The sequence below is a fragment of the Neolamprologus brichardi genome, chromosome 5, assembly GCF_056152115.1.
Source record: "Neolamprologus brichardi isolate AB-2024 chromosome 5, ASM5615211v1, whole genome shotgun sequence".
In the NCBI taxonomy this organism is placed as follows: Eukaryota; Metazoa; Chordata; class Actinopteri; order Cichliformes; family Cichlidae; genus Neolamprologus; species Neolamprologus brichardi.
The window spans coordinates 14,708,677-14,849,595 of NC_142108.1; the positions used below are offsets into that span (position 1 = coordinate 14,708,677).

The following is a 140,919-nucleotide window of genomic DNA, read 5'->3' on the forward strand; positions in this document are numbered from 1 at the left end:
TTTGAAAGTTAATGTTAAAAACTTTATTAACTTTTAATTTATTAACTCTGCTGATCTGCTTCAGGATGTAGTTTGATCAAAACTGATTGGCAGCCATACAAAAACAACACACATCTCTCAGGACATTAATCACATTTTGACTGGTCACTCAATCCTATTTCCTTCAAACCAAAGCAGAAATAGCCCATTTGAAATATTCAGAACCTTGTCTGTTCATGTAAACATGCAGTTCATACTTAAGAAAAAAGTGATTGGGAAAACAAGTTTTCATGGCTGTTGTTAATACATGAAAGCAAATAAGATTGTGACTGAAGATAAAATAAATATATTTTTGTTGTAGCTGACTTCCAGACTCAAGTCTCTCTTTTTCTGACCTTTGGTCTAATCCCCAGGTAACTTTAATCCCTTAGCGCAGAAAATATATCTGTGTGCAGAGTGCTTCACCTCTGTGCCTCCGAGGCCACTTTGAAGTTGCTGTAGGTGGCTTGGCGCCTCTGCTGGTGCCAGTCCTCCAGCTCAATGCGGAGTTGGTGTTGGCCACTGGAGGTAAGGGCATGCAACGCTGCATTACCCAGCCAGTGTTCTCCTTGCAGATTTCCAAAGCCCTCCCGGTATTCCTGCCATGTTCTGTTGAAGTCCACTGAGCCATCTTGCCGATTCTGGATGACTGTCCACCCGCCACCCGCAGTCTCCATGTCACATTTAGCCTAAACCAATACAGAGATTGTAATATTATAAGTCCCAGATTTTACTGATCCACAGATAGCATGCACATCTCCAAAAGAAGCTGACCAGGGTGGTGTGGGCTTGGGGTGCGGGCGATATGTCTGTCTCATTTATGAGTGCGGTGAATCTGAAATACCTCTAGTGCCGGCCCATTCAGGTCAGGCTGGATGGTGTAGATTCCATTCTCTTTGATCCCCAGCGTGTAAATCTCTGCACAGTCCCGAGGATGTAGCCTCTCCAAGGGGGCAACTAGGGCACACACAGTGCATTTTCTGCTTAGAAATGAACAACAATTCACGTGGCTACCTGTAATGCCCTCACCTGTGGGTGGATGTTGAGTGATGCTCTTGAGGAAAAGCAGCAAGTCTTTCTCCCCCTCTCTCCCCACCGCTGCACTCTCTGCCAACCAAGAGATAGATTAGGTTATCAGTGAGGCCAGTCACGCTGTCGTCAGGGGCTGAAAATAGACGCTCCCCTGTATACCTCACAGAGAGGATGCATGATAGCGCTCTCAAGGCTTTTTCGCTTTGTGAGCTGTACCGCATGTGTCCGTGCATCTGTGTGTGCATGTATACAGAGTTTTTGGCATGCTTCTTAGTGCGGTTAAATTCCTATGTACTCACCTATGACCGACGCCTAGCAGGTCTCATTGAGGTTCTGTTTACTATGTGTGGGGGAGCGACTGCACTGGCATTTATGTGTGTGCATGTTTGTGTGTTGCAGAGATTGGGGATATAAAGGTGTACTACTTACCCAGTCGTTTAGCCATGGCCCCAAGGGCCTGGCTGTGACAGTGGAGGTCACACTCTGTCAGCACAGCTGCCATTAAAGCCAGGATGGCCCCAAGTGAATTGCTCTCCTGGCCCTCGTGACTCCAAGGTCCCCCAGTATCCTGGACAGAGCGCATGCAGCGCTGCAGCTGAACCAGGCGCTCTCTGACAACCCCAGTCTGCTAGACAGTGACACAGATATATCTAAATAATTTTGTGAAAGTCAGAAATGATTCAGCACTCCTTAGTGTTATTCAGTCATGCATAAAAAGTCTAAAAATAAAGCTGTGCATGTGCATAAATATCATCCACACATCCTCACACATAACCGACAGCTCAGTTTTGTGTCACAGTGTGTCTCTTACACTTACATCACCCATGTTAATCATGTCCCTAACACACCTGTTCCTGCATGAGCTCAGCACAGCCATATGATGAGGATATTTTTAAAGCAAACCTAATTTTGTCCCTTCTTTGATTGCTGACGGTTATTGTTCCCTGGCTGGTAGGTGGTGCCAAGTCTAGCATTCCATGAGAAAGAACCTGCTGGCATGAGTTTGGTAGTATGCTGCTCACTCTCACTACAACACGATGAGTAAAAAGGTAAACTTTAAGGTCTCCCAGGCTGCTGGAGTTAATTGACTGTTTAAGAGTTGTTTCTGGCCCCTCTGAGATTTTATGATTTTTAAGCTGGGAACTGTGAAAAACACACACACACACACACACACACACACACACACACACACACACACACACACACACACACACACACACACACACACACAATGAAAAGTACTGTATAAAATGTCAGTTACCTTGTACTGAAACTGGGGTAATTCATGTTTGTGCTCCACTTTCCGAGGGACGTCCGAGATTGCTGCAAGTGAAACCCCTGTCCTGCAGGCAGTTGTCCCAGTTTGACCCTCACAAGCCCCGGTACCTGCTCCAACTCCAGTCCCAAGCTGGATGGGTGAGGCCACTAGATTCTCTTTGCAGGGAGGATTTATACAGGCTGGAGAGGCAACTGAGGATAGCAGCACTCCCACATAGAGGAGAGGAAGCATGCTAAACTTAAAGGAACTGAAAGGAAACATGGGAAAATGTTTTAAACCTCTTAAACCGTGGTCCAGCGTTTTTCCTCCAAGTAGTTGCTTTGTGTTGACGATTCCCTGCAAACTTTCTCTTCACTTTCTTTCAGCTCATCAAGCAGTGCCTCTTCAGGCAAATAGACTTTGCTGACTTTGTCCTTTTTTTAAGAGGGAAAATTAGATCTTCATAGTCATGTCCTTGTCCATTTTGTGTTTTCTTCTCTGGGTTTCTTTCATCTTCTTTCTTTCTTCTCAGATCATCTCACTTGTTGTCCCCTTTCTCGTGCTCCTGCTAGTGAGGTTGCTTTGGCTCAGATTCCTAGATAAATGCGGCACTCTTTGCTGTCTGACACGGACTAATGCACCCACCCCCTAATACACATACACACACACACAATCTGTTCATCTCCTTAACTCATCTCATTGCCTCTCCTCCCCTCCCACACAGCCACACACAGAGATGCATGTTTACACGTCCACGCACTAAGAATGTGAATGAAAGTGCCGTTATATCTCTAATACACAAGCACTTTGATGGCTGTCTCTCATGATTTAATAGACTCTACGCCTTGCCGATATGTCTGTCCTAATGATATAAACGATGTGTCCCACCTTGAGCAGCTCTTACGTTTTGCCATCATCAAGGTGCAAATCCGACAATGTTTGCAAGGATGAAAATCCAGCAGATGCTCCAAGTATGTGGCGCCTTCCCACCCATGAACCGTTTTCTAGCTCACACGCTTTTGTGTTGCAGTGTTTGTATTTACAAAGAGGCCATAAAGACTCCAGATTCAATAGGTGTAAGAAGGGAGGAATTTCTCTATAAACACCAGAGTCATCCCAGTCATCAAGATTCTACAGAGGCACGCTTCCAGTAATGAGGAGAACAAATGCCCATACGACATTTAGTATGGAGAGATGATATATTAATGTGAAACCATTTTTAAAGACATTTTCTGTATGACTTTACTAGTATCTCATATCAATCTGGAGGAATTTAGGCCCACCTTTCTTTTTACTGTGTTGCTCCATGAACTTTAGCATTTGACATGCCATTCGAGGCCTGTAGAGCCTGAGGTGTGCTTCATGTTTTGTTTTGTTGTTTTTTTCTTTAGCTTTTCTTTCATTTTTTAAATATGTGTCAACATTAGCGTGAATTTTCTGGGATGTCCACTTTTGGGAAGATTGTGGTATTTTGTTAAGACTCATCTGAATACTCCAAACAAGGCAAACTACAAACACCTCTGCTTTCATAGAGGGGCTGATAATCAATTAATCAAGTGTACGTGATTAGCAGATCCTGCTGCTACTTAATTCCCGTGGAAGTAGTAAGAGTGTACTTTGTTTTTCAAAAAACTTAATAGAGTCCCGTGAAGACTTTCTTTTTCATGACTACACTTCTGTAAGATATAATTCATGTAAGTAAAATTGACAATATAGTATATAACACTAACAGCCAATGAGAAGTAAAAGGAAAAATATTAATGTTAAATTTATTGTTTTACACAGAGTGACAGCATACATTTGAAAAAGGTCTGAGTTCATTAGTTCGCTTGGTTTTCTGTTCAAAATGAATTTCCACTGCCCTCTAGTGGTGGACTACTCACTCCATCCATCCAACCATTATCTTAGATGACTCACTGGTGGAGTGTAATAATGCACTATAATTAAAATGACAACTCTAACATATCCTCCTGAGAACCAAGGATTAGAGAATCTTCCTATTGAACTTATTTTGGGATTTACTTCCTCTTTGGTGCTAAAAGAGGCCACCCAAATACATGAGATATCATTGGAAAGACCAGGATGTCCTCTGTTTAGTACACCAGGACTTAGTAGGGTTGCTCAAATAAGTCAAAAGATATAACCCAAAAACAAATTTCCATCACATAAATGTATAGGCTGGTTCTTAGGATAATATCATCTTAATTATACAATGAAAAAAAATGGTAGTTGGAGGTTTTGAGAGTTAGATTAGTTAAGATCAGTTCAAGGTGCCTCTCCAGAATGGTGTTTCCCACTGAAAAAAAAAATTGCTTTTAAAATACCAAGCTCATGTTCACTGAATGTTTTGTAAAGGTTATGTAGAATTACTTGGAATATGCAGCTCATCATCTCACTCATTATGTTAGAAGATTTAAAATATTGGTTGTGTTTTTGAATAAAGTGGAACAGCAGCTCTGAAGCCGATTTATTATCAATTTAGGGAACTGTAATTACTTGAGTCTGCATTAAGGGGCATCAGAATGACTACAAAGCTCCAACATGGCTTTCTATTATATATCCAGGCTACAGACTTGTCAGGTTTAGCCCAGTTATCTGTTATGTCATCCAGTGGGACCTATCTAGTGCAAAGTCAGGTCTTGTGAAAAAAACGCAACCAGGACAATAAGCACACACCTGATAAAAATCATGCGAGTCAGGGTGATGATGTGGTCAGATCTGTCTCAGTGTGGGAGTTAATTTTTAACTGAAAGCTTGGCAACTTGCCTGTTTAATCCCAGTGTTTACTGTAATCTATCAATACATAACATCAGCAGGTTATCATTTGTGCTCAAAGCCTGGGTAATTCTGCAATTCGAAAACAATCTACACTTAAAAAATTTTAAATGTTTTACAGTATTTTATAATATTTTAGTTGTTGTGTATTATGTTTGGTGCAACCCTAATACCAATACTCTGAAACTTGAAAACTTTATTGAACAAAATATTAATTTCTTGACCACTAAGTTAAAGCTAGTCACACTCATACTGAATACTAATTCAGTTTATGCTTACACTTAGTAGGAGTTTAGGCAAGTTTCTAAATCAACCTTGCCCAAATTTTCACTTTTCATAGTCACATACTTTATTGTTTCACTGATTTCAGTTTTTTGTTTTCAAACATTTGCCCAAATACACCATAGACACATACACAAATACACAAACAATAATTCAAACTGTTAAAAGGCAGTAGTTTAAAACGTTGTAAGCTAAGAAATCCATAAAATAAAATGGGTAAAATTAGGACAATTGAGTTTAATATTATTTTAATGTTTTTAATACGTGTCTGTCATGTTTGTTTTATATGAATGCCAACAGGGTTGAGAATCAGTACTAATATTAATATTTTCTCTGAAAAGACGCGAGCTGTGGCATTTAATGGGCTGTGAAAGTCGAGGATAGAGAAGTTATACGGGCCTTAATTAATATTTCAGAAGGGGTTGTTATTGGCTGTTTACGTCTGACGTAGGGCACAAGCGTTGTTTGGGAGGCGGAAGTGAAAGAAGACAAGGGAGAACTAGGTAGTTAGCTGGTTGGGTGGCTTGTAGGCAGGCAAGCCTTAAGGCAAGTGCCAAATTTAAACACTATTTGTAGATAAATTACCTCGTGAATTTACGACACGGTTTTTGTTGGTGTCGACGTCAGAAACTTTTCTGAGAATCTCAAACGGGACATTGCCAAATCAACGCTAGCTAACGTAACGCCTAGTTAGCAACTGACGCTAGCTACGCTGCACAACAACGGCTAGTTTTCTCGCAGCCGGCTTCGATACGGTCAGCAAGTCTCCTCTACCGTGTGTTACGAGCTGAAAGTAAGTTTTTGAGACGACAAGAAACTCTTTATATGTATAATGTCTTTCCACTTGTCAGTGTTTTGGATGTCCTGACGCTGTAGCTGCTAATGGTGGTGAGGTGTTTTTCGGCAAAAACAAGGCCGGCCTGTGGCTCATCTGGGTCGAATCCAACAAGGAAGGAGACCGGCTAGTCGGGGTTGGTCTGTCGGCCAAAGCATCGTAAAAGAACAACAACAACAAAAAAAAAAAAACCCTAATCAAAAACAAAAAAAACCTCCTCATTGTCAAATGTTGTGAAGGGGGATATTGGTGTCTTTAAACTGTGTTAATGCTCATGCACACAGAGAAGGATTTTTACCTCAGAACTACACATCACCGAGTGGCTGATTAGCTACTCGTCACTGTGTTCTTTGGCTACATCTTGATCCTGGTCAGTGTGACCTTTAAGCGATCTCCTCACCCTTATTGTCTACAGGATGTGTTAAACAGATGTTATATATGTCTGAGTGTTGCTAGTGAATCTTGACCTGTCATGTCTGTATTGTGCGTTAAGTGGGTTTCGTTTCGCTTGTGGCTCACAGGTCACGCGGTTACACGTCGTTCAAGTTGTCTTAATTATACAACGCCTATTGCTTGTACCAACAGGCTCGAGACAGAAAAGAAACATCTTGCTATACATTTATTCAGGTTTTGAGTATTTTATTTTTCAATGACAGATGCTGTCTGACATTTACGTCTACCATTTTCTTATTGTTTCATTAAAAAAATACTGTGCACAGTATGATGACACATATATGGTCTTGCACAGTTTTTTAATTAAATGGTTGGAGTTGAAAAACTGCTCCTCCGCTGCAAACAGTCTTGTGAGTTTGGATTACCGGTAGTCCTAATTTGTGTGTCTTTTGAAGTTGTTCAGCATATCCATCTCTTCACTCATACTTGTTATAGCTAAAATACACACGTTTAAAAAGATGATCCTTCACTACTGAAGCATCTGTTTCCCATGTAGAAGCTGGTTAACAAGCAGAAATGATGATGGCTTCCCTCTGTGACCTAGAGTAATTGACTGAACATTGTCTGAACTCTGCTTTCCAAAATTATTTTTAGTTTAGGGTTTGTTTTGTGTTGTTTGGTTTGCATTTATAACCCATATCAGAGGTGAAGACTAGATGCTCTGAGCAGAAATGTATGAGCATAGAGAAACTGTGGTGGAGTCCAAAACTTCATGGTTTTTAAAATAATAAATAATAATGAGCCTAATTTATGCACAGTCATTTCTTAACTGAGAAATACTGTATATTCATTCAGGCAGAACAAATTATTTAATTTGTTTTGATCATATTAGTGAAAGGCCACCATCTCATTTTGGACTGAACCGCCTGTCAGAAATCGTAGGAAATCATGGACTGCTGTTCATGAAAGTTTAAATGTCTGATCTCTGCTTCTGCTGTAATCATGTGACTAATTTAAGCACACCTCCATGACAGTGTGTTGCTGTTGTTCATGCTACTGTCAACTATTTTGTGCTTCACAGGTATTGAATTTCCACTCAGGAAGAATGCTGGTGCTTTCCAGCTTATGGTTGTGTTTTACTTTAGTAAACTGATGCATGCAGATTGAAATGAAGAGTTCATGTTTACTGTTTAATGTTACCTAAACGGTTATTGCTTCACCACCAAAACAAGATACAATTCGTGTATTTTTTTTCACCCAAAAGGAGAAACATAATTGGACTTGACAATTAGACACTGCCACAGTGTATATTATATACAGTACATATCTTTATATGGTGCTTTTCCAGCTCAGAGGAATTTCTGACTCTCTAAATAATAATCAGGCAGCGGGTTTCATTTAAATTTAAAGGTTTTTTTTTTTTTTTTTAAACATGTACACAATCTAACTGTAGCAGTAAGGTATTTCAGGCACATTAGCAATCATAAAGGCTACAGGGTTTTTTGTTTTTGTTTTGTTTTTTTCTTAAAGAAAATTCCCAGTGGGAGGCCATGTTTGTACACTGGTGAAACCTTGCTGATGTTTGTATACTACCAATTGCATACTAAACTGCTATAATATACAATTAGGATCATCTTTAGCTTTGAGGAAATTGCCAGACATCTGCTATTTCTGCCCTCCTTATTGACAGTGCAGTACTTTTCCCAGGTTTTGTTTTGTCAGTTGCATTGTGATCAGTGTTTACATAGCACCGATAGGACAAAGGTATGGGAGAAGATAAAGCAGTGTCTTAAGAAATCACTTTTTATTTTGTCTATCTAGTCTATTTGTGTATGGGAAAGGTTTATACATAGCCCTTCAAGACATTAATATACATTTTCACTGGAACCCACTGCAGAATTGGACAGAACGTAAAAGATTTGCTATAAGGTCAGATTTGCGTCAACACTGGAAGCGAAGCACTCATCGCCGATCCCATCAAAGCTGACATCTTGTTGCTTGTGGACATTGTAGGCTGTGGTTATCTAAGTAATGTTCTAACGTATTTACTACCAGATTATATGTCAAGCAACAGTTTTGTGCACTCTAATTTTCACTCACTTCAATTACTCGGCTGGTGGTGGTGAAGTTTCTTGGTTTCCACCAACTTTACCTCGCCAGCTGTTATTTCACCCTTAGTTGCTCTTAATCGCTGAATGCCATTCACTTTCTCTGCTCTCTTGTTGAAGTAAATCACTTTCTGTGTGGATGCAGCTTCAGTCTTGCATTGTATAATGATACTGGCTGACAAAATCTCTCTTTTTTTGTCCTAGTGAAACACCAAGGTATCTCATTTTCCTCTTTTTATTTATTTCAAACAGTGCATTCTCAAATAAACAATTGATCACTTAAAGGGGGTGATACAATATAATACAACACATATTAACTTAATCATGCACTGGGTATGCTCTTGGTGAAATCTCTGATGAGTATTGGGGAAAATTGTGCACATCCCTGAGCAGTGAAGAGTGTTTGAGTGTTCAGAAAAGGCACAGATTGCACAACAGTTAACTACCACTCTTGCTCAAACTAAAGGGACATACCCACTCTGGCTGACGTAATCCATTGGTCAGTCAGTCAGATCCAGTTGTTTTGTCCAATTCTCCAGAATTTAGTCAACATTTTAGCCCCAAATTGACTAATTTGTCTTTCACTTTTGTATAGATTCTGGGAAAAAATAGATTTCATTTTATTTATACATCTATTTGCATGTTGTCTCCCAAGTCATGTTGTATTTGTGACTGTGGTCATTTTATATAATTATATCTTGCAATGGTTGATGATGTATTAAGCGGTACATTGTGCAGCATTGGTTTGTCAACTTAGTGACAGTGAAATCAGCAGAAAATGTCTCTTATGTCACTTGGTTTGGACTTTGAGGAGGAGTCAATATTCTTAGAAGTAACCTCTCTGTGTGTGTGTTTAAGTGAGAGGGAGGGAGAGAGAGAGAGAGAGATATGTTCCTCGTGATTTGCCCAACCGCTTAGGAAGCACATGACTGAAATGAGTGGCATTCATACATGATTAGTGCAGGGCCATGAAACTCAAGACATAAAGTTGTCCAATAGGCCAGTCTGTAAAGAAACTGAGTTATTTTTTGTATTGATTATGTTGTTCCTGGTATATAGACAGCTGGTGGTTAGGTTGTGACTTGCTATGACGAGGTCAGGAAAGCATTAGTAACTAAACCCTCTTGCTTTTTGTCTTACTGCAGCTGTGGAAAAATGACATCCAGGAAGAAAGTGCTCCTGAAAGTCATCATCCTGGGAGATTCAGGGTGAGTCACACAAACTATTCAATTTTTTTCCTATTTTTGTCTTTTAAATTTAATTTTACATTGCGTTACTTCCTCGTTGGCACAAGTTGTTGTGGTGGTGCAATAAGCTGTCGCCAGGCAGAATACAAACTATGCTTCTTGTATATGCAGCCCTTATCTGCTGCTAATCACTACTATTGCTATCAAGCTCAGTTTTCATGCTCATTATGCCATCTTTCAAAAGTAGTTTTTATATTACAGTTATTCAAACATGGTTTCAAGGGAACTTTTAATTTTTCACAATAATTTATAAAAAAAAAAAAAAGCTTAGTAAACAGTTTCATAAGAAACCTTAAAGCTGGGTGAACCTGAGAACACTGAAATCTTTTTAGTATCCCTGTGATAATATGATTCACCAATAAATTACAGTATTTTATATGTAAGGAAAACATAATGGCCAAACAGGTTGAATCAACTACCATTCATTCATTTCTTATTGTTAAGCCAGGCTGAAATGTAACTCCAGGCCATTGAATGTTTTAACTTGCAAAAATTAAAATAGGAATGATCCCTGTTTTGTTGAATCATATGACCACTTGGAAAGAACACCAAAGTTGACTCTGGTTCTTTGCTGATTGACCAGTAAGATGAATTTGTAGGTTATGATGTAAACAGTTCTCTAGTACGCTTCAGTAGGAAATCTACGTCTTAATTTAGAACATAGCCTAATGTGCACCTCCTGAGAAATTCTACATTTCAGGTTGACACAGCCCGCAACGACTGAATGGCGTGGCAGGCTGTAGTATAGGGTTAAGAGGGGTTTCTGGTTATTTCACGAGTTAGGATGTAGAATTCCCACAGATATCTAAATCAGATCACTGGTCTGTTTTGTATCTGAGTTTTCTAGATGCAAATTAGTTGACTCTTTTTCACTCTAGTGTGGTGGTAAAGCATCTGAAATGGTTTGTTAACTGTGTGAAGATACCTTAGTTTTATCCTTGTATTTATTTATGTATAACAACAACATAGCAGTTTGGCAGGTAGCCACACCTGAGAGTAAGGCAAAGCCTTTACTCTTTGGACTTGCTAACCATTCTCTCTTACCTGTATCAATCGGTGCTCTGTCACCCTCACAGGTCAGTAATTGTTTGCACTGATTAAGGATCACGTTAAATTTGCTGAGTGTGTCTTCTTGTTCCACAAGAATGACACACTGATAACATCATCATAGCATGCAGCATTTCAGTTTCCTTTATCACATGCTTTACGACCCTGTAAGTGGCTATACTGCTGTACAGACCATTTGCTAATGTGGTTAGCGATATGGTTGAAGCAGTCATCATTCGTCTTATATGTAGTGGATCCTTGTATTTAAAATCAGCTTGTCTCGATTAAGATGGATACCCAATGTGCTCAAGCTGGTGGAAATTCTAAAAGCTTTAACCACATTCATATATCACCAAACACAGTAATTTAATTGCTGCATATTTCATATTTCTGTTGTGCTGCTGTTTCTCTTCTCAGTGTTGGGAAGACCTCCTTAATGAACCAGTATGTGAACAAGAAGTTTAGTAACCAGTACAAAGCCACAATAGGAGCAGACTTCCTGACGAAGGAGGTGATGGTGGACGACCGACTCGTTACAATGCAGGTGTGGTATGATAACTAGTCGGAGGACTAAATTATGTGAGGACAAATGAAGCTTTAAGTTTTCATGGATTCAAGCACAGTTTTATTGAGAGTTGTTGTTTTGTATTATCTTTAATCCTGGTGTGCCTAACTATTGTTCCTCTTTCATTGCCTAGATCTGGGACACAGCTGGCCAGGAGAGGTTCCAGTCTTTGGGTGTTGCGTTCTACCGTGGAGCAGACTGCTGTGTGCTGGTGTTTGATGTGACTGCGCCCAATACATTCAAAACACTTGACAGCTGGAGGGATGAGTTTCTGATCCAGGCCAGTCCTCGAGATCCTGAGAACTTCCCGTTTGTGGTGCTAGGCAACAAGATTGACTTGGAGAACAGACAGGTTGGTATGAGATTCCTGGTTCTAGTTTCGTTGTTATAAGAATGACTTTAACTATGTGTGCGTGTCAGTTGTAAGTGCACACAGCACACTGTGGCTGTTACTGTTGTGCTGCTTTGTTTGGTGGATCTGTAGAAGGAGAAAAGACTAAATCATTAAAGACTTGCTGTGACCATAAAGATTAGCGCAGGTGTTGATGGGGTTAAATTGCTGTGTAAGGAATGTAAGAGGATTTGGTGAAACTACAAAAGTCACTTCACCTGAGCAGAGGAGCTTCTTGTGGCTAGTGAAGTGCATGCCTTGACTGGGCCTTTGTATAAGCTTGGAAAGCTCGCCTCAAGTTTATGTGTTACATAACAATGTCAGAGTGGCTTTTTTCCAGCTGAAGTTCAACGATAGTAACTCTAAACATTGAAGTAACTCTTATCCACACTTTGAAGTGGCATAATCAGAGCATAGACTTCAACATTACAATGTGAATTGACAAATTGACACCTCAGTAAAGCTATTCACGCCAGACATCCAAAAACCAAAATAAAAGCAGTTTTGTGAGAACAAATGATACATGTTCCACCTGAAAGTTGTGCACTCACCTATGAGAAATGCTTGTTGAGCAGATATTGCCCAAATGTAGCTGAAAAATCAACGTTTACTTTTCCTCCAGCACTGGGAATATCTTTTTTTATAAGCATAATATGACTTTGTATGCTTGTGACCTAAATATCAATACCTGTATCCTAATCAAATAATGCAGAAAATTGAGTTATTGTATTGTATTTTACAACTTATTTTAGCTTGTTGTTGTCGATGGACTCAATCTCTCTTTATATCCACAGGTGACCACCAAAAGGGCTCAGGCCTGGTGTCAAAGTAAGAACAACATCCCCTACTTTGAGACCAGTGCGAAGGAAGCCATAAATGTAGAACAGGCATTCCAGACAATCGCACGTAATGCACTCAAACAGGTGAGTTACAGGTTAATGGGGTGTGTGTGTGGTGTGCTGGTGGTGGGTTTGAAATGGCTTGTTGCATTGTGTGATTGTTGAATTTTAAAAAATCTTTCGGCTTTACTTAACTTCTTTTTTCTTGATGCCTTGCAGGAGACAGAGGTGGAGTTGTATAATGACTTCCCAGGGCCCATAAAGCTGGGAGGGAATGAAGGACCTAAACCCGCAACAGAAAGCTGCAGCTGCTAAGAGAAAACTTGGACCATCTTCTCTGTTGGCTTTTTGGAAACGCCCTGTCACTGGTTACATCACCTCCACCTCGCTCCCAGGGAAGGGAATTCCCTACTGGTCTTCCTCCTCCATGCCATTGTTCATTCCACCGACACGACCCTTCGCACAATGTGCTGCACATGGATGTGTCCCCCTCACAATTAATACACAAATTAATACACTAGTGTTCTCTTGTAAAATATGTTGACGAGTCCAGCGCCCAAAGATCACACAAGAGAAAAATGACACCCCCCAGCCCCACTCTGACCTCACAGTCCCTGACTTGATCTCCTGTGAGTGATCTCCTGTCCCAGCAACCCATTTGTGCAGATGATGCCCGACATTCACGCTGAGGGGACAAGATGGAGCCATTTTCAGAGTGCAATCGGGAACTCTAGATGTCCTAGCTGATTATCTTTAATGTGAGGCGATGTTGGCTAATGTCAGCATCCCAAGTTTCGCATTCTCTGATTTCTCTTTTGCTTTCTTTTGCCTATCTGTCAATGAATAATCTTGTTGAACTATATATACAGATGTATTAATTGGCTGATGATGTTTTTGAAGCCAATCTGAAACACTTTCTTCTTTCTTTTTGCACTTTGTATGTTTTTTTTGCCTTTAAACATTATACAGGGATGACTGATTTTTGGGCAACGTCTGCTGCCAGATGCCTTTCAAATTAGAATTCCTTACTCTTTCCTTTTTTGATAGGTCCTGAGAATTTGTTGAACACTCTGGTGATTATCTTTGCCTTTGCCCTTCAAGATTGTGCTTAAAGGGTTTATAACTGCCTAAACAGCACAGTAGAAATGTTATTAAGTAGACTCAAAGTAAAAGCTGAGTCTACTTAATAAGTCAGTGTAGAACATGGATTAATTGTCCCTGATATATTAATATTTGCCTTTTGTGTAACATTACTTGTACTGCTACTGTTACTGCTGTATATGTTCTGTCCTTTCATCAGACGTCTTTCATCGCTATAGAATTACAATATGCATCACCAACACAGCTTACACCTGTCTTCTGTCATGTCTTTGTTATTGCTGTTCTATCTATCTGCTTGTAGCTCAGGTTGGCTAAGTACTTAATATTTTTAACGGATTGTGTATTACAGTGTATAGATGGTGAAGGTATAATGGACTCAAATCAAATGGATATTCTATCTTTCCATTTAATGAAAATATCCAGTTATTTGTCCTGGTAGTACTCCTCCTTATAAGAACAAAATTACTGCAATGCAAATAATGTTGTCAAAGAAAATTCGGACATCAAATAATAAAACTCTTGACTATATTAACAGTCTGGCGTTCTGTGTCTCAGTGTATGTATGGTTGATGAAATTCTCAGTTTCCTTTTCCATTCACACACCCCCTCAGGTGTGTAATTGTGTGAAGCCTTAATCACAGATGCAGATAACTTATATACATTTGTTTTGTTTTTTTTACTTTTTCCATCTACTTTGGCCTTCAGTTCACAAAGTTTGAATTCACTGTAAACCAGTTAGTGTTATTGGTATGGTTTGTTTTGTTTTGTTTAAGTAAATGAGAAAAAACTACTTGTATAGGTGTTGAATGCACTGTGCTTCATGTTTTAAGTCATTAACTATTGTTATCAGTTACTTTTTTAGGTACACCTGTTCAACTGCTTGTTAGCTCAAATATCTAATCAGCCAATCACATGGTAGGGCAGGGGTTACTTTGAATGGTACCAAAATCGCTGATCTAACAATTTTAGAAACTGAACTACTATAACAGACTAGTGTATTTTTTTTTTTCACCAAAAGTGAAGCACCACCATTGGTCAGATTATTCTCTTAAAAGCATCAGCTTGTCCCAAGGTCCAGTTCAGCAGATCAAATTTACAGAGGAAAATTTAGCTGAGCAATCAATTAAAACAGCGCATGACTGTCAAAGCAGCCCGGCCTCTAATTTTATCCATCTGAGTTAGAAAAATCCACCTATTTAGTTGGGCATTGTTTGCCTTACTTTTAGAGGCAGCAAGTAGCCTGTAAGGGCACTACAGCTTCTAATTTTCAGTGGCAATTCCAATTTCCAAGTTGGAACTAACTCACTTCCTTGTTCACCCATTTCAAATTTCCTGAACTCAAAAGTTTCAAACACAGGATGGAACAATGAACTTTAATGAAAACAGGGTAAATCCCCCCCCCCCCCCCCCCCCCCCCAAAGATAACTGCAAACATGGCAACTCAGGGTTCAACATGCAGACTAGAGAAGCTGGGGATCTAACTACAGACAATCTGATCCGCTGATGACTCCTAAACCACCCCTCAGGAAAAATGATGGAGGACATAAAAAGTTATCTAGGCTTTTTCCTTGCGCAGCAGGGATAAGCTTCTGTCCATAAAAAGCATCGTAAAATGCCCCTTCCTCTTTGTGAAATTTTGCCTGGGGGAATATTGACGTCTTTAAATAGACAGACTATGTTAAATAAGTATGCTAGACATCTTTGTGCTAGCATTGCAGGCAAACATGTCCTGTCACGTTTGTTTTCTGTGTTGAATAGTTTTTCTTTCATTTGTGACTTGCAGGTCACGAAGCTACCCGTGATTGTCTGATCATACAACAACTATTTCTTGTACCACCAAGCTTGAGGACAAAATGAAATCTGTTGCCATACATGCAACAGATTTCATTTTTCAATTCTGTCTGACACTACCATCAACCTTTTTCCAACAGACATTGTGCAGAGTATAAAGACTGAGATATGTTATATGGACAAAATTACTGGTCCTCAGTTTCTTTAGTTTAAACTCCACCACCAACGCTGGAACTCGCTCTATTGTCCCTGCTCAGGCTGACATGGCATGCAAGATGGACCTTCAGCTTAGCATACATTTTAAAACCAAGAGAAGGTTTAACAGAGAAACAATCAAATTGAATCAGAAGATTTGGTCCTCAAATCTTTAAATTCAGGTGTTTTCAGTCCCATTGCCACAGCTCAAGCACTGAGACAGGCAGTCTACCTTTAAAAACATTTGTGAAAGAATGGGTTGTTCTAAAGAGCTCGCTGAATTCGAGTGTTGTAACAGCAATAATTCAGTTTGTGAAATATTTTCCCTCTTAGATATTTCACCATTAACTGCAAAATGTAACACACTGCAAAGTGGGCCACATTAGGCCAGACACAACAGCCTTATAGTTTACTGGTAGAAAAATGCATGCTTGAGCTCTAAAAGGACATTCTGAGTCAGGAATACACCTGTATGCTATGAATCAGCTTTAAGGAAATACTGCTTACTGTCAGAGAGCTGCTGCACTAGTTTTTTCTGTTTTGTCAGTAAAACTGTGATTACCGTTTACTACAGATATGACAAAGGTTTGGGTAAAAGTTAAAGCAGCCTCTTATGAAATCTGTCATGAAATGACTGTGCTGCTGGCAGGATAAGGATCCAGATGCATGACTTGTGAGACAAGAACTCAAAAAAGCTTTAATGCTGGAGTCTTTACATAAAAAAAAAAACACAAAAATAAAACGCAAAACAAAACAGGGCTAGAGCCAGGAATACAAAACTAGGACTCTAGGGGGGAGACACAAGGAACAAGGGAGCACACAGCAGAGAGGGAGGGCACAACAATAAACAGAGAGAGAGTCAGACAATAAATACACACCAGATAATTAGGGAAATGAGAAACACTGGCTGAAACTGCTCAAGGAAAACAAGAAAAAGGAAGCAAAACAAAACACGTGACACAAGAGACTATCAAAATAAAACAGGAAATAACACTGAGACAGAGACTCAAAATTACAAACAATCTAATTTCTCTCTTTGTGTTTTTTTACTTCAAGCTTTGGGCTCTAAAATATATCAGCTGATCACGACACTTAAAGGTAGCAGTACAATATATATTCACTTACTTATATTCACTTACGTGTTCAAAAAAGATTACACAATGGTTAGATCCAGTTGACACACTGGGTGTGGCTGACCCATGGCTTAGATCAGTCATATCCAGTGTGGCAAACAAATTCTTTAATCAATGCATGTTGAACAGAACTCATGTTATGTTTGTGATTGTGGTTGTTTTGCATAATTATACCATACGAAGCTTGACAGTGGATTGAAATCTGTGTGCTGTCAGCTTAGTGACACCGAAATCAGCTGAAACATTTGATGTCACCTGCTTTGAGGAGGAGTTGGATTGATTTGCCAAACAGGTTATAAGGTACATGACTGGAATGAGTGGCATTCATACATGATTGGTGCAGGGCCAGGAAAACTCAACACAGGAAGTCAGGAAAGCATTAGTAACTAAACTCTCTTGCGTTTTGTCTTAATGCAGCTGTGGAAAAATGACATCCAAGAAGAGGGCGCTCCTGAAAGTCGTCATCCTGGGAGATTCATTGTGAGGTTTAGAGGTTAATGTATTTTAAATGTAATTTTAAAGTGTGTTACTTTGTCGTTGGCACGAGTTGTTGTTGTTGTGCAATAAGCTGTCGCCAGTCAGAATATTAACTATGTATCTTGCATCGCAAGACTTAGTTAATCCTATTGTTTTATGCACAATTATACCTTAGTTGCTGAAATACTGTTTAAGGGAATGTTTAAAACTACTTAATAAAGGTGGTTTAAGTGTGCATAACAACACAAAGCTGTTTATCAGATATCCACAACTGAGAGCGAAACAAACATTTTTCTTGATTGTCAGAGTTGCTTCCTCGTACCAATCACTGCTCTCTCACTCACGTGGATTATTACGTATTTGCACCGATTTACTTATTTACTGAATCTATTCTCTTATTATGGATGGATAATATTACCCTACTCTTATTTTATTTTCCTTTACCACATGAATACAGACAATATAACCAGCTATACTGCTATACAGACCACATGTTAAAATGGTTGGTGATATGTTTGAAGCAGTCATATTTCAACCTGTCTATACTACATGCTGCTTTTATTTAAACTCAACTTGGAATAGAAATTTAAAAAAGCTTTAACCACATTCATATATCTGTTGTGCTGCTGTTTCTTTTCTCAGTGTTGGGAAGACCTCCTTAATGAACCAGTATGTGAACAAGAAGTTTAGTAACCAGTACAAAACCACAATAGGAGCAGACTTCCTAACGAAGGAGGTGATGGTTGGAGACCAGGTCGTTGTATTGCAGGTGTGGCATAAAAAGTAGATGGACTCTTTGATCATATGAGGACAAATGAAGATTTAATGTTTAAAGCTTCAAGCACAGCTTTATTGAGAAAAGACATTTCCAGGTCCTTAGTAGGACGTTGTTGTTCTGCATTATCTCTAGTCTTGGTGTCCTGGTACTAACTGCGTTTCTCTTTCATTGCCTAGATCTGGGACACAGCTGGCCAGGAGAGGTACCAGTCTTTGAATGCTGCCTTCTATCGTGGAGCAGACTCCTGTGTGCTGGTTTTTGACTTGACAGTGCAAAAAACCTTCAAATCGCTTGACAACTGGAAGGAAGAGTTTCTGTTCCAGGCCAGCCCTCGAAATCCCGAGAACTTCCCATTTGTGGTGCTAGGCAACAAGATTGACTTGGAAAACAGAGAGGTTGGTATGAGATTCCTGAGACAAAAAGGTCTGGGTTCAGTATGTTTGTTAGAAGGCTGTCTCTGCCATAGCATAGATAACTTTACTTCACAGTACTGGTATTGAATTTCCTATCAGAAAGAATGCAGGTGCTTTCCAGCTCATGATGGTAAATGAAGTGCTTGTGTTTTAAAAGATTAGCTGATTGATGTATGTTGACTAAAATGAAGACTGATGGGAATGTTTGTGTTTCTATTAAATTACTGCCTCAAGTGTTATTGACCGACTGTCTAAATCACCCTTGATATTATTTAAAAACACTGATGAATGTACCTGAATGAGCAGACATTAGGGCACAGAAATCAACTGACCAGGTAAAACTGTATAACATAACATTTGCCTGTTTTTATATAAGAAAGCAATTAGGATGATCTTTGAGAAAATACTGCTAAATATTATAGTAAGACGGCTGGAGCAGTAAACTTTCTGTTTTGTTAGTAACAATGTGATGACTGTTTACCTGCCACAGATATGACTAAGGTAAGGGAAAAGATAAAGCAGCCTCTTATGAAATCAAGGTTTATTTTGTCTCTCAAGTCTATTTATAAATGGATAAGATTTAAAGATAAACTTTCAAGACTCTCACATATTTTTTGTGAAAAACACAATTTTCTTCTGATACGTTTCATAAATGAAAGCAGAGTAAAACCTTTTCTAGTGTCTGTCAATCAAAGCTAGGAAAGAAAGTCCAAAGCACTGAGTGTGGTAGGGTTGGAAGAGCCAGATCTTCTGATTCAATTTAATTGTTTCTCTGTTAAACCTTCTCTTAGTTTTGAAATGTATGCTAAGCTGAAGGTCCATCTTGCATGCCATGTCAGCCTGAGCAGGGACAATAGAGCAAGTTCCAGTGTTGGTGGTGGAGTTTAAACTAAAGAAACTGAGGCTGAGACAGATATTAGGTTGCAGCGATTGGAGCTGATAAGCTCTCGTTCTGCTACTGTAGGTGCACAGGTGTCTCCTGTGGAAATATTCCCCCAGTTTGAGTGTTTTCTGAGAACAGAACTCAGACCTTTTTCACCGAATTCAAGTGCATAGAGGTTTCGCTGCACTGGCCTCAGCATGTGTGAGCCATAATGCTGCAGTGTGAATTTACAGATAAGTCCCCGGAAGCTTGTTCTGCCTTTTCTGCTGAGTACAGTCTGGTTTATAAAAAGCTCAGACACCCTCCTTGTGCCTGACGCCTACTGATGGTGTTTTAGAAGTCTCAGATATACATCTGGTCAAAGCTACGGTCATTTTACCAGAGAGAAGAGAAACTTGAACAGCTGGTGCTCTGCATCTAACGCTACTGACGTGTGATGTTTATTTGGCTGCCACGTTGGATGTGTGACAATAATTGTGACTACATAAGGTCAAGGATCAAGATTTCAACATCCTAGTCACACAGCCCTAAAGACTGGTTAGTGACCCTCTGGCAACTTCTGGTCCTGAGGGCTACATGTACATCCCTCAGGACATGGCGCTACATGTGTATCCTCTGACCAAAAACCTCCTTGAAATTGTTTCGGTTGCTAACAGATTGCGAATACTAGGCAGCTCTCCAAAGTACAACAAAAAACTGGAAATGGGCATGGCAACATGTTGGTTAAACTTTAGTGAATACAAAGGACCTATAGAAATTCTGCATCTTTAAACTAAGATAAAAGCCGAAAGAGAAACAATACAGCTGGTTTGTGGAGATTACTGCACAAAGTTTTTGTGGGATGGGAACCTCCCATCTCATGGTGCCTCTTGCTGTTTGCAGTCTTGCGTCACAAATCCAGTCAGTGGCAGTGACAGCCTGTATATTGGTTTTTCAGCTGCTGGAGAAAAAAAAGCTCCAGCACCCTCTCTGGAGAGGAGGGTGTGTTTGATCACTTTACATTTCTCATTCTTTTGCATAGTAATCAACTTCTGAGTTTTATTTTGTTTATTTATTTCGTTTTTATTTTGATAGCAGTTTGTCCGCCTTTTAGTTTAATTGATAATTAAAAGAAAACATATTTCTGCTCTTAAAAGAGCCTCCTTCACTATTTTTCTGCCTGAACACTTCTTCTTGCTTTTTCTGCGTCCGCTGGACGTCTTAGGGGACATAACAGATGTGTGAGAAAGGAGAAATTACAGGGGAGTAAAGGCTATGGCTATTGGCTAAAGGCTATTGTATGGGATAAATAAAGATGTTTGTTTCATGCCATTTGTACATAGCTTAATAAACTAGTGTTTTAAACATTGCTAATGTCCATAAAATGTCACAAAGTAATCTCAAAGTTTAGAAATTCTATAGTCTATTAGACAAATTGTCTATAAAGGCAGATAGTTTAGCACTTAGGCTAACTGGCCTAGTTGTGGGCCCACAACTAAAGATAAGAAGATAAGAATAGTGTGTCTATCTGTACTTTTGACTTAAACATTGGATCATACTTTATGATCAGTTAATACAGAAAACTGAGCATTTACAAAGTGTCCACACTGTTCTGACAAGTCTGCAGCAACCGTGTGATTGTGTCAAATCAGAATGAGCCAGAATCTCGGAGGAATATTTCCAGCACTTTGTTGTTATAAAGAAATAAGGCAGTTCTGAAAGCAAACAGGGGTCCAGCCTGACACCATCCAGTGAGTATAATTTAGATGATTATTAATGATATTGTATATCCACAGGTGACCACCAAAAGGGCTCAAGCCTGGTGCCAAAGTAAGAACAACATCCCCTACTTTGAGACCAGTGCGAAAGACGCCACAAATCTAGAGCAGGCATTCCAGACAATTGCAAGTAACACACTCAAACAGGTGAGTTACAGTTTTATGGAATGAGGGGAAAAAATGTTGGTTTTGGAATATATTGTGGCATTGTGTGCCCGCTGACTTTTCAAAACTCTGTTGGCTTTTTTTTTTCAGGCCTCACAGGGGACAGATGTGGAGTTGTATAATGACTTCCCAGAGCCCATAGTATTTGGAGAGAATGATGAATCTAAGTCTTCAGCAAAAAGATGCAGCTGCTAAGGGAAAACTTGAACCATCTTCTCTCTTAAGTTTTTGGAAACACACTGTCACCTTGGTTACATCACCTCCACCTCACTCCCAGGGAATGGAAACAGCCTACTGTTCTCCCTCCTCCATGCCATTGTTTATTCCATCAACACTACCCTTCACACAATGTGCTGCAGATGGAAGGGCCCCCTCTATCTTTATAAACAAATGAATACACATTTCTAGCATCTCTCGCAGGAATCTTGGGGTAACCTTTGACTGATTTTCACTTTGAATGCTCAATAAATCTCTGGTTCATCTTTGCTTTTATCACTTTAAATCGATTAAGAAACTGAGTCAAACTCCACTGTGTCATGCTCTGAACTGGACTGAATATTTTTCATGTCTTTACTTCATTGGGTTTAAGTTGCTCATTTGGTGTGATGGTTATTATCTTAACAAGACCTCCTTGGAACTTTGAAGCTTGCACCACTGACAAACTCTTCTAAATACTCACATATCACACTGTTGCTACTTCAGCTGAACTGACTCCCGATGAACTACCATGTACATTTTAAGATTTTTATTTTATTTTATTCGTTTTGGTTTATTTTTATAATAGACAAGCATCAGTGTACATCAGTGAACTTTTGCATCCATATATCTCCAGCATGTCCCAGAGGTCATGTGATCAGGACTTGCTGGCTCTGCAGCAAACAAAGATAGAGATAGAGTACAAAAGACATGTCTCCCTCTGAGCCTGAGATCTGTGGACTTGGTGGATTAGTTTTTAAAACTTAGATTTATAAACTTGTTTTGAAGTAATTTTTTTTGTTCTCATGTTTTAGTATTTTGTTGTTAAAAATTTTGATATTTATCTTGAAAGATCCTAAGTACATAAAAAAATTTTTTGCTATATTTTAAACATGGTCTTTAACGCTATTTAGCATTGTTTTAACATGGGAGACTGTCAGGTTTGACTTGCTTTACAAGACACCATCTAGTGGCTATTAGAGAAACTGCAATTTTGGCACCTCTGCTTTAGCTAGAGGTGTCTAGCGTTCATCCTTCCACAAAAACCACTACTACTGCTCCTCCTACTTAAACTTTTTGATAACTCAAAATATAATTTTGCCACACTTTTTCGTATATCACTTGTATCTTGTTAAAACGTGATGATCATGATCTTATCATTAATGATCATGCTGTGAGTGGTTCTATTTGTTGACTCCCACATTAAGGGTGGTGGGACTGGATATCGGGGCCTTTCTATCACCGTGTTAACAAAAGTAATATAGTCAGTCCAATGACACACTGATACATATATTTTCATGCTTTTTATTTCAGTGTAGTCATAATACTCCTGAACTCAAACTCTTTTATTTGCCGGATTTTAATGTAATGTACTTGCATTTGGAGCTTTTCTACTGACTACTCAGAGCACTTTAGACTAAAAGTCACATTTTAACCAAACATTTCTGCAGTGTGTTATTCTATACAATTCAAGCACTTCTCACATCCACAGCCACTTTAGAATCACCAATTAACCTAAAAAGCATGTCTTTGGACTGTGGGAAGAAGCCGGTACAGGCACAGCTAGCACGTGCAAACTCCACACAAGTAGTACAATTCACCACCTGTGAATTGTGACGGATAGTGAGATGGATGAGCCACTTACGTTCTCGCTTTTTAGTGGCAGATGTGGCCACTTGGGATAAATTCACTTCTGGCAAAAGACCCAATTCACACACCTACGGTCATTTTAGAGTTGAACATTAGCCTAATCCCACACATGTCTTTGGACTGTATGCAGTTACCTGGAAAGAATACTGAAACTCAACAGAGAAAGGCCCTAGGCCCTTCTTGTTATGAGGCAACAGTGCTAATCACTGCATCACCATGCCTATAAAGATGAATTTTCTGTCTCTATTTAGCTCAGTGACAGATTGGTAACCTGTCTATGGTGTACCCTGCTTTTTGCCCTATGACAGCTGGGATAGGCTCCAGTCCCTCCTACCACCCTGAATTGGATAATCAGATGAAATTGGATGGATGGGTGCAAAACACTAAAAAGTTAGAAAAATAGCAATAGGTTCTCCTAACTTTATAGAAAAAATGGAAATCACCCAGAATAACTGCTAACATGTTGGAATGGCCTTATACAACAGAACAATGCATCCTGTTGCAGACAGGCCTCGCTCACATAAAAGCATTTCTTTTTATCCATGTTCAAAATAAGCATAGGGCTTACTAAAGTGTGTGTCACTGAGCAGTACCATGCAGTACTGTGTATTACCAGAGCCCTCAAACTCTGAAAAAATAGAATTGGAAAGGAATCAAATGAGCATCTGGTATTCTTGTTCTGCTTTCCAAGCAAAGCAAGAATACCAGAAAAAGAAGTAATACCCGCAGGCTCTTCAGGCATTACTGACAACTGCAAAAGCTGCATTCCAGTTAGGTAAGCAATTATAGCTGCTTTACTGGAATGACTTACCATTTAAGGAAACTAAAATACTAGCTGGGATTAAATTCTAATTCAAGGTTTGACAGCGTTTCTAGTAGATAATGGCAGATGGTGTGAGCATAAATTGAGGCAATTTAGGATTTGAACAAACAGCTTGTAGTACAAGGGGTCATATATAGACAGAGAACCGGAAGGGGCATGTATGGAGGCGTGGTCCGACTCCTGAAGATATATCATCTCCATTTCCATTTCACATTACGGTGCATTATAATGTTGGTGGACGTTAATTAGCTATAACAGACACTCACTTTGCTTTCCTTTTTAACGTAATAGTTTCGATATACATGAAAACCTGAAAGATGTGGTTTGTTGTGTTAACTAATTATCGTGGAAAGTTCAGATTTGCAAATTGATGATGATTACTCTCAAGTCATGACAAACAGCTCATGATACACGTCTACATAAGTAATGCCACACTTCCTTTATAAATTATGGTATCAGCAACACTGGCCCTGTATTTGTTTGGTTACGGATCGACAGTATCATCACAGCGGCGGCAGCAGCGGATAATTTCCGGAATATTCACGGAAGAGACTCCGTTAGTGCAGCTACTTCCGCCTTTAGCCGCCTCTCCTGACACTGAGAAATGGTAAGAGAAATTAGACATATGTACTTATGAAACGACATAGCTGAATAGTCGTACATATTCGGCGTTGTGGGTTTTGGGTTTGTAGCCGTTCGTTAACGGAAAATGCACCCATAAACGGATTTTGTTACTCCCCATTTGTGACACTTAGAGTAGCTAGGTGACCGGGATTGCTAACAGGCTAATTTTAGCCAGCTAGTTTTCTTGCTAAAAGAAAAGGCAGATTGCTGTTTGGTTATAGTTCATGCTGATGGTGAGAACAGATAGGTCCTTACTCTGTAGTAATATTAATTGTTAAATAGCGTACAGTGCTGTCTGCGGTGTTGAAAAGGGAGGGTTGCATCTGGCGAGCTGGTTGTCACAGCTGACCTGATGATATGTTTGATAAGGAGAGATTTAGGGTGGAGGTGCTGCACCCTCTGGAGCTTATGTAAAAAAATATTCTATTGCTAAGCCATGTTGCATATTTGAATAAAAGCTTTTAATATTTTTATTTGTCTTACTGACTTTAGTACGGCATGTGGCAACACTCACCGAACACTTTATTAGGCACACTTTGCTAGTACGTTTTGCTTCAGGTGTGTCTTGATTGAACAAGGTGCATTCATCACAGATTTTGGGCCATGTTGGCACGATGGCATCACACAGTTGCTGCAAGTTTGTTGATTGCATGTTCTTGATCCAAGCCTTCTGTTACACCGCATCAGAAAGGTGCTCTACTGGATTCATATCTGATCTCTCATCATGTTCACAAAACCAGTTTGAGATGTTTTGAGCTAGGAAACATGTGTCTTATCCTGCTCGAAGCAGTCATCAGAATATGGGTACACTGTATACAGCAATACCTGGGTACTCTGTGGGATTTAAACGGTGCTCAGTTGGTGACAAGAGAATATTCTCATGCCATCATGCCACCAATGACACCAGGCTGGATGGAACCATGCTCTCATGTAGTTTACCTCAAATGTTGATGTTACCATCTGACTGTTGAAACTGTCAGCAGCAATTGAGACTGGTCAGACCGGTAGAGCTTTTCCAGTCTACCGTTGTTCAATTTTGGAGAAGGTTTTTTGTGTTGTTGTTGTTTTTTTGAGTTGTTGCCTTCCTATTAGCCTGAAGCACTGTGGCCAGTCACCTGACCTGTGGCATAAGCAAAGCATTTTCACCCAGAGAACTGCAGCTCACTGTATATTTCTCTTTTTTGGACCATTTTCTGTAAACCCTAGAGATGGATGTGTGGGGAAATCTCAGTCAGTCAGCAGTTTCTGAAATACTCACTTAAAACCTCCTTTCTTCCCCACTCAGATGCTCAGTTTGAACTTGAGCAAATTGCTCGACCAGGTCTACATGACTAAATGCACTGAGTTGCTGCCATGGGACTTGCTAATTAAATATTTCCATTAACAAGGAGCTAAACAGGTATACCTAATAAAGTGACCAATGAGTGTATGTTGCATTGTGATATTGATGACTTTGATTTATGCATGTGATCAGTGGATAAAGTGAACAAAGCATTACCAGTTTTTGGCAGTTAAAAAATATACAATATAAAATAAAAACATGTTTGATGAGGATCCCTTAAGTGTCATCAAACAGTATGTATCTCATTATGGGCTAACTCGCCAACGGAAAATCCTACTTTGGTTTTCAACTGGGTTTAGATCTGGTGAGTGCAAATGCCATAACATATGACTCAAATCATTTTTAATACTGAGTAAACAATTCAGCCCTTTCATGCTCTTTGGATGGAGCCACAGTCATCCCCGAAAACCCCAACCATGTTAGGAATGTTTTCTTGGTGTACACATACATATGGTTAAAGATTACTCGCTTGACCACATCCATTCTAATCTCTCACAATTTATTTCTAGTAAGGGGTGAAATGCTCATTAACCCTACTATAACATCTGTCTGTCAGTTAACTACAGGAAGTTGCTAAATTGCAGTTGCTGACAACTTCCTTTTGGGGATGTTTTTACAGTAGATTCAAATAAATCTCCTGTCGTCCATGTGCCAAAAATGAATCAGTGTCAGTCAGAGCTACCTGCGTTACAACAGCTGCATGTATTATGTTGGTTTCCCCCTTATTGATTGAGATTTTATATATCTTTTACACCAGCATCAGGATTTCTTGGTGGTTTCTATCTCCTGTTATGGATACCTTTATCTTCGTGTTAATGACAGGACTGTATTTTGACATAAGCAAGTATTGCAAGCAGGAGAAATTGTATGAAACACTCATGACCTCTTATTGTCCAGTCACACTTGGCTGTACCTGGGAATAGACAGATATGGTTAAGAAAATATTCTCTTGTTTTTGTTCTTTGATTTTCACTCTCAGACAGCAACGTTGCGCCCGTATCTCAACGCTGTGCGTGCCACACTGCAGGCCGCCCTCTGCCTGGAGAATTTCTCCTCACAAGTGGTGGAGAGGCACAACAAGCCAGAGGTGGAAGTGAGGTGAGCCTAGCAACAGCGTAAAACTTGAAGGAGTTTAACGTCACAATGCATATGGACCTATAGTGTTTATAGTTTGTGTGTGTGTTTCTCTGGTTCCTTTTAGGAGCAGTAAAGAGTTGCTCCTCCAGCCTGTAATCATCAGCCGTAATGACAAGGAGAAGGTTTTGATCGAAGGCTCCATCAACTCTGTCAGAGTCAGCATCGCTGTCAAGCAGGTGAGTGCAGACCCTGACTTAGACCAGATGTTAGTAATTAACACACTCATGTAAACGTCACAGCTGTTTATAATGCCCATTATTATTTTTAATTAATTAACTAATTTGTTCTAGGCCGATGAGATTGAGAAGATTCTGTGCCATAAGTTCATGCGCTTCATGATGATGAGAGCAGAAAACTTCTTCATCCTGAGGAGGAAACCAGTAGAGGTAAGTGGCCTTGGAAAATGCATCAGTCACACTTAAATGGTTCCTATTAGAGGTGTTGGGCATTTTGTTGCCATTGACAATAATGACAATATTTAAAAAATGTTTTAAATTCTGCAGCTTTCTACACTCATATTTTATTATAATTCTTTTGCCAAAAGAAACCAAAGACAACATCAAATTTAACCCGCATCGTTATTATTGTTATTATTACTATTATTACTAGTAATGACATTATCATCAGTACATACATACAGTACATCAGTATTGTTTAGTCAGAGGATTTTAGTCAGTTGGTAGGTGGTTGCTGGGCAACATGGCCACAAATGGGTCATTTTGCACATGATAAATGTGCAAAAATACAGAAAATCGTATGATAGGTCATTGCACAGACTGTCCTGTAATTATGAAAGATAATGTTTTCTTAATTTACTGTGAACTTTCCTGTCATTTAATTGTTTAAGTATTTTTATGTAGTAAGGGGTGGGCAGTGTTCATCAAGAGGAAAATTAAAAATAAAAACTTTTATGAACCTTCAAGTGTCATAAATATTATTAAACACAAAAACTTTATATAGTTATGTAGGTAGTGACATGTTCTTGAACGTTGTTTTAGGTTAAAATAGCAGCTGCCCTTTTACCTCCAGTGTTTTCCACAAATAAAATATAAAGTTTAGTTGCAAATAACAGGCTCATTGATTCAAGTATTGAGAGTTATATTAGTTTTTGAACTCAACAGCATTCAGTTCAAGTGAATGTGGTGATGAGATCATCGTTAACGTTACTGTTCTCTTTAATTTCACAGGGCTATGACATCAGCTTTCTCATCACCAATTTCCACACAGAACAGATGTACAAGCATAAGCTAGTGGACTTTGTCATTCATTTCATGGAGGAAATTGACAAGGAGATTAGTGAAATGAAGCTGTCTGTCAACGCCAGGGCTCGCATCGTCGCTGAGGAGTTCCTCAAAAATGTGAGTTTCAGTAATTCTTTCACGTGCAAAACTTTAAATAAAGATGACCAAGAGTTAAAATATGATTTTCATTGCTTTTTGTTCTTCTGTTGCAGTTCTGAGAACGAGGAAACTCGGAAAAATGCATTCCTTTTGCAATCTTGGCCGTCACTGTGGAGCGTTCACATCAGAGGAGACAAACTATGATCAGCCAATAAAAGCTGAGCTACATAAGATGTACAGTAATGATGTACAGGCCAATGAGCTTTTAGCCTTTAAATTTAAATTCCCTCTGTGCTCAGAAATGTTGGCGGTTGTACATAATGAACATTTACGCGCGAAACATTCATTTCTGCCTTGAACATAACGAGTCAGGGCAGGTCCTTAAAAAGAGTTATCAATATTCATGAGCACAGGCTAATATGGATCTTTTTTTCCAGATAATTAAATTTTTTTAAATATATAGACAATATATATACTATATGCATATTAATTTCCTTTATTGTTTTGTTACAACAGACTTCAACCCATGAATGCAATCAATTAGATAATGATTCTTGCTGTAGTTCACAAGTACACAGACGAGTGTGTCGTCGATGAAACAAGAATACATTTGCTGGCAATGAAGACGAATAAAAAACCCCAGTCTGCTTTGTATTTTCTGTGATTTCTGTTCAGTCTTTAAACACAACTCCAGTTTTCTTTACAAGAAACATTCAAATTTATTGAGGTCTAACAGCTGAAAACACAAAAGGCATTTTGGGTTATTTTTCCCCCAGTATAGTAATATATAAGCCATTACCCCACAAAAAGTATAATACACATGTTTTTACACACAAATTTAACAAACATGCATCTACAGTTTTCACAGTTTTGTTATACTCTTTTTCATTTGTGAAGGTTGGAGTGATTTAAAATGCTTTAAGTAACAGCCTTTGAACGTTTAGTCTTATATACAAATAGCTTTGTATATAAGATTACAACAATGGAAGTGCTTCATTTTGGATTTTTAGCATATCAGCTTACGTTTTTGAGAAAACACGCTGCATGCATTTAATATCTCAACCCCCCATAATGTTTTTTCAGGAGGGGTGGGTTGAAGGTTAAATCTCTGGAATGATTTCATTTATAACACCAAGAGCAGTCACGGCACGTTGTTCCATTTAGTTAAAAAAAAAAGAGAAAGAAACGTTAACAGCCAAGAAAAGGAAAATACTTAAAAAGCAATTTGATTAGTGTCCTCGATCTTTTTCTGGTGTTGTTTTTTTTCCTTCTCTTTCTTCATATAAAAACACCTTCAGAAACAAACAACGGGCCCATATGGCAGTATACACAATGCCCACTATACAGTAAATATTAAAATAATCATGGAAGACGATGATTAAAGTTAATATTTTTGCACCTTTAACAAGGTCCACATATTAAAAAAAGAAATCACATCTGCCTTTTGTTGCCCTCCCCCAAAGAGAGTCAAGCTCTTTGCGATTAAAATAAATGTATAAAATGGAGGACATTTAGTGAAAGTGCTTTACAGTGAGAGTGTAAAAAGATGTCTCTGAGACAGGCAAAAAGCTGCCTCATTCAGCAGCTGAGCAGCACCGTGAAGGCTGTTCAGAAATCCTAAAAAAACAGTCAGATGAGGTCTCGGCTGGAACAGGAAGTGGAGGAGTTTAGAAGTGAGCAGGGACTGTCTGCAGAGCGTCTTCAGTGCTGCGCTGCACATTCACATTCTGGAAGAGGGACGAGAGGAAAAAACTGAATTACATTTAGTTTTACATTAATTCACTTGTTCATTAATTACCTGATTTGCATATTCAGTATAAGAATGAGCCATTGTCTCATGAGGTGGTACTAACAGACCTTGTGAGTGCAGCTACAGTGATTCTTAATGATGACATTTAAAAAAAATCTGTTTAAACTGTTGATTTCAAATAATTAAACCACATTCCAGAGGCCTTTAGCGGTACGAAAGTCGAACAGATTTTTAATGTGTGTTAAAAGGGCATTACAGAAGCTAGCATTTAATTGTACAAGTATTGATACACAGCTTAATTACTTATAACTTATTCCGTTTCACACTCGAGCACGACTGATGTCAGATTTGTTAATACTGATATTTGGTTATTTAAAAACCTAATATTCATATACACTGACAGATACTTTTGTAATGTGTAGTTATTTATTCAGCCCGGCTACTCAGATCTGCTGGTTGTTATTTGTGGCCTTCCAAATGTGTGTTGCTAACAGGGAAGCTGCATAGTGCCCTCTGGTGGAGAAACCATGCATAAATTATACCACAGCAACACTCAATTTATATTTTTCATCTCTTATAAACACCAGTGTTAACACATCGCCCAACGGCTAATATCAGCCGTTGATCAAACATCTACCCACACCCCACTGACATGTATGACTTGAAGTCAGTTTTTTGCGTTAAGTGTAATCACTTTGTGTAATTTAGCTTTGACAAAATAAACACTTTGACCAAAAGAGTAGTGTGAGAAACAAATGTATTTATTTTTATCTAGATTTTTATGTGTACAATGTGTAAGACTCAACACAGTTGAGAAGAAATGATGTTACATTCAATTAAATCAGTCTTTTTGTATCCAGCAGCAAGTTAACATTAATGCTGATTTTTTGTAAAACAACTTATTGGAGGTTCGACATGTTCACTTTGGTAGCACAGACACAAAGCCTAGATCACAATAGTGCAACTGTGAATCATTTTAGAAGCAGCAACAATGTTGAGATTTAAAGCAACAGTCTCCATCACATAGTTAAGAAAACAAGCTACATTATGCATAAAATACACGTCTATAAATAATGAATGTAAATACAAATCAGCCACAATCAGAAATAAATTAATTTTTTTGAAATGCCATTAAAACAACTTAAAAACACTGATGGAGTGCCCTGTTATTTTTCCTCATTGTGTTCACACATATGCTACATATTTAAACTTAAGACAATAACACAGGATGGGTCGACTTCAGTCAGTGAGACCACTGCAGTAAACAGAATCAATGCTGAGGTGTACGAGTTCACTTGTGTTCAGTAAAATTACACATCAACCAGAACTGAAAACATCATGTGCTGAGAAAATAGATTTAAAACAAAGTTAAAAATGTACTTCACAGCATAAAACGTGCAATTTATGTTCTTTTTTTTTTGTTTGTTTGACTAGCATACATATACCCTTTACTCACTCTGACACTATCAACCACCTGCCTAACTGCAAACACAACGTCTCGCACAACCACAATCTAACACAAAGCTATTGGTACATGTTCATAAGCGCACACATTTATTTATCCTAAAACAGCCATCTGAGCATGCAGCTCTTAGATGGCTAACCTGAGGAAAAAAATCAAAGTCATAGCTGATGAGAAAAGAGGTAGAAATGTCAATAATAAGCGACTTCACAGTTGTTTTGATTGCTGTCAGGGATCACTGGAGGACGGACAGTGAACGTGTGAGTGAAAGTTTACAATCACTGTGTGAAGAAGAAACAGACGGATTAGTACTGACTGCTAGGCCTGCTCAGGAGTGAGAGCTACAGTAAATGTTGGAATAGGTGTTGTGCCTCTCGAGAGACCAAAGGTCTGTAATACGAAACAGGACTGGTTAACCCTGGGTTTTCTCTACTACGAAGGTGGTTCACTTCTTACCGGAATACATCCTCCTGAGAACCGAGGAAAAATTTCTCTTCCCATTGAAGTTTTGGAGCTAAAAGCAGAGATATCAATGGAAAGCCCAGGATGTCCTCGGTTTAGTACGTCAGGATTTATTAGCATAGCTCAAATAAATCAAAAGATATAGACCAAAAACAAATATCCTTTACAGAGGACATAAATGAATAGGCTGGTTCTCAGCAGGATATCGCCACTGTAACCTGTGCTCTGAGATTAGATATCAGCAGATACAAAATTACAGCCTACTGACAAATCAATTCTCTGGATTCTCTATTCAGATCCCTCAGACCCCTGTTTGTACTGTGAAATGAGCATCAGCAATACATACAGACACAAATTTATTCTAAACCCTAAAACCTTATACTGAATCTGCACACAGACTAACCCAAACTTTAAATTCTATTTTTATATTAATTCTTTTCTCTAAAGTGTGTGAAACACCACCAAGTCTGCAGCTTAGAGAATCTAAACATTTGTAATAATGTTTCCTGAGTATTATTTGTTTCGTTGAATATTATTTGTTGTCGTGTCTCCTATGTATACAGTGTGAGGGAGCCTCCTGACTGAGTTGTAGGTCACAGGGTAAAAATGCAGTGAGGTCAAAGGTCTGAGTGCTGCTGGTGACACCTACCTCTGGTCTGTCTCTTTGTGTGTTTACAGCATCCACGCTTAAACAGAAAGACTCCACTTCACATCCTGCGTAAGAGCAAACAGTAGTTACTTATAATACAGAAATGTTCCTTTTTAAATATACTAAATAAATATAATATTATGTTCACGCCCACTGGCAAGCCATTTTTAATATCTCAGGCGTTTTATTTTGATAAACATTTTCACAATATGTATCTTAAAGTTTACATCTAACTGCTTTTGATACAAGTTAATACAAGCTGAAATTTTGTTTCCAATGATACAACAGGAATAGAATTTAAGGACTCATGTATAACTGTGAACGTGTTAGAAGCTTTTTAATTTACAGAACTTACCATAAGCCACTGGTGTCAACTTCAGTACCGTGTGCAAAGGGCACTTAAGATAAGGCAACTCATCTGTGGTGACAGAAAGTTATAGTAAGTTTCAGGGTCAGACTTTAAAAAGCATACTCTGATGGTAAAGTAAAACAAACTTCAAACTGCCTACTTTGAGTCCTTCTTACCTGCAGTCTTGTCCAGGAAATATGCAAGAAGACAGCGCAAGACTGCCTGGTGACAAATCACCAAAACGTTCTCCTGTCTCTCCAACTCCATGATCACAGGCTCCAGCCGCTGAACCAGGTCTTCATATGACTGAATGAGATTCGCAGATCAGTCACACTCTCAACTGTTTTTAAAACTCAAACAACCAAAAAACAACTAAAAAATCCTTAAAGAAGAAGTTTTATGCTCACCTCTCCTTTCGGATAGCGGTACCGGTATTTGTCTTGGTCTCTCAGGGCAAACTCCAGAGGGTAACGCTCTTGGATTTCCTCGTACATCATCTCCTCACACACGCCCTGTGGAAAGAGAGGAGGAAACATGTTCAGCATTTACGCAAATGTTTCCACAGAGGCTTTTGCACAGAAGTAAGGAAAATTTGAGGTGGACATACAGCGTCGATTTCATTGAGAGATTTCCACTGTTCGTACGACACTCCAAGGATCTCCGCGGTCTGGATTGTCCTCTTCATCTGGCTCGTCCACACTTTAAGATTTTTGATGTTTTGCTCCTGGAGGAAATTCCTCAGACGTTTGGCAAACTGGACAGCAAGAGAGCACCACAGAAGGATGCATTAGATCAACTCGGTGATTTGAAACATATTTGCTGCCATATTTTCTCTACATGCGCAGACACTGACCTCTTTTCCTCTGTCAGACAAGCCCGAGTCTCCTCCGATGCGTCCCTTGATGTTGAGGTCGCTCTCACCGTGGCGACAGAGGTAGATGGAGCGCGGTGTGATGTGGATGTTCATCAAGTAGTAGACAATTCGGCTTTGGACGTGGTCAACGACACGGTTCACCAGGTAACGACGGCCCACGTCCATTATCTTTATGTAGGACAGATCCCTGAAACGAGACGTTCTGTTAATCACCTGTGAGCTTGACCTGATTTCATCCACTCTACTGATGGGTGCACACTGTGAGAGGGTAGGGCTATCCTAAAATTTGACCCACTCATGTAACTGCAGCTATGACCTAACTAGCAGATGTGCAGCTGATAAAGACAGAAACCCGCTCCATTGTGAAAAGAAGCAAAACAAGCCTAGATACAAGATGGACGTAAAATGTGCAAAATGCAAAAAAATTTAATAAATCTAGCTCCATTTGTTCATGACTGAAAGAAGAACTGCATCCCTGTGTCAGAGCCTACTATTCAACATCTACATACATCAAACCTAATGTTTAACTCATGTTGCAAGAAATCCAGCTAAAAATCCAGCGCTTTCATGTTTTGTATGTGGTCACCTGTCGAGAACCTCATCCAGAGGCTGGTAGGATGACTCATAACACTTTATTCTCTTCATAAAGTCCTTGATGGCCTCATCTGAGTTGCAGTCAATGTAGTCCGGGTTTCCCAGCTTAACTTGCTACAAAGAGGAAACACAAGGAGAGGATGTGAGCAGACGAAACCAGGAAGGGGAAGTTTGCTGCCTCATGCTGACTCTCTCTGTCTTGGTCTGCAACCTCAGTGAACTCCTTTGTAATTAGTTTAAAGTCTAAGCTAGGTTCAAGACTCATTCGCAACAACTAAACAACCATTCAGACGAGCATCCTTGTTTTCTGAGTCCCATCCACACCCCGATCATGATGTGTGTTTTCAAAAACACCAAGACAGCAGCACTCTAAAAAGCTCAACACGAAGCTTCAAAACTGGACTTCACTAACCAACTGGTGACGCTACAGCAGCTACATCCATCTTTTATATAAAGTATATGTCTGCAACTCAGTTCTGATGAATTTTAAAGCTAAATTTTCTCTTGATTTTTATTTTGGACTTTTATTTTGTTTTGATTCTACTGGATTCAATGAAAGGAGACAAAGCTTACCACTATATTTTGGGCAATGACCTCTGGGTCTTCACACACAGACTCCACGAAAAATACCTGAAATGACAAGAAAATACAGCTAACTTTGAGGTCGCCAATCCAAATTTTTAAAAAAGAAAAAGAGAGTACCATCTTGCTTTAAACATACCCTGTATCCATTCTGCTCAGCAAACATGATGATGGTCCTTCTTCTGTCTCTTGTTGTATTAGTGGCATCAAAGACCTGAAACAACATGGAAAAACAAGCGTTATGCAGCCATTCTATGTGCTTATGTGTTCTAGGCTTACAGCAGACGTCAGGGACAGAATCAAGGACTCACTGCAACCTGTCCTCCTTCGACACTCAGGTACTGCCGTACATCATTAAGAGCTGACAAAGCGCACTGACTGTGGAAAGACACGAGAAAGATTTTTACATTTCAGATTTGTACTGGGATGACTCTAGGCTTTGTGGTCAGTCTTTGTTGCATTCTTTTTTACATCGTGAAAGAAAAATGTATTATTTTCTACATAAAACCAAGCTGTAGTCTTGTCATTGTCTTGTTGAGTCATTGTCTTGTTGAGTCATGAGTCTTGTGCCAATTGTTGTTGGCACAATAGCCAACAACAATTGTTGGCTATTGTGCCAACAATACCTGAAAGCTACCAGGTTTTCAATCTGACCGATCAACCCAGCAGGTAATTTCACAGCTGAGCTTTCCTCTCTTCAACACATGGGTGAAGTCTGGTGGAATGAAACTTTGCATGACATCCAGAAAACCATGTGCAGACTCACCGTCTGATTTTTAGGCCTTCTTCATTGTCTGGACGGAAAAACTCAAAGGATTTGTAGATTTTCAGGCACTCCCTCCGGTACTGGCCAACATTGAACTCTGTTGAGAGGAGACGGCTGTCATGTTTACACAGAGCAATGTTGGTTTTCACTTTATGCATGATTTTAAGGAAGTGGCTCCCACCTTTCGTTGTCACGCCTATCCAGTTTAAGTAGCGTGTGAGCTTCTTTGAAATGTAGGTTTTCCCTCGGGCTGGAAGTCCAACTGTCACAATGAGGGTCGGGCAGTTTGTCATGCACACTGACAGAGACGGAGAGACAAAAGAAACTAAATTTGAAAGCTTTTCACGTATTTAATATGGTAATTAACAATAATTCACACTAATTAGTCTAGAGGGCTTTTTTGGAGAAAAAAAACTTTTTGTAACAGTTATATGCACTGCTACAGAATAAAGATGAGGTAAAACAATGAGACTGCTTAAAAATGCAAGCCATGTGCTTCAGACTAAAATCCTTCATGTGCATTTTATAGTTGCTGGGCTCTATTAGAGCTGGGGGCCAGCTCCAACATGTCTGAGACAGGCCGAGATCAAGAAAAAGTGAAAAAATTACAACTAAAAGTGCAGCTAAAAACAAGGCTGTGAGGAGCACATAAATTCAGACAGCAGAACAGAAGCCTACATGTTTCCTTAATAGCTAACCAGCAGCACATGCTGATTAATTAGGTGGAAAAATGCCAGGTTTGTGCTCTGCTGTCGCAACAACTCAGACTTGGATGAAATTCAGCTGGACCACCACAAAGGTCTGCTTGTTACAGCCCCAAACAAGTGTTTAAATTAAAGACTTAAACTAGCGATTTCCGTTTTTCTTCTGTTACTAATTACTCTTTTGCTGTTATTTGTTTGTATAGTAAAAAAAACAAAAAAAACAAACCTGCTTATGCAAAAAAGAAACATCCATAGGAATATCTTGAAGTACTAAGACACTCCCACACATCAAATACATTTGAGATAAGGAAATTTAGACTGATGTCTAAGGAGCATAATATTATTACATGGTCACACTGATAAGATAACGTGTTGTGCCAAAACGGGACTGGACTAGCTATAGCTTCTTTTTTTTTTAACTAAAACTAAAAAACAGCTCTGGGGAAGGCAGACAATGACTCAGCAAAAAAAAAAAAAAAAGTGAGAGAGAAAATCAGACACAAAACCAAGCACCGGGGTCACATTACTGGACAGCTGCCCAATGTTACACCTACAAGACAAACTAACATAAGGCACGTTGACTATAAGCAGTAGACCTGTGTAATCGGATGCTAAACTGATTCAGAATCCCACTCCCTGCATGTGATGTCAGGAGAAATATGGACCAGCCAAGATGCGCCTGATGCAACATTACCGAGCACGCAACATCTCAACCAGCCGTGATAAGTTCAAGCACAAATCTGACCATTAAACGTGCAAAACAGAACAAAAATGAGAGAGACCAGAGACGAGATCATATCCACAGATGAGCGAAATCGCATCTCCGACACACATCCTTTGCGCACTTGACGACCTGCTGCATCTTACCGCGTCTATGAGCGATGTGGCCGTTTTTGCACGGCATCCAGATCTTCCTGAGAGGGTTCTGGGTGAGCTCCCGCGGGTAACCCTCCACCATAAACTCTTGATTGTCTATCATCCTAGTTGTTGGGTCATTTACGTTACCCTCCTGAAAACAAACTGAGGCGGTGGGCTTCAGCCTGGCACTGAAATTCTGCAGGGTGGTAGATGTTATATATCAGCTGAGGAACAGCAGTTTCCCCATTACCGTAAGGACAGGATACTGAGCGCAACGGAAAGCGAGGGAGGGAAGAAAACAAAATGTCCCGGTACAGGATGTAACGATACTTCAGTCGTCTTTTTCCCCATGTCAGCGTGAATTAATGTATTTACATATTTCACGTGACAGTATTATCCCAGGTGCTTATATAAAAACTCCCACCATAATTTTATGTATGGAAGTCTGATTAAGAGCCCCAACTGAGTTTGAAGAATTCAAATGCAATTGTGTTAATAAAAGACAAAATTCTCCAAAGACATTATAATGTTTACCCAAATAATACTCAGTCAAGCAAATACTCAATTCACTGCAGGGACATGTAAAGTTCAATGCTTTTGTTGACCATTTTGTGTTTTAAAGTCTTGTGAAGCATTTTTCTTAGCGTCTTGTGTTGAAAATATCACAAGCATCCAACATCTGTAAAATAAATAAATGAATGAATAAAAATAAAAATTCACGAAAACGCGACTGTTTACAAGTTACCGTAATAACTCGTGAACTACGTACATACGATTCGAAGACGCTAAGTGAAAAACAAGTTTTAGGCGTTCACATGAAGCACACATGGGCAGTGAATGCAGCAAGAAATCGAGCCAATCAGAAATGGAACGAGAGGCCCAGCAGCCAATAGCAGAGGTGCATGGGCAGGAAAGAAGGGCATGCGGACTGCTGGGAGCACAGCTCAACATCATCGTGAAAACCATGGAAGCCTCAGCTTTACACGACCCAGTCACGGGCCTCACTGATCACACATGCTTCATGTGGCAAAAGTTGCCAGCAAAGTAAGATACAGCAGAAACTCCCGTCTGATAGATGTAAATATTTTTTTAAACAAGAAATGCAACTGGTTAATAAACACGAATATAGTGTATAGTATAGTATTAAGTATAGTAGTTTATTTTTACTGTTATATACAATGATATAAGAAAAGCCTAGGGGTTTCTGAATAAAAACGATAAAAAATAAAATAAAAAGCGGGGAGAATAACAATAACTATTCTCATTTTTACTTTTTAAACACACCTTTACAAATAGCTTTACAGTCTGTCAAAAAACATTTATTTACCACCCCAACATATAGTACATAAACACGATTCAAGCATAAGTGATTACTTAGCCAAAAGTAACAGGCCAGGGATTTAAGGAAAAGGTAACCTGTGAAAAACGAGTTCTCAGCAGTTTTAAACAAAACATTGATTCAGCCAAACTGATATAAAGAGGAAGGCTTTTCCAAAGTTTAAGCCCCACAACTTCGAAAGTGTAGTCGCCTCTGGATTTAAAATAAGAGCGTGACGGTTGGAATAAGGCCCTAGCAGCTGTACGTATTTAGGCAGGAGCCTGGCTTTTTACTGAGTGACAGTAGAGACTGAGCTTGACAAGGATGAGCTTGAAGACAGGAAAATAATTCCAAGATTAGCTGAGGATTTGATGTTTCTGGCAGAGGGTCCAATGCATTGACCGACCTCAGTAAAACAGAGTCGAACACAAGCACCTCAGTTTTGCCAGACAATTTAAAGCCATCAATTAAGTGGTGAAACAGTCACTGAGGTAGGATTCGCTGCTGAGCTGTGTAACATTACCATAGCTACAGTAAGAAATGCCACAAAAGGCACTAAGTAGATGGCCTGGGGTAACATATACAGCAACAGTCCAATACTCATATGTCCACTTCAGCTCAGTGCTAACACAGAGACAGACATTATTGTGTTATACTGAAAAAATAAGTGTGTTGTCTTAAAAACACAAATACTTTAAAAAGCTACAGCAATTATGTGACAATGTAACAAATTCCTGTTCAAATAGGATAAGTTTATATTCTCATCAGATCGAAGTAATCACATCTAAAATGCATCTAAACCAAGAGCTCGGGTCTGAGGAGGATAACTTACATGGACATGGACCAACACATCGACAAATTTCTCTCTGTTTCTCAAAAAAATGCAGATTAATTTTCTGTTAGGTAGGTGTGAATCAGTTATTTGCTCCCACTTGTAGTAAAGTCTACCATGCATCATAAATAAACTGAAAATAAGTTGGGTAAAAGTCAAAGTCAGAAGCCACAATGTGCTTGCTTGACAGTTTTTATGTCTCAAACAATAAATGGGAACCTATGAGAAAATGCAGACGGCAGCACAAACCTGCAGAGGCAGGAAAAGATCAATCCTGCAGCCCCAGATTAAACTCAGTGACAAATTTAGATGAACAGAAGACTCAAATTGCACTTTTAAGTAATAAGTGAGTCATGTCAGTTCAACAACATCCTGTAATCATCGTTTATCCTCAATGCTGACAAGCCCAAACATAATACCAAGGTTCTGACACCAGAGGGCGCTGTGCTTCACCAAAGCAGGCCCTACAATGAGGACAAATCTGTAAGGAGACGTTTACAGTGTCACCAGAGGTCATTAGGCAAAAGGTCAGCAGGCAGGAGTGTCTGAGAGCAGTCAACATGTCAGCACCACTAATCCCATCAGCCTTTCACTTCAGGGCTTCAGGAAATCAACAGACATGCTCAAACATTTGGCTTTCTAAGCAAATAAAAGCACTCAAGCATGCATGTCTACAGCCTAGGGAGGCTTTTAGGGACACTGAAAGTTATTCTTCAACCACTCAGAGGCTGAGTTCTTGGAAAGTTTGTGTCAGTTTAATCTGGTGAATGGCACAAACAACACAAGTGGCATATCTGATAAATGTAAATTATAAATGAATAACAAATACATAATGTCCAGTAACGACGATATAAATTAGTCTTTAAATTCATCCTGCTAAAATACAGCATCTAATGACCTGCAATGACCCGAGACATTTGACCTTTTCAATATAATTCTTAACAAACTCTTTGTATGTATGTATGAATATTTGGTATATGTACAAGTTCTGAGTCTACTCCTCTGGTTTCATAATTTCTTCCACAAAAAACATCTCAGAAAATCTCTAAGTGAAAAGTATCTGGATTTGAAACTTTGTTCATGTGGGCTGCAGACAAGAGCAGATGGCAGTCCTGTTTCTGGGCCACTATGATCCTACTTTCCCTAAATATAGGCTTTGACCCGCAGCATCATTTAGAGGAATATGTAACAGATTCCAATCTAATGTGGGCCAAAGTTCACCCCGAATTTACACAACCAGTGCCAAACAGCAGCCTTTATAACCCATATTTCACTTGGATTGCTTTGGTTTGAGAACACTTTCTTTCTGTCTTCTTGCTCGAAGCAGCTTGTTTGAGATGGCTTTGAAATCTGTTAAATGCACATGAAACCGTCCTGCAAACAGAATATGATCCAAATTAAGAGTGATGGAATAAAGATGACCTGGCCCATTTTCAATCCCTGCAGCTGAGGCATTCCCTGATTTCTTTCCTCCCTCAGATAGACTCCAACACCACCATCTTTGGACTTGCTGGGTAGTCGTTGTTCTGCTCTGTAGCTCGTGGTGAGCTTGCAGGTTCTGGTTAGAGTTTCCCCTCCTGCACCAGCACAACAAGAACTGTTATAGATATCTGCAGTCCAACACAGTGAAGTCTGAGTTGGTCTGCAGGCAGATGCACTGGAGGGGTAGCTCAAGGTTATCAAGAACCACCATGACAATAAGGAAAAGCTGATTGGGAGTAACAGATATTTTAAAAATACAAATCACTCATATTTAGCACCTTGAAATGTTGACGAAATGTTTGCCCTTGTTTTTCTGGCTCATTTTGGACTGTAGGAAATTGGCAACAAGATAATCCTAAAAAGACAGAGTTTGATTTTCGGACTCATCTGAAAGGATTTGTCTACACTGCTGAGTGATAATGCCTGAAGCTGTCAAGCTATTAAAAGTCTGTGGTCTTGTCTGCTTTATTAAGCATTTAATTCCATTTTGACTCTGATAAAGGACTGAAAAATCACACAAAATGTTGCTCACAATTTCCTGTGTTCAAGGTGATTGAAATTCCTTTTCAATCACCTTTAAGCCAGCAAAAATCAGCAAATCTTCACAGCAGAGAAGCTAAAAATAGAGCCTTTTTACTGTTTCTGCTTTTCAAATATGCTGCCAATGTGCTGCTTTTGTCAATTAACATAGATTAAAAGAGTAATATTTTTGTAACTAATCTGTATGAATGGTATGACCCAGAATCCTTTTGTCGGTTCATACTTAATTAAATAGTGTGGAGAACAACAGAGGAGACGTTTCATCCGGGGGTGATTAACAAAGACCAAGTAAGGCACAACAAAAACACCTCCAACGACCTTGAGGTTGAATGCTCCCACATGCAAAAACAGCAGCTAGATTAGAGCACCGTGGAGCTGCACACTCAGCCTGCATCAAGCCTTCGCTGCAAGCCTGTGTGAGCGGGTGAACTTTCACCTAGATATAGAGCAGACGGAGAGAGGGAGGGCAGGAGGGAGAGGGAAGTGCAGGGAGAGTGAGACCAAGCCTTTAAGAAGGGACTAGAGGGATTTAGAGCCACAATCTGGAGGATATGAAAATGTCCAAATATAAAGATTTTTTTATGGTATTTTATTACAGAGAGAAGGCTGGTGAAAGAAGGCGGTCTTATTGCAGCGTCTGAGGCAACCTCTGAGCCCCGGAGATGAATATCCTGCGGGAGTTACAGCTATTGTGGCTAAACATAATGATATAATCTGTTAAGACTCTGCTGCACATTCTGGAACATATTCCTAGCCAATCTGCAGTTATAACCACATATTGGTGCTCATGACTAAGCCAACTCAGTGCCTTTCCAACCCTCCACTCCGAGTAGCAGTGATTATTGTTAAACAGCAAGGGCAGCTTAATATGCACATCAGCTGCCATCGCCACACTAAACAGCCCCCTCAGTATAAACAGATCAGCTGCACACAGATAGACTGACTCCAGTATGATTTTCCTGTTTTTCTGCCCAGCCCCACCTCTCTCTGTGTACTCTGTGTCTATGCATAATAAGGACAGCCAGTGAAGCACGTCTCCTCACCAGTGCAGCCTGAGCTCTACTCATCCCTCGTACACCTGCCACAGCAGCTCAGCCTGCACACATTTAAACCTCCATGACCACAGCTGCGAAAAAGAACAGCAGGAAATCTGTGTACCTGCGTGCATGGTGTCTTATGCAACGTTAAACAGACTCATCGGGATACATGACTAATATAATTACATAAGAGCCTGTTCCTATAATAACTAAAACGTTGTATTGTATGGGACATAGCATTAGAGCAAGGCCAAGTGCCGCTGTTATGCACAAGTGCAAACGAGTAATGGAGGAACAAGAACAGCAAGCAGAAGTAAACAGAGTAGTAAGCAGTGAGTGACAAAACCTGAGCGTCTGTTTAGACTTTGAAATCTCTTTTAGTCCTTGTGCACCATCCCCTGCTGCACAGCACGTGTTAATAAAATGACTTCACAGGAGATGCTTTTGGAAATCATCAAGTTACTGCTAATAAAGATCCACACGTCTCTGAGACCCTGGTGTAACAGCAAGAGTGAAGTTTCCTATAACTGGTTAATAGATTACAAACTTATGAAGCCACGTGGGAGAGGACAAAGCTACCCAGAGGTCATAGTGAATGCAAGAAGAGCCAGAAGTTCTCCTTTTCTCATAATTATCTCCTAACCATCAACTTTTTCTAGCTTGAGCAGTGCCAGATCAACGACCAGCTCCAGAAATGTATCAAATATTCCCGAATCACAGCCCAGGCAGTAATAGGGATGAGTCTGGGGCGTGATGTTTGACACATAACTACTATGACCCTGTCATAACAGTGTTTACAAGTCTCTGCTCTCCTTCCCATGGCTGTCAGCTGCGTGCAGCTAGCTAAGCAACAGCTGCAGCCACTCTGCAGGAAGCTGCTGCCAAAGCGCTTAAAAAGTAACAAAAATCCATTATTTACTGCAACACATCTGAAAGCAGCCGTTTTTACATTTTCCTAGGCTTGCCCCGCAGTCTGCCTCCCTCGTTTGCACGGCAGAAAGCGCTGACAGCTCCGGAGCAAGCCTACGTGACACACACTTGTTTACTTCATCCGCCCGTTAGCCCAGCTGCTCGCATACAGCACACTCTGTACTCCGTGCCAGCGAAGACTCGCAGCAACGTCACGTACAAAGGAGCAAATAACGAAAAATAAAAGACAGGACTCAGCGTCCTACCTGGCCTCTCCTGCGCGTTTCGTAGAGTGTAGGAGCCTCTCATGATCCCCGTTTTAAAAGAGTCTTTTTCCCAGCTTGGTGAGCGCAGTACGCTTAGAGCAGCTCGGCCACTCAAATGAATGAAGCGACTCAGTCTGCGGGAGCGTGCGCACACCCACCTCTCTGCGTTAGCGCTCATCCACTTTCATCCCCACCTCTCCACGAAAACAGACTTCTAAGAATGCCTTAACCCCATTTCATTTTCTTCTTTTGAGATTTAGAAATATAATATCATGTGGGAGGCGGGGGGTCATTAGAAACACCGCTTCACATTGGTTTAAATATCTGTTTGCATGAGGTTATTCCCAAATCTCCTTTTTTAAAACACTGGTCCACAAATAGCACGTGAAAAGCATCTAAAACAAAAAGTTAAGATCACTGAAAAGAACAGAGGGGGTTTTACCTTTGCAATTGACTGAATTACTTACCACACTCACCTGTTTGTCGACTTTGACCTTGGCCTTTACACTGTTTATGTCTGGATAAGTAAAGTCAGATTTTACTGAATTGTAAGCAAACTGAAAGCAGGCAGTGCTGTTATAGTACGGGAGAACAGAGCTTCCATATCTTGTCTATAATGCGTGCTCCCCTTTGTTTATTCTTTAGGTTCCACTATGGGTGTACATTAAAGCACTTTTAAAAAATACATAAAACATTGCACCCCACAGAAATCAGAATATTTAAAAACATAAACATTACAGTCATGACAAATGTTATACAGAAGACAAGTAAAACATACACTTTCAGCTAGATTTCCAGAAAAGAAACTAAACCAAAAGAGTAGTTAAAAGTTCATCTGTTTCTTCATTTATCTTTATATTGCTGTAGGGTACATTTAAGGAAGCTGGGATTTACGTTGGGAAGTGAAAATCTGGCCCTTCGTTATCTAATTTAGTGACATCTATGACTCTAAACTAAGACTTAGCATACTGTACTGATATGATGGCATTTTAGATTTTTTTTAAATGCACAATGTGGCTTTTCATTTTACCACATTGCCTTATGGCAATTTAATCTGACCACTGCTTTGTTTGACAATCAAAGCCAAAAAGCTGCATCTTTAACTACATTTACAGTACAAGCTGACTTCCAAGATTTCTTAAAGGAGTCCATCATTGGTTAGTATTAGGAATAGTAGCAGTAGGTTCTCTATCTTCCCTGTTGCTTTGCTGAAGCATCCGTTTTTCTTTGAACGCTTCTCTCAGTGCAGCCAGGATTAAGTCGCCTGTCTCTGTTGATTTTCGGGAGCCAGCCTAACAGCACAAAACACAAAAGTTTGTTCAGCCCACCCACTGTGTACAAGTATGGATGCTCAATTAGATCTTTTCCTCTTACATTTTTGAAACTTGCACTCTTTCTGAACCTCTCTGCAGGAGCTGGCAGAGGGGGAGGTGGAGGGAAAGGAATCGGAGTGTTTGTCTGACTCTTGTCTACCGTGTCCATGTCCTTTGGTGTTTGTTGAAAAGTGTTGCTGTCTTTGATGGAAGGGACTGGTGGCAACGGGCCCTTCTTCAGATAGATGGAAGCCCCTGCAGATCTTGGCAGTGTCTGAGAGATTGGGCCTATGTGCATATGACAGAACACTGTCTTAAAAAACATAAACAATAGTATTTTTCCTGAAACGAAAACATAAATAAATATTTGCACATACTAATAAACTTAACGGGATATAGTACCTCTGTTTCTCAGCTCTCTCTGCACAGCCTTCAGCCCTCCAAACTTGTTGATGATGCAGTCAACAGCTTCGGCAATGTCTTTGCCTTTCAAGTCTTCTTCTGTGAGTTTGGCCTGCATCAACAGTCTCCTCATAGCCGGGTCAAGATCCTTAAACTTCACCAAGCAGACATAACAGGGAGTCATTTATCATGCTATTATTAATGACTAATAACAGCTTAACAGTTACCCCATTAACATTTCACTGTAGAGTTTGACATACAGAACTTGAAGCTGGAGGAGCTGCCGTGGAAGATGTGTCCATAGGGAGATCTTTCTCCCCATTCAAACTGTGCAATGGTTCAATTCTAAAGAGAACAAAAGAACACAAAACTCTTTAACGCTCTTTCCTTCCCTCTAAAGACACGAAGTGGTGCTATCTTTCTCACCCCAAATCATCAGCAGGCAGTTTCCTCGTTGAACTGCCCACTGCTGTCATTTCAATCATGCTGGTCATCTTTTCTGTAAATATAAAGGTTGTGTTAAAATACGAGACAGGGCTGAGCCTTTGAGAGCATTTATACGTGTAGATGTGTTTGTTGTTATTCTAACCACAGGCAGCCTCCACGGTATGATGAAACTCTTCTGCCTCAGTCTCATTTGCAAAGTTGATGCCTACCTGGTAGTCCTGCGAAAACACAGCAAATCTACCCAAATCCAACCTAAAAGTGGCACTCTGATAATCAGAAAGCACGCATCGATGACAAAACAGGATCACTTACATCTGCGGGGAAAGTATGGAAGAAAGCACGCGCTGCAGTGTACTTGAATGGAATGTACATTTCCTGCTCCCACAGTAACTTGGCACGCTGTGTTTCAGAATGAGAGGAGTTGTTAGAGTTGCACAAGGAAAAGCACAGGAGCACCCATCTGGATGAGTCTTCCTATTGTTGCTGATGGAAACTTCAAAGTAGAGGAAACACTTCAAGCTGCCCCGTGCTGTGCCATGCTGGAAGCAGCGTGCACGTTTCAGCGTATGTGCCAGTTTGAGTGGGTGGAGTGAATGTGAGCAGTAATGATGTTCTTTTTACCTTGACGCAGTATAAGTGCAGGAAATAGGAATGCATGGACGAATCCTCAATGAGACACACCACACCGCATTCTAAGCGACTCCAGCTTGGCCTCTCCCCTGGGGTACTTATGGCCTTTAGTATCTGTGCTACTGTAGATTTCATCAGCTGAAATAGACAGTAGTGGTCCAAAGTGCATCAATACATGATGTGCAATTTATTAAGATACAAGGCACAGGCATGTTCATGTTGGTGTTAAATTTTAGAAAATTTAATGCAACTTCCTGGTGTCTTTGTGTAAATGTCTCTTCTGTAATGATCTTGTGGAGTTAGCTTTGGTTTGTTTTTCTGATATTTTGCATTAACCCTGTCCTTAAGACACTGTGCGCCCGTCCTCCTACACAATCACTTCTTTAATGAGTAACATCCGATTTTAAAAAAAGAAATCATTTACTTTCGAAACCAGCTCACGTTTCCTGACTGACAGTAACCCTTTGAGTCATTCTAGTTTCATTTTACAGCAAAGATGCGGCTCCTCAGAGAGACTGATGACCTCTTTTCCATTTAACTTCTTTCTGTTGCTTCAATTAGGTAATAGTGAACTACTTTTAAGTAATCCTGTAGTTTAACTACATTTTGTAATATCTTTCTGGTTGTTCAACTACATTCAATTTTGCGTGGTGATTCAAATAGAGTAGCTATTTTTTTTAAATAGTTTTTGTGCAATGAAATGACGAGATGTGCAGAGGAGGCATAGTGGCTATATTAGACAATGGATGCTAAAGATAGAGCTGCCATGCAGGAGGGGAAAAGGAAGCTCTCAGAGATGCACTGAGCACTTCTTTACTCCACTGACCTCTTTTCACTGCCCACGTGTTTATATTACCACTGCAGCATGCCATTGCCTTTTTGTCTTCTCTCTCCCTTAGTCTGTGTTTTGTCCTGCCTCCCTACAATCTCTTTTCTTTTCTCTTCTCTTACCTCTCAACCCCCAGCTGGTTATGACAGATGGCTTTCCCTCTCTGAGCCTGGTTCTGCTCGAGGTTTTATTCTGTCAAAAGTACATTTTTTTCTTCTCCCTGTTGCAAAATGCTTGCTCATATGGGGTTGCTTGATTTGTGGGGTTTTCTCCAATACTGTAGGGTCTTTACTTTACAATTTAAAGCACCCCGAGGCAACTGTTGTTGTGATTTGGGGCAATATAAATGCACCTGAACTGAATACTGTAATATAGTGTAATTTGACCTGCATTACACCTCTCTTCCTCTAACCCTGCAAAGGCCCAGGCAATGTATACATCAGGCAGATAACCATACACACTTGACCTATGTGTAGTGCATGTGAAAAGAGGTGGAAGCTGCTCACAGTCTGCAGAATGCAAAATCCAAACCTCGGCCCTATAGATTTACCACTGCATGTTCTTCTTCACTACATCCATGAAGCTTCTCTACAGTCTTTCTCTTTTCTTCCTGCCTGGCAGCTCCACTGTCTACTGTCTCTCCTGTGCATGTGTCCAAACCATCTCTGCCTTGTTTCTCTAACCTTTCCTCCATTCTGGTCACTCCCAATGAAAGTTGAAGCATCTTCAGCTCTGCCACCTTCATGTCCACTTCCTGTTTTTTTGTTTGTTCCACTTTTTCCACACCGCACATAATAGCAGGTCTAAGTCCCATATTGTAAACCTTTCTTTGCACTGCTAGCTATCCTGCTGTCACAAATCTCCCGCCCCATTCGTCTCTAATGAAACCAAACCTGGAACCTTGCACATTTTCAGTGGCATTTAATGTTTCGGTTCATGTATATTAGAGTTTCTGTCGATTTTTGTTGTGATTTGAATGTTTTAGCATTATAAATTGTTATAATTGTCTTTCATTGTGGTGGAGGCATGTGGGTTTGGCTCAGCGACAGGGGAGGGGTGGAGCACGGGCTAGGCATTGTATCTCTTGTACTTGTGCAGTAGTACACTTGGGCCAGGTGTGTGGAGTGAGTATGGACGGGCAGTTTGTGAGGTTGTGTTAGCAGGTGAGTGAACTTGACGTTGTTTGGAAAGACAATTTTATTGTGAAAGCAAACACAAGTAATAAAGGAAGGAAGCACCATAAAAGAACCATCTGTACGTGTCTCAGGGAACCCACAATGGCAGTGACATGCTGCATCATAAATTACTGTCAGTAGTTTGTACTTCAAAATGCACTTTCAAAGCAGCTTTTGCTCACCACAGGCAAGTCAGCCTCATCCAAACATGGAATAACAAGACTGCAGACTATAAGAGATTAATCAAGATATCTAATGTTCTCTGTTGTGCTGGTGACACATCTGTCTAGAATGTGTTAGTCAGGCTATACTGGCCCTCCTGGATCTGGATGTGTGTTCTTCACACTACAGATTTTCAGTTTAACATAATTCAGTTTTATCTACTGAGTGCCAGTTCACAACACCAGACGCAATGCAGTTTGTGTGCATGTAAACACAGGATACCATACAAGAACTTTATAGTGCCCTAAAAAGGGGTCATTAACCATTTACATGCCACTATAAAGGATGTATTTGGGAACTCTGGAAGTTAACCCTAGAATTTTGTTGGAGGATATAAAATAATGTATTTTTTTCACTTTTGTGATTTTTTTTCTCCATTTAGTATTTTTATGTTGCCAATCAAATGGCCATCTATGGCTGCACCATGAAGACGATTTCTTTCCTATCAGTGTCTCTGTTCTGGGTCTGCTCTGTGTCTTTTTTCCAAATTGTTTCTTCTTGGTAGTGATAATGTCAGTGTAATGTAATGAACTGGGAGAGCCAGTTTGTGCATAGCCTAATTTGATCTACACCAGAGAGAGCCGGCACAGTGCCTCTGTGTTTCACAACAGAAATGTTTTGGCCAGAATGAACACAGCCTCTACTCACTAAGCAAGAGAAAACAGAGGGAAGGTAACAAATACACCACAGAATTTAAAATTTAATTAAATAACTGTCTAAAGCCCTAACACTGAAAATTGTTTAAAAATGCCTAATTTATTTACTGCGGAGTGGTATTTAAATAATATTTAAATATTGTGGTTGATGCTCTGGCAACACAACGGTGCCAGACAAAACAAGCATCTGAGACTGCAGATGACAAGATTAGGCTAAATGTAAAACTAAAACAGCTCTAACACATGACCCATTCATACACCAGGCTCCTTCTGATAGTAGCAGATGATAACATGAAAACAAGTGTGAGCATGAAATGATTCAGAGAGACATACATCATAGTACATCGAGCTACTACAGTACTATTATCATCATGTAGAATTTAACAGATGGTGGGAATGTGTTTTACTCTCTTAAAACACATCCAATTTTCTCAGCTTTGTTATTTATTTTTCCATCATATTTTACAGCATTTATGAATAAATGTATCAAATAAATGTAACAAATAAACACCAAACATTTTAAATTGGACGCTAATCTGGTTAAAATGTCACTACACATGCAGCAAAAATGAGTATATTTCAGCTGTTTTCATACAAATTAATGAAGTGTACCTTACACTGCGGCTCCAGCAGACCGATGAGGATGCCTTTCTCACGGATCGTCAGGAGGTCACTTATAACCTGACTTCCAGTAATCAGAGCCAAGGCCATCACAGAGACTCCTGTTTTCCTCGCCTTACCTCAACCCTCTTAATCTCGCCTTTCCTCCTGTTCCAGATGCGTCCAGTGGACCTGTCCTGAACACACCACTTCCTGATCCTAACCATAGTTTGAATGGTAACGTTTCCATTACAGCATGTCATCATGCAAATTTATGGACGCCATGTATCCACTCGGCTTTGAGTAACCAAATGATTGAGGGTGCATACTCAAAGGTCACTTGTACAATCGTCAGTGAAACAAAGGAGTACTTATTAACCATATGTGGGATAAAGTGTAAATAAAGTCGTTTTTAAGGAAGGCAGTTCCCTGTTCGGGTTGGGGCACAACTTTTAAAGACAAACACAAAACTAAACACCTACATTCATACATTTGCTTAAGTTCTGTACCCAAGGAAATTATTTTAATTTCCCTGAATATTTCCATTTCCATGTTGCTTTAAATCCACGACCCTTCCAGTGGAAAATATTGACTAATTTTCTCCCACTGCATGAGATCAGGGTTTCACATAGAAATCTCAGTAGAAGGCATTAAAATCTGACATTGTTTAAGATTCAGTCACAAGGTTTAAAAAGTAGTTAGTATAATTATGTTCTCTAATGGTTTTGTGTACATGAAACATCCAAGTCCAATTGCCACACTTGAATTAGAGAGCTTGTGTTTTGGCTTTGCACACTTTAGAGTGAAAAAGTGAACAACATTTATCTTGAAGCCAAGTACAACGGGAAACACTAACGGCTTGGTATAGAAAGACATTTCAAGCAAGCGGAAATGTTTGGCAAGATTAATAACGAGCATGAACCATGTTAACACCTTCACTTCTCAAGGTTTATTAGTCCCTTGACAGCGCAGTGACATAACCACGTAAACAGTTGTGACTTGAAAAGAGGAATTAGTTGTATGTTATCTTGCCTAAGTAACTATCTTTTATGGCTTCCATATATCGTCTTTCATTGGTTACAGAGAGAAAAAAATCAGTTCCTAATGCTTATACAAAGTCTCTAAGCTTAATGCTTTTTCTTGTGTTACTCACAATCAGAATAAATGTAAAGTTTCCAAGTTTCTTAGTGTTCTGTATAAAATGAGCTGCCATGTAAAATGTGACAGGACACCAATGTAAAAGATAAAAAACAACATTTTATTTCACTTTAAGTAGTGAGAGTTAAAAATAAATGGCATTCTTTAAAGTGAGTGCAGGAACACAAAGAACGAGTAAAGTACAACAATTGATATGTGGATGGAAAATGTTGCTACTCTGGTTTTAATGCTACTTTTCTTCTGTGATCATGTTACCATGTTCTTCAGAAAACAATACTTCTCTCTGACTGTTACACACTCCTGATCCATCTCCATCCCCTCTGTCAGCTTCCTCCACGCCATCAGCTCCCGGAGGAACGGGCCTCTTGCGTCTCTTCAGCAGAGGGTTGTTGGATGTATCCAAGTCTTTGATCTTCACCTGGTCGTAGTCCACGCGCATCGTGGCCAGGGCACTGGTCATTTCCTCCTGTTGGAAGACACAGTTTGTGCTTTAAACCGGAGATAATGGTCCACTGCCATCTTGTGGCCAGATTCTGAAGTAAATACAATTCTCACCTTTACATCTTCCCATAGTTCCTTGTCCTCTGTCAAAACTTGAGAGGTGTACAAAGGTGTTTGAGGGACCACCATGGATTGCTGTTAAATAAAAACATTCACATCAGCGTGTGCAATGGAAGAAAACACAGAGGTGAACGGGCACAGGTGTTAACTCACACTAATCCAAGGATGGTTCATGAACTGTCCAATGGTCATCCTCTCGCTGGGGTCTGTCTTCAGTAACTGAATGATGAGCTGTTTGGCTGCAGGTAACATTAAAAAAGACAGTCAAGCAATCCAACAGGGCAACGTGCATGTGGAATAAAGATATGTTTATGGGTTTATCTCAGTTGTTATGTTGCAAAGGTTCTCAATTCTTCAGTGATTGGAAACTGGAAACGAGAACTAATGTAAAAGAACAAAAAAAAATCCTCTTCTCTCAAGAGAACAAAAAGATACACACAGACAACACCATGGGAAGTTTAAACATACAGAGATCTAGTGTTGCAAACCATGAGGTTCCTATTACAGCGGAAAGTTTATGCAGGTCATTTCCACTCTCTCTGTTAAGCACATGATTATGTTGTTAAAGCGTGCGAGGATTAAAGTGAGGCTGAACGCTGAAGCGCCGTGGCGCAGTAATTTACACTTTGTGGACCAATAGCATATTCATTTAGAGCCTCTCTCTACTTGCATTTTATTTCACAGCAGTGCAAGTATTGTTTAGTTATTCTGTTAGTCTGACCTTCCTCAGAAACGTCTGCCCACTCTGGGTTCAGAAACTCATATTGGCCCAACCTGATCCTCTGTTTCATGCCTGGAGAGATAGCCTGGCTTGTGTTTGAGTAGAATGGAGGAAACCCACAGAGTCTAGAGAAGAGAAGAGAAGAGAAGAGAAGAGAAGAGAAGAGAAGAGCAGAGAAGAGAAGAGAAGAGAAGAGAACTTTACACTTTCTTAATTTTGCACTATGCAGAATTGATTTTTAGTCATTAGTATTGCTAATTAGAGAGGCACAAGATACTCACAGGATGTACATGATTACACCCAAAGACCACATGTCACATGATTTGTCGTATTTCTCTGGCCCAAGCACTTCTGGCGCTGAATGGGCAAACAGATACAACACGATAATGTGGGCAGAGTCACACCAAAATGTCAATCATATGCAGACACACATGGAGACAGTAATAAATAAAATAAAACAACTTTTGACTCTAATACTGACAAATACGCAGTGCACCTGAAACTCCTGCGATCACATTTCACTGGACACTCACCTACATAATACGGAGTGTAACATGGAGTTTGCAGGGAGTTGTGCAGCGTCATCTCCTTAGCAAAGCCAAAGTCAGTCAGCTTTAGAGTAGCGTTGCTCTCTTTAGTTGTGTAGAGCAAGTTTTCAGGCTGTGGTGAGAATAACAAACAAGGAAAATCTGACTGTGTTTTATAAAATCTTTTATTAACTGTGTAAATGATTTCCAGGGCACAGTGTACTGCTGCATCTCACTAATACGCACGCAGTGGCCTTTTTCAATGCATCAACTTTACACTAAAGTTAGATTGGTCTGTCACCATCATCTTATTACATATGTACACTTGACATTGTATTTAAAACTCTGGGTATGTGTCATTTTGCTGTGTGGAGGGTTAACTTTTTAATGCAATGTTGCACATTTTAACCAGACTTGCAGTCTTCAGCAGCTTCTGAAAGAACAGCATTACAGTACCTTTACATCTCTGTGAGCAATGTCCATGTGGTGGAGGTATTCTATGGCCATGCCAATGTCATGCATGATCTCCGACACCTCTGATTGGAGGATATGAGAGACATGGTAGCACAGATTGCAATGCAGAAACCATTAAATGAAACTGTTAAATGTGAACTCGAACCCACCTCTCTCTGTGAAAGCCTGGTCCCCTCTGGCCTGAATGCGACTGAACAGTTCCCCTCCCTCCATGCTGAGACAAGATTAACAAAGAGATCAGAACTGGGGCAGTGGGGGTACTCTTGGCAAATGACTGCAGTTGTCCACTGCAATCACGGTTTTATAACAAAGCAAGTCATTGTCCCGACTATTAACTGCTCAGGCGGGTTCAGTCTTGAGGGTTTTTGTTTGACCACCATTTCTTAGACTTGCATGCATTCAAGTATTATTATTATTATTATTATTATTATTATTATTATTATTATTATTATTATTATTATTATTATTATTATCATTATTAGCTATTTATATTTATTTATTTTATTACTTATTTTGTTGCGTCCACTTTGAGTTTTAGTTTAACTGTTTTAACAAGTTAAAATTTAACTGGAAGCAAAATAACAACACAAAGGAATAATACACATGCTCACATAAACTCACATTTTTTAATTTTGGCTGTTTCTACGAATAATCACACTCAAACCACCTCTTCAGCAAAGTTATAATGAGTTTTCAAAATTCTAGAGTGTTTAAAACACCATTGATTAATCAGTGAAATGACAAAATGATTAGGGGAGATCGTGGCTCAAGAGTTGGGAGTTCGCCTTGTAATCGTAAGGTTGCCGATTCGAGCCAGGGTTGGCTCGGTCGTTGTGTCCGTGGGCAAGACACTTCACCCGTTGCCTACTGGTGGTGGTCAGAGGGCCCGGTGGCGCCAGTGTTTGGCAGCCTCGCCTCTGTCAGTGCGCCCCAGGGTGGCTGTGGCTACAATGTAGCTTGCCATCACCAGTGTGTGAATGGGTGGATGTGTAAAGCGCTTTGGGGTCCTTAGGGACTAGTAAAGCGCTATACAAATACAGGCCATTTAGTTACAATATTTACTTTGAAAAGTCTGTTGATTAAATCAGATTCACAAACTGTTCTCCAATATCTGTAAAAGCCATTTTTAAGCAACGGATTTTGCTTAAAGGTGCCAAAAAAACAGTGTGTTTATTCTCACCATTCCATAACAATGAGGAGACATTTCTTCCCATGGTGCATGTTCTCATAGAGGCTGAGTATCCGTACAATGTGGGGACCTCCGGAAGCTCGCCAGTGCAGCTCGACCTCCCGTCGAGCTTTGGGAGTGTCGTAGAGAATCTGTTGAACGTGACAAAATGTTTTAAACATTATAATGAAATGCTTCCAAATGCAAATCAGTGTTCAAGGCAGGCAAAATTAAAGGCATTAAATTACTGCTGTTTGCTGAGCAGTTATTCCAGAGGGAGCAATAAAAGTCAGGATTTTAAAGCTGCACTAAGCACACATATCCCAACAGCTGTGACAATGCAAGCTGAGTGCTGAAGGAGGAAGATAACACATCAACATACATTGCCACTCACACAAACCTCCAAAGAAAAGACGTGGAGGAACTGGAGTGATTGCCCTTCCTGCCTAATTCTATAAGGCTTTCCTGCAATCCCATAGCCAGCTGTTTATTTAATTAACACCAGTTCCTTGGGAGTTGCATCAGGAATTACATCCTGTGTGAAAATCCGCCAAATCAAACATGAGGAGCAACCCAATCTGGCAACAGCCTTGTGAATAAGAGAGTGGCTGAAAGTAGCTTTAGAGCTGCATTTCTCCCAACACATAAGCTTTTGTGGGCTCAACATTGCTGCATGGATGAGTGAAAAATGCGGGATTTTTTTTTCCCTTTTTATATGTCAGAGACACTGGTATAAAGTTTTAACAGAGAAGCTCATTGTCCACATAACAACATCACAACAGTAAAAACTGTGCAGCAGCATCCCAGACAGCATACAACAGCGTGTGAGACACAACTACTGTCTGGGTAGTTCAAAAGGCAAATCTGCTTCAGGTTACTCCTCCATTCATCCCTGGTTCATGTGTATCATATGATATATCATTCAAATAAATTTGAAGCTGCCGCACATTAAAGTTTACATCAAATCCTGAAGATAAAACGACATTAGGATATTTGCACAGATTTCCAGTCACCATTACACGGTGCAGACCACAGCAACTGTGGGGAAATGAATAATTGATGGCTGTTCTCTTTCTTTCCAGCGACAACAACAAAATAAAGCGGCAGGCACAGTCACAAACCTTGAGCGCACATTTCTCTCCTGTTTTCTTGCAGTAACACTCCAGTACTTTGCCATTGATTCCCAGGCCAAGGACCTGAGATGTTATTTTGTAGTCATCGGTCACCGCGTTTCTCCTGAACTCCAGTTTGAAGTAAGCAGGTGGCTGGAGGTCAGTCAGGCCGCTGCCCAAGTTGGAGTCGCTGTTGGTCGCTGTCCCGTGCTGCGCGGTAATAGAATTTACCGACTGCTCCTCCTGGTAATGATCCATTTTTTCTCTAAAAGCCGACGGTGGCGCAGAAAAGAAAATGTCACCAGGCTCTGCCGCATAAAATACCCAGTGTCATCTTAGCTCATCCACATATATCCAGACGACTTTCTTACTTACTTACAACACGTCACGATCCATTCTTTTTATGGCTGAAGAAAAAAAATGAGGCAATCTAAAATAACAAAAAAAAAAAAAGAATCCTCGATGAGCAGAAAAGGGAGGGGAACAAGCACCGTTATACTGTCACGGACTTCAAACGACTTCAGCAATTGGCTGTGTAAATGTAGAGGTTATAAAAACACAACAAGTGGGGGAAAAAATCTCGGCAAAAAAATCTGGTACCTTTGCCTGGTCCTCATCACTGTTATCTGTCTCTTCCTGCAAGGCACACCAACCTCTCCAATTCCCTTACGTCAGCGCGACGAGGCTCAAATTCATGGACCATTCACAGTTTTCTTAAAGGAACAATCCCGCGTTAAGACGCACGGCAGGATCTCAGCAGACAGAGCAAAGACCTGTAGTAAGTACGCGACCATTCGCCTTCGAGAGTGTAACAAAACGGAACTCGGATCCTCAAGAATAAAATCTGATCCAATTAGCAAGAAATTGGCTCCCTTTGAGTTGAATATATATATATATATATATATATACAAAGCTATGAGCAGTGCAAAGTGAAAATGTTCAGGGCACAATCCATATTGTTTTTTTATGTGCTATCAACTGTGACCAACTTGGCCTTGGCTCGAACATCAGTCGTTTAACTCTTACTGCGGAGAACTGCAGCTTTTCTTACTTTACATCCTGTATGGCACATGACACGTAGGACTTGGCATTTTAATTACTTGATAGTAATAGCAGGTTCAGTACACACAAATAACACAGGTTTTATAATGTATACAAGTTCGAAAATAAAGAATACATGCATTTAAAATATATGAAACACCGTAGCAACCTGATAGAGTTTTGTTTTTAAAAATTGCCAGTGTATATAGATTTATTACCTACTGCAGTACTGACAAATATTTGCAGGCTTTCTGCGTATTCAGATGTATTTGTGGTATGAATGTGGTATGATAAGTCTGTTATGTAAAATTTGAACAGATGGATAAGTTTTGTGGCTGGTTTTTTACACAGACTGCTGGTTTTGTCTTGCTGCTTAGCCCTGCAGGGCACGATCCAGCACATGCTCATCCTGCACAGGAAAGGGCATGGTGACATGCAACTGCCTGTTCTCCTCCATGGTGCGCTGGATGGTCTCGTAAGCGTTTGAATTTCCAGACCAACAGCGACGAGCCACCTGCAACACACAGAAACACACAGATAGCAGCAGGACAATTATCGTCTGCAGACTGTGAAGTGAGGCTGTAACCTGCTTCGCATTCAGCTATCTCACCCCATTGGAGACATCCCAGTTGAGCATCAGACGGGCACGCTTTGCTGCCTCCTCTGAGCCGTCCAGCACCAAACCAAATCCTCCATTAATGACTTCACCCCTGTAAATGGGCGGCAGTTATAATCACCCTGAATTAAATTTGTATTAATAGATAAATATGGCTTTGGCGAACTGTTGTAGTCAGACTTACCAGCCAACACCACCTCCATTGTGCAGGGATACCCATGTGGCACCTCTGAATGCATCACCAACAAAGTTCTGAACTGCCATGTCTGCAACAGGTACACGCTGTGAGCTGTGAGTGGACTTTTTTATTACTGCTCAAGTATTTATGGATTATATGAATGTGGAAATACAAGAACGATGAGAATATGAAAAAAGGCTTTATGTCACCAAAGTTATACGTTTCTGGGCCAAGCCACAACTTTCAGCCACAACCGTTTTCATATCAGCAGTAGTCAAGGAGATTCAGTTTTGTTTTTTTTAAAGACACAATTCGGTTTCAGTACTGTCCATGAAGCAAAGCACAGAGCATTTTTCTTTGATACTGGTTTCCTGCAGAGGCACTGAAACTCTCTCAACCAGTAATGGGTCATACGCTCTGTTATAAAGCTGCATCTGTCACCACAATGTGCTGCCTGGAAGTGAGCTTTAAAATATTGTAAGTCTCCCATTCTTGCATTCAGAATGCCTTTAAGGAACTGACTTGTGTCATGGGACACTTGTGTGTGGCAGGTTGAGTGTGGACTCAAATGCAGGACTCGGCAGACAGACTTGAACTAAAAAACTCAGCTTTATCAGCCGGCAAGTGGCAGGCCAATAAAACAGGCAGGGCAGAGCTGACCTAAAATAACTAACACTGCTGGACTGATAGGAGAACACACAACATGAGGGGAGATCACAACAACAAACTAAAGAAAACTAGGGGCTTAAATACACACATGAGGTAATCAGGAGGATGGGACACACCAGGGAACACAGGTGAACTTAATCTGACTAAAGAGACAGGGGAAGCAAAACTGAACATACACACAGGAGCCAGGGGACTCCAACAAAATAAAGAAGGCAGTAACACACACTGAGGCATAATTATTTGATCTAGCCCACTTAAGATGACTTAAGCTCAAAGTGGGCTGTATGTGGCTCGTGATGTAAAATGAGTTCAATGTATTAAGCTTCAAATTTCAGTTGTATTCAGCTGTAGTGAGTGTACCACGTACCTGCGCAGAAGACAGAACCATCATACACATTAGAAGTCTCTCTGAAGGGGCTGTCTGTGCCACTAACGTCATGATGGTCTCTGCTAATAACCACTGGCGCCTGAACAAGAGTAACAACATCGACACTACTGAGACTACACTCAAAACTGAACATCAAGCCTCATTATCACCTCAGCAGACAGTTTATCCTCTTACTGAAACGTTTCCATCAGCAACAGCCTGGTTGATCGCCAACGCAATGGAGACTCTTCCTTTCTGGTCAGAGTACAGGATTCTGGCTTGTGATCCTACAACCTAAACAAAAAAAAACAATACATGAAGCATATGGGCATTCTTGTTGTATTATTATTCATTTATTACCTGTGTAATTTACACTGAAATATCCAGTGGGTGGATAGTTTTAGTAGGGAGCTTACCATTTTATGTTTTCCAGCCTCTCTAATCCAGCGAATGTTGTCATTGTACTGTTGTTTCACACGATCAGGTACATTGGCGCTCATTTCCTCCAGGACAGTAGCGGCAATGTTGTCAGTTACAGCGAGATCTCTGGGGTCGCCAGATGTGCACACCCAGCGAAATGGCCCAAAGCCCAATGAGAAAATATCCCTGGGTAAAGGCATATGAAATGAGATCACAAATATTGCACACAAGCTTATTCACACATCTCATTAAAGGGTCTAGTCACAGTATGGCAGGCTTCACAACATATTTAAACTTAGTGAAGTTTAGTTCATTCAGGAGGTTTCTCACCCCATGATGTGCTGCACATAAGAAGGGTAACGGAACTCTGTTGCTCCTCCACCAACTTTTTGAACCTCTGCACCTGTAAATCAAAAGACAATGTTCCTCGTTATTAGTCTATAATTAACTGCATGATAATGGAGTTCCCTGTGTTTGTTAAATTACCTACCAGCTCTTTGGGCCTCCAGGAGGAAAGCATTACCGTAGTCCCAGAAGTGCATGCCTGCATCAGCCAGCTTGTTGATAGCCTTTATTTGTCTTCGGAGGCTGTGATAGCATTTAAAACACATTTCTTCAGCTTAATAGAGAGACATATAAAAACAACAGCACAACAATAAGCTTTGTTAAGCTCTGTGATTAATTTAACCTTTCTTGGACCACGTTGCGGAAACGGTCAGGATCAGTAGACATGAGCTGGTTGGCCTGATGGAAAGTGAGCTGGACTGGATAGTAACCACCATTATATGGGTTGTGGAGCGAGGTCTGGTCTGAACCCAGATCTACCAGGAGCTCGCCTGTCCTCTCAAACTCCAGCAGGATTCTCTCCCTGTTTAGAAAGAGCAGACTATGACTAAGACCTCAAGGGAACAACAACAACAAAAACTGTCTCCTTCACTGCAGCTGCAGCTGTACACCTGGGTTTTATAGTGTAAACGTATCCCGTCTGACTCACCACAAGTCTACAACATTGCCATGGTATCCCAGACTGAGGGGAGTCTTGGCGCTCTTAGCCTCTCTGTAAGAAACAAAGTAGTAATTAGTGACTTTCACAGCTGAGAGATTTACCTGTGGAATCATTCTAACATTGGATCACCATGCTACTTGTATGTTTATGGGGTTTGTTGTAATGTACAAAACATTTTACCACCTCTAATCCACACAAGGTTAAAAGTATACATACAGGCGCAAACACCCCCACTGATATTTGGTTAAATGTCCCTTCGTTGAACAAAGTCTCAACAAAGAGAACACGCTCGAGTGAATCCTGCAAGCTAGTACAGGCAGTCAGCTGGATATGCACTGCTTCATCCATAACCAGTCTCCTTACATCAAAAACCAAACACACCTTCCCAACTTGAGTTGATTTAAGGGCCACCTTTTTGATCTCTGATGTAGTAAATCATTTCAAACGAGAGCAGTCTGACTGAACCTTTGATAAAGACTTTTAATCCAATGTTCTCAGTTACCTTATGCGTTTAATGCACTGATCCAAGCTGCTAGTGACCTCCATTAGCCAACCCTGCTCATGTCTCTTTCTCAGAGGAGCCTCATCCACCTAAACGCAAATCAAATATACACAGTCACATTGACTTTACACAGTACTTCCTCTGTTATTGCTTAGTCATCAGAGTTCATGGGAAATGACTTGAAACCAGCTGACCTCTGCAATCACACTGACGCAGCCAGCAATGACGGCAGCTTTAGCCTGAGCGCCACTCATTCCCCCCAAGCCAGAGGTCACAAACACACGCCCCCTCAGATCACCAGAGCCCAGGTACCTCCGGCCAGCATTCAGTACCGTCAGCTGCAAAAAAGGACCACTAATATAAATCTAAAACAGGCACTACAGCGTGCATTATTACATTTTTGTGTGAGGGACTTTCAGACTGTGTTGTGTGCATCTGTTTGTAATTATTACAAACCATAGTTCCATGAACAATCCCTTGAGGCCCAATGTAACAGTAGCTGCCTGCCGTCATTTGACCGTACCTGAAAATGCACAGCAAAAAGCAAAGAGACCACACTTGGCATTTCCAGACGAAAAAAAGCAAGTAGCTATAATGGACCTTGAGGACTTACATTGATACACCCAGCGCAAACATCTTCTCATACTGATCTCTGGAGGAGTAATTTGGAATAACCTGATGCAAGCAAAAGAAAAACATGTGAATGCGTCACTTATCTCTTCATATGACATTACTGAGCTAAATGCCTGATGCGCCGTTACCATGCCGTTGGTGATGATGGCGCGAGGTGAGGAAGGCAGACTGGGGAAAAGACCCATGGGGTGACCGCTGTACATAACCAGAGTTTGTTCCTCTGTCATCTCGCTCAGGTAATGCATCACGAGGCAGAACTGCACCCACACAAATGCAAAACTTAAAAGCTATACACTGTGCTCAGAGACGTGCAAACGATCATGTTAACTCAGGCCATACCTGGGCCCAGTTACTGAACACCTGTCCGTTCCCTCCATAGGTGACAAGCTCTTGAGGAAACTGAAGGATGAAGAACGAATTCTTTGTTATTCACATCAAACACATAAATTATACAGAAAACCTAGCATTTTATTCAGTAGGCTTAGCCTTGTTAAGCTGTGCTTACCTGAGCAACTGCTGGATCCAGGTTGTTCATAATCATTAGCATCATAGCGGCTGCTTGACGTGTGTGACATGGGTACTGATCTATGGGGTAAGCTCTTAGGAAGCAGAAGGAAATTCATGTTACTTGTAAAATGGGGGGAAAATCAACAAAATACCACTTTGAAGTTGAAATGCAGTTTAAATATAAGATATATTTATATATCTTATATATCAACTGAGTGGTCTCTCAGTTTCATACTGTTATAGTATGTGATTTTTTAAATCTTTTCTTCCTCTTTGTTTTCTCTGTTCTACCTGTTCTGCCTAAAGATCCCAATGACCGTAATTCTGAGCATCTCTTTTAAATCTTTATATAAAAATTATGTAAAAAATGTAAATGCACGCCCACACTGGTAAGTGCCTGTATAGCTCAGCCCATATATTAGTAGATTAATACATTTTAAAAGTATTACAAAGTGCAACTGTTTGCCTTCTATTAGTTGTAACACTCACAGAAAGATTCTTCAGTGTTAAATATCTAAATAGAATAGAAATATTGGCATCAGAATTCTCTCAGGCTGTCCTTGGTGAGCCTTACCTCATCCGTAATGTGGGACAGAAGCGGTACATGTATATGTGCCCATACTGCCGCAGCTCTTGAGCAAATTCAGGTGCGAGCGTTGCATGGTGGGAGGGGGGGAAATAACGCAGGGCATTTCTCAGCGCCAGCTAGAGGAAAGAGGCATTTAGAGGACGTTAGACAAGAAACGTAAATGTTCAGAAAACATGATTAGATCTCGTTCTGCTCCCCGGTCTTCTCGTGTAACTTATTAAGCATCTCTGTGTTTTTCTCTAAATTATTCACTCACTTAGTGGAGGACCTTTGAGAATAATCAATTTTTAGGAAAGGGCGTGATCCAGGAGAGGTAACGCAATAGGACAGAGGACACAAATGCACTTTCCCATCAGACATATTTAGAGAAGCCCAATTATGTGACATGATAGTGCAGCTCTGTTTGGATAATGTCCAAAAGTTTCCTGTGCATAAATTGTAACGTCACCGCTTTTAATGTTGGTCACGTCTTTTAAATCTGAATTATCATCATTAGTGCTAACTAAAACTATGAAAAAAACTATGGCAGGATATACCTGTGCTACTCACGGACCTATTTCTTGGTGGTAAAACTCCTACAAACTGTGCGAGAATATAGTTTTGCAATCCATTTACTCACCCGCTCCTCTTCTGTGGTGAGGTTGGGAGTCCGAATAGGTGCATGTGGCACATTTGGATCTCTTCCCCGGTTAGGGGGCAGCGGGTTGAGGGGCAAACCGCTGCATATCTCCTTTAAAGTAGACATGCTGTTTTAGATATTTGCTACGACACACCTGATCAGAAACCTGTAGACAAAGGTAAGACTGGAACCTGACAGTAGCTCTAACGATCCCCTGTGGAGAGAAAGAATTCAAGGGAAGGAGAAACATTTGAGGGCAATCGCTCTTTGGCTGACTGTCCCATTGGCTCTTTGGTCATCTTTGCCCTTCACAATGCACCAATGGTACACCATGACTAGAAGAGGTTGTTTGGTAATTATTGATCCCTTGCGGAGTTTGAAGCAGCACATGCTTGAGTAGACAAACACTTACTGAGACCTCTGGCCCCTGACGCTTGCACATGTAACTGAGTTACACAAAAGTGTGCGTCACAACTTACCGAAACCTTTTAGACAGCACAGTGACTGTGCAGAATCATTATATAAATGTTGCTCCCCATTAACAAAACCACGAGTGCAACTAAATACCACAGTTTCACTGAGAACAGGAAACTACAGGCACGATGTCAGTTTTCAAAGATGGTGGGTACGCTCACTTACTGTTTATGGTTCTTTAACCTGATGTACTGATATATTATCAATACACAATATAATATCTTATGTTGTACACCAGTATGTTTTTTGAGTGAAAACTCAATGTCGGTAAGCAAACACGTGATGAGTAACATTGTTCATTTTTCCATCGTTAATGATGTAAACCTGCAATATGATGTGTACAGTCAACAATATCTCACAAACCAGAGATTTGTAATTGATTTTATTATAAAACTTTTAACAATATCCACTTCAAGTCAAGTCAGTCACTCCTGTGCGGCACACACACGGTTCATTTCAGCTTAGATGAGGTAAATTTTTCAGGTCTGGTTATAAAAAAATGCAGTCTTACTGGACAGAGAGTGCCAAGACACAAATAAATAGCTCATAAACAAAAACAAGTTGCAGTCATTTCCTTCAGTTTGTGCTTCATACCTCGTAAAGCTGGCAGCTTTTTCAATAATGTTACTAACATAAACTTTTGAGACAAATTTGATATAAGTAACATTTGTGTATCAATGTAAAACACAGAAAATTAAGACAATATACTGTTTACACTCTCTGAACCTGTGATGGTTAATCACACAGCAGACAAATGTTCATCCTGAGACACGAAGAAAAAGAGCCAAACGTATACACACAGTGCACTGTGCGGGTGTAGGAAGCTTGGTCCTTAATTAGCACTCAGCTGAAGATTATTTACAACCATTTTGGATGAGCACAGTGGCAGGATTAAACAACTTCACAAACCTTGTTTTCTTTTGTCCATTAAATCGCTTTGCTGACAAAGTTTGTAAATGAAACTGAAATAAATGTTTTATCTGCAACAGCATGCAAACAGTATCTGCTCTGTAGCCATTTTCCTTTAAGGACAAATCAGAAACCAGTGGAGGGAAAATCTTAAATACTTTTTGATATTAAGGTGGCAGCCTCTGCTTCCATCCAGCCATTCAAATTACTTCAAATGAACTCATAATAATCTGTAATCTGTGCTGCGCGTTTCCTCACTTTGTCTATCCAGCTTCCACACAGCCCAAAGCAAAACAGCCATTTCTGATCATTTACAAATGAGCTATTAAAAAGAAACTGTCGATAGTAAAAATAAACTGATGACAAATAATGAAAAAATATCTCTGCATTATTTTTGCTCAATAAAGGGATGTCATGTATGGATACTGAGCGTCGCTGTTGCTGCGGAGAGTCATTATTAGCTCTCTGTGTTGGCCTGTTTGGTATCAGAGTCCTGATCTGAGGCAGATGTTGAGTTTTCATCCAGTGCATTTGTGGATTCAGAGTCTTTTGGGGTCTCGCTGGGTGATTTGTCATCTTCTTGTGGGTAGAGCTCTGGGTAACGCTGCATGCACTCCTGCATAGACCTGAACTGCTCCAGGCAGTCAGAGCCCTTCACCTCCTCCTTACTATAGTGGAAACAAGAGAAGGCGTCCTTAAATTCAGTCCCACAGGGACCACTGGCCATCCCACCCAGGCAGGGGCAGTTCCAATTAATCTCCCCATTGGGAAGAATTAAGCCTGGGACAAAAGAGGAGAATACAGAATAAATAACTTGTAATTGTGCAACTTCACCAAAGCTTTCTTTACCGTTTCTCACCTCTCTCCTCAAATGGGTCATTGGGGTCTTCCTCCACGAGCTCCGCAGTGCTGGGTGCTGCATGATCCTCTTTGGTGGCAAAGATGATCGTGTCTTTACCTGTTGTGTGAAATAGAGTATTTTAAATAAATCATCAGGAAGGTATCAAAACTTTTTCCTGTCGTTGGGGTTTTTTTTGACACATATAAGTCAAAATTTTGAGTTGAACATCTCAAAATTTCCACTGAATAAATGGAATTTTTACGAGATAACATGAAATGCCGGCTTACTTATGACTGGCAGTTTCTTGTATCTTTTTCCAGTGGAGGAAACGAGCTTCCACAGGAGATGATTGGTGGAGTTCTTATTTTGTTAACACACTTAAAACAATGCTCAGCAATTCTTAACAGACTCTCTGGAGTGAAGATTTGCTGATTTCTTTCTTTTTTGTGTTTTGTTTGTTGGTATTTTATACAATTTTCTTTGAATCATTTAACAGCCAATAAAAGATTATTTGAAGTTATCACTCAAAGCACTTCAAACTAAATCCCAGGATTTTTTTCCAAGGACTTAAGAGCTTTATCTGGCATTGAGTCTTCTCTTTGGTCGGAGGAAGCCAAAGTATACAGAGAAAACCCCATAGACACAGCAAAAACATGAAGACGAAGATAAACACTCTTTCGAGGTAAGCTGAGAAAATCTCTCTCTGTCTGTCTGTCCTTCTCCCAATCTGTGATGTGTCTTCTCTGCTATCTGTTATTCAAGTTCCATCAGCATTGTGTTCTAGCACGCTATACAACTAAACTGTTTTCTCTGACACACATCTGTTCCCACAGTACATGTTTACTGGTTGATATGAATGGGGAAATGTATAAAACAGGCTCAGCGGGACTGCCCTGGCAAGCACTCGCATACACTATTACTCTGTACTGCTTTTCCTCCCTTGCAAGTGAATAAACATTAGAGCAAACTGAGATTAAACTGACTTTGATTGAAACATAGATATGAAGAGGGGTCATTATATCATGAAGGCACCTGAGCTGCCATTTCAGTGAGTGTGCAAAGGTTCCTGCCACTCCGTTGCATGCACAAACAAGCTCGCAATAAGTTAGTTTCAATTAGTTAAATTCACGTGAATTTAATACTGATAAATAGAAAAGGTAGCTACGCATTTAACAGTTGTGATTATACAGAGTTATATAATAAAGCATGTTCTCTTCCCACCTTTAAATGAAACATATTTGTGTGATGATAATTATTATTATTATGTGTGATTATAAACTCTTATCTCCAAGAACGAGTGTGCACTCTCCCTGTTCTCTGAAACATTAACTAAGGATTAATAAGCCACGTAATCATAGCTTATACATTACGAATTCAGCTGTAGTTCAGAATTTATTATAGCCACTTTTTCCCCACTAAATAACTAAACTTAATCTACAGCCAATAAGGGCTGTGTAGTGTAAAAGCATCTTAAAACCACACTTGGTGTGACGAATTACTTAATCTGCTACCATGACAGTCCAAATACTTTCACACACACTTTAAACTATAACTAGACTAGAAGTGACTTTCTAACGTGCTAATATTAGTCACTTTAATAATTACGGTATGTTGCAGGCCTAGTGGACTGTAGCACCTTCTGGTCAAGGTTAAACTCTGACGGCCACAGGTGGCAGGCACTGTTGCCCTCTCAGGATAACTGTCCTAGCTCAGATCCTATGAGGGAGCTTCTTAATCCACCTTATTATTACACCAAGATTCATTTTTCATTCAGACTCAACTAAGCTTTAGAGAGTAGCTTTGCAGAAAAGTTAGCCGGCTATCACAGCATGCTTACCTTCCTGTCTGACCGAACTCATCTCTTCACGCCGAAGCACATTAACTTCCTCCTCTTGACTCCTTGAAACAGATAGCAGGTCACTGATGGTTGCGCCTTTTACTGACACACAATGCAACAAACGCAAATCACAGCATCGCAGGTTTTAATCCATCCTTCGGAAGCTGTTTCACAACTATCCTTGCCAGAACGTGGTTACTCTTCTTCTCCGAAAGTGTTGCTGGGATTGTTCACGCCACGGTGCGCGTTGCTGCCTCCTGGAGTTCGTAACAGAAATATCATCTTCATCTTGTGTTTGGACCACACTTTATTTCTGCGAAATTACATAAAATGTTATCCGCTTAATTATTGAATATTATTCAAGTAATTACAGGTAGTTTGGTACACCCGTCCATTAAAGCTTTTATCCCTAAAGTTCGGTTGTATTACAAATCAATTAACGTCACTGAAAATAAGTGAATGAAGAGACAATATTACATCTTCTACTTTTTTTATGTTAATTACACACTCATATGTTAAACATATGAGTGTGTAATAAATATAAAACGATAAGATAAAATAGAGATTACAAAAAGAGCTTTCCAAAATGTTTATTTTTGGAGTAAATATATTGTGAGTTATAATCACAGGTGTTAATGCACACTGAGGGAAAAATATAATTCAGCAAACTGTTTCACGCATGAAATGAACAATACAGGGATGGCCAGTCGTGATACCGGTTATTCTGGTATCTAATTTTTAAAAAATCCATTTGCTTTGCCCAAACCAAACACCTGCTGTTCCTGAATAATACATTGTACAAAATTGAAAATAATACTACTAATTAAAGATTATTACAAAAAAAATTACAGTAGGAAGCTAATGAACAAATTATTGCATTAGCATTCACCATTGCTCAATCCCTCTTTAATGGGGAAAAAGAGGAAATATCTGAAATATCTATTGAATAACTGATGCCTTGTGTCCAACAAATTACTTCCTTTGTCAAAATAACTTTTGAATGATCAGATATTTTGACCATTTAAATGGTCACCATCTCTTTTTTTTTTTAATTAAAAAGTTTAAAAACTTGAAACTTGAAATCAGATCTTTAAAGCAAATACATTAAACTTCTCCCACAATCAAAGCTGTGGTATAGACTTTTATTTATTTTATTTATATATTTTAAGTTAACTAATTTATATTAGATTAGATTTCATTTAAATTTATGTGTAATGTTGATGCAAAATTGAATAAAAAAAAACAAAAAAACAGACAAATAAAGTTTTTTAGTCGCAAATATCATACAAATGCTGAATGCACAAATGCTGAAAGAGAAAGATGCGGTGCAAGCTTCAGGTTACTGAGAAAAATAATGGAAGTTTGTGCGTAATGTTTGGTGAAGCGTTGAAAAGAAATACAGAAGTGGTTAAAGAGAAAGAACAGCAGGAGGTTATACACCAGCACATGCTGTGCAGGCTCCAAACCATGGAAGCATTACATCATCAGATGCTGTACAAGCTTCACATCATGGAAAAAAATAATGAAGGCTTACACGTAATGTTTAATGAAGCACTGAGACGAAACACAGAAATGTTGAAAGACAAGGAGCAAATGAAGCAATGTGCAAACAAATACAGGGCAAACTTCAAGACATGGAAGCAATTCAGCAAAAGCTCCAGAGCAAGCTTCAAGTCACCGAAGGTTTACACATAATGTTTTACTAAGCAGTGAGAATTAATACTGAATACTGAAATACTTAAAGAGAAAGGAGAAACAGGAGCTATACACCAAGAGACTGTGTGCAAACTTCAAGTATCAGAGAAAAATAATGAAGGTTTGCGTGTTCGATAAAGCACTCCAAAGAAATATGCAAATGCTTTAAGAGAAGGAACAACAGGAAGCAGTTCACCAACAGATGCAGTGCAAACTCAAAGCCACACAGAGAAAATGGAAGCATTACAAGAAATATTCGATAAAGAACTCAAAGAAAATTCAGACCTGCTAAAAGAGAAGGAAAAACTCCAGAAACCCAGAGAGAGATGCAGTATATTCTTTAAGACTTTGAAACATAAAATACAGAGTTGTGAGTATTAATAAAGTAAAGGACAAAAACACTGAACTCAAGGAAGAGAAAGAACAGCTTGAGAAAATATGCAGAGAAATAGAGCCAAATTACAAGCACTCTACAACAAAGTCCATTACGCAAACACCAAAATGCAAGAGCAAAAGCAACGACAGGAGAAAAATCTCAAAGACATACAGTCTTTATTTCAAGAACTACAGAAGAGACATGAAGAGTTAAAAGCCATCCATCACAAATGACAACAAAGAAACAAGGACATGCATGAGGCAAACAAAGAACTGCAGGAGAAAAACAAAGCCCTGCGAGAAAAGCAAAAGGAAAACCAGGAAACATTAGAAGAACTGGAGAGAAGGTGGAAGGTCAAGATGACATGCAGACGTTCAAACCAAGTATCGAAATGGAGAAGAACTGTGATGAAAATGACTTTGAAAATGGCATGTTGGTGCAATGAAGTTGGTGCGTAGTCATTTGAACATTGCCTTCAGTAACTCAGCGAACCAAACCCGAGATAACGTCATTTTCCTTAAACCGCCGTTATGCTAAAGCAGGATTAGTTCAAGTTTCTTAATTTAATGACAACTATAATCAATTCTTATGCAAGCACACTTTCAAAAAAAACCTTGTGTGTGATATTTTTGTTTGATATTTGTAAGATGTAGATGAGTCCGATGTAAAGCTTTGCAGGCACTCAAATGTTTATTTATACTGTTTTCAGTGAGTCCTTTCTCCAATGTAGCATACCCAGCTCTGCTGTCATCCTACTCGAAAGGCGTGATTATACAATGGAAATGGAACCTGTGTTGGTCAGCCTTCCCCTGCAGCTAAGCCACGGCCCCTCACAATGAGACTGCCCAAACAGTCCTACTTAGTATTATTCTCTGACAAAACCACATTATTTCATCATGTTTTTATACGGTCTGTTTTCCTCTTTGTGTAATACTTTGGCGGTTTATGTGCAAAGACCAGAAACTCAAACTGAAACCACAAGTTTAATTCTGACAGGGTCCTGCGGGCTGATCGTAAACCACCAGACAGTAAAGCCATCATTTGTTAACAAATACATCAAAATATGGGAACTAAATCCACAACATTGTGGTGACATAAACATCACAAAAACCTCCCCAGATTCACCTGTATGTGTAAAAAGGACATTCCAAGCAAATAGTTAAAAGTCAGTCTTTTTCCACAAAATTTTTTATTGAGAATGTTTTTTGTACAAGTTTGTTCTGAAATGCAATTATTTTTACATATTCAAAGACTTTATCTTACACTTAAGACAAATTCAAGTTATTTAATATATGGCCTATGTACAGTCTGTTTGGAAAAGTTATTATTGAAAGTACACAAAGCAGACAACTAAAAACAAAACAAGACATAAGACTGCATGGTGTGGGTAACAAGAGTCAATGAAAGCTGTCATTTAATACTGAAGCTCCCCGGGAATGCCTTAAATTAAAAATGAGTTTTGAATATTTCCCAGAGGTTGGAACCCAATGTGAGCTCCATCTCTTCTTCTTAGAGGACCCTGACCCAATAAACGCTTCAGGGCAGTGTCCCGATCAGAAGCATACTCACTCCTCGACTCTGACAGTTCACCTCCTGGTTTACACCATTAACTGACTGGCAGGTTAACTAAAAAAATAAAATAAAGCTGAAAGTAAAAGTAGGAGATAACACTAAGCACACTGAAGACAGATGACCGTCACCATCCAAATCAAGTATGCCTGCATACCAAAGTATTGTCAGTCCAGAAGGGGGGGAGGGACTCCTGCAAGAAGCCTATAGGTGAATATAGGAAGCTTTAATCATGTTTAATCAGGTAGAAACATGGATAAAGCACAGCCAAATGTCTTTCTTTGCATCATTTTGGAAGGTCTGTGGGGAAAACAAATGGAGTGAAGAGTCAGCATATTGTCCCAGCACCTCACAGTACCCGATTTCAGCTGAGACTCCTGAAGGTTCCTCAAACGTCCTAAAAAATTGCAGTGCCGATGATGCAGGGGCTTCTCATGGCTGTAAAATAAACGCGGGTTTTGTGGTGCTAAAAAAAGTTGGGTCAAAAGCAAGAGCACGATGGCTAGAAGAATAGGCCTTCAAAGCTTCCTACTTCACTCTGTTCTTTCACAAATATTTCAAAGTACTGGTAGATAATGGTGACGGCCAGCAGGATGCCAGTGCCAGAGCCAATGGCTCCAAGGAAGTCTGCCATCACTGACAAACCACCGATACAAAGTCCACCGAAGGCAGCAGCAGTGGGAATGTATCTAAAATGAAAACAGAGAAATTAAGGAAATTATACACCCTGTGTTTTTTTGTTGAAAATGCACTCTGTAGCAAGGATGATAGCATTCACATATACGGCTTAAGAAAAAAAAGAAGAAAGAAAGGGAATACTCAATCACAGTTTAACATAAAGACACAAAGTCAGTTAAAATTAATAAATATCACCCCGTCAATTTAGAAAGCACAAGCCATTGTGAACTCATTTCATCTACTGTGGTGTAAATGAAAGTGACAACAAATGCATTGGAGACACAACAATAATAATTCCTCCAAAAGGGAATGATTGTGAAAGGTTTTGGTGACTACAGACTTTTTACTAGTGTCTTTTTTGCTCACTGCTGGCAACATGAGACAATTCAAGTTCCAGCTCTTCCTGGATGGCACATTAAAAAGAGCCGCTACACCTACCACAGTCTCAAGAGTGTGGAGGAAATAGTAGGAGAAGATCATCAATTCAGCAATAGGAGCTGTATCTGCTCCAACACTGCCAGAGCCCTACAAAATGACCTACCCCTCAACCCTCCATGTGCATTATTCCAACTAAAGTGTCAGATACAGACTCGACAAGTGTTACACAAAGGCCGCAATCCTTTAGTGGAACCTGTGCTAACAGACTGGCACCATGCAGTTTGACTGGCATTCCCCCAGAGAAAACCAGAGCTGGCAGGTTCGCCACTGGCGCCCTATTTTCTTCAGTGATGAAAGGAAGGAAGTTCACCTCATGTGACAGGTATAAATACATTTGTAAACACTGTGGCAAACATTATGGTGTCTGCAAGATCATCTGTGAAGAGAAAAGAGCCCTCTAATACACCTGATGTCCCTTTTATTTGCACCACAGCATGTGAAAGACAGACGTTCATGCTTCCTATCCCTGACTTTGTGTTATACACTGATGATCATGTTCCCTTACATTTTTGAGAAGTGTGCACTCACTTAACTAAGTAGTGCTTAAAAGAGCAGTTTAGCAAAAAGTGTGGGTTGGCATTATTTATATATGTATTTATATTTATATGTAGGAAATGTGAAAAGCAGTTATATGGAGGCTGTGTCTGGATGAACTCATGACATAACCTCCTGAACCAGAGCATTGCATGAGAAACACTTGAAACACAAAATTGTTCTGTATATTTTGGGAAGCTGGCGAAAATCTAGAAGGTCAACAGGTGTAACAGATTTTGTATTTTACCTGTTAAGCTCATGGACCATTGAGGTCTCTCTGTGTCCCCTCATCACCATCTGCTGCTCCTTCAGCTGTTTTGCAACCTGCATGACAGGAAATGGAATAGAGCTCTAAGACCGAGTTTTCTTGAAACAATGTCATAACACAACCTACTAGAAAACAGTAATAACTTACATCTTTTGCAGAGGAGCCTGATACTTCAATCCAGGTTTTGGAGAAAAAGGCACATGAACCAAGCATGAAGACGATGTAGATTACTGCGTGGACTGGGTCCTCCAGAACAGAGCCAAATGATTCAGGTGGAGAGAAGTAGTAACAGAGTCCCCCGACTGGGTAAGCACGGGCCGGGCCACCAGACGATGCGTCCTGGGAAAACAGGAACAAAACGTACTCCATCAGTCACTAATGTTAACATGATAATGAGTTGTCAGACTCCGGTACATCCTTTCCACAATTTTATTTTGTTCCCTTTTATCAATAACCAAAAATATCAAAGAATAGGCTTGTCCTGGCACATAGGTGTGAATGTCATGGTAAGCTTACATAAATGCAGCTTGTGTAGTTAGGAAAATATGGTTTAAAAAAAAAACCTGACTGTTTAAGAGGAGGTAGTTTTTATAAAGAAGATGGATCGCCAAACCATTAGCAGAGGCATTTATTTTTGGGTTGTTGGGTCTTTTTGCACTTTGCATGTCAACACACTAACAAACTGAACTGAAGAATCTATAAAACGCAAACATGTACTCACAGACCACGTTCCGAGCAGATTAACCAGGAAATTGCCACTGAAGCGCGTGGAGAGCATCTGGGAGATCACATACAAGTTGGAGACCAATGCAGACTGCAGGATGATGGGAATGTTGGAAGTATAAAAGAGCTTGATGGGGTAGGTGTTGTACTGTCCACGGTAACGAGCTGACTTGATTGGCAGATCCACCCTGAATCCCTGTGAGAAGAGATTAATTCATCACACTGATTTTATTTATTTATTTATTTTTAAATACACATTTTAAATCTCAAGTGGGTTAGTGTGAAGTCAGACAAAAGAAAAGAAACGCAACCGACCTGAAAGTATATTACTACAGCAAAAACAAAGACTGTAGCAATCAGGTTCATGAGGTTGGGCAGGTTCTGTCTGTAGAAGGCCTCTCTCAGAGCACGCACTTTGTCAGTCCTGGTGGCAAGCAAATGGAAAAGAGCGATGATCGCACCCTCAAACTCCGTGCCTGGAAACACAGAAAAAAAACCTCTCAAATTAGAAACCTTGTTTTGGATTGCAAAGATGCAACATGTTTTTTTTTTAAATTATTACTTCATTTAAAAAAAAAAAAAAAAATCACTTTGTAAAAACCAATTATTGGTTCCTTACCTCTTCCAGTGTTCACAGTAGTGGGACTGAAGGCCTTCCACACAATAGTTTCACAGATGTTGGTAGCAATAAACAAGGAAATGCCTGAACCAAGACCATAGCCCTTTTGGAGCAACTCATCCAGCAGCAACACAATCAGCCCAGCCACAAACAGCTAGAGAGAAACGTAACAGTTCGAGTCATATGAGATTTCTATGGAGATTCGCCATGTTTTTCAAAGTTTTGAGTATAGACTCCAACAAACACATTATGTCTTCTGTTTTTACATTTAAAATGAATAAAAATAAACTATATTTTTCTTAAGAAATTACGTAGGCTTGTGGAATGAATGATTAATAAAAAAATAAATAAAAATACTGACAGCAGATGGGATAAATTCAAAAATTTTACTCCACTTCGTTCTCACATTCACAAGATTATAAGAAGCTGTGGTGACAGCAAACTGCTCAGCTCACAACCCCAGCAGGTTGTGAGCTGAGCAGAATAAATGAAAAAGAAATGATTTCCGTTGATTCATTTTTTTGAAAATTACTGCATCTATACCTGTTGTTACGTTATCAATGAGTATAACAGTTACCCTAAATGATAAATAAAGCCAAAAATAACTGAAATTTTATTATGTTTCCTAGCCCAAAAATTTCTTTAAAGTACCAGTAGCATCATCTCAGTACTCGAAAGTACGGCGTATGTGTGCTTTAGGTTGATTTCAAGGTGCTTTCCTGTTTCTCTAGAGTATGAAAGTAACATCTCATTAGGAGTATAATTATACTCACAGGTTTAAAACGATTACCAACTAATAACAATTTAAAAAAGGCTAATTTTAATCAAAGTGTTTTCACTGGTATTCTTTGAGTGTTTATGAAAAGGTAGCAGGCAAGGCTTTGGGAAAAGACAAGCTGGAAAAAGAAAATCTCCGTTGCCTCAGCCTTTTGTAAAGAGATTAGAATTTTGTATTGTTGTATAATCAACTACTAATCACACAACTCTAATATGAATGCTGAACCAGACCTTGTACTTAGTTACCCTGTATTTGACAGAGTAACTAATGAAACCTCTCTCTGAAATGCGCCTTGTGCACTTCTTTAATTGTGATGTCAACATTAAGTTTAATAAGAATGACATTGAATAAACCGTAATGCCAGTGTAAGAAACATATCTGTAATAATAACGTTCATAAAAACAAAAACAACATTGTTGGAAACTCTGAGGAACCAAACAATTAATAATTAATTAATAAAACAATTTATAGCTAATTTATATACATGTCCTGACATTACACAGTTCAGGTATGTTTGCAGATATTCATCCTGTTCTCACCTGAATGATGATCAGCAGACAGATCCCTGCACCCATCTCTGACGGATCTCCGTACATGCCAGTCATCACATACACAATAGCCTGGCCAATGGTGATGATCATGCCAAACACTGAAGAAAAAATAAATAAATAAAAAAAATCAGAGGTCAGAGACCCTAAAGTCTTGATAGGCAATTTCAAACTACTTAAAACCAGCACCTGAGCAGAGTTTACATACATTTTTGTGCTCCATTAAAAAGCGCTCTGTCCTTTGGAGTGTCTCCAACTTCAATGATCTTAGCTCCAGCAAGCAGCTGCATGATCAGGCCTGAGGTGACAATTGGCGAGATACCCAGCTCCATCAAAGTACCTAGAAGAAAATGTTCAAGTTAGACCCCAGAAAACAGCAGACATATATCTAACTTATACACAAATATATTAAAAGGTATATACCTCTGTTTGAGGCCAGAATGACTCTCATCCAGTAGAAAGGATCTGCAGAGTCTGAGGACATTATGCCAAACAGGGGAATCTGAAAAGCAACATTGTGCATTTATAGTTGAGTCTTAATTGGCTGCATGAAGTGTTATAATTGTGTGTCCCCTGAATTCACTGGCTTCAGCTTGATACTTTAACTATTATGTAAGAAACATTCATGTAACAGACAACTTAATGTAATAATAACATTGTAATAATTTATGCTAAGTTTTTTTTAACTTATTTAAGCTGTTGAGGTTTTTTCCCCAATTAAAAATATCATAAAGATGTAAATACACAAACTAATCAACAGTGAGACTCACCTGGCAGCACACCAGAAAGATGAAAAGAGTGATAGCAGTCCATAACACCTTCTCTCTGAACTGGATCTAATGAGCAAATGTAATAAGTTTAAAACGAGGGGAGGGGGGTAAAAAAGAAAAGAAAAGAAAAGCATACACATTATAAAGCTTACTGATTGCTAATTGCTTATTTAGAACTATGAAAACAAGGGGGAGGTATTTGAAAACACACATACCTTTCTTTCGGGTTTTTGGATCTCTGGCAGCACAGCACAGAAAGGCTTTATCACCTCCAAGAATTTGACTGAAAACAAACAAACAAACATGAGTAAAAAGGTGATCATATCTGGTTATCATCAGCGGGACGTGGTAATGAATGGGGGGCGGACTTTAAAGACAAATGTGAATGTACCAACAATGTACCTGAATGTAAAGCAAAGCTTTGAAAAAAAAAAAATCAGTTTCCTGTTATGTCAGATCTTTACAGTACCTCTACGACCTACATGTTTCTAGTAATGCAAGGCAGGAAACAGGAACAGCGGACTCACAAAAAACAGAGCGTCTTATGCGTCGTCATCACTAGACTGTCAATGTCTTTGAATGAGTGGCTAACAAGTTAGCGTAAAGGTCTCGAAATAAAGCCCCTCACCGTATCGCTTTTAAAGGATATCTACAGACTAGAAAACTAGTTTGCCAAAATATCACCTAGTTATTAAGCTAAACCCTACAACTACTTCTCATTAGAAATATTTTTATAACAGGGAAAAAAACATTTATCAACCAGGAAGCTAGCGACTAAATGCTAGCTGCATGCGATCAATGCCAGTTGCTAGTTACCGTTAGCTAACTAAGTTGTCAAAAACACATAAAACACTGTTTCAGTTTTGCTCCTCGTTTTTTGCAGATCACAGTCTTAAAAATCATGTGCCAAAGTGAAACTTACTGCCCATGATGTCCCAACTGGTCTCTTTATACGGTTCTTCACAGTGGAAATGAGACCAGCTTGAGCCTGAGTAACTGAGCCACCGGGAGGAAAAGAAGGAGACACGTCATCACTACAGACACGAAGACCAGCGATTTAAAGAGACAGCGACCTTTTAACTGAACATCACATATCACAGTTGCAATACAAAGAAACGAAGGACAAATATGAAAAGCTACATTTTAATAGACCTGCTTTAAATTTGACATACTGGTGTAAAGCAAACAACTCCGGAGCCTGACAGTCCCAGAGAAACAGAGGGACAATATTTTTCAGCTGCTACTACTGCAGTTAAAGTTACAGTCAAATGAATGTATGCCTTCCAACTCAAGAGCATAACGATGACATTATGCTCGCCGTGTTGCCTGTGCCATGCGCGCTGGTTTTGATGTCACGTCTTGTGTCCTGTCCACTGGGCAGTCTTGCACCTCTCGATTTTTGTAACCTGGCGCACTGTGCCGCATCTTGGTTGAAGTAACAAGTGTACAATCGTGTCAGATTTTATTGCCATTTTAGTGGAGATGTTGGAAAAGTTTGAAAACGTTACAACAACAAAAAACGTTAGACAACATCTTGGCTTTGACCTTTTTCCTCTCCTCCGTGCTTATGATAGAGTAATTTTAGGAAACTCAAGCCAGATTTTAGCTGGCATAACCAGCCAGGCTTGTAACCAACCAGTTGGACATGTCTAATCTGCTGACAATAAGTAATTGCAACAATATTGGGAATAAATAAGCATGTTTATGCATATTTTCACGTGTAACAGTTCAGTTCAGGAAATAAATCTTGATGTGATGAGGAAGAAAATATTTTTTTAAATAGATGCTAGTTGCATTGTCTCTTTCCTTTGCATTTTTGATTCTTTGGTTAAAGACATTAAGTGGAGCAGCGGTAGAAGACAGTCAGCAGCTCCTTCTTCAGGTCCATTTTTCTGAGGATTCTCAGAAAGTGGACTTGCTTTTGGGCCTTCTTCAAAACCGCAGAGGGGTTTGAGCTCCATTGGAGGTCTGTGTCTATGTGCACACCCAGGAACTTGAAACTGGACACTCTTTCCACACACTCCCCGCTAATGTTGACAGGCTGCAGCTCAAACTTCCTGCTTCTGAAGTCGACTACCAGCTCTTCTGTCTTGGTGGTATTGAGATCCAGGTTGTTGTCTACACACCAATCTGTCAGCCTCTGAACCTCAGCTCTGTATGCCGTCTCATCTCCCCCAGAGATGAGCCCCACCACGGTGGTATCATCTGCAAACTTGATGACTGCATTGTCCTGGTGGGTACTAACACAGTTATGTGTGTACAGAGTGTACAGTAGAGGACTCAGTACACAGCCCTGTGGAGAGCTGGTGTTAAGGCTGAGGGGTGAGGAAAGATGACACCCCACTCTAACTCTCTGTACACGGTCTGACAGGAAGTCTCTGATCCAGCGGCAGGTGGTAGAAGGAAGTCCAATATCCAGCAGTTTAACTATTAGTCTGTATGGGAGTATCGTATTTAAAGCAGAGCTAAAGTCAACAAAGAGCAGCCTGGCATAATGCCCTTGTTGTTCCAGGTGAGAGATAGTGGTGTGGAGCTCTTCAGTTGGTCTGTTAGCTTTGTATGCGAACTGGAGCGGGTCGAGTGTGGGTGGCAGGCAGGACATGATGTGATGTCGGACCAGTTTCTTGAAGCACTTCATTATAACAGGGGTTAGAGCAACTGGTCGGTAGTCGTTGAGGCTGCTAATGTTGGTATGCTTTGGCAGTGGGACAATTGTGGCTGACTTTAGGATGCAGGACTGGGAGAGGGAAGTGTTGAAGATCTTAGTGACAATCCCAGCCAGCTGGTCTGCACATTCTTTTAGAACCCTTCTGGTCACCCCATCTGGACCTGTGGCCTTCCTGGGGTTCACTGCCCTCAGTGTGCACCTCATCTCATATTCCTGCACCACGAGGCTTCGGCTGCTGCTGCTGTCCGATTTAGCAGTTTAACACTCAAAAGAGGCTATTCCATAATGACTTATTTTATTCTGAGGGTATATAATACAAAGTACTACAATATCAAGCATTAACTTCATCATAAACTGTACAAAATATTACTATTTTGCTTAAAATCGACCTGACTACTTGTTCCTCCATTGCTGAAACATGACTTTCTCCACCAGAGGGCAGCGCTGACCAGAGGCAAAAATGTAGCTCAGGCAATACAGGGTTGTCAAGAAAGTGGTACAGCTCCTTTTGAGTTTCACTGTCAACAAAGACAAAATAATATACACAAAGGAGTTTACAGAATAACCAGAGCAGTTGATATTGTCAGTAAAGGCAAAACAATAGGCCAGCATCAGTATTAACAATGATGAATAAGATTAATATATCTGCTCTTTCTTTTTTAGTGCTGTGCAATGACGTCAGCATGTACAAGTGTTCCACTATTTATGCTTTGATTTGATGCTCCTGGTTTAGATACAAATAGCATTTAAAGGTAACAACATTACGTAATTAAAGTGGCGATTTGTTGCAACCGCAAACAAGATTTTGATCTACATGGAGGTGAAACACATAGTAACTTTGAGGATGTTCTTGTTTCTTCTAGTCATTTCTTTTTTTAATTCCACATTTTCCAGATCAGTTCCCTGTATGTTTTAAAGAGGACCTATTATACCAATTCCCCATTCTTAGACTGGGCTTTAATGCAGCCTTTTAACACCAACTGTCTAAAACTACTCTCACTTTAAGTGAGAGGCAACCCTCCCTGCAACTTTCTCCTGATTGGCTGCCTCTCACAAACACAAGATTTGACCAGGACCTTTATATACTGTAACACTGTCAGATCCATCCATCCATTTTCTGTTTCATTTATTTGGGGCTGGGTTGCAGAGGCTAAGCAGAGAGGTCCAGACCTCCCTCTCCTTAGCCACCTCCTCTAGCTTATCCAGGGGGACACTGAGGTGTTCCCAGGCCTGCCAAGCAATATAATCTCTCCAGTGTGTGTCCTGGGTCTGCGCTAGGGCCTCCTTCCAGTAGGACATGCCCAAGACACCTTACCCAGGAGGCACCCAGGAGGTACCCTAATCAAATACGTGAACCACCTCAACTGGCTCTTTCAGCATTGAGGAGTAGCACACAATATCATAGTACATTGTCAGATCTCAGAATTATTCATACATTTTATTTAATTCTAAAAAGAAGATATTAGTGTCTTGAACAAAATTTTTTGAACTAGTGCCCAAAAACATTATATGAATTGTAAACGTGACTTGTGACATGGTCACTGTGAACACAAATACTCAAGCTGAACAAAAACACATGCAAAGAAAAGTTCCTTGGCAGCTGGTGTTGCACAAGAGTCTTTGATTTCATTGAAATATGAGCATGAAGGAATTTTGAGTTCCTTGGACTGATACTGGTGAATGTTTGTTCTCCTTCCTTTTTGTCTCACATTCATCTCATTCCTTGTTTTGTTCCTGGAGGTCCGCTCTCCTCTCATGCAAGTCTGCCAGTTAATTCACCTCCATGATCAAGGAACTGACCTCCCAGCCCATTGTTCATTCAGTGGTGCTAGTTTCAGTCATTGTGCAATGTACTGTTTATAAGGTTGGGGAAACGTTTCTCCCACTGCAAACGCTACATCCAGATGAACAGAATCAACCTTTAGGGATTTACTTACCTGGATGGTTGAGCATGCATCAAGACATTAATTTACCTGCCATCAAAACCAGGACACTCACAGCATACAGACATCAAAAGATCCACATTTTTCCTCTAATTTAAATGAATTTGTGTGTGTTTGAACTGACTTGCGTGTTTGTGTGTGTAAAACAGATGGTCACACTAATAGCTGACTGTGAGAGAGATAGAGTTAGTCACCAGGGGATTTATAAGGCCACATGCTGATGTTCTGTGCCTGTACCCCACGGATTGTCTGTCAGTAAGGAGAAGCTTGTTGAGGAGAACTCGTTGAAGCTTGTTTAGCCAGCATACTGGTTTATTATGCTATAAATCCTCTACATACTGATTTAAATTTGGGTTCACCCACTTGCTCTAAAGTTAGCCAAGCCTTCACTGCTCAGAATAAACAGGCCTGTCTCAGGCAAACAGCTGATCTGAACTCTTGGTGACCCACAGACTGCTAACATATAGTATTTCACTAGGTCTGTTTAAAATGTAACTGCTACAGAGCCGGTGCTAATGTCAGTGTGTTATAACTGGTTGATTTAAATTGTTCCTGTAATCCACTGCACTGATCCAGCACACAGAAGAACGCCATGTCCTCGACCCTAAACTCCAGGCTAGATAAACCCTAGTGACCAAAGAGCACTAGCTCCTCTCTGAAGGACATTTCTTAGTCTTAGTCTTAAGAGGGTTGACGAAAAATAATTAAAGCTGGTAGAAAGAGCATATTCTTGGAGAAGTTCTGAAAACCAATTAAAAGGATTAAAGAGCTATACACGGAGATGAGAAGCTCTGTGAAGCAATGCAGTTAACACAGCAAACACAGCAGTGCTTTGAGCTAAATACCAACAAAAACAATGCTGACTTTTAGTTCAGTGTGTTAGCATGCCATGGTAATTATCACTGAAAACAAAGCACAGGATTGTAAATAGTTTTGCGTCAAACACTGTCATTAACTTAGTGCCATCACATTATTATATGTTGTGTTATGGTGGGGAAATCGCATGTTAAACCTGATAAACATGATCCACAAAGCAACAGGAATGTCCAGGAGTTGTTGTTATGTATGTCAATTTTCTGGTCCACTAAAATCTGCAAGATACAAAACATGGGACTCATGAACATCTGTAGAAAATTTCCTAGTGATCGATCCAATAACACAAGAAATTTGTGTCTGAAACACCTACTGCTGCCGTTTGGTCACACTCACTTTACAAATAGAGATCACAGAGTTTAAGGAGGATATATAAATATGTCTTTGGGTGTCTTATTTAGCAATTATGTAAATAATGGCACATTTAAATGTCAGTGCAACAAAATGGGGACAGAGTTGTTGTGTATTTTCTCTTTTTTTGCTTTTGTCCTCCTAATCTCAAAGAAATTAGTTTGGGCCCCAGGAAGACTAGCAACCACTGTTGTGGAACCTAATGGGGTTCCTTATAAATAAACAAATAAACAGCAGCTGTACTCAGTTCAGCCTCATTGTAGCTGTCTTATGTAACCTGTTCAAAGGTTCTTCCACATCTTTACTCTGAACATAAACATGACCTTGACAGCCACTGAGCAGAACTGCTTAGGTTACTTTTTAATAAAAAAAATCATTATGAAGTGTCTAAAAAACCACTGTGGATGTTAATAATACTGTAAGGATACATCTAAATCTCTTGGAGATAAAAACAAGACAACCAACTGAGGAAAAATTGATTTATCTGGTCAGAACATATAACGTGTTTTTTAAAAGCACAATTTAAAAAAAAAAAAGCAATGAAGAAGATTTTAAAATCAAGACAGCCAATACTCCTTGAAACTATTGCCATAGTTCACTTATATATACTTTAAAGGTTTTTTGCTGACATCATTATGCTGTAAATGTATGGGCGTGTTCATCATAGAAACATCCTGCCTTCACCTCCTCCACCCACATACTTGCTCATTATATTCATTATAATCCATCCATCCATGAGAAATGCAGTTATTCCATGGAAAGAGTTACCCAGCAGAAAACCAAAAACAGTCCCACTGACCAGGGAATGTGTTGAAACTGACAATCCAGAACATAACCACACAGGAGTTAATCATCTTTAATGGGGCTGTAGTCATCAGGCTTAATCCAGATTATTGAGTTGAACACTCAATGCCTTCTCTAGTACGTGTCTCATCTTGTCCGGGATATTTTAAGCATACAGAGTCATACAGTCCACTTGGTTTTTGCTTCAGGGAGAATGAGTGTACCTGTACAGTATTAGGGTTGTGCGTGGGTTTTTGTTTTTGTTTGTTTTTCACTTGACAAAAAGGATTTCTGTTTTAGAGTGCACATAAAGGATTCACTCAGTCTTGCCCCCACATCACATCTTGACATGCTTCAGCCGTCATATAAAGAAAATTCATCTTCACAGTGGATGTCTGCAAGTTTGAGTTTGTCAACTACAGTTACATCTAATAAATCAGGCCAAAAGGTAGTCGGAGCCACACACAGGTCCCACACCACATAAAATGCCACATAAAGCCTTATAGATTATTTATGAACAAAATACTTCATGTTTATTAACAGTTGTAAGTTACAGATGAGTAACAAATTGAAATAAACACCCAGATTTAGATATATCAGATCAGTATAGCCCTAAAAGTTACAGTGATCCCATCTGTTGCAGTTTGCAGTTTGGATACACTGCCCTCTATACAAGAAAAGGTCACCACAAATGAGTTTAGATGAGCAGCGCCCTCCTGTACTGATGCCAAAACACCAAATGATGGAATTTCTTTTGAAAAAATGGCACTCATTTAAGAAACTTAAACAATCCATACCATAGACTTTCTACAGGTTAATGGTGGTCTGACACATTACACACTATGTTCACTTCTGCTTTAATCGGCAATCCATTAAGTCTGTAGTCTGCATTAGAATAAGAAACAGTCAGCACAAAGTAATTGCACGGACAACAGACTGTGGATTAAGTAATATAAATACATGTTCAAATTGATGTTGATGTCCTGACACAACCCTGAGAACAGACAACAGTCTGTGAAAATAAGGACTCACACAACCCCAGTCCCATTTTTGTTCAGTCTCATAGACATTCCTTTGTCCTTCAGTTCCTTAACAAACTGTGACTTACACGACCCTTGAGATCATTTCAACCCGCCTACCTGTTTGGATAAAGTTATACATTTCATCAAGTGTTTATTAATTAACCAGGACCAAAAGTTAAAGAAGTGATAAGACAGAGCAAGCAGAGTTATAGCACAGCTATCAAGTGACTGTGACCCCACTTGCTTGATATGAAAATGGGACAAGAACTGGCAGAGCAGAGTGTGTTCAGCTTTATAGGATCATAAATTGACAGTCAACCATAATTTTATTTCTAATGGTGGCGAAGCCTTATCTGTTAGGTACGGTTCAAGGAGGGTTGCATAACATACTGTGATGTCATAAAAAATATGACATGTGTGTGGTTTTCCACAGCAGTTTGAGTTCTTTTATAAAAAAACACATGCGCCTGTTGAGACAATCTTATTTGTACTTATTTTGTGCTTTTGAATGTGGTAAAACACTTTGCTTCCTCAGCATTTACCATTTTCTAAATTGCCTTTGGACATTTCTTAAGTTCTCAGCACTAAAGATGCATTTCCCAAAATAGCTCATAGTACATGCAACAGTTAACTTGCAAAAGGCTGTAACAGTTTTTGTCAGTTGCTTTGGCTCATGTTAATTTTGAAGTTTCAACATTGAAGATGCAATGTCAAGATAAAGGTTTTTTGGTTTTTTGTCAACCAATGATTTATTCTCACCAAATTGACAAGTTGCGTTGAGCCTATATAAAGCAGGGTATTGAAAATGTTTCAGTGTTTTGTCATAATGACAAGCAGTTTTCATTTACTTTGAATACATGCTGTATCTGACTATTCTTTTATGTGGAGTATAGTTGACTGCTATTGTGTCTAAAAGTGAATTTTCCAGAAAAGCTTATTTCAGTATCACATGTGTAACTTGGACAAAACAATTTTATTTTCCCTTCAATGTTCATACAACACAGTACAATACAGTAAACACAGGAAACTGAAGAATTTCGCAGCACTGTACAAATCACTATCAATAAACAAAAAGTACTTTGGAAACAAAGTATAATCTGCTAAACAGTGTTTGCACACTGATCAAGGGGGTCCTGCTCTTGTGCCCTGTGGATTTTTTAAGAGATGGTGGGGGTTTTATTCTGCACGGTTTTACTGGCAATCTGCACTGTTCCACTCACAAGCAAGTAAAGTCGCATATGTACGTACATGCTTGTGTATAATTCGGAGTGCCATGATATGCACATGTGATACAAGACATGAACATGTGTGTATTTGCTTTCAGTTGAAAGACTGAAAGCAAATACTACCATCAGTATGCGACTGGTCTCATGCTTTCATACATGGATGAAACAAAGTTTGAATTAATTTGATTATAAACACTAATGACATGTTGGAGAGTATTAAGATGAGTGAAAGATATGTAGTTCTGACTGATTAAAAAAATAATTTTTTGATGAGTATTGCAATTGAGATGAGAAATGGATCAGCACAATAAAAAAAGTAACAATAGCAACAATAGCAGTATGTACAAACAGACAATGGCTATTGTGGGTGTAGAGATATGTTCCAGATGTGAGAACTGCATCAAAGTGATTGAGATAAAAAATTACAACTGCAGGCCAATATCTATATTGTATGTTTTAGCAAATTCTTGAAAAATGTATCAGTGAACAATTAAAAGATTTTTTAGATAAAAATTCTATTCAACAATAATTGCTGCTATTAACATGAAAATTGACCCTGTTAATGAGATGGATTAAATAAAATGCTGTTTCATTACTTTTCTTAATTTGTAAATGTTTCTGACACAGTTGCTTAACAGACTTCACAATATTGGCCAGAACAGTGTGTTTACTTTGCTTGGTCTTCATCCTCTGCTGGGCTTTACTGCTGATAAATTAGCGGTGAAAGGTAAAGAAATCTTTGTTCTCCAAGCCATATTTCATCTTAAGGTTTTCAAGTTTCATACATTAATCATTTTGTAAAATAGCACCTGGGGCAAAGAAACCTTTCTCTGTCCACTGTTTGAAGACACCATCCTGCTTTTCTGCTTATTTCTGTGCTTTTTTGAAATAGTACACTATTCTCTGTTGTTGCTGGAGGGCGGAGTAGAGTGCATGTGCCATATAGCATTCAAATCCAGTTTTGGTAGTTTGTTTTGCTGAGAAGCAACTTCTTTTGACAGTGTTTGCAACAAAATGCCTTTCAAAGTCATTCAAGCACACAGAGCTGGACTGACATGCAAATCAACCCTTGAACAGTAAAGGCTGTAATAGCACATACAGGGCTGTCAGATATGCACTGCAGTTCTCCTTGCACCAAATAAACACAAACACTTATGTGTTTATCTTCACGTATGCAAAGAGAGCTGCATTCATGCATTATTAGAGTATGATTAATAACACAATATCTTACATAATAACAAGTGCTTTCCTACATCCTTGGCCTGAATAGCCTTAGCCTACTTTGATCTAGTAACCTTCAACCTGATCACATTTATTACAAAGCTGTTGGTATTATGCTTCTAATTTGTGTCTTTCCATGTCATGCTCCATGTCATGTCATCACAGCAAAACAGTTTGACTCATCCCCAAAATGCAAAAAGTTAAAAAATATAGCAAATCAAAGTATCCAATCAAAGCTCTTTGCTGATTACATATGCTTTTTCAGCTTCATCACAAAACCCATATAAACAACCAGCAGTATATTCCAATTAGGAGAAAAACATTAATCCAAATCTGTTTTGTAGCAGGCAGCACATGAGCAGCGGATGTGAAGTTATTTTTAGATCTGAAACGAGGAAATTATAATCTCTTTCCTCTCATGCCTCCTACTATCATCGCCCCTGAACTGACTGCATCTCTGTTTACCTTCCTGAGTTGATGTTCACTGAACCGAATCCCCTAATATAGTGGGCAGGGCCAAAAGATTAGAAGTCAACTGATAAAACAAATGTCAAAACAATATATTGTTGATAAGAAATCCATCCATCCATCCATCCATCCTTCCATCCATCCATCCATCCATCCATCCATCCATCCATCCATCCATCCATCTTCTGCTGCTTGTCGAACCTTTCTAGTGGGACACTAAACTGTTGCCAAGCCAGCCGAATGACAGACTCTTCCCAGTGTGTCCTAGATCTTTCCTGAGATCTCCTCCAGGTAGGATATGCCAAATCCCCTTACCTTAAAGAAACCCAAAAAGGGCCACTGTCAGATGCCAAAACTACCTCAACTGGTTTCTTTCGATATGGAGCAGTATGAGCCCCTCACGACCATACTCCTTGCTTAACTTCTAAGACTCAGCCCAAACATCCTACTGAGGAAGGCCAATTCTGCTGCTGGCATTTATGATCTCATTCATTCAGTCATTACGTAAAGCCTGTGGTAAACTGAGAGCTTTTATGCTTGACTCTCTCTTTACCACAACAGGCAGCTTCCGTTGACACCACACCAATTCGTTTATCAGTCTCTTTCTCTACTCTCCCCCCACTCTTGAACAAGACCCCAAATAATGAAGCTTCTCCACTTGGGACAGAAATTCCTCTCTAATTTGGAGTGGGCACTCCACCATTTTCCAGCTGATATGGGATTAATACATTATGTTAAACCTTTCTCAAAACCACAACTAATGCCAAAACCTGACATGCACCCTCAATGCAACCCTCAATCATTCCTAGCCATTTCTGGCTATTTCTTCCACTGCTGCCATTTTTCTAGTGAACAGATCATTTCTAAGAGAGAAACTTCACTGCTAACTAGTGCTTTGGCCATGAAATTGCAGAGCACTGCAGTTGCACCATGCACAAAGATACATGCACGGATAGCTGCTCGTGGATGCTACATCATTAGCTCAACTTAAATTCATTATGGACTGCGGTTTAGTGGTAACAACTTCAAACTCAGCTAAAAACTGCAAGTTGGAGGCCACTGCTTGATGAAGCCTAAAGAACCACATCTTCTGCAAAAAGCAGAGAGGTGATCCTGAGGCCTCCAAGGCCAGACACTGTCACACCCCTTGGTTGCACCTAGAATTTCTGTCCATAAACAGAATTTTAACTACAACTAAAGAAGGGAGAGGAATTTTGTACACAAAGTAGGATAATGTGGGTCAATTGGAGGCTTTGAGTCCAACCAGTTGTAAATGAAGCTAAGCTTGCTGAGTGGTCGTGGCATCAGATGATTTGCATGACTGACTTTCTGTTTCATTTCTCTTGTAATTTGAACTGCTTCCTTTCAGCAGGTATTTCTGTTCCTCATTTGTGGTCACAGGCTTCTCCAACCTTAATTCTAATTTAAAGTCACATCTTATTTCACACACACAAACGCGAGTATGGAAGAACCTGTTCACCATATTTACTTTTCCAACATGGAAAGATAAATAAGAAATCCTAATAGATTAAACCATCTCTTCGTGTTAACTTTCTCCACCCATTTCACATCAGGTTGTTGCAAGGTTAAAACCAGTACCTGCTATACGTCTATACAAAGTTATTGTTCTGTCACATTTCATTCCACCCTTCCAGCAGGTGTGTCAAAATTCTAGGCATGCTTTCCACACTCTTTTCCAGCACAAGAAAGCTGATTAGGCAGACTACAAAGCTGCCAGCTTTAACAGGCAACACATTTCACTGTGGAGTTTAGGGTACATACAGTATGTTAGAAAATACTAATCTGAGCTGCTGCCTAACACCTTCTCATTCTTCCTGCTTATCACTATGGAACTGTTATTGAATAGAAGTTTGTAATCTGAGCTTTGTGCAGATCAGTCACCAATGTCACCGCCAAAGAGCAACTGTGCCAAAAACCTCAACTAAACTGCTTAATAATGAACTCTGTAACGACAGTGACGCATGCAGCGTAAGCAATCTTTGTGTTTATGCCGTACCAAGCAAACTTGCGAAAGGAAAGGAAAAACCCAAAGCCAGTTCTCTGGGAAGCTTTCTGTGTCAGGGTGGCCAATTAATTTCCCCAAGAAGCTAGATGAGAATTTAGCTTTGTTGTTGAGGGCTGCACCAATAAGCTGAACTCAATTTTGCTTTATTTATTGCCACTTGGAAAAAATCATTGCCCACCCCCACAGATTAATTCTGTCTAAACAGAGTGAAAGGGTGTCTGATATTTTCATACTTGTACTATAGTAATGTTTTTTATGCTGAAACCTTTATCAGAATGAGGTTCATCACATCACGATTAAGGCAGGAGTGGTTTAATCTTTCCCTATATTCGAGCTTAACAACTAAATTGAGCTTTGATAAAATCCCAGACTTCTTCAGAGATAAACATTTGTCTCTGTGTGGTCAAAAAGCAATCCTATGTTCACAATTTCACACCTCTAGTGAACTCTCTTAGGAAAAATGATCCTTTGAAGTTTAACTTGCGCACAAAAACTGTTTGTCATTTGTCAACATGGTCTCAACTCAAAATAACTGTTTGCTTTGTGAAGGTTAATGTTTTTATGCTACATTAACACTGCCCTTTATTTAGTTACGCTTACACTTTCAAGTATGAAAACATGTTTTTTCTTTGAAACAATGACTCCTTTCTTTTTGTACTATACAGCATTAAGGAGAGATGTTACTTTCATAAAAGAAAGCATTGTTTGTACCTGCCTAATATGAACAATGGATAATGGATGGAAAAACCCATAGTATCAGGTGCAAAAAAACAGAAAGACGCATTCCTTATTTTACAGTTTTACAGCAGCTCTAGTTTCAGCATTGTGATATTTGATCTTTTCCCCATTCTAGCAGTTCCAGATCAGGAAATGACTCTTACTGATAATTATGAGTCACCTCTTCCTCAATCTTCGACAGCCATCAGCCTTAGGTGAATTGAAGTGCAGCTTCAAGTTTGATTCATTCACACTGGAACATTAAGTGCACTATGAAAACATCCAATACCTCACAGATGACCTCACTTGTGATCTAAATATGATGTCTCCAGTTCAAATGCAGATGATAGTCAACACAAACAATTTCATTTCAGGTTTTTGGTTTTTTTGGTTGTTGTTGTTTTTTTTAATATAGCGCCAAATCACAATAGTCACTTCAAGGTGATTAAAACTGTACAGTAAACACCGTGGAGTAATACACAGAAAACCCAGCAATCAGATAACCCCTACCACCCCATGAGAAAGGCCTTGGCAACAGTGAGAAGGAAAAAGTCCCTTTTAACAGGAAGAAACCTCAAGCAGAACCAGACTCATGGAGAGGCAGCCATCTGCTGATCAGGGGAGGGACACAGAACATAAGACAGACTTCAGGAGAGAGAGCCAGAGTTTAAGAATAACTAGTGATGAAATTCACAGCTGTGTATAAACACATGGAGTAAAAGGAGGTGACTGAAGAAAACCTTGTTGTGTCCTGGGAAGTCACCAGCAGTCACCAGCAGCCTATTGCAGCGTAACTAAGGCATCGTTCAGGGTCACCTGATCCAGCTCTAACCACATCCTTTATCGAAAAGGAAAGATTTAATCTTGACATTGGCAGAGGGTGTCTGTGTTCCCAAATCAAAACTGGAAACTGGAAGTACTACTATTAGTCAAAAGTACACAGTTTTTGGTACTCATTAGGATCCTCACGATCTATTTCATAACCCATACTTGTTTCTGAAATTCAAACCCCAAACATACTATAAACACAAACCACAAACAATGAATTTTATCTCAATGAATGCCTTTATTTTCAAGATACTGTTAACACACAGTTATACAAGAGAGCTCTTCCAATAACAAAAGAAATCCAAGTCTGTATAAGAAGGACGTAACATTTAAAGTGGTAATATGGAATGTACTTGTTTACATTTTTAACAATCCGTTGAAATAAATAGTCTATAGTCTTTTTAGTGTTTCTCTTCGTCAAGTCAAATTTTCAGGAATGAAAAAGAGGAAAAAGATAATGACCAGAAAAAAAGGATAATATTCCCTTTACAAAAAGTCTTTTGTTTATAGGCAATAAGTACAGGGGAACAACTGTTGAAAAAGGCAGATCCCTTCTTATTGAACTAAATAATATTCTTCAACCAAAAAGTGTAAATCCAAGTGCTTACTTGAACACACAAACCATATAAGGGTCTTAATAGACACAAAATGTCCTTATTTGATGCAAGCTTCTCATTTGCTACAAGGCTGCTGACCCAGCCAGCCAAGGTCAGCTTGTTCAATCAGCTTCCCCATGATTGTGTTGTGCTGTTGGGGACCAGCAGTCAAAGCGACATCCCAAGGGAAAAAAAAGTATCACAGGTAAAGCACCACGACAGGTTTCTAGTTACCTACAGCTTCAATGTTCTCTGCCTCAGGCTTTCTCTCTCAGAGAGAACTTAATAATAAAGAACTGTATCTGTACCAGGGGGCGAGAGGAGGGAAGAGAGCCCTAGGATGCTACAGGAGTCTCTGTTGAAGGACCTCTCTCATACTACACTTCTCCTATCATGTGTTACAAAAAAAAAAAAAAAAAAAAAAAGGAGCAGTCTCTGAAAAGTGCAAAAAGGGCACAGGCAGCCCAATCCTCTGGCAGGTGAGTGAGACCACAGGTATCACCATTGAAACTATCCCCTCACACAGAGGCGTCCAACGTTCCCACCAAGCAGACCCCTACATAGACATAGGGATAATGCATCTTGGGGTAGCAGGGTTTCAGCTCAGTGAGCTCATCCCACGCTTAAAATTTAGACCATGCTGACTAAAGTCCAGCCTCAGTCTGCACTGTGATCCTCGAGCTCAGAGATGATTGTGATCAGGTTCTGGAGGCCGAAGATGAACCCACTGTCCTGGCCTTCGTGCACTACGCTGTCTTCTCCATAGTGGCGACAGGTCGTGTGAGCAAAGTCAATCATGCGTACATCCACCACCGGGCTACTAGCCTCTCCTGCGCTGTGGGATGAGCGACTACCGCCACTGTTGCTGCTCCCTCCGGACACACCTGCGCCGACACCCGCAGAGGAGGAGCGAGGGAAACCAAAGGCTCCTTCTTCCTCCTCCTCCTCATCAGATGGCTCATCCTCATCACCTTCCTCCCCACCTCTATGTCTAGGTCTAGTGGGAGCCCTGGGAGGGTCGCCGTCATAGATGATGAGCAGGGAGCTAGAATAGAAGCGGTACGACTCGCAGGCCTCGAGGGCAGCTTGCATTTCGCGAAGTCTCCGCAACACTGGAGACAGCAGCTCATGACGCAAGCGATGCCCATTGTGGAAAAACTGGTAGAGAGCCTCCTTGAAGCCTGCGAGAGTCAGCTTTCGCCCATGGTATTTATTCATGAACATCAGCTGGCCTGGCTCTGACTGGTACACCTGCAAAGGTCACACAGCAACATAAGCACTAGAGCGACACATAAACAAGTAAATACAAAAGAACACACATGCATATATGGTTTCATTTACAAATATACTTTACCTGCATGCCACAAAGTCGCACCCCAATAGATGCAGATGTGCTCTGTTGACACTTTCGAATCTGATTGGCTTTCTTTTCCTCTGATGCATCATCTCCATGCTGACGAGTTCCCATCTTCAAGTCTAAGACACACGGTACTCTATAGCGCCATGTAAGGTTTTCTAAAAGGATAAATTCTGTAAAGGGAGAGTCAAGGATCACATGGCAAAAAAGGGGGAACACTTCAGCCACTTCAGCAGACACTGAGAATTCTCATATCTTCAAGCATGTGGTAAAAGGATACTGTATTGGTTACGGTGCTTTGCATTCTCCTTCATCCTCTGTAAGTGCTGCTGGTGACATTTGAGACTCCAGGGGTTGTGTTTGATCTGTGACACCACATTGCCTTTTTCCAGGCTAAAGTAAAGTACCTCTGCCTGCTGTTGCTGTTGCATCTCATCACGATTATAACTGCAGAGGAGAGAACGAAGAAAGACATCAGCTTCAGTGCTACAGAGCTTCATAACAATACACGTCTTCAACATGACTCTTATTTCCGTGAAACAATAAAGGTGCTCTCTTACCTCATAATCTTGTCTTCTTTACGACTGTGTCTACCTCTGTCTTTGCTATAGTTGTCATTCTCAGGGCCCAAAGGGGATTGCTTTTTGTTGCTCCACTTCACCATCTTGCTCTTGGGCTCACAGTCTGTTGAGGGGTCTTTGTTTTCCAGGTCCCCTGATTCGCTGTGGAGGGGGTAGGCGATGAGGCACAAATTCCCTTCCTCATCCTCTTCAAAACTGACTGAAACTACACCTGAGAGAGTGAGTGTGTGTGAGAGAGAAATAGAAGGAGAGGTTTTATCTTCATGTTTGTTACATTTACAAATTCTCACAATTTGAAAAAGCAATTGCACAAAGAAAACTATATGATCCACAATGAGTAAAAGAGATAGAAAATGTAACACTGTAGTAGTTAAAGCAGTCCTCCATGATAGAGTTTTAAAGTGTCAAATCATAATGAATCAGACACACAGATAAGAATATAGATACTGATATTAAGCAGCAAGTATATCTACATAGTTCATATTTCAAATGCACTACCACATTATGCTCTGTGGGCTTCAGTTAGTAATAATTAACACAATTTGATAAACCCATGGACTAATGGATGTTTCTGGAAGGCCTTCAGTGGGAAAAAAAGAAACCCAGTGTACTTTGACGCCAATGCTAATTTCTGACATGACCCGCAAAAAGCCACCGGGGTCACCCCCCCAAAATAAAACTCCCTACAAGGACCTGCGTATTGCAGGCAGGGTGGGGGAGGTGTTGCACTGAGAATAAACATCACAGCTGCAAAGGCCGAAACAGATCAACCACAGACAGGAAGGAGGGAGGGGATGTGGTTGAAACAGTTCAAGAGGAACTGTTTTAGATCTGAATGTAACATCCAAGTTACATGACACAAAACATGATACCAAAACCAAGCAGCAGTAGGAGTCATTACAAATCAGCCACTGAATTAGAAAATTAAATGACAGTTTATTACAATGACCAAAAAACAAACAAACAAACAACAACAACAACAACAACAACAAAAAACAGCCATGCAAATAACATGGCACTGGATTTGGATGTCAAATGGCAGGCCCCGGGATCATGGGTACCATCCTTCTACGCAGGCGGAGGCTTGACTTATGTCAAGACTTATGCGCACTGACATCATCAGTCTGCAGGAAGCCCCGCCTCTGAAGGAATGTGTGCCTCAGCACTGCACTGTCATTACACCACTGCAGCCAGCAAAGGAACTTATGAGTCACTCCGAGTTTCTTTCAATAAAAGGGCTCATAAATTTGTGATAAACGTATATCAAGTGCGCGATTATTGCATCCCAGTTGCGCAAATCGACTGTAGTACAGGAGTAGGGCTAAACTGACTTAGACATTATTATCGCTATCAATATCATTTTATTAGGTACAAACGTTCCTGTCCAATCTTTTTTCAGGTCACTGCCGTGACATTAAATTGCAATATAGTATCCTCTACACAACATAAGTTATCCCTAATTTATAAATTTAATCTACATCTGCTCAAAAGTCTTAATGTTTCTAATACAGTATTCCACTGTAAGATGTCCCTAAATCATCAGATACTGCTGAGACACATTTATCTACAACAATCGCGGATAAGGAACCTTACATTCCTTTAGAAGAACACAGCTCTTTCCCCGTCTCTCATCATAATGTGAAATGTAAGACTGGAAAATGCTAGTGGGGTTGAGCATTTGAAGGCCCCAGACGTCTACTATACTATCAGCTCCTCACATCCCATTCCATATCCAGGACCTTTTTATAGCCCCATGCTGCATGACCGTGGATTCAGTTACCAGACATCACGTCAAAAGATCTCTGCCCGAAGATCTCCGTATCAGCATGTACTAGGTGTAATTGTCTGTAGGGGAAACTGTGAGAGACTGTGGACCTGAATGCAACCAGGGAACATAGCATTCCTGCTTCAGGTCTCTGTGTGTGTGAGTCTTTATGCGTGCGTTCCCTGAAACCAGACCTGGAAATCTCCTCAAATGACTTGTAAATTATTACTCTGGTGATCTGCCGCAGTTATTTTAGATTTGCCGTGGCCCTCTAATACGCATCTTGAAACTATAGCTGCCTTAAAAGCGTCACACAGTCAAGACCTCTGGATACTCTGGCTACTCATTCTCTTGGCAGGAAGTCAAGCCATTAGGTTTGACGCTACTTGAAACCCTGCCTTGCACATGAGGGATATGCCAGAAAACGGATAGCTGTGTCTGCCAAAGGCTCCAACGTGACTGACAATGTAACGTGAGTCATTTTGAAGCCAATGCATTCAGCTTACAAATATTCAACATACATTCTGTAGTGTTGTTGTGTACACAATGCACTTTAAGGTACTGCAACGGCAAATAAGCGCAAAATTGCATGTAATAGAGGTTTTGTTTTTTGCAATGCACTATTAAAAGCACCCATGAGACTCTTATATAACGCATGCACAGAGGTGAGAAAATGAAAAGATGCATGCTGCTCTAACGGGCAGCTCAATAGTTCATATTTGGGATGCACAGACTCACCTTTATATTGAGGGGTGAACTTCCTCATCTCTGGTGGGAGACTCTTATAGAACTGGTGTTCTCGGGGGATGAGGGGTTTGCAAATTGTCTGTTCCCCAAACCGTAGCACACAAGAGTGGCCCCCCACCTGGTGCACGAACGGCTCAAGCATCACCCCTTTTCCGGGATAAGGAGTCCCTTCCGCCTGCATGAGGGCTTCCAGAGCGGGACTCATCCTCACCCCGCATCGGACAGCTGAGCTGGGGGGGCCCACGTCGTACGGGAGGCAAGAGGCTCGGCCGCTCGTTTGGCTCCCTATCCTCAGGCTGTTTCCTGTTCGCTCACAGGGGGGCGCTGCTGCTCTCCCACTTGACCGAAGCAGTACAAAACAAAGGGCTGAACAGGAAGGACGGCGCTAGCGACGAAATCCCGTATTCCGATTAGTTTCCTTTTCCGGAGAGCAAATTATAAGGCTCGCCGACTAAGCGGTATGTTCGTTGTGCTTGTACGTTTAGTAAAAAAATGATTATAAAGCTCCTACAAGCTGCCTGAAGAAATTCAAGCAGCGTAAGCAGCGACCACACTCGTCGCCTCCTGTTACCGAAACTGACAGCTGGGCTGATCCGCCTGCTAGAAAACAGCAAAGCAGTGAGTAAGCCCCACCCCTCTTCCAGAATCACCCAATCAGAAACACGCAGCTGTCGCTGGGAGGAGACGAGATACCTAGGAGAGGAACAAGCAAACAAAGAGGAAGGAGAGAAAACATGGGGGAGGGTAGAACATGAAAAATGCTTCATACAAAACAAAACACTGGAGATTTTTTTTAAGTTTGCTGTACTTGAAGGTTTCATCGATGTTTTTGCTTTAGAGATCGGCTACAGTTTTCAAGTACTGTTATTTTAATTTGCACCAAACATAAGCAGTGAATTTAACACCAAACCAAGCAGGAAATCCAAATTGTTCTTACACTATACCTCTTTGATTATTTTTTCTTTTTGGGGGGACTTTTTCACATCCCATTGATCAGGGCAACGGTGTGAAAGGTGTATGAGTGGAATACACAACAAATGAGATGGGTATGAAATCTAGATGTTGCTTGTGTTAATGTCATAAGGGAAGGTGGCTCAGGTGGCTTCACATAAAAAAAGCTCTTATCTTTTTTAGATGAGAATGAGAGTGTTTGCCTTAAAGCAGGAGCTCAAGAAGTTAATAACTACTGCCTCATATGGAACAGATCATACAGATCACTTCCTTGTTTACAACTTTCAACTGCACATACCATCCATTGGGTCGTGTGAGGGCTGAAATGTGTGTTGCCAAAACAACATAAGTTCTTGTAAATTACCTCAGAAGTACAGTCTTTAAGTTTATACTTAGATGAACACTGGGCTGGCAACCGAAAGAAAGACACACACAGTGTCATCAGGGATGACCATGTTTCATCGGGTACCAATAACAAAATGGCACACAATCCAGGAAGCCCAGTTTGCATTGCACATTTATCTGTCACTCTGCATCTCCCCAGTGCAATTTCAGGGAACGTTGTTTATCCAAATCACGTGCCAAAAAGCCTTTTGCCAGCTCTCTTGCAAAACCATTTCCTTCCGCGACCCCATCTGTTGATTTTACAGAGATAATAATACACACATGAAAACAGCTCTCATGAGCTCAACACCTGGGTTTTGTGTGGCACCCAAGCTGTCTCCAAGCAGTAAACTCAAGTGAATAACTGAGGAGGTACAACTTTTTTTTTAAAAGTACTTTAACAGCATCAGAGCCATTTATTTACACTGAATACAAACAAGTCATGTTACTGTTGATACAGTTTTCACTATCTTGACAGTGTCCCGTCTGTATCTTAAAGAACAACATCCTTTTCAATAAAATGCACATTCCATTAATAATTTCCATTATTCCTTTATGAATTGAACATTTGTCCAAACAGACTCCAGATACAAGAAAGAAGAATGAAAGACCTCTGAAATAATCTTCTAGTCAAGCTAGCTAATATAACCCAAAAATCCCCTTCAATATCAAAGAGGTCATTGAAAAGCCCCAAAACTTCTTTTTGAGTGTCAGTTAGCCTAATAAGTTTGACTAGTGTACCAGGCCACATCAAGGTGCATGCACTAATCTCTTATGTTCCAGTTCTGTCCTGGGATTACACACAAGAGGTAAATATCCCAGAGCCATACAGGGAAGGATTTTAATGGTCAGCACACAGAGAAGGCATCCACTTGTACTTAAAAGCTTGAAATTCTTGAAAGCATTATTTATGAAAGAGGAAGAGACCACCTGGCTTGTTATCACCAGATAGCTCCAAAAGAGGCAGGGTGCAAAAATGGCTTACATTTCTAAGTCACAGTGAAATCACCTTAGAAAAAATACAGTGCTACTAACATTAAATGTACACAATTTTTGAGTTCACAAATCTACGTAACAGTTGTGATATTACAGCAGATAAAGTCTGAGGATACAACAAATCGTGTGGGTATTTAAACAAAATGAGCTGTCAGCTTTCCAACGTAGTCTCCTTAGCCACAAATGATGGATCGGTGTTATGTCAGCTTAGCATGGATCCATGTCTCTGGAAAAAAAATGCTTGGTTGTGCCACAGGACCCGCAATCTAGCTGTGAATCAGAGCAGTGATTCAATTTCCTTGAACCTCTCTTCATATATGCACACCACATAATGCTCAAAACCCAGGAATCACTGCAAACTCTGTCCACCATAGATGCAGCAGAAAACTCACTGAACAAAGGCATAAGTATCTTAACCAATGAAAAACAAAAATGGTCTGTTTTAATGCAACAACTTTTAAATTCAGTACTACTTATAAATGGATCAGTCTGATATTAGTGGCAGGTTTTTAGTGCCATGGTAATACTTGTTTACATATAAGCAGTCAAACAAATTAGTGGTTAACACTGCAAGAAATTCCTGGATTCTTGCTGTTTGGATTTTGCATGTCCTCCCTGAAACTGCATGGGTTCTCTCATGTACTCTTGCTTCCTCCCACACTCCAATGCATGGGGTTAGGTTAACTGGTGGTTCTCAGTTCGCCATAGGTGTTGATGTAAAAGTCAGTGGTTGTCTGCTTCTCTGTCTGTGTTAGCTCTGCAACAGATTGGTGATGTGTCTGGGGTGCCTACTGTCTCTCAGCCTATGACAGCTGAGATTGGGCCCAGCACACCTGTGAAAATCAAAGAAAATGGGTTAATGGATGAATATGGATGGATGGGTGGGTGGGTGTGTGGGTGGATCGAGCCTATATCAATAGAAATAGTGGATTTGTTCAGAGCAATGCAACTTTCAGAGGGTCATAATCAGGTCATAATCAAACCATAATCAGCTCAACTTATAACAGAGAATACACGTACAGCTGAAAGTAGCTACATCTAGAAAATGTGACCTATCTTGTTTTTCCATAGCAAGCTTAGGAAACACTATCTGTCTACAATTGTCTACAATAAACCCAGTTTGTTTAATATACCATTCTTTTGTATTCTTACTCAAACTGATGCCAGTCATTTCTTTAAATGGCACTGATTGGTCACTGGACAGCTACAGCTTAATAATGCAAATGAGCCATAGTTAAAGTAATTTAACTTAAGGAAGTAAAAGCTTAAACAAAATCAGTATGCCACACTACAGCCTACACTGTGGATAAAAATGAGTGCCATGAAGCTATGCCTTCAAATGAATTTCTTGGGGACATCACAACAGTATTATGCTCCTAATTTGACTTGGTATTTTCCAGTCAGTCTGTAAGCCTTTTTAATCATTCCTGCTCTCGTGAGGAAGTGACACATGGGTGTGTAGGGGAGCTTACCAGCTCTGCCCTGTGTGCTGATAGTGATGAATCCTGTTGGAACTCTGACAGGTAATGCAAAGTCAAGGACAAGCTTGTTTATTCCTGCACTCCCCACTGCCACCCACAATCCTCATATAACTCCTTCAGTCATTCCCTTTGTCTAGAATGGAAAAAAGGCACTAAAAATAAAATCAAAGCACCTCTTTGTCAGCTTGTGTGGATCTGTCAATATAATTAACAGCACAAATAATATATATACAAATGCACAAGTTCCTGGATGGTGATTTCTGGTTAAGAGTAAATAAAATCATAACGCGTGACACAAGGCAATATTCAGTCACTAATTCATTGGAATGATAAGAGTTTCTCTGCTGTTGGTGTGTATTTCCTTTTTAAAAGTAAAAGATAAGGAAATGCAATAAACTCTCCTAAGTATTTAAGAAAAACAATCTTTGGCATGGTGCTTAAATAAGGACAGAAAGTAATATGTGGACAAAAAAAAGTTAGGCTTTACACAGACTGATAGTACTGGGGGTGGAAAAAGGCTTATGTAAATAGTATCTTCTACCAGTGGTTCTCAGGGGTAAGTTCATTTTAATCATCAGAAATTGTCACAAGAACAACAAAAATGAGACTACACTGAATCAAAATGCCAATGATACAAAATCCCAAGTAATACAAAATCTGAGCTGGCAATGGCCTTGTGTGGAAATGACATGTGGTTGCTCAAACTGTAGCGAGCACCTAAGCAACCCGACGGATTTAACAGCATTATCTTCAAATACACTAACACATTCCTCAAGTACATTCCCGGAGCTACATGGAGCCCATTAGACCAAAGCGCAGTCACGTCCTACAGTGGGATGACAAAAGGGGAGAGGCGGTCTGCATAGTTTATCCCCATAAAAGTTCATGTTGCTGATGTCCTCCTCACTGATGATGTTAATGAGCAACATGGACATTCAGTTTTAGAAGGCGGAGGCCACAAATCATTGTGCTTCTGAGTGCTGAAGGTGCGTGCGTATGAGTGACAGTTTAAAATCTTAACGTATTGCTTCAAAGAAAGCTACTCGGTGCACTGAGCTATGGCAGCAAAATCCTTTTTTAACTGGTGGAGACAAATGCATGCATTCACCAGATGCCTTGACATCAGATAATTGCAGTGATTAAAGTTGCTGTGTCCTCATCAAGCTGATGTTGAAGATAATGCTATGCTATGAGACGCAGACTTTCATGAGACAATCAGCTAGAGCGTAACGTCCCCCGCCCCCTCCCCCCACCCCCACAGGAAACATCTTGTCTATTTCTCTTAAGCATAAGGAAAGGTGTGGACAAGCCTGGAATCTCTTGTAAACATGTCATACGTGAGAAACTTTATGGTCAAACAGATCACTGGTAGTGTCAAAGTTTATGGTTCCGTCTTTGTATTTGTCATCACTCACGTGCCTGTTTTGGAAATACTGGGACATGTTTATTGCCTCATTGTTATGGCTTAGTTTCTACAGTACGTGCAGCACATCAGTGCTCGGCCTGCAACAGCACATCACCATGGGAACAGTTTGGAAGGGATGGTGCCCATTTGAGAGACTGGAGTAATTTAGGAGAAGATGCAGATTGGTTTTCCAAAGTAGAAGTACTAGTTTTTAAAAGAGAAATTTAAAGATGTCATTGAAAAGTCAAATAAGGAGTTCACGTTGGACTCACTTATTAATATACATGAACACATAGGACACGTCGACGTCAGACCCCTTTCGACATGTGTCTGGTGATCTGTTATAGCTCAGATGACACATTTTTCTTGTGTATGAACTGCCAACCAAGCCACTGCCAATACCACCCCTCCTCCCCCACACAACCTTACCCTTGACTCCTAACCTCCAGTAAACAACTACAAGTTAGATTTATACTTACACTGTACACTGATACTAGCTCCTCAAGACCTGGAAAATAAACTAGGTCAGATTTTTATGCTCCTTGTCCAGGATCCAGGTGGCCAGGTTCTGTCTGCAAGTGGGCTTTGGGTACAAGCCAAGCGGCCGCACCAAGTCTGTTTCACATGATCTGACCCAGAGAGTTGCCAGTAGCCCGGCTCCCTCCAGCCCGTGCCCCACATCCTGACTAGCCACCCATCGCATCCAGTTTTCGCTAAAGTTAGAGGAAAGTATGTGTCACTCTCGGACAAATGGACCAGAATGAATCGGCGCTTGGAGGGAATTATTGAACATCTATAGCTAGGGCAACCTATCACATTTAACACATCCTATCCAGTGCTGCATAAACCCTTCATCATCCCATAAATCTGCTCTGCACTCACTGCCAGCAGCGTTCATCTTGCAGCTTTGTGAAACATGAAATATATGTGATGATGATGATTTTCTGATGATAAAGGTGCAATATTTTTATCTCTATTTTTTATTTTGCACATTCTCTTACTTTTTTCCTTTTTATACCCAGTCATTGGAAAACATTATGGATATTTATTGTGTCTGAACCCCCCAACATACTTTCATCCGTAAGATTACAAAGCATCCTATCAACACAGCAATCCTCTATGTTTTACTGCTCACTGTATCTGCACTCCAAATCAATGTCAACACCTCCACGATTTAGGAGCATGCTGCATGGCTCATGGTTTCTGATGCACATGCAAAGTCTGATGCACATGCACAAACACACACACATACACACAGAGATGCACACAAACAATCACAAAGTATACTTCACTGAAAAACAACAAATCAACTCCTCTTGATGCTAATCGCCAACATGTACATTCAGTACAAGCACTGTGGTCATAAGTTTAAAGCCACCATGCTTCCCAGTGCTGTAAACAGGACAAGTGCAAAACAAAACAAAGCCACACAGTCCACACTTAATTTGATTTTGTGCTGGTAAAAAACCTTATTCAGTAGATAAGCAAAGTAATGGGTACTTCTTTGTTTTCATGAAATGCAATTTGAACCTCTATGCATGTTCTATTTTGCAGTGGAGAGTCATAAATATTAACTGCCCTTGACTTCCAACTAAAATCTGGTCTCATGAATGCATTCTTTGAGGTTTACTATGAAGCTGAGCGAAGTTTCCAACCACGCAAATTAGTCCAAATGATATTATCTGTCTTAAACTGTGCAAACTTGCAGGACTTGTTGTGCTGGGCTTTTTCTATACCTAACTGTACATTAACAAGTTCCATATGACCCAAGTATGCTGAAGAAAAAAAAAAGCTTCTTAAAAACACCCCCTCGCTCCTCCAGTTCTACACGTGTTACACAAGATGTCACGTGGCTTAGAACCATCAAAATGTAGAACCATAATATTTTGATTTTCATGCACACACACGTGCACACTCAAACACATGAGGCATGATTAGTCTGAGCTCTGACTTGTGCACGCTGAAGAGTCAGCCCCAAAACAAACAGTGCAGGGATACAATTACCATTCAAGGGCTTTCATGAAACTCAAGTTTATTAGGGCACATGGAAATAACTCTTAGTTCAAACTGGAGAGACATGACTGACTTTTTTCTAGTGGTGGTGAAAAGTGAATTCATAATTGTTTTTCAACTTCAAAAGCCATGTACATGAGTGCTCCTGCCGTGTGCAGTGGCCTCCTCACTACTCTGTGGTGTATACCAGTTTTCTTTTTCCAGGAAAAATGGGGTAAACATCATCTGTTAAAAGTCAAATTCAAGACTCCTCCCACTTGGCTGCACAGAGTAAGGTTTTTGTTTTTATTCTGCAGATATAAGGGCTTCTGGAGTTCCCTCGCATACCAGTGGTGTCTGAGCTTGTGCGAGTGTGTGTATGTCTCTGTGTGGCACATGTGTGCATGCCTCTGGGTTTGTGTGCATGTGCAGCTGTACGTGTTTGAGAGGGAAGGAGTGAATATAGGTCCTGTCTTCTCATGCTGTGTTATGTAACAGTCCAGTAAATTCAATCTGTCTGTATCTGAACCCCATGACATTATATTGATACAAAGTACAGGCTGTCCAGAGGTGGCAGCTCTACGAATTCAAAAACACAGCCATGCTCTTGCAACTAATTTCAGACTTACCATTAAACTGCCTAACCTCTAATTTGTATATGCTGCCCCTGTCAATTCTGTCAGTTCAAGCTGGGAGGAGTTTTGAGCATGACTTTGAGCGCATAATGTTTACCTCATTTTTCCTGGAAAAAGAAAGTACATATAGTGGTGAGGACTGGCGTACAGGACCTTTGCACTTTCATTTTTCACCACCTCCAAAAAAAGCAAAAACAGGATTTTATTTTTCACTGCATTAAGCAAAGTTTAGACAGCAAGCAGCCTTTGACAATGATGCAAGTCAAATGCACGGCCTCATGTATCAATCCAGTTAAATGTCTTTAGAACTGCAAACTTTGAAAGAATGTGAACCTCCAGAAGTTATCCAACTCCCTAGAAACTAGGAAATAGTTCAATATTTTGGTGGGAAATCCTGGAAGATGTCCTTAAAGGGAGACACGTCTTAAATGGAGCTAAAATGTTTCATTTTAGCTCAAAACAGAGAATTAACTGCAGGGCAAAAAAAGATGATTTTGAAATTCAGAAACAGCAGGTTGATGTGGCAGGTTAAGTTCCTCAGTCAGCATAAAGGTTTGCTTACATTGCTTATTTTCCCATTTATGTATTCAGTTCTGAATTAAATTTGAAATTTACTCAGTCATTTGATGTACTATAAAACTCTTGATGTTTAGTTAGTGACCTAGCCAGTTTGTACTTCAATACTGAAGACTGAGTAGCCTGATGACTGTGAGAAACCATCAATACTTTATCACATCAGAATGGCTTTAAACTAGGTTACTATTGACTTTGGTGCTGCATCTGCTTTTAGTCCTGAGCAGTGAAACACACCAATGCAAAAGCTGAGAGTTGATCTGTTTACAGCACAAACCTACAGCCACAAGAAACTGCTCTTTTGCATGAGTCCATAACGAGTTGCTTAAGACATTGTCCAGATGGTGTTATCGTAATATCGTTCACATCAGCATGTATTTGAAAGTGCCATCACATCCCTACTTACTCTGGTAAAAGTTAGGAAAAAAAAGACCAGGGTTCATATGTTCCCAAGGCTGCTGTCAGAAAAGAGTTACAGTGAAGCACTTTGAGAGCATGCATTCCCAAAAGTCCATCTCTGTTCCAAAAACTGAAGTGTAGTTCTTAGTATTATGTTTCTAAGAACTGAATGTTTTTAGTTTCATATCATAGTCTGAGAGTATATCAGAGGAATAAAGTAAAGTAAATGTTATCTGCCACTGCAGAGCATTTTGCTTAGACATCTCTAATCCTAATTCCAAAATAGTTGGGACACTGTGTAAAATGTAAAAAACAACAAAATGCAAATCTCTGCAAATGTCATAAAATTGCATTCACAATAGAACATAGAAAACATATCAAATCTTTAAACTGATAAAAGTTTGAATGTGATGACAGCAACACTTCTTAAAAATGTTACATTGGGGCAACAAAGGTCTGAAAAGTAGGTGGCACTAAAAAGAAATGGCTGGAGAAACATTTAGCAGCTAATTACATTTATTGGTAAGAGTTCAGTGACATGACTGGATATAAAGAGAGCTTCTTAGAGAGACAGAGCTTCTCAGAAGTAAAACTAGGCAGAGGTTTACTAATCCGCAAACACCTGCATCCACAAATTGTGGAACAACTTTTGAATAATGTAAAAGAGTTTCAAAATGTCATCATCTACAGGATATAATATCAAACGATTCTGAGAATTTGAAGAAACGTCTGTATGCAAGGGACATGGCCTTGGCGTTTAGGCCTGCATTAAAAACAGGTATGGTTCTGTCATCAAAAGCACTTCATGGTCTCAGGAAAACTTCTAACAATAGAAATCGATGTCTGTGACCACAGTCCACTGTGCCATCTACAAATTCAGGTCAAAGCTATATCATCAACAGAAATGTTGTTGTCTTCTCCGGGCCAACGTTCATTTAAAATGCACTGTCTGTTCTGTCAGACAAATCAAACTTTAAAAACATTTTCATAAAAACACTGCATATTGCTTCATTACAACAACATAGCTTCACAGTGGTGCTGAAGTTTCCTGCCTGTAGCCCACACCTTTTAGCAAGTGAAACATCTGGCACATCATTATATTAAAAATATGAAAAAGAGGACCCAGGGCTGTTGCCTCAGACAAGAATTCCTCATTTCTCTGCCAAAATTGTTAGCACACATGCTACACAGATGCTACACAGTGGTAAACATTTCCAGTTTATCTAACAAGCAGCAAAATGTTCCTCCAGCTTTTTCTTTGTAGAACCTAGACTTGTAGTCAAGACCGCCTAAACCAAGACCAAGACAATACCAAAACCAGAGGGTATCGAGACCAAGACAAGACCAAGACCAAGACCATGACAGACCGAGTCAAGACCAAGACAAAGTTGAGACGAGACCGAGACAAAAAGTCTTTAAACTGCAGCCAAATGCTGCTTTGTTTACGGGTGTCGGGCAACGAAGGTGTTTTTGCGTTGCACTCGCACAGCCCTCCTCACTGCTGTCTACTGTCTCATTCACTTACTGAGAGGACAGACACACGCTGTCGCGTCTCTCACCTTCTCTGTTTTTCACATAATAATATTATCCTATATCCTCGCATGCGATTGGCCACAATATGGAGGGATTGGAGCATAGCTGAGCCACTGTGTGAGAGATGAGCAGCGAAAGGAAATTAAGTGAGGAGCTCAATGCTCAATGGGAGTCGACTCTTCTGATTCACTACAAAGCACTCTCTAAGCACGACTCTTAGAACTGATGCTTTTGCGCATGACACATTATCGAACGTCATGTCATGGATACTGTTGACTCCAAATCTCCTGACCACTATGTCAATCTGAGACAGCAAGACCGAGACATCGAGACCAAGACAAGACCGAGGGATCCGAGACCAAGACAAGATCGAGACCAAAGTTCGTCGAGACCAAGAGAAGACCAAGACCACGTAAAAGTGGTCTCAAAACCGGTCTCAAGAGCAAGACCGGTCTCGAGACATCCAACTCTAGTAGAACCACTTACTGTTCCAGCCCTTTGTTATCCCAACCCAACTTTTTGGAGATGTGTTGGAGCCATCAAATAAAATGTTTGTTCTTTTTAAGTTTAAACATATTTATGATTTTATGTTCTATTGTGAAAAGAAATGGCTGCATGAGTTTTGCAGATCAGTGCATTCTGTTTTTAGAACAGCCAATTGTATTTCAGATCTCAATGTAAGTAACTTAACTCGAGCTCTTTGCAACTTGAATTAGTTTTGTGGAGTGGTACTCTTTCATTTTCAATATTAAACGGTCAGAGCCTACTTTATAACACACTGATTTTAGTTGAAGAAGTAACCCCATTAAAGAAGTAAACCTGCAGATTTCAGAGGTATATGTACTGCTGTGTCCTGCAGCAGCATCACACAAAGTTAGATTTCTCTGAACATCCCTGAAAGTGCTGACTCAAAAGCAGTACTTGACTTCCCTGAAGTGCGAGTCACTCTTGAAACAAATTGAAACAGGCCAAAAACAGAACTTTGATAAAGGAGAGTGAGTGGCACTTAGGACTTAGCCTCATTGCAAATAGTGGTATCTAAAAAAGTGGACTGAATGAGAGCTGGCACAACACACATTTTGTATTCACGTGTCACAGTCCTCCCCTATTTTCTAACTACTTGACAGCCCATCTGCAGTCTGCATGTTGTTGCTCAATAACACATTAGGTTAGTTACTCTGAATCAATCTGTGTGCTACAGTGATTGTTCTGCAACACTGCAGTGGCTTTTTTTTGGCCCTGTGTTTTAATGTCACGTTGATATCTAGCCACAGTGAATTGTTCTGTTCATAACTTTAATGGACAGGTGTAGATAAGTGCTCAGTGGTCTTGGGATCAAGTCATTGCTTTATGTAGATGATGTTGTCCTGTTGGCTTCATTGACTGATGACCTTTAGCTTGGGATGGGCTGTTTTCTTTTCAGGCTGTTGCAGCATCTGTAATCTGGGTATCTCTGAGCTCCTGAGCACTTACATATCACTCTAATTGAGGTAAAAACCGAGCCACTGATAAACTTGTGTTTCCAACCTGGTGCACAAGTTACAAAAATCAACAAGCTGATACAAAACCAAAGCACAGTGGGTGTCAATGATGTCATTTTTGGTGCATAGCACTGTTCACAAGGGTGAAAACATCAAGAGCTATGAGTATGCATTGTCAGGCGTTGTGTGGAGGCGAGGAAGAAGGAACCCAAACGCAGGACTCACAGGTAGGTGAAGACTGGTGGATGTTTATTATAAGGAGTGGAGGAACAGAGGGTGAACGGACACTGACTGGCTGGAACACTGAATGGCTGACTGACTGAGAGAACACGGGGAGGACAACATCACACGAACATCATCAATGACACGACAAAGAACGAATAGAAACAGAAGACTTAAATACACAGACTGATGAGGATGATAATGAGAGACCGGTGAGTACACAGCTGAACATAATCTGGCTAACGGCACGAGACGAGCTAACACAGGAACAAACAGGAAGTGACGAAATAAACTGAACGTGAACAAAACGGAAAGCACTGGGTCACCGACCCAGGAACCCTGACAGTACCCCCCCCTCCAAAGGCCGGCACCCGACGGCCAAAAGAAAGAAAAACCAGAACAGGGCGGGCGGAGGGGGCCCAGGACGGAGGGACGGAGTCCAAAACAGAAACAGTTCAGGTGGGCGGCCGCGAGGCCGGCGGCCGAGACGAGACAGTTCCGGTGGGCGGCCGCGAGGAAGACGGCGGGGGCCGCGAGGAAGACGGCGGCGGCGGCCGCGAGGAAGACGGCGGCGGCGGCCGCTGAGCAGGACCGGTGGGCGGCCGCGAGGAAGGCGGCGGCCGCTGAGCAGGTCCGGTGGGCGGCCGCGCCAGCGATGACGTCCAGAACGTGGCTGGGGCGACGGTGCGGCAGCCGCAGGACCAGGCGAAGCAGAGGCTGGCGACGCGGCAGCCGCAGGACCAGGCGAAGCAGAAGCTGACGCTGAGTCGAAGGCTGGCCCAGGCGAAGCAGACGCTGAAGCTGAGTCTGAGGCTGGCCCAGGCGAAGCAGACGCTGAAGCTGAGTCTGAGGCTGGCCCAGGCGAAGCAGACGCTGAAGCTGAGTCTGAGGCTGGCCCAGGCGAAGCAGACGCTGAAGCTGAGTCTGAGGCTGGCCCAGGCGAAGCAGACGCTGAAGCTGAGTCTGAGGCTGGCCCAGGCGAAGCAGACGCTGAAGCTGAGTCTGAGGCTGGCCCAGGCGAAGCAGACGCTGAAGCTGAGTCTGAGGCTGGCCCAGGCGAAGCAGACGCTGAAGCTGAGTCTGAGGCTGGCCCAGGCGAAGCAGACGCTGAAGCTGAGTCTGAGGCTGGCCCAGGCGAAGCAGACGCTGAAGCTGAGTCTGAGGCTGGCCCAGGCGAAGCAGACGCTGAAGCTGAGTCTGAGGCTGGCCCAGGCGAAGCAGACGCTGAAGCTGAGTCTGAGGCTGGCCCAGGCGAAGCAGACGCTGAAGCTGAGTCTGAGGCTGGCCCAGGCGAAGCAGACGCTGAAGCTGAGGCTGAGTCTGGACCAGGTGACGGCACGGGAGCCGGGGGTGACGGAGCCACAGCTTTAGGGCCAGCGGGCGCGGAGGCCCCTGGCTGGAGACAGGCAGGGCCAGCGGGCGCGGAGGCCCCTGGCTGGAGACAGGCAGGGCCAGCGGGCCCGGAGGCCCCTGGCTGGAGAGCGGCCGGGCCAGCGGGCGCGGAGGCCCCTGGCTGGCAAGCAGGAGGGCTCACAGCTGGCTCTGGGTGCTGTGGCTGCAGGTCCGGGGACTGAACTGACTGGACGGGAGGCGACTGAACTGACTGGACGGGAGGCGACTGAACTGACTGGACGGGAGGCGACTGAACTGACTGGACTACAGACTGGACTACAGGGGACTGGAGGACGGGAGGAGACTGGACTACAGGGGACTGGAGGACGGGAGGAGACTGGACTACAGGGGACTGGAGGACGGGAGGAGACTGGACTACAGGGGACTGGAGGACGGGAGGAGACTGGACTACAGGGGACTGGAGGACGGGAGGAGACTGGACTACAGGGGACTGGAGGACGGGAGGAGACTGGACTACAGGGGACTGGAGGACGGGAGGAGACTGGACTACAGGGGACTGGAGGACGGGAGGAGACTGGACTACAGGGGACTGGAGGACGGGAGGAGACTGGACTACAGGGGACTGGAGTGGAAGCTGAACAGCAGGTGAGTGAACTGACTGGAGTGAACGCTGAAGAGCAGGTGAGTGAACTGACTGGAGTGGAGGCTGAAGAGCAGGTGAGTGAACTGACTGGAGTGGAGGCTGAAGAGCAGGTGAGTGAACTGACTGGAGTGGAGGCTGAAGAGCAGGTGAGTGAACTGACTGGAGTGGAGGCTGAAGAGCAGGTGAGTGAACTGACTGGAGTGGAGGCTGAAGAGCAGGTGAGTGAACTGACTGGAGTGGAGGCTGAAGAGCAGGTGAGTGAACTGACTGGAGTGGAGGCTGAGCTAATGACAGAGTTACCGAGGGGGATAAGATTGCGGCCTGGGCTAATAAGGCTGGTGCCTGAGCAGGGGAAACTTCAGCTAGCCTAACCAGGGACAGTGCGAGGGCGTGAAAGGTTGGATCAGGAGGTGGATGAAGAGGTGAAGTAGTAGGTGGGCCGGTTAGCTCTTCCAAGCCTCCAGGGAGGTCAGGCTGGGTTGAGGCTGCCCTCAGCCTGGGCGCTGGGACAGGCACGGGAGGTGGCTGGACACCAGTCACCCCCACCCGGGAAACAAGAGTGGATGTGGAGGTAGACTGCGTCGCAGCTGCCTTCCTCCTGGGAGCTGGCACCGGTGTGGGTGTAGGCCGGGCCCTAGACATCTGAGGAGGTGAAATGGCTGAAGAAGAAGGCCAAATCTGGGCTGCCGTGCTGGTGGGGAGTGGCTGAGTGACGGGTGTGGAAATGGTGACCGGGTGTGTGCTACTGGCAGGTTTATCAGAGTTCGGTCTGTTTTTTCTGCCACCACGATTTACAGTCTTTGTGGGAGCAGCGCAGAAAAAATCTTCCCAGTCGACATCCTCCAGGAGGGAAACTCCCCATGGATCGGTGGTGGATCTGTTATGTGTTTTACGTGAATAATCAGATGATGGATGTGGAAAACAGTTAGTGGAACTCACCACCGGGAGTTGTTGAAAATAGTCCATATTATGGCGGCGTGTGCGCCGCTTTCTTCGGGAAGAGGAAGCGGCCGGGGTAAACAGCTGAGCCTCTGGCGCGGTAGCCTCCATTGAGTCGAGGTGGGAGGCGTAGCCGCGGTGCCGTGGCGAAGGTGGAGGTCCGGCGAATGAGGCGGCGGGTGTGCGAACGAGGAGCGGAGCGGCGAGAGAGGGAGCGGCCGAAACGCGGCACGAAACGTCCGCTCTCCGCGGCAAATGCTCCGAGGCAGGTGTGGCAGCAGGTGGGGGAACGCGGCGTCTCCGAGGCCCGCTCAGAGCCAGGCGAGTCCCCTCGAAGACGTGCTCTCGCTCCGCGAAGAGCCGCTGTTTTCCCCTGACCAACTCTGCCCAACGGGAAAGCGCTGCCACCTGCCGCTCGTTGAGGTCCGAGTCCGCTGGGTCCCAATCGTGTCTTCGTGGCACGGGTCGTGTCATTCTGTCAGGCGTTGTGTGGAGGCGAGGAAGAAGGAACCCAAACGCAGGACTCACAGGTAGGTGAAGACTGGTGGATGTTTATTATAAGGAGTGGAGGAACAGAGGGTGAACGGACACTGACTGGCTGGAACACTGAATGGCTGACTGACTGAGAGAACACGGGGAGGACAACATCACACGAACATCATCAATGACACGACAAAGAACGAATAGAAACAGAAGACTTAAATACACAGACTGATGAGGATGATAATGAGAGACCGGTGAGTACACAGCTGAACATAATCTGGCTAACGGCACGAGACGAGCTAACACAGGAACAAACAGGAAGTGACGAAATAAACTGAACGTGAACAAAACGGAAAGCACTGGGTCACCGACCCAGGAACCCTGACATGCATATTCAAAGTGTGGAAATAAGTGATAATAAATAATATAATGAGTTCAATTTACAATCTAAATCAATCTAACAATCTAAAGAAACAGCTGAAAAACAAAGTCCCTGACATTTATCAGTCAAAGAGTTACAAAGACATTTCTAAGGTTTTGGGCCTTTGGTGAATCACAGCGACAACCATTATCCAGAAACAGAAAACAAAACTTGGAACAGTGGTGTACTTTACCAGCAGTGATCAGCCCACAAACTTTACTCCAAGAGTGCATGGACAACTCATTCAGGAGGTTGCCAAAGAACCCAGAACAACATCTAAAGAACTACAAACCTCACTTAAAGGGAACCCCGGCTATTAACACATGTTTGCGCTAAAATATGCACTGTGCTTTCAATAACATATATGAGGTATTAAAATATTCCAAATGTTTTCTTTTTAAGCAAATTTGATATAAAACCGATTATAGATAGACACCAGTAGTTTTCCCTCACTCTCTCATCCCCGTGTGACGGATTGTTATCATCTTCATTTAAACTAAGTACTGGTTGACTATTTTCATTCTCTCTCTCTGATTGCTCTGGTTCAAACTGGAAAGGTTGAACCATATCCATATCCTGATATGTTTACCTTTGATTTTTATATCCATATGAGCCATTTGTACAGAAGTTCTTTCAGTTCAGTACAATGAGCCTTACATAATAATAATAATGATACTTTTCTGTTAGTCTGAGAAACATCCATTAGGTAAATCTCTCTTGTTGTTCACATGTTGATTATTGGCTTACTGACCCTTACTAGCCAATTCAGGCTTTCACCTCATCTTAGGCCATCTTATTTCTTAGATGATTTTGCATACCATGTGTGCAGTTTCTAGGCATTTTAAGTATCCTAGATAATCAAATGCTTCTCAAATTTCTGAGTTAACCATCTATTAAACTTTAGCTTCCTCCCCTGTTTGGCCATCTGACTCTCTTTACTCAAGCCATTGTTTGTCTTCAAATCATTGGCGACAATCATTTTCTCGTGATTATTCATCCTGGCTCTCCAGCGCAACTTCTATTACTTTCTGCCATTAAAGGTTATCTCGGAAGGTTTGCCATACCTGCTCAATATTTTGATTTGTATGTCCTTTTCTATGTCTTCATATTTCTTCTGTCTTCGGGGTTTTAAACATTTAGCACCATGTTTCAGGGGTACTATTGTTAGTAATAGTTAGAAGGAGTAGCCCACCTGAGTTTCTGCTGTTTCCTGTCCTCCCCATGAATTATTCAAGCATGCTTCTTATAAAGTCAAGCTGGCAATATGTGCATTCTAAAGATGGATCCTCGAAAGGACCTGAAATTAGAACTAGTAAATCAGTATCTCCATCTCTGCTGTTTCATGGTGCCAGCGGGCCCGGAGGCCCCTGGCGGGAGAGCGGCCGGGCCAGCGGGCCCGGAGGCCCCTGGCGGGAGAGCGGCCGGGCCAGCGGGCCCGGAGGCCCCTGGCTGGAGACAGGCAGGGCCAGCGGGCCCGGAGGCCCCTGGCTGGAGACAGGCAGGGCCAGCGGGCCCGGAGGCCCCTGGCTGGAGAGCGGCCGGGCCAGCGGGCGCGGAGGCCCCTGGCTGGCAAGCAGGAGGGCTCACAGCTGGCTCTGGGTGCTGTGGCTGCAGGTCCGGGGACTGAACTGACTGGACGGGAGGCGACTGAACTGACTGGACGGGAGGCGACTGAACTGACTGGACGGGAGGCGACTGAACTGACTGGACTACAGACTGGACTACAGGGGACTGGAGGACGGGAGGAGACTGGACTACAGGGGACTGGAGGACGGGAGGAGACTGGACTACAGGGGACTGGAGGACGGGAGGAGACTGGACTACAGGGGACTGGAGGACGGGAGGAGACTGGACTACAGGGGACTGGAGGACGGGAGGAGACTGGACTACAGGGGACTGGAGGACGGGAGGAGACTGGACTACAGGGGACTGGAGGACGGGAGGAGACTGGACTACAGGGGACTGGAGGACGGGAGGAGACTGGACTACAGGGGACTGGAGTGGAAGCTGAACAGCAGGTGAGTGAACTGACTGGAGTGAACGCTGAAGAGCAGGTGAGTGAACTGACTGGAGTGGAGGCTGAAGAGCAGGTGAGTGAACTGACTGGAGTGGAGGCTGAAGAGCAGGTGAGTGAACTGACTGGAGTGGAGGCTGAAGAGCAGGTGAGTGAACTGACTGGAGTGGAGGCTGAGCTAATGACAGAGTTACCGAGGGGGATAAGATTGCGGCCTGGGCTAATAAGGCTGGTGCCTGAGCAGGGGAAACTTCAGCTAGCCTAACCAGGGACAGTGCGAGGGCGTGAAAGGTTGGATCAGGAGGTGGATGAAGAGGTGAAGTAGTAGGTGGGCCGGTTAGCTCTTCCAAGCCTCCAGGGAGGTCAGGCTGGGTTGAGGCTGCCCTCAGCCTGGGCGCTGGGACAGGCACGGGAGGTGGCTGGACACCAGTCACCCCCACCCGGGAAACAAGAGTGGATGTGGAGGTAGACTGCGTCGCAGCTGCCTTCCTCCTGGGAGCTGGCACCGGTGTGGGTGTAGGCCGGGCCCTAGACATCTGAGGAGGTGAAATGGCTGAAGAAGAAGGCCAAATCTGGGCTGCCGTGCTGGTGGGGAGTGGCTGAGTGACGGGTGTGGAAATGGTGACCGGGTGTGTGCTACTGGCAGGTTTATCAGAGTTCGGTCTGTTTTTTCTGCCACCACGATTTACAGTCTTTGTGGGAGCAGCGCAGAAAAAATCTTCCCAGTCGACATCCTCCAGGAGGGAAACTCCCCATGGATCGGTGGTGGATCTGTTATGTGTTTTACGTGAATAATCAGATGATGGATGTGGAAAACAGTTAGTGGAACTCACCACCGGGAGTTGTTGAAAATAGTCCATATTATGGCGGCGTGTGCGCCGCTTTCTTCGGGAAGAGGAAGCGGCCGGGGTAAACAGCTGAGCCTCTGGCGCGGTAGCCTCCATTGAGTCGAGGTGGGAGGCGTAGCCGCGGTGCCGTGGCGAAGGTGGAGGTCCGGCGAATGAGGCGGCGGGTGTGCGAACGAGGAGCGGAGCGGCGAGAGAGGGAGCGGCCGAAACGCGGCACGAAACGTCCGCTCTCCGCGGCAAATGCTCCGAGGCAGGTGTGGCAGCAGGTGGGGGAACGCGGCGTCTCCGAGGCCCGCCCAGAGCCAGGCGAGTCCCCTCGAAGACGTGCTCTCGCTCCGCGAAGAGCCGCTGTTTTCCCCTGACCAACTCTGCCCAACGGGAAAGCGCTGCCACCTGCCGCTCGTTGAGGTCCGAGTCCGCTGGGTCCCAATCGTGTCTTCGTGGCACGGGTCGTGTCATTCTGTCAGGCGTTGTGTGGAGGCGAGGAAGAAGGAACCCAAACGCAGGACTCACAGGTAGGTGAAGACTGGTGGATGTTTATTATAAGGAGTGGAGGAACAGAGGGTGAACGGACACTGACTGGCTGGAACACTGAATGGCTGACTGACTGAGAGAACACGGGGAGGACAACATCACACGAACATCATCAATGACACGACAAAGAACGAATAGAAACAGAAGACTTAAATACACAGACTGATGAGGATGATAATGAGAGACCGGTGAGTACACAGCTGAACATAATCTGGCTAACGGCACGAGACGAGCTAACACAGGAACAAACAGGAAGTGACGAAATAAACTGAACGTGAACAAAACGGAAAGCACTGGGTCACCGACCCAGGAACCCTGACATGCATATTCAAAGTGTGGAAATAAGTGATAATAAATAATATAATGAGTTCAATTTACAATCTAAATCAATCTAACAATCTAAAGAAACAGCTGAAAAACAAAGTCCCTGACATTTATCAGTCAAAGAGTTACAAAGACATTTCTAAGGTTTTGGGCCTTTGGTGAATCACAGCGACAACCATTATCCAGAAACAGAAAACAAAACTTGGAACAGTGGTGTACTTTACCAGCAGTGATCAGCCCACAAACTTTACTCCAAGAGTGCATGGACAACTCATTCAGGAGGTTGCCAAAGAACCCAGAACAACATCTAAAGAACTACAAACCTCACTTAAAGGGAACCCCGGCTATTAACACATGTTTGCGCTAAAATATGCACTGTGCTTTCAATAACATATATGAGGTATTAAAATATTCCAAATGTTTTCTTTTTAAGCAAATTTGATATAAAACCGATTATAGATAGACACCAGTAGTTTTCCCTCACTCTCTCATCCCCGTGTGACGGATTGTTATCATCTTCATTTAAACTAAGTACTGGTTGACTATTTTCATTCTCTCTCTCTGATTGCTCTGGTTCAAACTGGAAAGGTTGAACCATATCCATATCCTGATATGTTTACCTTTGATTTTTATATCCATATGAGCCATTTGTACAGAAGTTCTTTCAGTTCAGTACAATGAGCCTTACATAATAATAATAATGATACTTTTCTGTTAGTCTGAGAAACATCCATTAGGTAAATCTCTCTTGTTGTTCACATGTTGATTATTGGCTTACTGACCCTTACTAGCCAATTCAGGCTTTCACCTCATCTTAGGCCATCTTATTTCTTAGATGATTTTGCATACCATGTGTGCAGTTTCTAGGCATTTTAAGTATCCTAGATAATCAAATGCTTCTCAAATTTCTGAGTTAACCATCTATTAAACTTTAGCTTCCTCCCCTGTTTGGCCATCTGACTCTCTTTACTCAAGCCATTGTTTGTCTTCAAATCATTGGCGACAATCATTTTCTCGTGATTATTCATCCTGGCTCTCCAGCGCAACTTCTATTACTTTCTGCCATTAAAGGTTATCTCGGAAGGTTTGCCATACCTGCTCAATATTTTGATTTGTATGTCCTTTTCTATGTCTTCATATTTCTTCTGTCTTCGGGGTTTTAAACATTTAGCACCATGTTTCAGGGGTACTATTGTTAGTAATAGTTAGAAGGAGTAGCCCACCTGAGTTTCTGCTGTTTCCTGTCCTCCCCATGAATTATTCAAGCATGCTTCTTATAAAGTCAAGCTGGCAATATGTGCATTCTAAAGATGGATCCTCGAAAGGACCTGAAATTAGAACTAGTAAATCAGTATCTCCATCTCTGCTGTTTCATGGTGAAATTTCAAGTTCAGCCTCAGCAGCTTTACAAGCCTTTCCATCCCATTTATTTATATAATGCCAAATCACTCAAGTCTAAAACTCTTGGCACATCAGCACATAGCTGGTGGTGGTATCACGGTCTCTGTCTTTTCTCCTGCTCCTGCTCCGCCAACTCTCAGCCTCATTATAGTCTCTGTGATCTCTCCTGGCCAATAGTGGCCTTGAGCCTTAATACAGGCTCTTTTTTCTCCTCTTCCTTTAGCAACTCTCAGTCTTATCGCAGGCTCTCTGCTTTCTCTGCCTTATTGCATGTTCTGGCTTTGTCCCAGCCTTCAGTGGCCTTGAACTTTAAACCAGACTATCCTTTCTCTCCTGACCTTTGTCAAACTCTCAGGCCTATTGCAGACCTTCTGCTCTTGCTGCTGTTTTTGCAACTCTCAGCCCATTCAAAGACCCTCTGTTGTCAACTGGCCTTCAGCGGCCCTGAGCCTTAGTGCATGCTCTTCTCTTTTCTGTCTTGCAACTTGCAGCCTTTCGCAGGCTCTCTGCGTTCTGCTGTACATCAGCTCCGAGCCTATCAAAAACTCTCCCTCTCTGTTATGCATTTTACGCCTTGCCCTGTGCCATGCATTGCTGCCAACATTCATGTATTCATTTCCCTGTAGGTAAGATCTTCCTGCCATGATAACACTGATTTCTTTTCCTTGGGAGTCCTGGTGGCTAATCTAAGGTTTATATCACTTCCACATTCCCACACTGTCAAGCTGATTGTGACAATCAGCTTGTCACAATCAGTATGCAGAGTGAAGACTGATTGGCCTTCTTCAGGCCAATCAGTCTTCACTCTGCATACTTTAAATCTCACTGCGCATTTGTCATTCTTCCTTGCAGACGCTTTGTGCAATCCACCTCCATCCCATCACTGCCTCTCTCTCCTGGATCAGATTCCATTCAAGTCTCCATCTGAATAATAATATTGCCCATAAGTTAAATATCTAAATAATATCTGTGACTATTTGCAAACAGGCTTGCAATAACAACCTGAGGTGTTAAGTAACCACTGGACTCATGAGTTGACATTGACTAGAAAAAGTAAAAGAAAAAAATCCAAAATCACTTAACGTAGTTTAAGTTTTCATTGAGATACTTATATAACATTGGACTGAAAATCAGCTTGTAAGTTTTCATGGTGACCCTTGTGTTACCATAGGCTGCTGTATTATTGTGTATTTTATATTAGTGGTAATAGTGTGTGCAGGACACCTGCAAATGGATTTAGATTTGACAGACATGATAAAATGCATGATGCACATTTCCAATAATCTTTGTGAGTAGTCTTAGCATAAATTCTGGGGGCTTGGATTAAATCTGTAGCTAAGTGTTTGTGGGTGCCAGCTCTAAGCTCTAGTGCTAGGGCGCTGCAGTGCTTTTCTGCTTATTCTCAAAGCACGTGATGATTGATGCACGTTTCTGCAGAGGCTGTAGCCAAAGAACTACATTTTCCTATCCCTGTCAGCATGTTTTTCATCCGTGGTCCTGATGATGAACTTACGTATACGTCCACAATATACCATGTTAGACTTGGAGCAGGACATGGGGATCTTGCACTGATTTGTGTTATGAATGTAACAAATGATCCACATGCAATAATTTTCAGTAGCCCTAACACAATCTCCGTGCCTGTGTTCACTAAATAAATGATCTGAATGGAGGTGCAGATTTGTAGCACAAACAGAGATTAAGACTGTCGGGGTCATTTTATTGCTGTCAAAAATTCCATTCCATTCCATCATAACTGCTTTTTAGATAGTTAAATAATGTCTAAAGCCCTTGCCGACGACGCCTCTCTGATGTGAGAAAGTAGCAATTTCAGTAGCTTTCCACTGCAAGCGGAGATTTATCAAATGTGTAGAGGTGAGAAAGTGAGAGTGGTTTGGCTTTTTATCTACATCTTCATTCTGTTTATGCCACGCCTTCCTCCCATTGAGCACACTCAGACCCACATAAGCCAGTGAGTGCTACTCAGACCTTCTCTTGCATAAGTGAGATGTCAGGTTTTCAGCCGTAGTCAACACCCAGCTTTGTTTTGCTTTAATCATGTCAAGACACTTAAGCCATGCTTGTTGCATTTAATTATTTTATTCATATAAATGTCTTTTAAGTGTTGATGGGTTTTTCCCATTTTCCTATCCCTCCATTCCTCCATCACTCCATCACCCACTCCCTCAAAGTCTCTCTTCCTCTTTCTGCTGATATACAGGACTCCCTCCTTTATCTCCAAAAGTATTTACATAAATTAACACGATTGTTTAAATATCTCAAAAATCTACCTCTGTCTTCATATCCCTGTATTTTATTGCATAATATCAAAGTAAGATAATGATAATAAAAAACAAAACAAAACCTTTTTCTCAGTTTTGCAATGTAATGCATTTCAACATTGTTCATTGCATTATCACAGTTAACCGAAAGCCCAATTTCTTTTTTTAACTACTGTCACTTATAATATTTTTATCATTGAAAGTGGTAGCATCCTCCTACGATTTATTGCAAAACCCACAGCACGGATTACTTCTTTCAAGCATATTCTAACCCATCCCACCTGCGTCTCCCTCTCCACTGCCACCCCTCGCTCTGCTGCAGTGTGGAATTTTCCAACCAAAGTGCTGCAGTGCCGAGGCTCAGAGTGATGGTGTACAGGAAGATGAAAAGGATAGAGGAGGAGGGCAGGGTGAGCGCTACTTAGCACACATCACAAAAAAACTGAGCCATTGTGAGGATAGATCCATCACCTCACCTCCCTACATGAATTCATTGGAAAAATACCAGACACAGAAGCAGCACTGAAGAGTTGGCGAGCACCCACAACATAGGATAATAGATGTGAGCATATTGATGTAAATGGAATAATAAGTATAGCACTATAATTAAGAAAATGCACAAAAATACTGCATAATATCCTAATATATATGTGAAAGTAGTTGTAGTTTTCTTACTTTTTTTATTTTTTATTTTTTTTACTTGCTAACAGGGCCTGCATTTTTTTTGAATGCTTTTACTTCTGGCAAAATAACTCCATATGCATTTGTCACATATGACAAACCGCTCACAGATTTATATTATGTCATAAAATTCAGCATCACTATGCGGACGGAGGATGTGCGGTAATTCTCAGCACTGGTTAGATTAGTTGTTAGGGACAACGAGTTCCCATCAACTGATCTGACGAACAGCAAACAGTCAGATACTGCAGCATCTTTGGTGTAAACGTGGAGGAGGTGATTGGAAATGTGTTAATGACAATCTGTGACTGTGACAACGATGCAGCAGTGAGCATTTGAGATAACGTGGCAATGTCTGCGACTCCGGGTATTTTGTGGCTAAATCGTAAGGGAAGTTTTCTGCTGCAGTCTGTTGGGCCAGTGTTAAAATGATGACGTTGTAAAAGGTAATCAGAGTGGGAAACTGTGTGTGGGTGTGGGTGTGTGTGTGTGTGTGGCTACTCTTTAGATTATTGCCCTGCGTCACCAGATGTGCAGAGCATGACATCATTTACCCAGTGGACATCTCCGGTAACCTCTGTGGTGACATTCTCATACTTTCTGTCCTGCACACGACGAGGCATGCACTCACCCCAAAACATTAACTCTGTTCAGTTAACCATTAGATGTATCATTCTCCAATGAGAGAAATGGCAGCATACAGGATTCCTGGAAAATAAAATCAACTTATAACAAGTGAATAAGCTGTGAGTGCAGAGATATATGCAAAGAAAAATCAAACCTAGAAGATCATGCAAAATTGAATATGCCAAAAATATAGTTATTAAATACCACTAAAGAAAGGTTATAATCAGCAAAATATCATGTTTTCAACCAAATTCAGTCCAGTTGTAATAGACTGCTGTGGTAGTGGGTATTGCTGAGTAAATGTATCTGTAATTTGCTTACACTTTCAATTTCTTTATAATAACGATATCATTTGTATTTTCTTCAAGAAGCCTTTTAAAACGTCTCCATCTTTCAAAAAAATCATAAAGATGCCAAATGAATGCTAATATTAACATGTAAATAGGGTTACATTTAAATTTGTGCCACTCTGTTGCTTCCCAGCCTTCTATGCCTGCACTGTTACCAGTGCTCACATAAAAGAAAGAAAACACTGACTTGTTTGGTAATGGTGGAGCAGGACTACCCACTTTAAAGCAGACAGTGGATGTTATTGCCAGTACTACCAGCCTGTTGTCTATAAAAGAAAAAGGCAGCTGATAGTGAACCTGTCCAAAAAGCTGAGCATCAGGAGGGGGATAAACATTCCTCACACTGTGGCCTTTATAACCTAATGCAACACAGGTAGGTGTTGAAAATATATTTAATATTATTTCTGATTGCAAAGATTTGTAATCTACTTCTTATTAGACGGCATCTTATTCTTATTTTAAGTAAACTAGATTTCAGGGCACAGTGTTGCAAGCTTAAGATCGATCCAGTCTGCAGTAGTGTATCGTGCAACATAAACTGGAGCTCAGTGGAATATAGGTAATATAAAACCAGTCCATATTGGATTAGAAATGTCAAGGCAACTATTTGGCAAACAGCTAAGCTTGCATCACATTAACTGAAAGTTAATTAATAAAGTTTGACGTACATGAGATCTATCCAGAAAAACAAATACGCACCAGTGCGGATGTGTATGTATGTTTGAGAAAACCCAGCCACTCCTCCTGAGTCATCCTATCATTTGCTGCTCTTTTTATGTCACTTTCTGATGCCAAAGGAAACTGGACCCAGTAAGCCTCAGTGACAGGAGAAGTTTTATGAGAATCCTGAGAGGTTTGGGACCTGGGCCAGTCTAGGCCACTGCCACAGATGCCAATCATCTGTCCTTGTATGTAAAAAGTCTGGGACACTGTCAAAACAACCACAAAAGAATGGAAGAGTGGAATGAAACTCTAGTTTAATAAGTAAGCAGTAAGAAACTCACATGTTAATTCATACTACCTTAAGAATAAATCCCTATGTTAGCCCTTTATATACACGGCATATACCATCATTGACATCGCTATCTCCTCTAAGCTTTTAATATTATAAAGTGTATTCTTTTCAGTGATGGCTCTACAGCAATGTTATCTTAAGCCCTGGCCTATGTACCGTTCTTTCAGCCTGTCTGACTCAATTTGTCCCATGTAATAATCGCAGGGTTGCATAACACTGACCCGCAAGCCCATCATCACAACTACGAGCGGTAAATCCCAGAGATCAAGAAAGGGTCCAGACAAAAGGAGGACAAAAAGAACAATGAAGAGATAGGATGAAACAGAAGAAGTCATGGATGTAAAGCCGTTTGACTGGCAGGCAGCAAAGGGCATTTGGCTCTATTCCCTGAGCACACAGACAGCTGAGAACATTGTGCTCAGACGAAGGGCACTGCCAGAAAAGATAGCAGCTTACACTGTGAAAACAAATGTCAACACAAACTCCCAGTGAACAGCGTTCCCATTTACCATTTGCTGTCAGGAACACTAAAGTGACAAGGCTTAAGGAAATAAGTCAAGTGGTAATTATGCCGACAGGTAAATGCACTGCTGGGATAATGAAATGAGCTGCTTGAGGAGTCAAGAGATTCTCTAAGCTAATCCGTATTTCCCACCTATTCTCCCTGATTAGGTGCATAGTCTTCATAAAAAGCTCTGCCAAAAAAAGCGCTGGGAACTGGGACAGGTTCTCCCAAGGTGTAAGAAAAAGTATGTGAGAAAAATTAGAAATGAGATGGAAAGTTTCACTAAAGCTTCACATGAAGGAATGAAAGACTGGTAAATTAGTGGCTGTGCAGGAGAACATTTTCTGTTAATGAGAACAGCTTAAATATAGCTGCAGAGGAAGAGGAAGTTGAGACAGAATCCCCCAGAGTTTCCAGTCAGCATGTTTTTCATCCGTGGTCCTGATGATGAACTTACGTATACGTCCACAATATACCATGTTAGACTTGGAGCAGGACATGGGGATCTTGCACTGATTTGTGTTATGAATGTAACAAATGATCCACATGCAATAATTTTCAGTAGCCCTAACACAATCTCCGTGCCTGTGTTCACTAAATAAATGATCTGAATGGAGGTGCAGATTTGTAGCACAAACAGAGATTAAGACTGTCGGGGTCATTTTATTGCTGTCAAAAATTCCATTCCATTCCATCATAACTGCTTTTTAGATAGTTAAATAATGTCTGAAGCCCTTGCCAACGACACCTCTCTGATGTGAGAAAGTAGCAATTTCAGTAGCTTTCCACTGCAAGCGGAGATTTATCAAATGTGTAGAGGTGAGAAAGTGAGAGTGGTTTGGCTTTTTATCTACATCTTCATTCTGTTTATGCCACGCCTTCCTCCCATTGAGCACACTCAGACCCACATAAGCCAGTGAGTGCTACTCAGACCTTCTCTTGCATAAGTGAGATGTCAGGTTTTCAGCCGTAGTCAACACCCAGCTTTGTTTTGCTTTAATCATGTCAAGACACTTAAGCCATGCTTGTTGCATTTAATTATTTTATTCATATAAATGTCTTTTAAGTGTTGATGGGTTTTTTTCCATGGGTGTGCGTGATTATCCCGTCTAAGTAGAACTTAGCTGACGAGGAAATTTCGGAAGTATCACCACAAGGAGCAAATGTAAGCACAAGCCAAGGGTCAGGGATACTGCTAACATGCCTCCACAGAGATCCTTTGCCTTACATAACGTCCAGTGAATGTTAGCGCTGCACAGTTTGTGACAGATGCACTGAGAAAGATCCTTGATTTTTTTTTTTCTTCACAGCCTTGGCTTAGAAAAGAAGAATGAAAATAGCGCTCTGGCAGTGGCTCAGTAATTTTCTGTTCTTTCTACTATGGAGCAATGGAGGATGAGAGATTTTGTGAATAGGATAATTATGTGTAAGACATGTCAGACTGCCTAAATCTAAATACCTGAATATGATTCTTATGAGAGGGGACTAAAATTAAGAGTAGTTCTAATGGTTATCATACTATATACACAGACAAAAGCGTTTTACAGTAATATTCCATCACATTACATACCTGATGCTAATCCAGACTGGGAGTTATTTCACTTGTCAGCTCCTCTCTCGTTGTTCTTAAATAAAGGCATTTTACTGGGAGATGCTTTTAACAGAGAAATTTGTTTTTCCATCACCTCCAGCGTAATGCTAGCTACTGTTAGCTTGCCTGCAAACACAGATGAGTTGCCAGCTGCCTAAAATCACAAAACTAGTTTCAGCTAATTCTTGGAATGGATGGTGTTACATGTTAATTAGCTTCTAACTGGCTTCTTTGTGCAAAATATTTTAAAGTTACAAAGTAACCAATGAAAGATTCGTACTTTTCATTGCTTAGTAGCTACCCCTCAGCATGCTTACTTGCTAACAGCTTCTGTGTGATGGTCTGGCACTGATCCCGCTTGATAATAGTAATGCTAACAAGATATCTAATATGAAACCTGATCAGTTTTTCTTTTTTGTATCGATATGCAGTATATGCTGGTGGTTTTTTTGTATGCTATATATGCTGTTTGTTCATTGACCTAAGCTAACATTAGTTTGAAACACTGTTGCAAGGCTGTAAACAAGAGCTAGATAGACATATATCTGTCAAGTCTGTAGATCTCTTTAAAGACATATGCAAATGTTCAGTTTTGTATGTCTGAGTTCTTTCATAATAATTAAATTAAATATACAATTGTTGGAGCCAATCCAACTAAAACTATAAATGTGTCTGTTTCATCTACCCACCCTGTGACAAGAAAAGCTCAGAATATATTTATAGCGAGCTTAAAATTACAACTCTATGCCCTGGGTACTTTTTTTTGGAGTTGTACTGTAGCTGTAATGGTACAGATGTTTGGTGATATTGCACGACAATGTGTGCCAGGACTCCTCAGGGAGTACGTGTTTCATTTGTTCATCCTAACCCCTTCACTGTGTGTCCTGAGATCCTGGAATGTGGTAATGCAACACTACACAATCTCTTTGTGTAGACTCAACCAGCTGCTTAACACTTCAGGGCACCTTACACAGTTAACGATCCTGTGTAGGACAACGTGTGTTTCTGCCAGTGAATGGAAGATAAAATGAGTTCAGAGAGATAATTATACCAACCCTATGGGCTCTTTTGATGCTCTCAAGAGAAACTGTAAGAATAGAATAGAATGATCTCATCACAACCTTGACCTCATTTATTTTCCATCACGTGCGAAAGACGAGAGGACCTCGAGGATGTTACAATTATCCCACTACTCGGGGTGCCCGTGCTGTCAAGTAGTGATCTTAGCACCAATCTACTTTCAAAGAGACTGGATCGACGTGTAGTCTGCAGTCATCACAGTTGGAATATATTGTGAAGGCGATTAATTTCACTGGATGGAAGTTATATGGAGGACATTCTCTTAACCTATAATAGAAGTACAAAATCTAATAATGTTTACTGCAAGAAGAAGTATAAATGAAATATTCGGACTCGAGCTAATATTGCCAACTTGCATAGTTTCTTTTTTTGTGTTTAATGAGCCAAGCTTAGCAAACTCCCAGCCAAGTGTCTGCTCCTTTCCCTGCCTCTAGAAAATGTCTGATCTGTGTAAACAGCGGGAAGGGCCGGATTACGCACGACATTAGGTCTACATAAATGCATGTAGAGAGAGGGATGATTGGTAGGCTTGCAAAGCGGTTGCTTCACCTGGTGTTTAGAAAAGCTTGCTTCTGCTGAGCTGACAGTCCTGCCACACTGTGACCCAGCAAAGACAATGCCAAATGATGGCCCTGACTCCCTGATGGCCGGAGGTTTTTAAGAGATGACATCCCTGTCTCTGCAAATCCTGCAAACATCACAGTTGGAGCATCATTGGGGTGCGATTATACCAGATTCCCTATCATCAGAGGACTTATAGGAATAATCACCTTGCTGTCAGATGATATATGAGGGTTTTGAATATAATTTTCTTTTTGCTGGAGTCAGGGCTGAGTAAGACTATCTTACAAAGACGTGCACATGTGCCAACGCCCTTGATGTGTTTCCTCCCGATCTGAGCAACAGGGCAGAGGTAGAGAAGAACACGTCAATCAGCAGTCACCCCCCAAAGCATTGCAACACTAATAGTGGAAGCACTCCTCTAATGTCCATTCCCATTCTATAAATAAAGATTTTCCAATGCACTAGTCAATGGGAATTCTTACCCTGATATAGAAGAGTCACTCGCGCTGTGGTATGTGTCTCACTGGATTGCATTACACTGTTGTCCATCAACAACTAAGAGAACGGTGAGAAAAGGGGACAACCTGTAAATAATAATATCAAAGGACACCTCCATACAGTCAAAACAGACACAAAGTTGCCTCATACTTATATTTGCTCTGCAAACATGCATGGCATGAGTTTGACCTAATGTTCTGTACCTTTCTAGTTTTAGCTCAAGGTTTGTCTATGGCATTCCTACAATTTACATTTTGAAAAACGATAGAAAGCAAAGGAAATTAAAAAATAAAGACAAGGACGCCTTCTTTTTGTTTCATCTGATAGATATTGCTTCTGTTTTGTTTTAAGAAGAATACACTTACATGTCAAATATAACAATAGCTTTCACTCTGTTGACCTTTAATACTAGTCTGTTATGGAAACAGTCAGTGGACTTTCTGTTTTTCCCTACTTCAGTGATATGCTTGGAAATATAAAGCATGATTACAAATCCACACAGGTCTTCTGCTGATACATCGGAAACAGCTGCACTTACCAACAACTATCCCACTTATTTATTTATTTGTTGTTTTTTTCATTGACAGGGTGTGGTTGAATTGAGTTTTCCCTTGTGTCTCCAGGTGTTTTCCTTTCGCCCCCTTCATTCTCTGTCTTCCCGTTTCCCAGTCTGTCTGAGTCACCCCTTGTCAGGGTGCCTGTTTCATTATTCATTATTCCCATGTGTGTGTGTGGGTATGTGTGTGTTGGGGGTGGGGGCAGTTACTCTGTTTTGGGTTTAGATTTTTTTTCTTTTGCCTGTTTGTGTTTTCTTCTTAAGTCACCCTTTGCACTGAATTTAACACTGAGGTGGAAGATTTCTGTCACAAACAGAAATTAACAGGCATGTGATAACTTGAACATACACAAGTTGAAAAATAAATAGATGAACACACATTTAAAAAAAATGTGTGTCTCTTTAACAGTGAACTGCATACATCTCATGTCAGCCCCACAGGAAACAGCTACCCACAAGGTATTTTCAACAATACCACATAAAAATATACACTACTATTACATTAGAAACACATGATATGGGCCACAGTGGCTGTTAGATGCCATTAACAACTTTAACAGCCAGATGAATTTAATATTTACTTGGCTTGTTTTTTCTCTATATGGAATTGTTACCGTGGTACCATTATAATAGCAGACCCAGGGGTTGAAGTGGGACAATCCAGGCATTCGGTCCCCTTCAAATAATGAGCAATTAATCTGATAGGCAGGTGAATGCATATTTCTGTTCAATTATTCATTTTTGGTGTGATGCAGCCTGGAAGTGACTCCAGTAATGACACGAAGATCATCCTTGCATATGGACTGCGTGGACTCTCGATACGTGCTTTTTTTCTTCTCACCTCTGTGATGCGTTAATGGTGCAGATGTAAAGTTGTGGTCATACTACTTTTGGTACTACGGATCTATAGACGATGTGTTGCTGTTATGTTATCTTATGTTTTTGTGAAACTAATTGCAGTATACAAATGGGTAGAAAATATGATGTGATTTGATTCACTCAATGAATTTGACATTTTATGCCAGCCTTACAGTATCTAGGTTGTAAAATCGGCCATACAGCTCATGAAACATCTGCTTATATCCAGTTGAACTCAGGTAGTTAAATCCACAAAGCACGGGTCAGCTGAAATAAATTACTATTTGACTTTTTTCTAAGTGATCCTTTTCCCCCTGTTGAACGTTACAACCGATCTTAAGGTTCCTCAACCAGGTGTTAGATAATATGTATTAAAGTCTCAAGCTGGATAAGAAAACCCATCACACAACCTGTCACTTTTGCTTTTGTTGTGATAATGGCAATTTTGCATTTGTGGTAACATGAAACAGCTGCTGACTATCTGGAGCAGGTGAGACTTGAACAGGTAGAGACAGGAAGTCAGACTGGCTTTTGTGCATTTGGCTCCATGTCTGTAACTAATAGACAGGCCAGTGTCTGTGCTCAATGATGATGTGTTGAAAGTAACAATATCAGTGACTGGCTCTTTTTGAGTGTCTGTTTTTCCACTTTCTCAGAGGTCAGTCTCCGTGTTACTCTGGGTTAGAAGTCTGATTTCTCACCCAGTGACTTTGTCATTTCTCTTTTTCAGAAGATCTGAGGTCTGGAAAGAGGAAGCACACTGTGGGAGTGGACTGGGTAAGTACAGGAAGTTAGCCTATTCTAAGTATCTACACAGCAAAACAAAGCACTCATCCTGTCCTCTGCCTGCAGTGCTGACATTGAAATTCAACACAAATGCTGAGTAAACATTTAGATTTGTTTTATAGGGGGAAACGCACGAGTGCAGTGAATAAGGATTCCCAACTGCTTTCATTCAGGTCACCTCTGGGCCAGACTTTTTAAAACTGAACACACTCCATGTCTTTTTCACACAAGACAGTGGAATCAAATCACAATCTAACTGTTTAAGGTGCTGCAGTGTGTTTTGCTTGCCTTTCACTGCTTACTGGGTCATTTCAAAGAAAGTGGCTTATAGTCCATGTAATGAGTTACCCTGTACTGGCATGTCCAAAGGTCTTAGTGAGAAAGGCTAAAGCTGAGTCAGAAATTTCTACATAATACAGTACACATCAAGAGTTTATTTTGTTGTTAATATGTAATGACTAATCTGACTAACACATCCACAAGCACACAGACACACACTCACACTTCTACCTGACCATAATTGTCCATAAAGGGTTGAAAAGGGGTGAGTTGCACAATTTCTGAGTCATCAGTTTGTTCAGTGTGTTATTAAACTCGCAAAAGATTTGCATCCTTGGTCAATACAACGCTGAGGTAAATATGGGTTAGGATACCACTAAACATGTAGTATATCTTTCTTTTTTTTCAGACTGTTTGGGAAGAGCATGGTTTAGCATAAATACCATTTTTTTTTACCCAGGCACTTCCTTGTTATATAATGCTCTGTTATATAATAACACTAAAGTTAAATGTTAAAACGCAAACCACTTAACTATTTCTAAAAAATTTCATGAATGAAATGATGAAATGATGCTCCTTTTTGTATCTGTATATCAGAAAAGTGTTGACTTAAACTTTTCAGTTCAGTTCACTAGAGTTTTATTTATATAGTGCCAAGTAACAACAACAGTCATTACAGGGCACTTTATACGGCAAGTTAAAGACCATATAGCATTAGAGAGAAAACACAAACAATTTGATGACCCTCTATCAGCAAGCGCTTGGCAAAAGTGGGAAGGAAAAACTCCCTTTTACCAGAAAAAAAAATCTGGCAATACCAGTGTATGCAAACAAATACATTTACACAATCCATAAAGAAAATCTGATTTTAATACTTAGTAATTTAAAACTTTTTGAAAATGGAAAAACAATCCTGTAAGCTGGTAAACCTGTTACAAAACATGTTCTGCAAATCAAAATCAAGTACAAACATGAATTCCCTTTTTTTCTTCACGAGCACACAGACACGTGTGTGTGCTCGTGTCTGTGTGCTCGTGTCTGTATTAACAAAAAAACAAAAAAACAACCACAAAAAAGCATTCCCATGTCATGTTTACAGAGCACTGGGTTCAGAGTTTTAAGGGAAAAGTGTGTATAAATAAACTAGCAAAGAAACAAAACCAGTTGAAGCTGAAATGGAGGTGAATGAGTTTAGACTTTGATATAGCCATTTTTACTGTGTACAAAGGTCAAAAACATGTGGTAGATGGAGAGGAGGCAGTAACAGGAAGCAGGTGCCCAGGGTGTGTGTTTAAACTTTTTTAAATGTACCAGAAAGGTGAACTCTTTTTTTTTAGGAAAATAAAGAGAGAGGGGAGACCTACAAATTGTAGGAAAGAAGTAAAGGATTCTGTGTGTAGGATATTGTAGGTTTTCCAAGGATTGCCTGATCCTAAATATATGGACATGGTGACTGTGAGAGCTGTATTTTAGTGATACCTTCATGCACACAGATTAAAAGCTTTTCATCTGGATCCCATTTGAAAACCCAAAATAAGAAACAGTGAAAATGATAAACAAAAGTGACAGAGATCACTACTGGGTTGAAATACTGAAACAAAACAAATGAGTGGCAGTAAATTCCAGGTATTTAACGTGTAAAGTGATGTCACAGAAGTCACGTGAGCGACTTTCTTTGCATATAGCTGCTGATAATGACGCACCTTTATACCCTCGACGAGATAATAGGTCCACAGTGTAAGGAGCTGCGTTGGCATGGTCATATTTCTTCATTGTGCGAGATGAAAGATGAAATATTCAGTTTCAGAAATTTCTGAAGACCACACAGATCCTAGTTACTGAGGGAAGACTGAACACTTTTAAAACTTTTTACAGACAAGGTAACTGGCTGCACGGAGGTCAGTACATGATCCAAAAAACTAAAAAAAAGAAGAAGAAGAAGAAAAAATAGGATGTGTCCATGCACTAAAATCTGTAGATCAAATCTGTAACTTTTTATAAAACTGTCTGTCATGCCATGCTTTTTTTTCTTATTTCTACATTTAGATTGAATTGTACTGCAGAAAGTTTCATGATCAGCTTAACCCAAAAATGATTCCCACCTCCTGTTCTTCAAATGAATTGTTCTCCATGCACTGAATGAGTAATGTAGGGATGTGAATATACTATTACATCAATGCATTCCACCAATAGATCCTCAAACACCCTGTACTATGACAAGTTTTATGCCTACCTCTAAAAATGTCTTTTCTTTCCTTCTTTAATATCCTGTCTTCATGCTTTGCTGTTGAATGGTTGCATACATAAATTCTACATTACCTTGAAAACAATAAATTGTAAGACAGAAATAAGAGATGCTATAATATATATTCTTTGTAGTTGGCCTTTATAGCTCACACCACGAGAAATTTGAAGAAATTTAAGTAAACTTAGTGCCTAAACTGTTGCTTTAAAGCAGACACATTATTCTACAAACTATCTATATGTAGACAAGATGGAAACTATTAATTAAAGTTAAGTACACGGGCTTTTCCAGATTCTGAATATTCCCAGGAATGCTGGAAATGAATTACTGTTAATCGAAACAAGTCTGTTATTTGAATGAAATTATCTTATTTGGCGATAAGCGCCTGTATGCCCCTTGTTTACTGCTCTTTATGAGTTTGAAACTTGCTAAACTAACTGTTAATTGCTTTGAGCTCTGCAAGTAAACACTATGCTGTTGAGTGATTTAATGACCAAGACCGCCATCTAGTGGAAATATCTGCGAATTGCAGTGCTGCTGATTTGAGTCGATGCCTAAACATTAGATTTCATTTGTCGGTCGACACAAGACAGAACAAACCCATGCAGCTGGCACATGAAAAAGGTGTTCAGATACTAAGATCGTACACTTTTATGTTAATTTATGACTTGTTAGTATAATTAAATGCTCTAAAACTACTGAATATTATTCAGTTAAAAAATGATCTAAACCATAAAATAATGCATATTTGTGAAACCTAATATGCTTAAAATAAACAATTTAAACATTTTTATAAAGCTGTGTAGGAGTGAATATGGCTTGTGGCTCTTTTGTACTTTTTTATATCGATGAAATGAAAGTTGTTGCTAAATATATGCTATGTCATTTTTGGCAAAACGTTACATGATCCACTTTTAGTGGATGCTCATATTTAAATTAAAGTCCTACTAAAAAACGCACTGTATGTTTAAAAGGAGGCAAAAATTCATCCCCCTTACTGCCGAAACCCGGGATCGAACCAGGGACCTTTAGATCTTCAGTCTAACGCTCTCCCAACTGAGCTATTTCGGCGGTATGAGCCGCAGCATCGTATATCTATACCAAGTGGTTTCTACCTATGTGACACGTATGAAGTAAATATGTTTGTATATGAACTTCGTATTCTCTCCTAACAGCTGATAGTTGACGTAAGTAGATAGAGCCATAAAGCTATCTAAAGGACTCAGGTAACGGTAGAATTTCCCTTCAAGCCGCTAGACGTCATAGTCCTGAGCCACAGGGAGCCATAAAGAAGTACGAAAATAAAGGTTTTAATAATACCGCCACTGCTATTACAAAGACAGTGAAAAGAACGAAAAACGACGGAAAAGTTTCAGATAATGTTGCATTTCAGCTGTGATCAGTTACAATTGTTCCAACCTTTGGACACAAGATGGCGCCATTGGCGACCATAACATGCTGTTCCCGTTCATTATTATTATTATTATTATTATTATTATTATTATTATTATTATTATTATTATTATTATTATTATTATTATTATTATTATTATTATCACTGTTGTTGTTGTTGTTACTGCTATGCTGTCTATGGCTCGTGATAAGAAAATAGCTTCAAAATAAGACTGATATCCAGCATCGCAATGAGCTTATTCTGCTCATTTTGTTGGTCAAATCACCGTAGACTAGATGCATCATCAATTTGGGACTCTACTTCAATCAGGCCAAATAGATTTTTATTTACCTCAGACTGCTCAGCTGGGATGGGGTGGAATTTATATGAAATGAAGGCAATAAAAATAGTACATATTTACTAGGGAAAAAATAAATATATTTAACAAAATAATTGCAGCATATTTTACAGTTACTAGCATGCTGTATTCCATGTATCTGACATAGCAGTGGATTATTTTTCTGCAATTTGTCCTTCACTGTCTTTTTTCTTCTAAAGCCCACATTTCTTCATTCTTAAAGTGCTCCTGATACACATCCTACCAGATATTAATTACATTTACTCTTATACACATTAAAGAAGGCCTTTAGAAAAACTGTGTGAGACTTTGTCATAAAATTGCAGTCTGAAGCAGTATTATGGGACTCCTCTTGGCCTAAAGTAGAAAACCATAAAGCCTGCTAATCTTATCATTCTACACTTTTCTTTTTTTCTAACAGGGTTCTGCAGTGATGCAGTGCTGTCCCTTTATTAGTCATACAATATCACAATGCCAGTTTCTCTGCCTCCCGTCCCCTCTCTGTTTTCCCCCTAATCTCCCCTCCATTCTGCCTCTCATTCTCTCTCAATCTCTCTCTCCCATTTTTGTCCCTCTGTCATCCCTCAAGGTGACTTTCCTTCCTTCACAGACACTGCAGCTGTTCCTCGCTTTTGTTCTTGAAGGCCTGAGTGTGGATAAGAGATGAGAGAGATGCAGACCGGCAGAATAAAGAGAAGGAGAGCCAAAGAAGAAAATGGAAGTGCGAAAGAGGAGGGGGACTGATGAGATTATCAAGCAGGATGGAGGAATGTACAGTTTTGACTCACTGCTCAAATCAGTAAGGCAACAAACACAAGTGCATGCGTGACGTGCGCAGACCAATTTGTTCTGGTAAAATTAAAAATGAAGTGTCAACATCAAGCGATTGAGCCGCCTTGACAGATGCTTACCTGAATAACAGGTTTCATCCTCATTATTACTGGATATTAGCACAGTTGTCACATCAGACTGATGCATAGTGAGGGTTCACTACAGTCAGCACTAAATACTGCAAGTATCTGGGACGGAGTTTCTAAATTTAGGAATCAGAGAAACAGGGAGCGGAAACAGGAGATGTCAAAAGGGAGGAACAGCTGGGAAAAAAGAGACAGATTTGGGTAGTGGGGTCCAGAGAAAAAGGGATGGAGGAATTCCCAAGTTGTCCCAATGAATCCAAACAGTTCTCTGTTAAAACTGCAGATAACTGGGTGCAATTATGATAAAGACCAATCACATTATTCATGTCTTTCTTTCATTTGTCTTAAAAGCTTTTGCTCATAATTAAAGTGACGCAAATGTCATATTTTATTCTTCTCTTTACAGATCACATCCTTGTCAAATGTTAAACAGTCTTGAGATTTGAGAGAGATCACTTGAAGTGAAGGCTGTTTGACCTTTCAGTATACTTGTCCGCAATAATTCTGAATAATGATCGAGTCTGTCTGTACTAAAGGTCTTCTTGGTTGTTCGGTTAGAAATCTGTATCATTTCTATATGATCTGCTCAGCTTTGTGTTCACATTTTCCGCTCCTAGCCAAGTATCTCTAACCAATAAAAAGTTTTCTTATATCCAATATTATAAACGGGCTACTATTTGTATGGTTAGTTTTGCGACAGAATGGCAGTCTGTCCGAGGTGTACCTCGCCTCACGACCTACGACAGCTGGGATAGGCTCCTTTCCCCCCTACAGCTCATTCCTTAAGTGCTTTCTACCTATCACACTCCCTGTTGATGGATAAAGTAGGGTCATCCCGACTGCACTGACCTTTCAGCTGGTAGACAACCTGCACTACCTGCTGAGCCATAACCACTTTTAAAATGACTCGACGCAGACATGTGGGAAAACAGCCTCTCCTGTGTAACTAAATTGGCTAATAATAGCAGTTCAATATTTGAGTGTTGACAAAAACAAACACCTTGGACATGATATGAGTATTGAGTGACACAGATGGACTTTGATCACCTTTTTAATACAGATGCTGTTCTGCTCTATACAATGACACATATTATAAATCTTATACAATACTAATATTTCTCTATACACATGGTCATAAATGTACAGTACAGTGTACACACATACAGTATTAACACAAATTCACTTACATGTATCTTCTCTTTACAGTAACTTTCCAGCTCACCAAGAGTTTATAACAATGGCTGATTTTCTGTCCGGCAGATGATTGTGGCCAAAGTAAAAGATTTTATTATTATTATTATTTTTTGGACTAAACCCTAACTCAGACTCTTTATTATTTACATCCCTGAAAAAAATGTACATGAATACACAATAATTACTGCCTTCTGTCTGTCTCACAAATAGTGTAAAAGGGGTGAGGATGAAAGAGGAGATAGCCCAAAGCCCTCCAAAGGAGCACTCCAAGTCTTGAGTCCATACAAAGTTAAAAGTGTAGTCTAACTACTTAGTGGACATAAATCTTTACTCACTGCAACACCCATAATACAACAGTTGATTGAGGGCTGGCTTATTGTTTTGTTTTTTTTGTTTCATTTTGTTTTATTGGGTTTTTTTTTTTTTTGGTTGGTTTTTTTTTTTTTTTGTCCAACAAGTCTGGGAATTTGACATAAAGCCCTGAGGAGAAAAAGAGACACCAATATTGTGCAAAATGTCCAGGACTCAGTCCAGAGGCGGTCTGTCTCTGTGATCATTCAAACCCCTAACCAAAAGCAGTAACTCTGCTAGGCAGAGAAACAAACAGCTAACACAAAGAGATGTCTCACGTCTGCAGTGATTTCACCATCGTTCTGATCTCTCAAGTTCATCATGCTTGTTAACCTGCTGTGACTTGAGAGCCTTTTATTATTAAAATTTTCAGAAAATATTGCCCTTTAATTATTACTTTAAAAGTGAAGTTGATCCTTTTTCAGCAGTAATTTTAGCAGTTTCCTGCCATTTATACATAGTTACATATTCTCTATATCGTTCACTTTTATGTTCAGCAGCTTCCCCCCCCCCCCTTTTGCCTTTCCGTTAAACATATGTTGAAAGCCAAAAGGTCTTTGTTCACACTCTCTTTGTTCACATCCTATGGGTCATTGCTTTGCTCATTTATTGCACATAATCAGTGACACACGCACACATTTCTTCATTTACACAACCACGCAGCTTTTGCAAACGCACATGCATACATGCACACTTGCAAACAAACGCTATCATACAAATATTCTCCATAACCGTGGTCATTAAAGTTCATTTTTCCTTAAAAACAAAACAAAAAAAATAAAATCTCATGCCTTTTAGCTTTTGCTTGCACACATTCTTCTAAAACATGGTGTTTATTGAAAATCAGGTCGAAATCAGTTTTTTGTCTTCTTCATTTTTTGCAGTTTCCTGGTTTAGTATGAGCCTGTAAACTTTGAATCTCAATGCTTGCATTTATCTGCGTTTGATTCTCTATATGCAAACAAGTTCACTCGAAGTTGATACATTGTTGTAAACATACAGCAGGACAATCAGCACCATAAGAATACTAATAACTCAATTAAGGCATGAACAAAATAAAGCAAAGAACGGGAAACAGAGACTTCCATTAATAATTTAGTTTTTGTCACTGAGAATATCTGTGCAGGTAGATATCGATGTGCTTTCACAGATAATGATTAAATATAGATCAATGTGCAATAATTGGATGAGTGTGTGTGTATCTACCTGTGCATATGTACATGCACATGCAAGTTGAAAGTGCACGCAGGAGCAACACTGTACTGTATGTATTCGCGGTTATCTATCCTTTACCCTACATTTGGGATGGATGTGAGTATTATTAGCAGTCATGGCTATGATGTTGTCATAAAAATATTTGACTAGTATTGCCACAGAGACACACTGGCCATCTTGTCAGTCAGAAAGTGGACTAATGACAGCCTTGGTAAGGAGAGCAGACTCTAATAGAGCTCATGTTTCTCCACATCTGTATGTAGCAAGAGGCCAAGAGACTTTCTCCTGACCTTTATAAGCTAGCTGGTTGTCAGTTTTCCTCACACCCCATGGATCATTACACTTCATCTATACAATCCATCTCCATTGTCTTGGTAAGATACATATAGTTCTTCAAATTCACACACATATTCATACATCCGCACTCTAAAGACCAGCCTCATTCCCTCACTGCCTCTGTGAGGCACCGATCAGTGCCATCACTGGCCTCCACCCGTGATTTGCGATTCTTTCTTTTGCCTCCTCCCTCTACCCAAGAGTTATGAATAACTGTCCCCCCACTAGGAGCTGGGTCCACTTGCAGAAGTGAAACGACCCTTTTCTTAACACGTGTTTTGAGTGCGCGGCGCAGTTTCTGCCTGGTGAAAGCATAGAGCAAAGGATGAAAGATGGTGGTTCCATAAGCCATTGCCAGGAAGCACAGACGGAGCCGCACCAGGCTGTCGCTCGGACCCATACACAGGATCAAAACATTGACCGCAGACAGAGGAGCCCAGCAGCCGAGGAATGTGGATATGATGATTAGGGACATTTTTAGGACGCGACGCTGACGTTCCCGACGGTCCCGGTGCCGCCGCACTGCTCGCCGCAAAGCGATGATGGCAGAAACTGAGGCCTGTACACCCATGGAGGAAGCTGGCAGTGGTGTGTTGGCGTGGGTCTGAGCTGAGGCTGAAGGTGGGGTTGGAGAAACTGGGGTTGCGGGTGTGGTTGCGATGGGGGTGGTCGCTGCAGTGCTGACAGTGGTGACTGTTGCTCCACTGTCAGACATCCCTTGGGGCATGGAGGAGAGTGGCGGGGGTGATGTCGGTGTAGGCGTGGGGGAGGGAATGAGGGAAGGATGACTGAGGTTCTGGTTCTGGTTGGAGGACACTACCTCTGTGGGCAGGCTTAAGTTCTTCTTCCTCTGCCTCCTGCAGCGTATCCTGCAGGTGGAGTCCTTTGCACGGGTACTCCTCATCATGTGAGAGCCGATGCGGATGTTGAGAGCCTGTAGGATCCTGGAGTAAGTGAACAACATAACTGCCACAGCGATAAAGAAGCAGGGCACTTGGAGGAGCAGGTGGTAATACATTGCCAAGCCTGTGTAATACCCCTGCCCTCCAACACAAAGCAATGTCCTGTTCTGCCATACTGGAGGCAGGTGTTGTGAAGGGGATGTCGGTGTAGTTGCGGGTAATAAGGAAGGGGACAGTGAGGAAAAAGTGGTGGTCTGTTCAGTGATGAGCTGAGAGTCATTGTTCTGCCTTTCCAGCTCCTCATGTTCACCATCCTCAGCCCTTGAAGAGAAGAAGTCCCCCTCAAGGAAGGGCAGGAAGAAAACGGCCAGAGACAAGGCCCACACAGTTGCCAGGAGTAGCGCAGCACGTCTGGGGGTCAGCAGACGACTGGCTGGACGCACTGAGATGTCATATCGGTCCAAGCTGATTACTAACACGTTGACTGCCGTAGCCACGCTAGTGAACGTCACACAGGCCTCATGGAAGCAGCAAAGTGTGGCCAGGCTGCTAACTCCATTTTCATTTGCTGGCAGCAGGATCACAGCCACAGTGAGTGGCAGACACAGCACGCACACCAGTATGTCGAGCACATGGAGGTTGACTGTGACCAGGTTGCTGACTGAGTCCACCAGGTTGGACTGAGCGCAGTACAGCACAAGAACGGTCAGGTTGCTGCTGAAGCCCAACACAAGCTCCAGCATCAGCACAGTGGTCAGAGACACCTGAAAGCCCAGAGGGTAGGGCGTGCTCCAGCCCTCCTCCACGCCCACCTCACTCCCTCCATCCAGCAGGCCTACCCCCTGGCCATCACTGGTCTCCAGGAGGTCACGATAGCCTTCGGTCTCCATTGACGCCGCGGCAGTCCTTTACACATAGCAACAGAGGCCGGCGTACCTGACCATGTTCCCTTCTCCTCTGGCTCAAAGGAGACAGCGATGGAGGAGATGTGGTTGTATCTAAGAAAAAAAGAAAGAAATAGAGAGACAGAGGGTGATTAAGCAGTTCGGCAGTCAGTTTACTCAAAAATAATGCTGCACAACAAGTTCAAGTCAAACTTGTCAAATTTCACAAGCGAGGGGAAGCTACTAGCTGAAGCTATGAGGGAGGTGAAAGTGATCTCGGCAGTCGAGCGGAATCGTGGGGTGCAGTTCAAGCTGCTGCTGATGACCCACGATGTCTCGCTGGCCTCAACAGTGAAACAACAACATGCTTCATACAGACAGTGGTAACAATTCAGGGAGGATGTATCTCGGGGTGTACGTGAAGGTCTGAATGAATTAAACAGAGACAAAGCATCTCTGAGCTGTATAGATTTTAACAATCAAGTGAAGATGTGTTTTTGTGATATACCTATAATCCACATAGTATGCAGAATTAAAAAGAAAAAAAGATTCCCTCATAAACATGAGTGGGTGAATGTTCGATTCATTCTTATGTAACATACATTATGTGGGTCAGAAAGCTGGCTGGATAAAGCATATACAGATAAACAGGAATAAACCAACACACCTGCACCGTCAAGATGTCAGTGACGTACTACGTGTTGTGTCTAACATCTACCTCTACGAGTACCCATTCCTAAGTGATTAACAACCCACCTTGTGAATTTACGACATACCCGTACAAATCCAATAAATGTCAAGCTTTGTTGTTAAATCATCTTTCTGTTTTTTTTGTTTTTTTCACAGGCTATATAAAATCTTCAGCTTCTACTTTCAGGAGCAGAGGTGGCAGGAGCATTGGTAGCAAGGACATTTGCAGTGCATGTCAACATTGCAGGCAGCCAACTGAGGGTGGCAGCAGTTAATAGTTCTCACAGGGAAATGTAACGAAGACGAATAGATCAATGATCCACAGACAGTGGCGCACAAACAATGCTATCAGAGAAAGACCAGCTCCCCTGGCATCCTCTCTCCACACCCCCTCTTTCTCCTTCTCCTTCCTACATCCTCCACATCCCTTTCTACTCTGTTGCCTTTCAGTTTGCTGGCTGACTGCTTTGCATGTACAGCATGTTATTCACGGCTGGTTGGACACTCTCCTGCATTAGAGGGAATCATACAAAGTGATTAGGTCAAGACAAGATGCCTTCATGATTTGCTTTAAGGAATTAAAGTATTCCCTCGAGTGTCTGTCTAAAGAAGAGCTACAGATCAGCGGCAGCGCTGACCCAAGCTTTCCTCTGCCACACTTTTTGTTCTCACCCTCTTGTTTGCCCTTTTCTCTTTGTTTTATTTCACAGTTTCCCTCCCATTTGTCATTTTGGAAAGCACCTGCAGGCAGAGCAGGTCTCAATGCGGAACAGTGGTCTATCTTAATTCGCTAATGGGTTTCATGGGGTTTGCGGTGGTGCTGGAACATTGATTTAAAGCATCATCGATCTGCCAATTTAACAAGCCTGAGGCAAGGGAGCACATAAACACACTTCCTGTCACACCCTCCCAAGTGTACCTGTGGTCTCATTTTGATTTTGAGTGGCCGGATAAAACAGTTATGAGTGACTGTGTTCAATTCCTGTGTTTTAACTACAGTTTAAGATGTTTTCTTTACTTTATCATTACTTAATTTTTATATTTTATTTTATTTTATTCCTTCCTGGTTAAATTTACCCTCTTTTATTTTTATATTTATTTCCTATCTTATTCATAGCCTTCTCTTTTTTTTCTTTAGGTCAAGAGCAGTTGTCCAAGCATTTCACTGCATATCGTACTGTGTATGACTGTGTATGTGACAAATAAAAATTTGAATTTGAATTTGAATTTGAATTTGAATTTGAATTTGAATTTGAATTTGAATTTGAATTTGAATTTGAATTTGAATTTGAATTGAATTTATTGCAAGGCAAAGTATCACGCACGGCTCAGGGGAACGAAAGTAAAATGTGGTGTTTCCCACTTTTATTATTGAAGTTTTTATGATTTTTATAATTTCTTTTTCAAAATCATAAAAACTGAATAAATTCACAGACCTCATCACAGGAGTGAAACTTTAAAACTAAGTGGGCTTAGGTCTTTTAATGTTATCGATATTGGTTATGTTTGTCTTTGATCAATATGGCGAACAACATGCTGTAACAGAGTGTCATGGCGTTAACGCTCACTTAAACCAATCACAGTGGCAACATTGTCAGCATTGTGCTTTCCAGCACATGTGAGTGTTGTTTAACTGCTGTGGCAAATTAGGGTTGGGAAAGACTTTTAAATCAATAAATGGCTGACAAAAACTGAAAGGTGTAACACAACAGTCACCTGTCACCTAAACTGTATTTTTCACAGACATTGCGACAACAAAACAGAGAATAAAATTATCCACAAGTCAATCTCTTTCAGCAAACACCAGGTCATCATTTTTTACTCTTAACTGTCCTGCCAATAATTACAAGAAGATGACTGTGTAGCGGGCCGGCAAAGAGCAGACGGCATAGCTTTCAACAAGTGCAATTTATCCTTTTCTATGGCTAATGACTCCTGCGACAGAGGATACTTGGGATGAAGCCGTAAGAGTTACAAAGGGACAGAGGCAATAGAGTAGAAAACATCAAAGTTAGCATGTGTTTGCTCCCAGCAAGACAAAATGTCAGAAGGCCTTTATATGAGCAGCTGTGACTTCGACCTGCGGGCAGCAAAACTGACAATAACCTAGTTTTTTACAGGGACGTGGGGAGAATAAAATTAAAGAAGACAGACGGGTAAACTTTGGGGAGGTTTTATAAAAAATCACAGGTGTTTCTGTCCTTTTAGTGAGAACTTAAAACACTGAGGTTCATCTGAGGTTGCTCGTGCAAGTCGTTATCGTAGTAACTGAGGAAAGTTGCAAGAATGATCATCAATCAATTTATTATTTTAGTTCTAACAAGTGTTTTGTGTCATTGTGGCATCCTTTT

General features: G+C 40.9%; 12 protein-coding genes and 1 non-coding gene across 19 annotated transcripts in view; 3 read left to right on the forward strand and 10 right to left on the reverse strand.

Moving 5' to 3' along the window:
* Positions 1-2,590, reverse strand: part of LOC118455518 (fibroleukin) — a 3,466-nt gene extending 876 nt beyond the window's left edge. The window contains exons 1-5 of one of the 2 annotated variants that reach the window (XM_087841306.1): positions 2,312-2,590; positions 1,480-1,678; positions 1,048-1,125; positions 863-975; positions 445-707 (exon numbers count right to left, since the gene is read on the reverse strand). In XM_087841306.1, the coding sequence (XP_087697432.1) occupies positions 445-707; positions 863-975; positions 1,048-1,125; positions 1,480-1,678; positions 2,312-2,590 (932 nt within the window). Of the gene's footprint in view, positions 1-444; positions 708-862; positions 1,126-1,479; positions 1,679-2,311 lie in introns of both variants that reach the window. The other variant, XM_087841305.1, reaches the window with a different exon arrangement.
* A 3,238-nt stretch (positions 2,591-5,828) lies between these two features.
* On the forward strand, positions 5,829-14,419 carry LOC102788398 (ras-related protein rab7-like). The gene is made up of 6 exons (XM_006806673.3): positions 5,829-6,158; positions 9,847-9,909; positions 11,413-11,539; positions 11,694-11,912; positions 12,746-12,874; positions 13,010-14,419. Exons 2-6 carry the CDS (start codon positions 9,857-9,859, stop codon positions 13,103-13,105), a joined length of 624 nt encoding a protein of 207 aa, XP_006806736.1. The 5' UTR covers positions 5,829-6,158; positions 9,847-9,856; the 3' UTR covers positions 13,106-14,419.
* A 2,939-nt stretch (positions 14,420-17,358) lies between these two features.
* LOC102788690 (ras-related protein rab7-like) lies at positions 17,359-22,517 on the forward strand. The gene is made up of 5 exons (XM_087840739.1): positions 17,359-17,490; positions 18,130-18,256; positions 18,442-18,660; positions 21,337-21,465; positions 21,574-22,517. The coding sequence occupies exons 1-5, from the start codon at positions 17,438-17,440 to the stop codon at positions 21,676-21,678; spliced, it is 633 nt and encodes a 210-aa protein (XP_087696865.1). The 5' UTR covers positions 17,359-17,437; the 3' UTR covers positions 21,679-22,517.
* Positions 22,518-24,663: 2,146 nt separating this feature from the next.
* Positions 24,664-29,248, forward strand: arpc4 (actin related protein 2/3 complex, subunit 4). The gene is made up of 6 exons (XM_087840742.1): positions 24,664-24,758; positions 27,097-27,215; positions 27,319-27,430; positions 27,545-27,640; positions 28,442-28,612; positions 28,708-29,248. The coding sequence occupies exons 1-6, from the start codon at positions 24,756-24,758 to the stop codon at positions 28,711-28,713; spliced, it is 507 nt and encodes a 168-aa protein (XP_087696868.1). The 5' UTR covers positions 24,664-24,755; the 3' UTR covers positions 28,714-29,248.
* Positions 29,233-44,223, reverse strand: pfkfb4b (6-phosphofructo-2-kinase/fructose-2,6-biphosphatase 4b). 6 transcript variants are annotated; one of them, XM_006806675.3, is made up of 14 exons: positions 44,029-44,223; positions 36,264-36,380; positions 36,083-36,179; positions 35,628-35,694; positions 35,456-35,530; positions 35,308-35,364; positions 34,727-34,848; positions 34,120-34,327; positions 33,874-34,020; positions 33,674-33,778; positions 33,443-33,572; positions 33,273-33,335; positions 32,918-32,982; positions 29,233-30,321 (listed from the first exon to the last, which is right to left on the reverse strand). In XM_006806675.3, the coding sequence occupies exons 1-14, from the start codon at positions 44,204-44,206 to the stop codon at positions 30,262-30,264; spliced, it is 1,491 nt and encodes a 496-aa protein (XP_006806738.3). In that variant the 5' UTR covers positions 44,207-44,223; the 3' UTR covers positions 29,233-30,261. The 6 variants fall into 6 exon arrangements, with proteins under 6 accessions (XP_006806738.3, XP_006806741.1, XP_087696867.1 ...); XM_006806678.3 differs by having other exon boundaries at positions 44,034-44,078; XM_087840741.1 differs by lacking the exon at positions 44,029-44,223 and adding an exon at positions 41,217-41,654.
* A 956-nt stretch (positions 44,224-45,179) lies between these two features.
* LOC102780943 (actin nucleation-promoting factor WASL) lies at positions 45,180-50,621 on the reverse strand. The gene is made up of 9 exons (XM_006806731.3): positions 50,315-50,621; positions 46,812-46,958; positions 46,503-46,589; positions 46,333-46,408; positions 46,170-46,242; positions 46,004-46,088; positions 45,744-45,897; positions 45,403-45,629; positions 45,180-45,320 (listed from the first exon to the last, which is right to left on the reverse strand). The coding sequence occupies exons 1-9, from the start codon at positions 50,411-50,413 to the stop codon at positions 45,180-45,182; spliced, it is 1,089 nt and encodes a 362-aa protein (XP_006806794.2). The 5' UTR covers positions 50,414-50,621.
* A 918-nt stretch (positions 50,622-51,539) lies between these two features.
* On the reverse strand, positions 51,540-56,802 carry LOC102790044 (MAP kinase-activated protein kinase 2-like). The gene is made up of 11 exons (XM_006806681.3): positions 56,399-56,802; positions 56,033-56,288; positions 54,924-55,063; positions 53,893-53,957; positions 53,726-53,805; positions 53,276-53,402; positions 53,024-53,099; positions 52,743-52,867; positions 52,175-52,260; positions 52,016-52,096; positions 51,540-51,926 (listed from the first exon to the last, which is right to left on the reverse strand). The coding sequence occupies exons 2-11, from the start codon at positions 56,279-56,281 to the stop codon at positions 51,690-51,692; spliced, it is 1,266 nt and encodes a 421-aa protein (XP_006806744.1). The 5' UTR covers positions 56,282-56,288; positions 56,399-56,802; the 3' UTR covers positions 51,540-51,689.
* A 308-nt stretch (positions 56,803-57,110) lies between these two features.
* On the reverse strand, positions 57,111-63,417 carry uroc1 (urocanate hydratase 1). The gene is made up of 19 exons (XM_006806682.3): positions 63,171-63,417; positions 62,537-62,667; positions 61,961-62,054; positions 61,795-61,854; positions 61,584-61,712; positions 61,436-61,497; positions 61,279-61,345; positions 61,017-61,160; positions 60,823-60,911; positions 60,309-60,371; positions 60,003-60,182; positions 59,805-59,902; positions 59,645-59,717; positions 59,311-59,500; positions 59,090-59,188; positions 58,895-58,994; positions 57,865-57,946; positions 57,675-57,774; positions 57,111-57,578 (listed from the first exon to the last, which is right to left on the reverse strand). Exons 1-19 carry the CDS (start codon positions 63,294-63,296, stop codon positions 57,438-57,440), a joined length of 2,028 nt encoding a protein of 675 aa, XP_006806745.1. The 5' UTR covers positions 63,297-63,417; the 3' UTR covers positions 57,111-57,437.
* Positions 63,418-64,020: 603 nt separating this feature from the next.
* chchd4b (coiled-coil-helix-coiled-coil-helix domain containing 4b) lies at positions 64,021-67,442 on the reverse strand. The gene is made up of 3 exons (XM_006806683.3): positions 67,232-67,442; positions 65,413-65,511; positions 64,021-65,333 (listed from the first exon to the last, which is right to left on the reverse strand). The coding sequence occupies exons 1-3, from the start codon at positions 67,251-67,253 to the stop codon at positions 65,011-65,013; spliced, it is 444 nt and encodes a 147-aa protein (XP_006806746.2). The 5' UTR covers positions 67,254-67,442; the 3' UTR covers positions 64,021-65,010.
* Positions 67,443-70,472: 3,030 nt separating this feature from the next.
* sec61a1a (SEC61 translocon subunit alpha 1a) lies at positions 70,473-77,249 on the reverse strand. Its single transcript, XM_006806684.2, has 12 exons — positions 77,150-77,249; positions 76,443-76,510; positions 76,228-76,293; positions 75,881-75,959; positions 75,666-75,797; positions 75,449-75,558; positions 74,132-74,285; positions 73,828-73,988; positions 73,511-73,708; positions 72,937-73,128; positions 72,769-72,845; positions 70,473-71,560 (listed from the first exon to the last, which is right to left on the reverse strand). The coding sequence occupies exons 1-12, from the start codon at positions 77,154-77,156 to the stop codon at positions 71,374-71,376; spliced, it is 1,431 nt and encodes a 476-aa protein (XP_006806747.1). The 5' UTR covers positions 77,157-77,249; the 3' UTR covers positions 70,473-71,373.
* Positions 77,250-90,571: 13,322 nt separating this feature from the next.
* Positions 90,572-95,979, reverse strand: ip6k2b (inositol hexakisphosphate kinase 2b). The gene is made up of 5 exons (XM_006806685.2): positions 95,391-95,979; positions 92,867-93,098; positions 92,587-92,753; positions 92,304-92,479; positions 90,572-92,200 (listed from the first exon to the last, which is right to left on the reverse strand). Exons 1-5 carry the CDS (start codon positions 95,602-95,604, stop codon positions 91,607-91,609), a joined length of 1,383 nt encoding a protein of 460 aa, XP_006806748.1. The 5' UTR covers positions 95,605-95,979; the 3' UTR covers positions 90,572-91,606.
* Positions 95,980-131,326: 35,347 nt separating this feature from the next.
* On the reverse strand, positions 131,327-131,399 carry trnaf-gaa (transfer RNA phenylalanine (anticodon GAA)). The gene has a single exon. It is a non-coding gene; the product is annotated as a tRNA-Phe (tRNA).
* A 2,638-nt stretch (positions 131,400-134,037) lies between these two features.
* Positions 134,038-140,919, reverse strand: part of LOC102791653 (G protein-coupled receptor 22) — a 17,710-nt gene continuing 10,828 nt past the window's right edge. Inside the window, exon 2 of the mRNA XM_006806686.2 lies at positions 134,038-137,992. Within this exon, the coding sequence (XP_006806749.2) occupies positions 136,196-137,884 (1,689 nt within the window). The 5' untranslated portion in view covers positions 137,885-137,992 and the 3' untranslated portion in view covers positions 134,038-136,195. The remainder of the gene's footprint in view (positions 137,993-140,919) is intronic.

What these genes read in the sequence shown, in the direction of transcription:
- ip6k2b (XM_006806685.2), bottom strand. Translation starts at nt 95,604, where the DNA reads ATGAGTCCCGCTCTGGAAGCCCTCATGCAGGCGGAAGGGACTCCTTAT. An exon ending in AAAGAAGACAAGATTATGAG is followed by an intron (nt 92,754 to 92,866) that starts GTAAGAGAGCAC and finishes TCTCCTCTGCAG; the next exon opens with TTATAATCGTGATGAGATGC. An exon ending in AAAGCACCGTAACCAATACA is followed by an intron (nt 92,480 to 92,586) that starts GTATCCTTTTAC and finishes CTCCCTTTACAG; the next exon opens with AATTTATCCTTTTAGAAAAC.
- arpc4 (XM_087840742.1), top strand. An exon ending in AAGCCAGAGGTGGAAGTGAG is followed by an intron (nt 27,216 to 27,318) that starts GTGAGCCTAGCA and finishes GGTTCCTTTTAG; the next exon opens with GAGCAGTAAAGAGTTGCTCC. An exon ending in TGAGGAGGAAACCAGTAGAG is followed by an intron (nt 27,641 to 28,441) that starts GTAAGTGGCCTT and finishes TTAATTTCACAG; the next exon opens with GGCTATGACATCAGCTTTCT.
- LOC102780943 (XM_006806731.3), bottom strand. Translation starts at nt 50,413, where the DNA reads ATGGCCTTGGCTCTGATTACTGGAAGTCAGGTTATAAGTGACCTCCTG. An exon ending in TGCTGGAGCCGCAGTGTAAG is followed by an intron (nt 46,959 to 50,314) that starts GTACACTTCATT and finishes TGTCTATTTCAG; the next exon opens with CTGATGAAATCTACAGTAGC. An exon ending in TCCATACTTTCCCCGCAGAT is followed by an intron (nt 46,409 to 46,502) that starts GTAAGTGATCCT and finishes GTGTTTTCGCAG; the next exon opens with GACTACCAGGTAGGCATCAA.
- LOC102788398 (XM_006806673.3), top strand. Translation starts at nt 9,857, where the DNA reads ATGACATCCAGGAAGAAAGTGCTCCTGAAAGTCATCATCCTGGGAGAT. An exon ending in TTGACTTGGAGAACAGACAG is followed by an intron (nt 11,913 to 12,745) that starts GTTGGTATGAGA and finishes TTATATCCACAG; the next exon opens with GTGACCACCAAAAGGGCTCA. An exon ending in CACGTAATGCACTCAAACAG is followed by an intron (nt 12,875 to 13,009) that starts GTGAGTTACAGG and finishes GATGCCTTGCAG; the next exon opens with GAGACAGAGGTGGAGTTGTA.
- LOC102788690 (XM_087840739.1), top strand. Translation starts at nt 17,438, where the DNA reads ATGACATCCAAGAAGAGGGCGCTCCTGAAAGTCGTCATCCTGGGAGAT. An exon ending in GTCATCCTGGGAGATTCATT is followed by an intron (nt 17,491 to 18,129) that starts GTGAGGTTTAGA and finishes TTCTTTTCTCAG; the next exon opens with TGTTGGGAAGACCTCCTTAA. An exon ending in CAAGTAACACACTCAAACAG is followed by an intron (nt 21,466 to 21,573) that starts GTGAGTTACAGT and finishes TTTTTTTTTCAG; the next exon opens with GCCTCACAGGGGACAGATGT.
- uroc1 (XM_006806682.3), bottom strand. Translation starts at nt 63,296, where the DNA reads ATGTCTACTTTAAAGGAGATATGCAGCGGTTTGCCCCTCAACCCGCTG. An exon ending in TGTCCCACATTACGGATGAG is followed by an intron (nt 62,055 to 62,536) that starts GTAAGGCTCACC and finishes CTGCTTCCTAAG; the next exon opens with AGCTTACCCCATAGATCAGT. An exon ending in AATGGAGGTGGTGTTGGCTG is followed by an intron (nt 57,775 to 57,864) that starts GTAAGTCTGACT and finishes GCCCATTTACAG; the next exon opens with GGGTGAAGTCATTAATGGAG.
- LOC102790044 (XM_006806681.3), bottom strand. Translation starts at nt 56,281, where the DNA reads ATGGATCATTACCAGGAGGAGCAGTCGGTAAATTCTATTACCGCGCAG. An exon ending in GAGAGAAATGTGCGCTCAAG is followed by an intron (nt 55,064 to 56,032) that starts GTTTGTGACTGT and finishes CACGTTCAACAG; the next exon opens with ATTCTCTACGACACTCCCAA. An exon ending in TTACACTCCGTATTATGTAG is followed by an intron (nt 53,100 to 53,275) that starts GTGAGTGTCCAG and finishes TTGCCCATTCAG; the next exon opens with CGCCAGAAGTGCTTGGGCCA.
- sec61a1a (XM_006806684.2), bottom strand. An exon ending in CATTCTGGCCTCAAACAGAG is followed by an intron (nt 75,798 to 75,880) that starts GTATATACCTTT and finishes ATTTTCTTCTAG; the next exon opens with GTACTTTGATGGAGCTGGGT. An exon ending in CAGGCTCCTCTGCAAAAGAT is followed by an intron (nt 72,846 to 72,936) that starts GTAAGTTATTAC and finishes CCTGTCATGCAG; the next exon opens with GTTGCAAAACAGCTGAAGGA.
- chchd4b (XM_006806683.3), bottom strand. Translation starts at nt 67,253, where the DNA reads ATGAGTTCGGTCAGACAGGAAG. An exon ending in GAGTTCGGTCAGACAGGAAG is followed by an intron (nt 65,512 to 67,231) that starts GTAAGCATGCTG and finishes TTCACACAACAG; the next exon opens with GTAAAGACACGATCATCTTT. An exon ending in TGACCCATTTGAGGAGAGAG is followed by an intron (nt 65,334 to 65,412) that starts GTGAGAAACGGT and finishes CTTTTGTCCCAG; the next exon opens with GCTTAATTCTTCCCAATGGG.
- pfkfb4b (XM_006806675.3), bottom strand. Translation starts at nt 44,206, where the DNA reads ATGAGCGCTAACGCAGAGAGGTGGGTGTGCGCACGCTCCCGCAGACTG. An exon ending in ACCGCTATCCGAAAGGAGAG is followed by an intron (nt 33,573 to 33,673) that starts GTGAGCATAAAA and finishes AATCTCATTCAG; the next exon opens with TCATATGAAGACCTGGTTCA. An exon ending in GTTGACACCAGTGGCTTATG is followed by an intron (nt 32,983 to 33,272) that starts GTAAGTTCTGTA and finishes GCTCTTACGCAG; the next exon opens with GATGTGAAGTGGAGTCTTTC.